Source organism: Ammospiza nelsoni, chromosome 12 (genome assembly GCF_027579445.1).
Source record: "Ammospiza nelsoni isolate bAmmNel1 chromosome 12, bAmmNel1.pri, whole genome shotgun sequence".
Lineage (NCBI taxonomy): Eukaryota > Metazoa > Chordata > Aves > Passeriformes > Passerellidae > Ammospiza > Ammospiza nelsoni.
In genome coordinates, this window is record NC_080644.1 from 3,971,077 (window position 1) to 4,115,255 (window position 144,179).

The 144,179-nt window shown below is 38.9% G+C and overlaps 1 long non-coding RNA gene across 1 annotated transcript; it reads left to right on the top strand.

Moving 5' to 3' along the window:
* The first annotated feature begins 43,056 nt into the window (after positions 1–43,056).
* Positions 43,057–117,806, top strand: LOC132078690 (uncharacterized). Its single transcript, XR_009419291.1, has 3 exons — positions 43,057–43,113; positions 117,140–117,296; positions 117,703–117,806. It is a non-coding gene; the product is annotated as an uncharacterized LOC132078690 (long non-coding RNA).
* Positions 117,807–144,179: the final 26,373 nt, after the last annotated feature.

The following is a 144,179-nucleotide window of genomic DNA, read 5'->3' on the forward strand; positions in this document are numbered from 1 at the left end:
ATGGAAAGGTGCCTCAAGGTCAGCAGGCTGAGGATACTTCTGTCCAGAGGGAAAAGCTTCCCCCACCAGGCTGTGACCCTTATTTTAAAAGAGACAACTTTATTAAGAAATCCCTAACAACTTAATTACCACTTGATCACCTCTGCTTTGCACTCACAGGAAGGATGATCAAAATGTGCTCTAGTCTGAACCACACAAGCTCTCTCATAGCAACAATTTCTGCAGCAGTTCTGTGTGTTTTGGTGGCGTTGGGCACCACGTAGGAAGCAGCTGTACCAGCCCAAATTGCAGCATCACCAAAGCTAAAATTTCACCCTTGTCCAGAAATCCACCCTGGCTGAGAACAGGGTGCATCACTGAGCCATTCTGAACCAACCAGGGGAAGCCAGAGTTCCACACTTATAAATTACATGAGGGGCTGTGAGAACCCACCCTGGAGTCTTGTCCAAAATTCAGTTTTTCTCAAAACCAGGCAAGAACAATGTCCACAAGCCAAAGCACAAACCAGCTCTTGTACACTACTGAAATATTTGATTTGATCCTAGAAATGCCTCTCAAGTGAGGAAGAAAGAAAAACATCCTCTGGATTTATTATTTCTATTCCTTAACGAAAAAGGAAGGAAAAAGTGAGTAATGAGTGCCCAAAAATCCCCATCAGTGTAGTAAAATGAAGCATGAAATGGTGTTCAGAGATGAAATCCATCTCATGAAAGGCTTTTGATGGATGTGAATTAACTGTTAGAATTAAAAAGGATAAAACTTTAGAAGTAGTTTCTATAATTTGATTGCCCAGTTTACCAGGTTTACCATTAGGTGTTTTGCTAAATTTTTAATTCTCTGGAGATCTCAGTCACAACAAAGCAAGAATGAAATGCCTTGTTACCAATTTATTTCTTTCAAAGAAAAGACAGACGTCACCAACTACTTTAACTGTTTAGAAGCCTAGTGCCAAACCAGAATCATGTCTTTCCAAATCACCACGAGCTGAACTTTCTCTACAAAATTCATATTCTTCATTGGGAGGTTATTTTGAGATCATACTTTCCAAAATAGCTTTATCAGCTTTCCTGCCCTTCCCTCCTTTGCACCCTTGTGTTGCTGAATTGGTGCCACAGAACCCATTAGCACCTGAAGTGTCAGGATTTTTCCCTCACATTCCACATTTATCCAAATCCTTGCTTTTGCTAAAACACTTCTACACCCAGCATCTATTCTGAGGAAACTGTTTCTTTCCTCCTACTATTAATAACCTTTCTATGCTGCTTATTCTAGAAATATCTGTGATATTATAAGTAAAGTGTAAAAACTGCTCTCTGAACCTGCCAATTTTAAATCTCTCCATAATTCCATGGAACTGTGTGTGGCTCTGGCTGGTGCTGAGAGCAGAGAGGGAGGCAGTGGCTCCACAAGGGCAGAACCTGAAATCATCTTTACATCTTCAACTTATTTAAGCCAAAACCATCAAATTCTGCTTTACAATGCATTTCCTTTAACAAGCCTTTTTATTATTATTTTGCAATTAATTTCAAGCATGTAGCAAAACCTCAAGGAAGGATAGTTTTACATCATTTAGCCCACAGAGAAGGCACAATACAAATATTTTACAGAGCTCTCCTCCCAATCCTTACTGCCAGATTTTTATAAATGCAACATGTAGGATTTTTCTATGGAACCTGTGAGAACAGACAGACAAGATGAATCACAAGTATTTTCCTGGGATATTAAAATGTGTGTATCTTTCTGAAACTCATTTAATAAATGATGTGAAAAACATCAGCTTGACTTGCTAAATGCAAATGAAAGTGGGTCTCAAGTTGTCTCTTATCTAACAGTTACTTATTTCAATGATGTGCAAATGAGTAGTTCCCATATACAAAAATTATGGATTGGCAGAAAGACTTAATAAATCAAAACTCCTCCAATAAGATGTCTAGGTAGTGTCATTTGTGATAAAACTGTTGATCTGATTTACCCTTTTTAGTAAAGATTTTATGCTAATGAAATGGTAACTACATTTGAGAAGTTTATATCTTTGCCACAAACAGATCCCACTTTCTTGGTTGGAATCAAATTCATCCCCTCAGTAACCCCAGTGTAAAGCAGCTGGAGAATCAATCCTATGAACATATTTTGAAATCCCTCTCTAGTTTATTCCCATATTACAGTTTTACCTTACCCTGAGGAGGAGGTGTTTTCAGAGAGAAAAAAAATATTCAATGATTGAAGAATTATTTACTTTGTTGCACAAATTCTAAGCAGGACCCCAGAATAACCTACGGAAGAAGGTAGCTCAGGCCATGACAAGGTTCCAATCCTCTTGCAGTAAATCACTTTCAACTTTCTTCCACTTGTCCAAATTCACCTGTCACTGAAGGCCATTATGCTCTGCAATGGGACAATGCTCCCCCTGTTTCTTATTGGTCCAAACCAGGGATTGGTGCCTGGAAAAGCCAAAATGTGCACGACAGGATTGCCACACAGCTTCTATAGGGAAAACCACAATGGGAATTTTTTGTTTCAGTAAGAAATCGGGTAAGTTTGAAGCACTCTGTTTTATTTTGTTTGAAAGCCAGAACATCAGCACTTTCCAATAAGCAAGGCTTTTATCTGGACATTCTTTATTTCAGCCCAGGAGGAATATAAAAATCCTGATTTGAAGTCCCACAAGGTAATCTTGCCTACAATAAAACCCTGATTAGGGCAGTGTGGGGGCACAGCAGACGCAGGAACACACACAGCTCCCCAGGCTGGCTCTGCCACAGCACCAATCCCTGCCTGGTGAAGGATGGGTGACAGAGGGGCATCCAGAATCCCCCTCCATTTCTGTGCAGCACTTTTTCCACTGGGCTGATTGTGATCTCTTACTTTGTTTTAGGAAGAAAACCCCTCTCTGAAATATTGCTTGCTGTGGGAGCTCATGTCACCTTGTCAATGTATTAATCACCATTATCATATTCTACTCGAAGATTGGCAAATTTGTTCAGCTGTGTAAGACAGATGTTATGGCATTTGACAGATGATTCCAGCACTGAGATGAATTTTTTTGCATGTGCTGTATGCTTTGGCACTCCATTATGCAGCACAAGAGTGAATTTTCTCATTGTTATCAGCCAAACAAGCCTTGAAAAGTGGGAATCATCAGGGAAGAATTATTCCTAAAGCCTGAAAACGGATTTTCCAAACACTGTGGTTTCAGTTCTAATTCCCTAATTATGATATGGCTTTGGTCACTGATTGGTCACATTCCTATTCTGACTGGCTGAATTGGGTTTAAGATGATACCTTTGCCTCTCTAGCTCTCCAGAGAAGATGGTGTTTGGGGAGGATGTCTCCCAGATCACAACTCATTTCCATAATGGGATTAGGATGCCTAATGCAGCTAATGAGGAGCAAGGAGAGAAGCAGAACAGCAGAGGGAAAAGCTTGTGAAGGATTCCTGCTCACAAGGAAATACCTTCCCACTGTCTCTTCTGTCTGGGACCTGAGAGAGAAACCCAGCTTTCAATTAACTAAAACAGTTTTTATGATTAAAATCTCAGCAGTGGAGCCTCAGGTTCTGCAAGTTGATCCAGTGACTGGAGTGACAGCTCTGAGACCTCAGAATTCCAGCTTTGATCCAGTGCAGGATTTTTTAAACCTCAATTACCTCTGCACTGCATTCAGCTCTGCTCCCCTGCCCCAGCAGGGATGTGTGATGGTGAACACATCCAACATTAAGTGCTGCAGACACTGCAGGATGGACAAAAGATGGCAAAAGGACTGAAAATCTTTCCAGAAATTCTCTGAGGAAAGCTGATTTGATGGTTCCTGTAAATTTGATAATCACTGTGGTGTGAAAACCAGACTATCTGGCAGTGAGAAATGACTGTCAGCTTTAGGAACTTGGAATTTGGCATTCATAAGCTTTTCATGGCTTCACAAAAACTGCTGGAGTGGGGAGAGGCAACACCTCCTCACGTTTTGGCTTTGGCTGAGAAAAATGAAAGTGCTAAATATTCCTGTTTGGGGCTGGATGATGGAGGGTGAACTCAGTTTTAGGACACCAGCTTTGGGGAAAATAGGAAGTACATGAAAGAAAGGTCCATATGGCTGAGCCACCTCATCACAGAAATGACCTCTTAATGGTACACTTCATTATTACAATTTAACAATTAGAAACCTCATTAATTTTTACTGAGAAGTAGCATTTTCCAGCAGCAGGATGTATTTGGAGATGGGCAGCACCTACAATATCTGCTCATGGACATGGTTTTTTATAGGATATTGTCACACTGGTGGCAGATGTTCAGCCTGCTCGTTTGTACCTCACATTTTCCAGTGCAGGGTGCTCTGGCTCAAGTGATGCTTCAATTATTTTCAAGACTGAGTGTTTTGTTTTGTTTGGTGTTTTCAGAGTTCCAGTAATTAACAAACGTGGCAGAACGTTTGTCTTAATTGCACAATGAAAGCCCCTCACAATAGTAATTACTCTAGGAAAGTCCTATTAAAAAATCTACTTGGCTTGTGAAAAAGCACTTTCTAATTAAAAAAATGATTTAAAAAATAAGAGAAAGCCCAATGTCCATATCAGAAAATTTTTGTGTGTGCACAACCAACTCTGTCAAAGCACACAAATAAAAAGTGATCAGGAGAAAGTGTGGGTGGAAGAACTTGAATCATAACTGGGATTAATTTTAAAAAGCTTTATGGGATGCTCCCAAATCACAGTTTTGTAGCCAGGAAATGAGTATGCAGATGGATAAAATATGAAAACTGATCACAAACTACATTCCAAAAAGGCAACATTACCTCAAATTTTGGAAGACAAAAATTACTCCAAAAATTTTAGCTGCTTTAAGGAGTGATGCACATCACAGAGTAACTAAGGCCTCAGCCCAGAACCCTGATCTGTACTGGGGAGCCCCTGTGCTCTCCCTTATTTGGTGAATTTTTTATCAAGAAAAATACTAGGGTTGCACAGATAAAATAATTTGTTCTGTTTACAGGGAAATGAGGGTTTTTCAATGGATCAACTGCAAGTCTACCAGGCCTATGTGGCCTTCATATTTTCAGGGAAAAGACTTTCTTTAGGTGCTGGAAAATCTTATTATTGATTAGGTAGCTGCAAGGCCTGTAACCTAAGCTGGGTTAGAAGTATTTTCCAGAATGCTGTTTCTCATAATTAGATTTGATTTCAAAACAATTATTTAACATAATCTGCACATAGATCTAGGATACAACTGTACCTGATTATGGTAATACCTAACTATGGGTTATCAAGTGTCATGAGTCATGACTGAGATGTTTGACATAGAATTGAAGGCTCATAACAGATTTCATCTGTGGTACACCAGTTTATCAAGGCAATTTTCCACTTTCAGAAAGCACTTTGTATTTCTGTATTGAGATTCTAGAGGGTGGGGATGGAATGAATAAAACGTATTTTGAGCATGAATTATATATGTGAATAATCTATTCAAACTCTTTCCTTCCTAATTTCAGCTAAAAGCCTCAGAAAGCTTCTGCCAAAGTTTTTTCTGTTGGCTCAGAGGAGTTACCCAGGAATATTCCCTGGGAGGGGGAGAGGTGGTCACTGAGCACTCACAGCTCTCAGCATCTTGTGAAAAATGTACCTGAAAATTGTTGCCTGCTGACTGCACTGGTAGAACTCAATGGAGGTGCCATCAAAATTCATGGAACAATTCTGTTAAAGTCAGTGCACTGAATCAGATCAGACTGACAAGGTAGTTAAAAACTCACTGAAGTTTGTAGGGCTAACAGCTACAATTTTGCATTTTTTAATATTTTAAAAAATGAAAATGTTGACCTGCTTGCCACGATTTTAACTCAATGTCTGGTTTTAGCAACAGAACAGTAATTACATTTTCTCTTTCTCTCAGAGACTGATTTTTTTCTATTAAATAATCCAAATTAACAGGTTACTCTGCATGCTCTGCCTTAACTAGCCAAGATTTGGTTCTTTTGAAAGTCATGTAAACAACATAATTAACAAATCCAATATCCAAGCCCTTCTAAATTGTGTTTATTATTATGTATTATGGTATTAGAGTAGTGTTCATATGCTTCCAGTCACTAAGTACACCCAAAATCACAAAGTTTAATACATGTACCTGAGGCTAACTGTTAAAGAGGATGGCTGTAGGTGTAAATAAAAGAAGTGTTAGCCTGGGTCACACTGGATTTATGTGGAGCTGAGAACACTCAGTAGAAATCAGAGACCCTGAAGGAGTAAGAGAGAAGAAATAACACAAAACCACACTGGTTAGACCTCAGCTGTGTTGCCTGCACAGGAAAAACACAGGAAACAGCATCACCAGAGATATTGGGGAAACCAGCAACAAACATGAAAATGGCCAAGAAATAGAAGGGATGATGGATACTGGGAATCTGCAGAGCAGCCTCTTGCCAACAGCTGCATTAGAAACACAAATTTCACAGCAAATCCCACTTGCAGCAGGATGGATCCCAGAGTGCCACAGCGTATAAGGCACAAGAAGATGAAGTTTGCAATCATGCTGATTTGTTCAGTTTGGGAGTTGCAGGGGAATGGGAAACTGCATCAGATACTGCTATGTTAATGTGGGTTTTTTCTTCTCTATAATGAACTATTAGAATTTGTCTTTTAAACAGACCTACTCTTATCAAGTGAGCACATCTGTGTTGGCTTGCAGTTGATTGCTGGCCCTTTATTAGTTCTTTCATTGTAGAGTTCTGTTCTTCACAAGCTAATCCCCAGGATGACAATATTCCAGGAGTGATGTCTGTTCACGGAGTGTGGATGTTGACTCCAACTCTCCTCGTGAGCCCTGCTTGAAGCATTTGCAGGCCTTAATGATCCATATGGTGCTGTAAAGTGGGAGGCAGTAGGATAAAATACCCTATTTTTACCAATAACTTTGCCTGAAAAGAAGACTGATTTCCAAGGGAGACAGGTGAGGAAAATGGGTAAATGATTTTAAAAGTGTTTGTCACACTGTTGAGAAACAGCAATCACAAAGCCAGCTTTGGGCCACAGAGCTGTAGTTAAAATTTGTTTATGTTCCTAGCAGACCTCAAAACTAGCTGCAAGAGACAACATATTTCAGTGTGCAGAAATCACAATTACAGCCCCATCCAGCAATAAAGACAAGTTCTCCTGCCTCTGTTCCATACCTCACAACTATTCACAGCCTTAGCCAAACTCCAACCAAGAACTATTCGCACATTAGGTCTTGCATTATTTTTCAGGCATAACTCACAGTTTTGAAGGAGACAGAAGTAAAATTTCAGCACCTTAAGCTATGAAAGCAAAGCATTTCAATATCAGAGAAAAACATCCCCAGAGCACAGGCTGTAAATTGATATTTTGTGGTGGAAGTTAACACCTGCCCACGTTCTGTACCCAGACATTTGTTCTGCTTTGTGACACACACCATCATCTAAACAGCAATTCTGACTGTTCCTCTCCTACTTTGTGACTCTTGCATCCCTGCTATCACAGGTCCCATCTCTGTGCAAGAAAACCCTGCCAAATTCCTGTTATTGCTTCTATTATGCTGTATTTCCAACCTGGCTGTAAATAGTGCATGGAATACGCCTGGAGGGATCCAAGTCTGCTGATAATGATAGCACCAGCTTCAGTGGGTCAGCCTTCAGAGAGGAAACCCAAAATATTTCATGGTACCCTCAAAATGGGAATCCTTGTCCAGAATCCATGGGGGAGCAGAGCTCAGATCTGAGAGTTCAACACCTGAGCTGAAATGGAACGACAATCCAGAGTTATGCCAACCTTCCACCTCAAAGTCAGAAACCAAACAAATGTGGTAGATTTCTGAAGATTAAAATTAAAGTAGCTTACATTGATTTCAATATCTCAGCACGATGGCTCTTCAGAAACATCAAAATCTTGAAAAGTTGACAGAGGATAAGAATAAAACACAATTCTATAGCTATTTTAGCTGTTGTAAGCATGTCCTGAAGTATATTTTTCTTGAAAAAACCCTTTTTTTAATATTTATAGAGATGTGTATTCAGCACTGTAATCCCTTCCTAGACCATCAGCAAATTGTTCATACTTAAAAAGCCTTGCAGCTTTTTCATGGCTGATTTTCTTTTTTTTTTTTTTTTTTGCTGTGACAGAAGGAATTAATCATGGCTCTAATGGCTTTCTGGCAAGTGCCACTTAAAAGCAACAAATGCATTTGAAAAATCATTAGCTTTGCCTGTCCCATTTAGAGTTCAAAAAGAGAAAAATATAGGAGTAAAAAAAGCTCTTGAGTCCTAAAGTGTCTGGGAGCTGGAAAACAAAAACATGGGGGGAAAGAAAAGTAACTAAATTGTCCCTAACAAAAAATTCCCAGCACCTTTTGCTGTCTCTGTAGGAGTATCAGGTTCTGCTGCAGGGACAGAAAAGTTCCCTGGTTGGGGAAGAGACTGACAGTGAGGTCTCAAAACAGGGTGAAATTGTCCCTACTTAAATACCAGCAATATTTGCATTTGCAGTGCTTCAGCTTCTGGTCTGTAAAATGGGACTGATGATATTTTCTGTAAGAGATGTGCTGATAAAAATCTCAGTATAAGGGGCAAATTCAGTGGTTTTGCTTCTGCTTTTTAGTGCTTATTTGCTTGTATTGCAAAAAATAATAATCAATGTTCATGTACTTTTCTTCTAACTGTACCTAAACTCCTTCAGTATTCACCCAGTAATACAGGCAAAAGTCTTTAAATAAAGCTCCTTTTCTTAAAGTCTAATTCTGATGCTCCTAAATAATTCTATTCCAATAAAAGGAATATGAGGTACCAGATTTTATTTGATGAATATGGTTCTTAGAAGCCTTTACACTAACATGCCACATGAGGGAAGTGTAGATACTCCAGACTTCTCCCTCTGAAAATCAGCACCCAATTTTATTTTTATGTTGCTAATGGATTATGAATGACATGTAATTATTTTCCCTCTGAAAACCATGTTAATTTTCGAGAGAAAAGGCTCAGTGATGGAATTAGCTATTGAAATGTGATAATGTAACACTGTTTATTGGTAAAACAGAGCAAGATTTGCTCTGTGAATCATTTCCATCAATGCAGTCCAGGGTGACACTGCTGGATTAATGAGGATGTGCTCTGTCCTCGGGCACCACGAGCACAGAGGAGCACTGAGGTTTCTGTGTGGGCAGCTGCAATCAGAGGGGTCACAAATGAGGCTTTTGGGATGAGCCTTTGACTTGAGGCTGGCTCCAGGAGTGTAAAACCATCTGCCAAAATTGGTTTTGTTTCTAATGATCTGCACCTGCCCCTGGAAGACACTGGCTCAACAGAACAAGGAGTGCAAATCGTGACTCAATCTTCCTACACTGCAAATCCACACACAGCAGCCAATAATAATCATAATTATAGCTACCATCATCATCATCATCATCTATATGTAAATCCTGGATGTTCAAATTTCTTGTATCTGAGCACAATGACCTGTCCAGCCCCTCACCAGAACATTGTGACACAAAGGTTTTAATGTTCTATCTTCAGTTCCACTTGTTCATTGCCACCTTGCTGTGTGGAAATCTCCACTGATCTTCATTTAATGTTTTGGATAATGCATTGAAGGCAAATTTTGGAAACTATTCCTTCCAAATGATTACATGCAGTAACATTTCACAATAGCACAAACAGTTAGAAAACTAATTTCCTGTGAAGTACAGTATGTTTTCTTTATTAATAATGGTTAGTTAGACAGACTAGTTTTCTGTTTCTTTATTTTTAGATTTCAATAAACTTGACATTATTGAAGAGGATTCATAAATTTTCCTGAAATTCAATTACTATAACAATTGGTTCTTGCACAGTGTCCTGACTGAGCCACTGGTAGAAGTATGAGGATTATATATTCTCACCTCATTTCACAGGCAATAATGAAAGAAGATGAGGCCAAATTCCTCCTATCTAGGTCTTTCTTTTAAAAAATAACTAGGGTTTGTGAAGATTTTCCTTTCCACCCACAGGTGTTTCTCTGCTTTCAGAACAATGAAAACAATTAAAAGAGTTGATTAATTAGGAAAACAAATCTCAAAGGCAATTTCTTCCTATAGGAATTTTAGCTCATTTTAAAAAAATTGAAAAAATTAAAAATCATAAGCAGATGGTTCAACATGTGATTTTCTACCTTTCAGAGGTAGGAAACACCTTTAAAAAAACAATAATACTTTTATGCTAAATCTAAAAATGAACATCCTCCAAACCCTTTTCTCTGTTCCCCCAAGGCCATTGAGGACAGGCTGAGGCCCCTCACTGCAATGGGATTCCCAGCACTGCCCCCTGAAAAGAACCTGAAATTTGTCTGCAAATTTGAGAATCAGCCATTGAGCTACTCCCAGCTTGGAATGGTCACTCAATTAACTTAAATTGAGTTAATGGTGTGCTGAGCAAGGGTGAGTTTGAACCTTGGCAGGAGCAGGGCCTTGTTAGCACCCAGCCCAGAGCAGAGGGAGACTGGAGACAGAACAGGGCCCTGACTTCTCATCTGCTCACAGTCTTCTCTTGGCAATTTGTCTCTTATTTATTTGTTCAGAGCAGAGTTTACAGTCATGCACATGCTAGCTCAGTCTAGGAGGATTATTTCAAATAAAACTGTTACTCAGTACACAGAAAAACATGCCCCAAGCATATTAGGAACAAGGAAAAGTTAAAAAGTAATGAAATAAAATCACATTACAGTTCATCCCTAGGTATAGAAAATTCAGGCCATTGTAATGTAACTATAGAGAAGAACAGCAGCTAAATTTGCTGATTATGACCCATTTTGTCAAGGAAGAATGAGAGTCTCAGCTTTTCACCAGAAATAACTGTGGGCATCTTAAGAAAGCCCTAAACCAAAATCTTTTGGGGTTATCTTAACCTGAACTTCACCTTTACTTATTCTTATCATACAGGCTAAATAAAATCAAACAAAACTCTAGCATTACTAAGTGAGAGAATATTGCCTACTCTAAGCTATTGAATTAAATATTAATTTACTGTTCTTATTTTTGACATTAGATTTCATTTTCCAGGACATGTAGGTCAGAGGACAATTGTATTAATCTGTCTGTCCCCAAATGATAACTTCCCATTATAATCACAGGGCACAATAGAGCTCAGGATTTAAAAAAAAAATCATTGTATTTATTATAAGGACACCCAGTATAATTTTTCTTAGAAGAATTCAAAATCTGTGAGAGACTCTGTGGTACCAAAACTCTAAGGGAAGTTCATCTTTAACAACACATCTGTGTGAGACATCATTTTCTGTTTTATTAAATAACATCTATTAACTTAGCTTTATTTTATTTGATATGGCAAAGAAGGTCTGACCTTTCAAAGCTTTTCATTTGCTGCAGTTTAAGAGAAACATTAGAAATGCCATGAGATACTGCTGCATGGGAAACACCAAGGATTCAAAGAAATTAAACTTGGATGTGAATACAAAAGACAACTCCAAATGTCCCTGCTCCTTGCCATGGTATTCGTTTCCTATCAGAAAGCTGACATTCAGAGCACTCAAGAAACATGACTGCCCTTTCAGACTTGAAATTCAGATTTATTTCCTTCCCATGCAATGTTTATTTGACCCTGTATTAATGTCAGACACAAAACTCATGTTGTGATGAAAATCAAATATGTTGTTTGACTTTTTGATTCACATATACAGCACAAATGTCATTAGAAGGAAATGATATTCCAGGTTGGCTGATTTCTTACAGGTGTTCAAATATTCTGTGAGTTCTTTGGAATCTAAAATTTAGTAGCCACAGCAGTTTGGAAGAGATACTTAGGGAGATAAATGTTATGAAACTATGATAAAATACAGAATAATTATTTTTCTTCAGAGACCTCCAAATACTTCAGAACAAAATGTTAAATTTCTGCTGGGGGAGATCCCACCAAACATACAGAGGAGCTCAAGTATGACCCATTCTGGACTTTTTGCCTGAAATTTTCTCCTTGAAAATCTCCTTGAGATTTTGAAAAATCTCCTAGAGATTTTAAATCAAATTTATTATTAGAATTCCAGCTTCAGGTATTCAATGCTCTAAATGCTCTGCTATTATGGAGCTGGATTTTTCACATCCTACTAACCCAGGGAGAAGTATTTCACTGAAAATATTTATTGCAAGCATCACCTTGACTCAGAAGGCTTTCAGTTATTCATTCTGGTTTTCATTTATTATTGCTCAATAATTTATGTTACAACATTCCATTGGCATTTTTCACTGTATTAATGTTCTCATCCCAAATGTATGTACTGAAATTTCTGTCAAGGCTACTACATTGTGGCATAATTGTTAACCACCAGCAACTAAATTCTGATAGAATAAATAAAATTACAATTTTCACAATTGCCATGGAGGAAAAAAAACCTCCTAGAAACTAGATTAAGTGTTGAATTTGCCAATTTCATCACTGTGGGAAATAAAATGCTATTCCAGCATTCCTGCTGGTATAGGAACTCTACATTTAGATGGCTGGAACATGATATTCCAGCTCATTTGGAATTTATAATTTCTCCATGAATGATAATACACTGAATTTTTTTCTGCATGTAAGCTGATTTTTGAACAGTTTTAAATGCAGGATGTGCCATATTAAAAAAATACTTTCTTGCTGCTGCATTTGCTGGCTTGTCAACTGATTCCTCTTCCCCTCTTTGCCAGGTATTTCAGCTGCCCAAAACACAAAAAAAGAAAGAAAGCATTTGAAGTGCATAGCACAAGAGATATTAATTGAAATCTCTTATTTTGATATTATTAAATGGATAATTTACAAATGCAAGCTGATGTGAATTGCACATGTTTAAAAGTGTTAATTATTACACTCTGCAGTGCGGGCAGTGCTCAGGTGGTGTGTGAGCCACTCTTTCCTTACTTGAAATTAACAATTCCAATGAAGAATTAAATTATAACAAATTATGAAAAACAAAAAAAAAAAAAAAATAGTAGAAATGCCATTGTGATGTCAAAGTTTGAATTAACAGCAAATGACACAAATCATTTGTTCTGCTGCTGGAAGGGCACCAGGACTTCCCTGAGCCCTTGGTGCCCCACTCTGAGGGGTTTCATTAAAGCCAGCAGCAGCTGCTGTTCTGTGCTCTGTTCATCACCCACCATTCCTCCCAGCAATCTCATCAGTTATTTATGGGTGAGTGTGTGCCTGGCACACACAAATTCCTGCCTGACACCTGACAGCAGCACTCAGCTCAGACCTCAGAGCAAATCCATGCACTGCAGCTCCTCCACACCTCAGCTCATTACTTGTTCCTGTGTGGCACTTAAAAGCTCTGATTTTTGGAGTTAAACGGGCGCCCCTTGCCTCCCTTCTGCCTTCACAACACACCAAATATTGGTCCAGGCTGCTGGACATGGCAGACAGATAATATTGTGCAAAAGCCACAGAAGGCAGGAGAGGCACAGAGCTGAGATCTGCCCTTGCCTCCTCGTCTGACAAAATGAACAACTCCATCCTGCCCGTTTATTTCAGCTGGGCCCCACTTTTCCAGAGCTCCTGAGACAGGCTAGAAAACTCAAAATTGCCCACCAAACTCATGGCCAGTAGTACCTGTCTCCAATCTCCTCAAGCAGTCATGCCCAGGGATCTGTTTCCTTCTGCATCCACAAAGGTCCATGGCAGAGCTCTGCACTCTGAGATTTGGGCACATCAGCCAAGATATTTGCTTAGCTAATTCCAGGGTGCAGAAATAACATCTCTGCAAAAACCCATGTTCCTGGGACTAAGAACTCTCTCAACTGGAAATCTCCAGGAATGCTGCGGGAAAGAGATGAAGCTTTAGGTTTGCTTCAGTCCTGAGTTCTAGTGCTGGTCTCTTCATCTTCAGGCATTCTGATTTACAACTAATAATTACTCCATCATTAGTTCTGAACTGAGAGAATAAAGAAAAGGTAATTAAAAAATCTCTGGAGAAGAATAAAATAAAGAGGCAGAGTGACGTTAACTGAGTGGGAGGCAGAGATACTGAGCTGCTGCAAATTAATATATCCTGGGCAACTGTCTGCTCTCCCTTCCTGGCCTGCAGTTAATAGACAGTTCATTTTCCATAAAGAAAGTTCATTTTCCTTCTGTAATGAACAATTCACTTTGTTTATGGCAATTTCTCCAGCCAATCTTTCCTTCTATCCTTATATAAAGTAACTCCAATCTTGCTGATTTTCCAGTCTCGTATTCATAGATAAAACACCACAGAAGTCTGCACCAGTGTTATGACAACTGCAAAAAACCTCCCAACAGCTTCAAAATACATCCAGATACAGACAAAATCCACCTTATAACTTTAGGTGCACAAATTCAGCATGGCTATCTAAAATATCATGCTGACAAGCTTTAGTGAAAGTGAGTCCAAAATGACAAAATCTTCAGGCTTTGCCCCAAAAGGATGGATAGAATAGAAAGTACTGCAGGGAAAAAACCTGATCAACCAGCAGATAAAGGAATCTGAAACTGCAAACACATTTTTTTCTCATTGTTAACCACCATTTCCCTGAAAGACAAGTTCAAAAAGAAATGCATAATAAAAGAGTAACAGATAAATTATTTAAATGGATATCTTTGAAAGAAGAGAACTTCTAACCTTAGGAGCTTCAGGATCAATTAGAATGGCTCGAGGACCTTGGAACAATGACATCACTTTAACTATAAACACAAAAAGAAAGCCCTTTACTCACAGAGATGCTTACAGAGTTAATCTTCAGGCCACTAACTGCTCAGTGGCACAATGTTTATTTAAGAAAAAGGAGTTTATTTAAGAAAAAGGACAATGATCATGCAGTGAGAGAAATAGTGTGATATACAAAGAACTAACAGGATGGGATATCATAATCAATCACAGCATTCTTGGCTAGTTCTTAAAACACAGGGAGTCATTGACTGAAGCCAAATGGGGCCCAGTCTGCTCAGCTGGGGTGCTGGTGGAGGCAGACTGAGCCTGGGGCCAGCCCTGAGCAGGACAAGGTAACTCAGAGGGAAACGAGCAGCAGCACATGGGGAAAGCCCAGCTCCTGCATGACACAGCTCTGGACGGGGCAATTCCTGCACAAGGCAGGGATCTCACAGCAGAACTGACTCCTCCTACCCAAACCAATCCTTCCTTGGCACTGGTGCCCTATTGGAGCTGGCATTTCACCTCGAGCAGGAGCAGCGCCATGGAAACAGATGGGAGCAGCGCAGCCAAGCAACGCTCAGTCTGAGCATCAACTGTTTGTGGAAGACAAGATCCCCAGCCAGCCCTGTCAAACACTGGGACTCAGAATTTCCCTGGGATGGAGCAGAAACAGCCTCCAGCCATGAGCCACTTCAGCAGAGTGTGACTCCAGTGACTCACATTGTGTCACACTGAACTATGTTGCAGAGAGAGAAAGGAATTTTCTTGTTTTTAGAAAAGGATGTAAGAATTTCAATGGGAAAACCACTTAACCTCCCCCAAACTATTCCTTCATCTCTGCCTCCTCTGAAAGAGCCCACCAAAACCCAAGAAGACAAAAAAAGCAATGAAGTTAGCAAGAACTGAAATTACATGAATGGATGCACAAATGGGACAAAGCTTTTTAGACTGGTGGAATAAGGAAACAAAGGGATACGAAATATCAAAAATAAAAAGGATTTTAAAGTTTTTTGGTACCAGAGCTGTACAAAGTCAGATCCAACTCAGTCTGACTGGTGGGCAAGAAATTCCCCAGTGTTACACAAAATCTGGTGCAATTCAGCTGTGAAAGGTAAATGCACAGCCTTGCAGTGCAATACTGCTGCAGTCCCTGTGACAGAAGTTATTGATATTCCAGATGTTTTTTAATTATTTCTGCAGAAGAGCAGAGACAAACCAATACTCCTGGGAGGTGTTGCTCTCTGGTTTGTGCAGGAGAGGTTGAAAGCAGTTTTAAAGAAGAATAAACTGTGAAACAGTTTCCAACCCACAAATACTTGGCAGGTTTGGAATGCAAACGTGTTCCTTTGAACTGCTGGGGAGCCCCCAGACCCCCAAACTGCGCAGCCTGATTGTTTCACTGATAAGAACAAGGCTCTTAGAGCCAACAAGAGTGAAGACATCCAGGGAGCTTTTATGGGGGTGAATTTTCCTCCAGCATCTTGCAGGAAAGCAGCCAGCAATGCAGTTTATATCCACTGCAGTCCCAAGGAAGCTGCTGGCTGGTTTTGTGCATAAGCTGGAGAAATGTGACATCTTTCCAGAACTGGGGCCTTGGTTTGCACGTCATCTTCCCAATGCCAGTGGGAATCATGCAGTCCCTGACAGGGTGATGACTGAATAATTTCTGCTCTGCTCATTGCTCAGGCAACACATTTCAAAAGATAACCTTATTGGACAGCCTGACAACATATTTTTATCATAAAATGCAAAAATAAGTTTAGGTGAAACTTTGATTCATTTTTAACCAAAACCTGCAGCAGTCTTATAGCTTTCTATCTAAAGTTATTTTGACCAAAAGAATCTCCTCTCTCCTCAAAATGCATAACACGAAATTATTTTGATTCTACATCTTTAAATCATGGTATTAATTCACCCTTTGCAAAATGTATTTCCTTATGACTTTTATATTATTTAGATTTTAAATTATCATTAAGGAAACCCATATTTCATTTGATCTTTTTTCACATTGGGCTTAGATTGAAAATTCAATTATTTTGCCAAGTAACTCAATCATAAAATGGTTTGGAAGGGACCTTGAAGGTCATCTAGTTCCAACTCCCCGAGCATGGACAAGGAAACAATTTCTACAAAATGTGCAAGCAAAAACTGGTAATTTTATTAGAAAGGGAAGATAAAAAGGGAGTGAAGATAACTGACCACCAGAAGAGTAACCAAAAATCAAAACAGCTGCATGTTTTGCAAAGATCATCGCATGACAAAACACCTGTGAGGACACCCAGCAGGATGAACAGACCAGCTCTGAGAAGCAGCTGTGGTGGTGTGAATGATTCCCTTAACCCTGGAGTTACAGGATTAACTATTCCTTGACCACCCAGTCAAGCTTGACAACTTAGAGATAAAATTTGGTAGGAAATGTACCAAAACCCCTCAAAGTTCACCAGGGGCGTTAGGTGACCCAAAAACCCATCCACGTTCTTCATGTAACTCATCCCATTGTCACCAAAGCAGCTTTTCCTTAGGATCTACTTCTCCAGAAAAAAAATAAATGGAGCTAATCCAAATTGGACAAAGGGTGGACAGGAGAGGGGCCTTTGAACAGTTTGCAGTCACAATGAAGATTTTTCTGGTTGATGGAACAATACAGGTAATATCCAAAGATTGCTCCAGGATTTCTGAGCAATTCTAAGTTGAATTCCTTGCCTCCATCCCTAATCAATGACTGTACAGCCCTCTGAGCAAGGAGCTGATATCAGATCCAGGCTGCTGAGAGCTGTACCCACAGAAATCACATTGAATTCACCCTTTGCTGTGAGACCATCCCAGAGCAGTCTCAGGAGGGATGATGCCCTCCCCAGGCAGAAATTCTCCTGTTTGAGGAGACCCCATTGTACCCCATGTGCTGTGAGATTTGTCACTGACAGCAGAGCAGGGCAAGTGGTGATGGAGCCATCTGTCCCTGAGAAACACAAAGCTCCCAGGTTTACCAAAACCTGGAGCTAAAAGCCAATGCAGCATTTTCCCAAGACAAACATACTGTTTTATTTATTTTCATTCAACGTACACAAACACAGCAAATCCACTGAAACACAAATGGCTTCCAATACCTGCAGTTCATGTTTATACCCACTTTCCTAAATTATTTTTGCACTTTTAGCTCTCTACTACTCCACTCACTGGGCAAGAACAGCAAAGCACTAAATCAGAACCAAAAATTTAATTTAAATTCCATGTTGATCCAGCTTTAAAAGAGCATGTTTCATCATTTAGGGCATGGATGATAAAGTCCATTCACCTCTTCCCCTTCCCATCCCCTGAGTTATCTTTAGCAGCCTGTGAGCCAGAAGTGTAACTGCAGCTCCTGCTGAGGTTCCCAGATGAGCTTTCAGCAGGCTTTGATGTGCCCATGTGGGATGCAGCAGCACATTTGGGCAGCAATTCTTCATGTCTGGGAAGGAAAGTGTTAAACCCAAAATTCTCTCGGCATAAAAGGGATATTGAGATGAAAGAATAATCAATCTTTCATAAATAATATACATGGGTGGGTACATTATATATTCAAAGCTACAGTCAAATGGTTGGGGAGAATGATAATTTATTCTGTTGAATTTCTTTGGAATGAATCCTGGAACTGATCAAACAAAAAAGTTATAAAATAGGAATTACAGGTAATGAAGGGCTCCTTGTTGCACAGGCGATCTCCTAACTCTTATACATAATTAAAATATATGAGGTCAGGGATGAGCTTAAAGGTGATTATGTCAGGAATCATTTTGTTATTCTTTTATTAAACAATACTAGACCTATATTTGTTTTATCAAGGCATATATATACAATATGAAATGACTGGGATTGAGGTGCATATTTTAAATTAACGTGTTTTGATTAAACACAGAAGTAGCAGAGAACTTTAATATTTGTGCCTTGTATCTGTAGCAGGCTTGCTCTAGATATCTAAATTATTTGCCTTATTGCAAATTCATTCCAGGAAGCAACATTTCCAAGAGGGATCTTTTGGGGATACCATCAAGTTTCCTTTTTTGTAAAGTTTTTAGCCATTGTGTTGAGAACATGATGAAACAATGTGTGCTGGGCTGAATAACTCTCATTACACTTCCAACAACTCCTTTGCATAACTTTGCTATGAATATTTTTATTATTTGTCTACATGTTTATAATAATTGATGCAGGATAACAATGGTGTGGTGCATGTCTGTAGCACAAACACTACATAAACCAACACACATCTCTAACACTATATATAATGTATATTTGGAGCTACAAGCAGGCTCAAGGGATGGTGAATAATTGTTTATTATGGGTTTATACTTGTTTTTAGAACACCTGCTCATTTCCTTTAGTTATAATTAATAAACAGCTGAGAAGTTTTGAAACCTGACAGAGACAAGCAACTGCTGAGAGTGTAAACCTAATTTCCATGTGATAGCAAAAGACCTAAAAACAGAGGCAACACTGGAAGAAACCTTAAAAAATTCCACTTTTTTTGGTCAAAACAGTAAAAAAAAAAAGTCTTGGAAAAAAAAGTAGGATCTATGAAAGACAGCAGGAATGGAGCTGGGGAGGGTGGATGATAGGAGGGACAGAAGAGACAAGGGGAGCCTGGGTTCACATCCTCCTCTGAGCAGCAACTGTCAGGAAGAGCAGTGATTATTGCTGTGCTCCAGCCCTGCACACAGAGGCAGAAAGGCTGACAATCCTTATCTGGTGGCAGATGTTCAATGGCTTTTGAGAGAACAGAACTGTGATGATTTGTCCCATTCAATTTTGAAGAGAAAACAAAAGGAAGAAAAAAGTTTCTAATGTGCCTCCTCTTATGCTTTCAACCTAGATTATAGTCTCTTCAAAGGCTGGTGCACACTCAGCTTCCCAAATAGTTTTAAAGGAAGTATATAAACTGAATTTTTAAGATTTTTCTGCTTCAGTGTGACAGACTGTCAGAAAATTAAAGCAGCAAATTCAAGAAGGGTTTAGTCTTTGTTTTCTGGTTCTCTTCTTCTTGGCATTCACTCAGAAAAGCATAAACAATTCTCTTTGTACTGGCCACATAAGGATTTTTTTTTTTTCTGAGGGAGGAAAAAAAAGGCAACATCCAGGGAGATAAGGAGCTCTTGGATCCTTTTCCAACATGAAAAAGAAATTGATTTGAGAAAGGGAATCTGGGAGATAGTAACCACCTTTCCAAGTTTAATTGAATCAAATTTCATCTACAAAAAATTTATTCTTAAGTGCAAGTTCAGGGAAGGACCTGTCTGAATTTCAGATTTGGGTCATGTTCTTTTGTGTCACCTGTTCCTATCTGAACAAAGAGAAGGAAAGGAAACACAGGTGGCTGCACCTTTGGAGGCTTTAAATTATTCCTGAAGTTCTGGGTGCTGCTGGAGTTCTGATAGGAAAGTATTGACTGTCAGCATTCCTTCAAAAAAACAGCCCAGGAGCAGGGGAATGCAGGGGTGGAGTCACAGAGAGAAAAAGTGAGAGGCAGAGGAAGTGTAAAGAATGGAAATAAATGTTACCATTGATACATAACTACAATTGTGTTATGGAAGATTGAATCTACAGGACTCAACTGACTTTTAATACAAAATTACAAGAAAATTACAAGTTTAAGGGTATGTTGAAGCATCTGAGGGATCTGTATTTTCCTATTTTTCAATACAGAAAGGATTTGTAAATGATTAATTAAAACGGGAAAATTAATTTACCGTTTATGGGCAAAATGGTTTCAGTTGCTTCATAGCTGAAGCTTAACAAAAAGGGTTGTAAGAAAATTTTGACTTAGAACTGGCTACATATCACAACTGAATGCTGATAAACCACATTTATATGACAAGAAGTTCCATTTTATGTTCTCTCATGCTCTACCTAAGAAGCCAGATATCATGTACAATAAAATTTAATGTACTATGTTGCTCCATGCTAAATTAAAAAAATATTCCAAAATATTTTCTAGTACTTCTACTTTGATTACATTCAAGGATCTAAATTCCAGCCCTTAAGAACACAAGAATTCAAAGTGATTTTCAGCTTTCTTCTGCACACCCATATTTAAGAACTGTGGCTGAATGACACTATAGATTGTTAACACCATTTCTGTTATTAAGAACATAATAGACAAAGATGTGATCTGAAAATTGATCACAACTTGTGGCTCTGATTTTGGCACTTCTTTGACATGTCCATCAATGTGACCACTCACACTACAATAAATATTTAATGGATCAAATTAAGAAGGGAAGAGAACACTTCATATTCCATGAGGTAAATAACCACACCAATAAAATTTCATTTAAAAACCCCAAGAATCCCAGCAGCTGCAATCTCAGTCCAGGTTTGGATGCACAACCCACGAAGGGAATCCAAGGCACAAACCCCAAATGCCACAGTGTCAGCTAAGGAGCAGCACAGAATGAAGAGAACAACCACACAAAGTATATTCCTGACATATGCTTTAAGTAGAAATGTTTCAAAAGATTTTCACGAGCTGCTCTTTAAAGGTCACATTACATTGCTGCTGTTTATTTCCTCATCAGTTAATCAGGTGCTGTTTCCTTCTGTAAGGTCGCCAAGCCCTGGTAATTGAGTTTTAGATTTTTTCTGAAATGTTCTGAGCCTGAGCAGAGTATGAGTGTTTCTTTTTCAGATCACAGATTACTAAAAAGTGGAAGTAGATACTGTGTTAACAGAATTCTTCTTATCTGGGCTCTCATCCTGAAAATGCATAAAAATGTCTGTAATTCACCTATTTGAGTAAAATTGTGCTTGACACCAGATATTAAAACTCTCAGTATGACAAAAGAAATGCAAGAAGAACTCACAGAGATGATGTCTGGGAGACAATTCCTAAATGCCTCTGTAGGTCAGAAAAAAAGGAACTATCTCTGAATAAAAAGATGCATTGATAAAAGTGAAAACTGTTGTGCTTTGGTGCTTTTCAGGCAAAGGATCCAAATCTCCAAATCCACCAGACTTGACACTCTTTACATCCTTGTAAAATTATGGCCCCTCTGAGTCACTTGTAAATCTGTGTTTCCAGCTTATTTCTCAATCAAACCTCACTGGTTTCAAGTTGGAAGCTAAAGAGAAAAACCAGAAACCTGCAGCACCTGACAGAGCCCAGGGAAAACCTCCCCAGGCACGGTCCTGCCTCTGAACTCCAAAACTCTCATCATTTTTCTTTTTCAGATTTCTAGAAATTGAGAGGAATACCACAAAATGCAGAAATTTGTCATCTCTCAGTTTAAAATAGCACTTGGAGAACTAAAAAAAAAACTCAATCAAAGGTAATTTTGTCCATCATCTACTATAAATTGATTTAGGTCTGAAAAATCCAAGTGTCTCCTCATTCTGCACTGATTTTTCTTGCACAACACTCACTTTATTTTGACAGGTTCTGTCTTTCAGCCTAATGACTACTGGCATCAAACCCTTTCAGTTTTCCTCAATTCACTTCTGAATTGATTCTCTCACATTTTATTTCTGACTTTTCCCTCTCTTTTTTTTATTCCGCCTTGATTTTGATAAAATTCTAACTCACTAGAGATTATCTTTGAGAATTTTTCAAAATAGACTTCAGAAATAGGAAGAAGCATTTTAAACTATTCTTGCTGCCCATTACTGCTCAACAGAGCTCAGGAGTTCTAAGCTCCAATCCACTGCCCTTTACAAACTCTGTTCTACTGTTGATTTTAGTTTACATTTTATGAAGTTTCCCCCAAGATAATTCACACACACAAACACACACTTAGGCACATAAAACAGTGTTTAAAACCAGCATTTACAGAATTTTATAGCAATTCATAGCAGGCTAATGAATTCAGCCATCAGTGGGCAGGAAGCATTGCCAGCCACAAAGTTTTTATGTGACTATCTTTGCTGCTTCAAGATAACTAGAAGGCATTTTTTAGCTAAATGATTCTGCGGTGCTCTCATTGATGATGTATAACTCCATTTACAGTTGTAATCTGGGTAACAAAATGAATAATCCATCATTGTACTATGAATAGTAAATTAACCCAGATAAAAGTGTTGAACATCCAATCAGAATCATTAAGTAAGCAGAAGACTAAGATGGGTGAGGACACATTGGAAGCAATTATAACTAATGAATACATTAACTTCAGGCTTGAGAACAGCACGGCTGATATTCCAGTCCATCAAAATAAAATTAGATTGGGGGCGAGCAGACACAATATGGAACAGTCTCTGAAAATAAACAATTATCCAGGAATGTAATTATTTTGAAGAGAAAGCTTCCTAGCAGTGATGTATTTTACATCACAGACCTGCTGCCTCTGCTGAAGGTGGTGCTGTGGAAATAACAGAATAAAGGCGTGCACTTCAAAATGTGCTGCAACAAAAACATCAGAATCACCAGGGCTGGGCGGAAAGCTAAGACAAAATAAGTTAAAATTGCTTTTGCATATAAATCTAAAATTGTTGATTAGCTGCTGTGAAGATCATGGGCTATGCATTATGCTAATTACTTTAATAGCCTGCAAGGCAGTGATACAATAACACACTGATTTTAAAGTCTTGCCAGAGTCAAACTGGCTGCCAAACCCCAAAATATTTAAATGCTTTTTCCTGTACACCTAATACATTGTGAAAGAGGATCCCTGAGCCTGTATCAGAAAAAGAAGTTAATCGTGCACAAACCTTTGGAGTGTGTGATGCAGCTTTGGTGTCCTACAAACAGCGCTTCAGGTGATTCCAGCATTTATCCATTCACTGACACCCCCAGCACACTCTCCAGTCCAGTGTAAATACTTATTTCCCATGAGAAAAAATTCATCTTTGAGACGGCACATGCTGCTCTTTACCTACTCCAACAGGTTGTGAAATCCCTGCAGCCCAGTGGGTTAGACTATTTAGCACCCATGATGCTCCAATATTCATAGAAATTCTGAAACAAGCTTCAAATCTGATTGAGCTACTGTGTCACAATTCCTTGGCAGGTCCCTCTCCTGACTGCACCTCCCAGCTCCCCAAGCACTGCATGAAATCATCCCTCCAACCAACACATCCCATTAATTCCCTGATCCTTCCACACAAGTGCAGGCAACAGTTGATTCACATAAAAATCAGAGCACTAGGATTTGAAGTAATTTCTAATAATAATATTCATTTTCCCAGCTTTTAAGGAATGAGATGGTGTTTACTTGTTTTTTATTTTAGACACTACAAGACACCTCAAAGATGGAACAAACTCAGGGCAAGAAATAAAACACAAACTTCCACTGGAAGAGACACAGGCTGTATCTTCATACTTACAGTAACTTAGCTATGAATTAATTTAAGTTCATTTTCAAATAATTAACAGTTGTGGCAAGTGCTGAAAATAAGGCTTTAAGGCACTCACAGGGAATTCTGGAGCTTTGTTATTTGCATCCCAAAATGACATTGCCAGCAGTTTGGAAGCTGGAGGTGCTCTCAGAGCCCTTCAGCCAGGCTGGACTGAAGTCACTGATGCTGTGTCACCTGTTAGTGGCAGCTCACTCCCAGCCACAGAAACCCCCCCACAATCAAATTTTGGGTGATTCCAACCAGATTTGGACAAGTTTAGAATTTGGCAGTCCTCAGGCATCAATCTACTCCTGGAAGCAGATTAAAAATCTAGCTTATACCTAGAGCCTAAATAAAGTGAGAACTTCAGGAATGTTTGGTATCTGACACCTCCCATCTCATTATGACCATAAACTATTAACTCTTTAGTTGCAGAATGCTGCACAATACAGCAGCATTCCATCTTTTCAAGGCTTTTTTTTTTTTTTTTCCCTGAATTCCAACTGAGTTTTACATCAGAGCCAAGCTGGAATTACCTTAATTAAGCATAACAGTGAAGGATTGATTTTACTTAACTGAAATAACTTGACAATGTAACTGGTTACCTGTCAGTATTTAATGGGCTGGTAATTACTCATTTTATCTTAAGGCAAACATTACTAATAAAGTTTTAAAAACATTGCTCTTGCAGAGCTATTTTTTTCATTGTGGGCCTAATACACAAGTAATTATGTCATAAAACTGGAAAAAACTCTCAACTTGATACATTAGCTTATTCTGGGTTTGACAATATGATTAAAATTGTTCTGAATCTTTCTCCCCCAACAATTTACACTGAACTAAAAGTGCTGAATGTTGCTATTTATAATCTAAGGTTTCAGTGAACAAAAATGAGCTGTTTATAATATTGTAAAAATGTTTGGAATGAGACAGAGGCAAAAAGCTTTACTGATTTGACAATAATTGCAATGCAGCTGGAGACTCGCAGGCTTTAGACCTCCTGCAGAAGGAGGGATCAAAATATTTAGGAATTGAGTCTCCAAATCTCCTAACACTTGAGTCTTCTGACTTTTTTTTCAAAGGATTTTATTAATGGTCTCCATCCCATTAAAAAACAAAAACAAAACCCCAAACACAATAGCTTAGCAGATTTATTCACAAATTAAATTGACCTGGTTCAATTGCACATTCAGTGGCAAACTGAAAAACTGACAAATCACTTTTCACTTTGTCTCATCAATCCAAAGATGAAATACTTCGACTTTTAGATGAATATTTCAGTTTGTACAACTGTCAAAAATTCCTAACTTGTAAATCCTATAGATCTGCTATGAAGGTCATGGAGAGGGAATGAATACAAGACACCAAGCTCTCATTTTTGTAGTTACTTTTCTGTTCATTACCATGTTTAAAATAAACAACCCATTGGTTATTTTTCCTATTCTCAGCTAACACAAATTCCTTTTTAAAAGCTTAGTCTATGCATATTTTCATTGGTTTTGGATAAGTCTTTTATTCCTCTCACTATTGATTAATAACCTGAAATTTGATGATTTTAGAGGGCTATTCTTAGTATTTTTAGCCTTCCTGAAGTTTGATGAACTCAAGTCTGATAAACTCAGTGACAGACCTACTGAAGTCCAGCTACTTGGGTCTTTTCAAATATATTTCCCATCCAAAGGCAGAAAATGAAATACATTTCATAGCGGAGATCACATCCAATTAAGAAACCCAAATTATCCCAGAGAAGGGTAGGAAAGCTCAGCCCTGAGCCCATGCATCACCCAAACTGGAATTAGATGTGATGATGTGTAAGGAGGAATCCTCACATCACTGAGAGCAGGGGGGTGTCAATCTCCTCATTTTTCCATGGCTCTAAGCCTGGATTTTCTCCCTCCACAGCAGCTAATATTACATTATAAATGCCATTATTTTTAAATACCATTATTTCTGCTGTAGCACACATCCACTGTTTGCTGTAGTCAAGAGTCATCCAGGCAAGGTCATGGCCAAGCAAGGAGTGTTTACATTTTTAAAACAGAGAAATGGGCACAACAAAGATTTCTGCAGGGAGAGCAAAGGTCCCCTTCAGCCCAACACTGCGAGGCTCTGCTGAGGGATAACAACTGCTCAAGGCTGTGTTCTGCTGTTAAAGTGAAGGACACTGCAACTGTCTACAGAGACATGGGGATGGCATTAAAACTGGTAAAAAAACCCACAAAAAAATCTCCTTTCTCTTGTGAAAAGGAGAACAAAGCAATGAATTTTTGTGTTATTTTAAGTACAAGGAGCAGACCCTCATTTTCAGCTATGGCTGAGCCATAGAAGATTCATGCAGGAAAAGCAAATGCAATGAAGGAAACCACCACTCCTCTAAGTTCTCGTTAAGGAGACCATTTATCCCAGTTCAAAATAATCAACTATTATTTTTATTTTCCCTCCTGCAAATTACATTAGTAATAAAATCCCACTGGATTACTGCCGCTGAGACTGTTCCCTTTCTTGTGCATTTACTTTTTCTGCAGACACAGGCGAACAACATCCCCCTGGCAGTGAGGCAGCAGAACAGAGCCATGGTAAAGGCTGGGTGAGGGCAGGGATTCTTTGTTTGGGGATTCAACTCCTAAATTTGGGCAGCAACACAGGCCCCTCTGTGGCTGGTAAAACTTAGAATAACCTTGCCAAAACTAACTGAAATATATGCTTAAGTTATTATTATTATTGTGGTTGAATTTATGTTGTTTGATGAGTTTTTTATGTTTATTCCTTATAATTTTTATGTTAGGTGTTAGTAAAGGTTTCTAATGTTATATGGATTATTTTTGATGGAATGGTAAGGTAAATTTTATTTTTACAAATTAGAAAGATTTTTTGTGCTAATGGTAAAGGGATATGGTTGGGTGTTGTGTGCAAAGCTGAGGTAAAATTGTATTAAGATGTATTTTTGCATAAGGTGTGACTTGGAGTGATATTTGTAATTTTGTTTTTATTTAGGAAAAATAAATATTTTTAAATTATAATATTATTAAACCTATAATATATATAATATCAAAAAATTAAAATATTTTTACCGAGTTAAGGATTTTTAGTTCTTCCTGACAGAAGCATGAGTTCTACACAAAAATATATGAGAAACAATTGAGACACTCATCCTTGCCTTCCCTAAGTCTCCATAAAAACAATCAGTCACTAGCGAGTCCCTTTTCTTTTCCTCATACTTGAGCAGTATTAGGGAAATGGCTGTGGCTCTGCTACACCTTATCCTTGTCTAAAAAGGCATCAATTCACCTTAATTCAAGGAAAACCACAACTTATTTCTCACTCCTTTCACTGTACTGATGGTGATGTTTTCAGACCTGGGATTTTGATATTTTGCACAAGATCAGTAACCAGTGCAGCGTGCAAATCTGGGAATTAGAAATCATCATTATCCTTTGCATAATTAACACACTAAAACTTCTCACTATAAGAAAACACAGCAGCAGCAGTTAACACTTATCCTTAAATCTTCGCAAGAAAACTTATTGTCTAGAATTTCATGTTTTTTGTAACCTCCAGGTAATGTAAAAAGGATAAGCTTCATTCTAGAATGGAGTTCTCTATTGTAAAGAAAATAATTCAATGGCAATTTTATGTAGAGTTTGAGAAAATGAAAAACAATTTGTTTTTAAGGTCTCCAATCAGAAGTTTTAACTACTTTAAATGCACAGCTCTCTTTCAAATATTTAATTGGGATGAGGTTCTGCCCTTTTTTTTTAATAACACTCACTTTAATTGGAACTTATTTCTTCTTCAAAGACAAATATAATGATACAGTTTCAGTTCCCACATAGTTGAACAAAACAAAGATAGGGCTCCTCTAAAGTTCTTCTAACATGAAAGCCACCCCCAGACTTCTTATATGAAAGTTTGGATAAAATTATGCCTTTATTTCAGCAGGTTTGAGATCTAGCCCTAAATATCAGATCCACACTGCTGCATCAGGAACAGTTAATTTGAGGCTGTACTGATGTCAATGAAAATTCTTCATTTTCCACAACTTAAAATGAGCCATTTCCAATGGACAGGAGCTCACTGGGACAATCACAGCTTGAATTGCATAGCTCTATTCATGCACCATTCTGAAAGATTTCCTTGACCTACCACAATTAAAAAGTTTCCACTTGCCATACATCATGTAGATGTTCTGCTTAGAAGGGTGATTTGAAGCACACTTGACTCTTGCTATATAAACTAAAATGAAAAAGTCCACATAGAAATAATCCCATATCTAAATTTTATTGCAATCAGCCAGAAGACAATCAGACAAAAGCCTGTTTGTCTTTGCTACACTTCTAATCATAAAAACAACCTTCATTTGAGGCCTGTAATTAACCTTTTCCTATTATTGCAATTTGCTGAAAATCAGAAAAACTGAAACATGAAACAGAGCTTAAAAATGTTCTTGCCTATGTAATAAGAAATGCATCATGCAGCATCAGACATTTCATTAGAGCAATATTTTCCTTTTCTCTTTCTCTTTGGATCTTTGCCCTTCTGTAATTATGCAGCATCAATTCCTCCTCAAACAAAAAGCCAGATGTTTGCAGGCTCTGGGCTCAGACTGATCTGCTGCTAAAGACATCAGGTCCAGCATCAGCTACTAATGGTGTCCTCCTTCCATTAACCTGGGCACAGGTACCACTCCCAAAAGGAGCTGCCAGCATCCAGATCTGAATTATATTTTCTGGGAAGACAAACGGTGAGACCATGGTCAGGGGATCTGGACACATTCTCAAGCATTAAATCCACAAACAGAAGATTTGGGTGAGTTTTGTTTTGTCGCAGACCAATTCTGGAATAGCTAAAAGGCTGCTTCCATTAATTAATTAAATTATTACTACGAAAGCTAATTTGTAAACCCTTTTTTTCATCAAAGCAGCGGTGAGGAGGGGGACCCAGGGCACAGAGATTAGACCCAGCCATTGTACACCAAAGCTGTTCTCCAGGGCTGTCCCGAAGACAGAATTCACTTGTGTGTCCCCTGTGGGTGGGAGGGGGTCCCAGGGCTCTGCTGTTGACATCCTGCAGCAGAAACCTGAGCTGCAGCTGGCTTTTGGTCCTTTTTCTCAGACGTGCTTATCGGGGAGGGTCTGAGCTGTCCCACCCTCCATCCTTCCCAGGAGGGAGCAGCCCCTGCAGGTCCATCCTCCAGGGAATCCAGAACCACCTGGGCAAAGGGGCAGCAGAACTTGGTCAGGAGATAAAATAAAGGCTTGGGCTCAAGCCCAAACACCTCACAAGTGTTAACTGACTGATCGGGCCTGGAGGAACCCAGCCAAAACATCTCAAGCAGAAGCCAGACTTCTCCACCAAACCAGAACAAAAGAACTTCATTTTCCTTCAGTACTTTCCCCATATTCATTAAAATGGAATGTCACTTAAAAAGAGGAAATAGCATTTCCACTGTTCATTTTCTAGACCTTTCTGAAGTTGTGATGTATGAAACATCACATTAATAACACAGACTCTGCTAATGGCAGCTTTTAATGCTATTCCAAGAGGCTGTTCCTGCTGTACTGGCATCTATAAATACAAAGGAATGCCTCAGAAATAATAGAAATATAAGGAAATACTTAAAATTAAATTGTAGCGGATCAAGATTAGACAAGTGCTTCTATTCCCTTTGGATACATTTGTAACATTTAATCTAATCATTCAGCAGTAGATACAATTCCAGACTACATCAAAGCAGCTAAAATACTGCTTTGATGGTTTAATAGTAGCTGGCAGTGTAATGACAGGTGGCCAGAACCACAACCTAATTTGAAACAAGCTACAAGGGTGAAGACACAGCCCTGAGTTCTGTGAAGCATATTTCTTTGAATAAAGTGAGAAATTCAGTGGAGATCAGAGCACAGTAAATTTAGAGTGCTGCGCTTGCTGCACCTTCCTCATTGGTGCTGCCTCAGGAACCTGCTGCAGCGAGTGCATTATTCAACAGCAGTGATGCTGCTGCTTGCTTGGGACTCTTTTCAGCACTCTTAGTGCTCTTTTTGGGCTAATTTAAGAGGATGAACAAAAATTCTCATTGTAGGTGCTCTACAAAACATCACAGTGGCTTTCATTGTCATGCCCTCATCCTCAGACTTCTGTTAGGAAACACCCCAAGCCCCCATTTTCCTGAGAATTCATGAAAATGCATTTTCAGCTGTTACTTTTTAGACTTAGTTTAAAAGTAAGTCAGATTTGGAAATTCTTCTCTAGCAAAACCTGTTACCTTAACTGCAAGATTGCCAAAACAGGAGAAGATTAATTACACAAGCTAGAAGCTAAAACTACAAGGCACAACAAAAATCACTCATCTACTTCAAAGTTTCACTGTAGATGAGGCTTTCAAAATATAATGGGTTTGTTATATGAGGAAATACCTGGGGTTTTTTTGCATGCAGAAAGAGTATAAATAATTTCTGAGTTTAATCGCAACAAAGAACCATTAGGTAGTGATGCCTTTACTACAAACATTCATAAGGGCAGAATTTAACACTGTGCTATACAAAGGAGGCTCTGAAGTCACCAGAGGTCTTTCATGATTTTTAGAGCAGCTTGCTTTATTAGGAAAAGATATTCCCCCTTCATTTATAGTAGCAAAATATACTTACCTTTCAAAATATTATCTGTAAGCCTTTAAAAGACACCTGCTTTGAAATTCAGCAGGTTTCTTCAGGGAAATTGTGTAAAACAGAACAGATTAAAAGGCCCTTTCGTGAAGCTATGAATTAGAGCTACTTGTTATCAAAATTCTCTGTGCATTCATGTAGCAGAGAAAAAAATTGCCAAGATTAATTGGTAGAGACAAAAACTGGGCTTACAAACCCTGTAAGCTGAAGTGAATCAGGAAATCAATTTCATACATATGTTTTATGAAAACAACAGGAGCATATTTGTGGAAATAATCTGTAAAGAATACATTATCTTGGAAGGTTAGGCTTCTTAGCTGGACATTTTTTCTGTGTGTAATCATCAACTGTAAAAGGCATTTTTTAATAAAAACAAAAGCCCAACAACACATTGGTATTTACTGCAAGACAATTTACAAAGTCATGACACAGAAATAAAGCTTAAACTTCAGTTAAATGAGTTGTCCCTAAAATTGCTGTAAAAGTTAATGACTGAACAATCTCTGCCCTTTTGAAGTTCCCATATTCCTTCTATTTTGTGCAAATTGTGACAAAAGAGACAACTTGTGAGATCAAGGATCTTCACATTTTTACTGTATACCCTACTTCATCAGGCTTCTCCATTTGAATTTTTTGTATTTTATAATTTAGAAGTTTCACCATGGAAGCCAAAACAATGCAGTTTCTCCCTATAGTTTGATTTTGAAATTGTGTGGCTTGGCATTTCAGTGAAAAAATATGGACTGATCAATATAATTATATACACTAGAGACAGTTCAGTGTGTTTTACCTTAAAACATTGTTTTGAAACTTATTTTGTCCTTCAAATAACCCCAAAACACAAGATAAGTAAAATATGCTAAAGTACTTTATTGCAATACACTGTATAATACTAAAAAAGGGATTTATTTAAAACTCTTCAAAACCCCAGTGGATGACAAAATGAACACAACAGAGGAAGTGTTATGCTGTGAATTACAAAACTCTCCAGCTCAGGAGTTTGTGACTAATTAAGAAAGCTTTGGAAGTGTAGAAGGCCAATAACACCACACAGGATGTTAAGGAATCAATATTTTTGTTAAGGGATCAAGCCTTTCTGTGCATATTTTCAGGTTGTTGGCAATTAATGATCTTGTTCTTGCAAGAAGCCTTCAGGATCACCTGGGAATGCTGATATTCAGCTCCTGGTTCGGAAAAAACTCCCGGAACTTTCTAACCCATGACTGCACCTGGCTTTGGCTGATCCTCACATCAAATTCCTTCTCACTGGCTATTTTTATTTTGGTTCTAATGAATTGGAAGACAGGAATAAATTGATGTATCCAAACAGTGAAAAAAAGGAATTTTTACTTAAAATGGAAAAACTCAACTACTAGAATCTAGTTAAATAGTTATCACACGTAGGAAAGTTTTAAAATTGGCAAGAATTTATAATCTGCAGTCTTAAAACAGATTATATATATAAAGTTACATCACGTTTTAAAAGAAGCTTCAGGATTTTTCCCTAATCAAGTATTTTGGTTTGCCAGCAATGAAAACACTGACGTTTTTGCCAGGAGAATTTCTGTTTGATTTCTCCCAGATGACAGAAGCCTGGATGTTGAGTGACTCTATGACACCATTCCATGCCATGAGACAAATGCTACGGGGGTGTGAAACTGGATGCTGACATTTCTGCTGCTTTTCTTTACCCCAAACCAAAAGAAAACAAAGGATTTGACAACTGGAAATCTGGTCCCACAAAAAGTCAAGTGGTGCCACCCTTCCATAGCTGGTAAGAGTGATTATCCCAGCACACCGCTGGAATTCCTGCTCCAAAGGAACTCAATAATTTTATAATTCCAGCCACCACCAGGAGTTCACCACATGCACCAGAGATCTTTAAACACATGACAAACTTCCTTTCTGTTTTATGCTACACCTTCAAAGATGCTACCACAGACCTGTGAGAACCTTGGGCTTCACTTAAACTCCTGAGAACAGGATAAATGCCCAAGCCACGTCTTTGATCTTTTGAAGTGCTTTACTCAAGAACACTCAGAACTGAGGGTGAATCACCGGGGCTCTGACAAGAACTACAAAAGTTTAATTGTTACTTAAAACAACCAATTAAAATAAAGCAGTTTCCTGAAGACTTTATTTCCTCCTTTGCAGACAGAATTAGAATTAATTCTGTCATGTGCCTTCATTTTCAGCCTGGGGACCATAACCCAGCTCCCAACCCCTTTTCTTCTGAGATAACTCCTAACACAGAAGTTGCTCTGAAGTGAAGCAGAGTGCTCAGATCTTTACACACCTGTCACGAAATTCTGATATAAAATGCACAACCTCATTTTAATCACAGCCACTTAATGCCAATCTTACACTTCACAGAAAAGCACCCCAAAACAAACCCCAAGAACCTTGAACATGAGTTGTATATTCTTTGCTTAATTTTCAAGAACAATTAGCAGGTTACCCTTTGTTTTGATTTCTTTCTTGCAATCTAATTATTCCATATGTCCTTTCACATTTTGTCTGATTTGCAATTGTATTTCTCATTATCATTTGGTGAGGATGTGCTGCTATTTCCTCTGGTTTCATTCTCTCTTTTATGTTTCACTTGTACAAAATTAATTACATTGTACCTTCAAGCATAATTTTAACAGTGTCTCCATTGCACTGTGTCTGCCTTTAATTAATGCTCTTCTAATGTAGGTTTTAGAGCCAAATGGTGCAATATTCTGAGCATCAAAGAAACAAAAGATCTAACAAAGTTGAAATGAAAGAACCAGACAAAGCAGCAGACAATGTATTCTCATTTGAAAAATGTCACTTCAATTTTATTTTAGATAGTAGAACCAAAGAAGATTGTTTCTACTTTTTCCACATTCATCACTAAACTTTGTGGTTAGGCTCCCTCTAATCTGGGACTAAATCTGTAACTTATGAAATGAGATTAATTTCTCAATTGTCTGCCTATCTGTTACAACCCTCTAATCCACATCTCTCTGGCAGGATTTAGTTTTTTGTTTTAAAGACCCAGCAAGTCTTGGAGCTCCCACATCAACCACAATATTCATGTGCTCCCCCCTCAAAAATTGAAGCAAAATTTCACTCAGATTCTCTCTTGGCTGTCAATTCCAGAGGTCAACAGGAAAGGAACATTGCATGGATTGACCTTTTTGCCCATTTTTTAGAAATGCAATGTTTGCTCACCATTGATCTAATACTTATCCAACCAGGAACTTGAGCTACCACAGACACTGAGGTAATAATTGCAGTTCTGCAGGGCTCTGGGTATTTTACACTCATTCTGATCTTTGGGTTTCAGGGACTTCAAAGCAAAGCCTTGGGTGTTTCCTTCTTTTATTAGGCACAAAATAGATTTTACTGAGGTCAGGAGTTTTCTTATCACATTACATTTTCAAAGTTAATTTTCTATGTGTAGCAATTATGAGCAAAATTAAGCTTTTAAAACTTTCTGATCATAAAAGCCAATTTTTCAGCTGTGTACAGCTATTTACTTAAGTGAACTGAGCTAAATTTCAGGAACTGAAGTGCATTTTCAGTTAGATATTTAGATAAAAACGACAATGGAATGAACTAAAAATTAATATCTTTCACAGCTGCAGAACCTATTGAACAGCAACGCTTGTGTGTATATACATATATATATATCACAGTGACTTTATTATGCACAAAGATGGTCCCTGGTTTTCAAGAAGACTATTTTCTGGGCCATAATAAGCAGAATATTTGTGAAGGAGATCATTATAGGTAATTAAAGCATTAGGGATTTAGTTTTGTTAGATGGAGGCACTGAGATGTAAAACAAAAGTACATAACTCAATTTGGGGATTTATGCCTGGGAGTTAAAGGGGTCAAGTTAAAATTCTTTTCACTTGAAAAGGAAGGGGGGTTCTCTGAGGGTTATTGCAATGGGATGTATTTTTAATGGGGACAAAGCCTGTCCAGGGATTCACATGAATGGCTATCAAGGACTTTGATCAGCACTGCACCCACACATCAAAAGACATAACTAATTCCAAACCAGTTTTGCTCATTGTTTGATAAGCAATAGTTAGTTCAAATAAAGTTGGCCTGCCTCAATCACCTGCCTACATTGATGTGAATTATGCAAAAGTCACTTAAAACCTATGTTTCTGGATTTTTATTGGTTTAATTTTATGAAGAAAAGCAACCTTTGAGGCACTGCATGTAGAAAAGAATTAAGCTTTGTAACAGAATAAGAGGTAAAAGAAACAAAAATAGGTGGGTCATATTTAGAGCTCAGCAAACTTGACAATGTCTTTAAGGTGAAGGAATAATAGAGTTAGTCAAAGTTCTCCCTTTCATGGTCTTATAATGTCAAGAGAAGAGCATTTCAAAGCATGACATTACACAGGCTCATTCTTTTCAAGAACACAAAAAACTTTGATTTCAGAAACAAATGAAAGGAAAAAAGTGACTCTGAAACAAAGCACTCCCCTCATGTATATTTTTAGTGCCACATGTTCAGACTGAAGGGCCACATGGCTTCACATTACTTAATGCAGGAAAAAAGACATTTGCAAGTCACCTTTGAAATTTCAGTCCTCACACAGTAAACTTGAAGCTGGCCAGTAGGCAGAGGCCAGAGCCACATTTTGAAACATTAAATAACTTTTAAAAAATCTTTTGTATTCCAATTTTACTTTTATCCTTGAATATTTTTCTTTGAAGATTTAACAATGGACCTTCTATTTCTTTCTCCTGGAGCTTCATTCTAAATTCTAAAGGGGCAGTTTCCAAGCAGTCAAAAATCAAAGTTCAAAACATTCAGGGAAAATAAAGTTGAATTTAAGTGGCTCGCACACATCATAGATGTGGTTGAATTACACTTTTGCCTTTAACCTCCGCCAATATTTGTTCTAACAAAAGCAAAAGTCATAAGTGTTTTATCACTGTGAATCCAGAATATATTGCTTTTGCCTCAATTTTCACATAAATGCATTTTGTGCCTCAATAACTTCCGCTGTTTGTGGGACAAGCATCAATAAACGCAACAGGAAGAATGATGATTCCACCCCAGCTTCAGAGAGTTCACAAAACTTCCTGTCAAAGGAACTCCATAACCTTACAGTGTTCCATCAGAATGCTCCTCAATATTCATTATTTTAACATTTAAAATGGTTTTTATTTTTGATGATGTCTATGAGAAAGAAAATACAAGGAAAGTTTGGAGATACAGTGACACATGAGAGCAGCAGCAGCTGTGTGACATTATTCACCTCAGCAAATGCAGCAGCGTGCACTCCTTGATGTGTCACCTGGACAAGGTCACTCTGGGCACCAAGGGACAGGTAGGTACATTAAATACTTGCTGGAGTTTTTGAGAATAAGGAGGACATTCTACAGCACCCTACTTCCTTTTATTTCTCGAGTCACTGAGTCTCATCAGCAATGCAGCAAGGCAATGCCACCCAGCATGACAGAAGTCAGATTTAGGGTTCTAAAGGAAACTGATTCTGGTAAAAATCCTTATTCACCTCATGATAAAAGACATCACAATATTCCTCACAACAAAATAACTACCAGTACCCAGTGATCCAAACATCATTAGTGGTGTGGAATATTGTCACCCTTAGTAATTAAATTTAACCTAATTTAACTTTAATCTAATTTAAACCATTGAAACATTTGAACACCCCTTTTGTCTAAGTTAATTACATGTTGGAAATGCAATTGTTTGGTGAATGAGTTGAGTTTGGTCAACATTCACTTGCTCCAAACAGAGATGGCAATCTGTGGTCTATGAGCTGCATTAACAATAATTTATGATAAACATGATATCTGTGTTAGCCAAAACACTAATGATTTTGTGATGTAAGACAATAATTAATTGTACAAGCAATATAGAAGATGCTCATTTGGCTGCACTCACTCTCAGTTTTGCTTTTCTACTTTTTCACAGAAACACTGTGGACAAGCTATATCCTCCTCCACTGAGCCTAATTTTATTCATATAGGTGTCTAATTCTAAAATAAGAAAATGAATATTTAAATTCAGCATTGAATAATTTTAAGGTACTGAAATGCCATAAATTTGAATCAAAATGTTCTATATAACACATACCTGAAGAAAAGCTATTTAAAAAAAAATAAATCTGTATTTAATGGGCTTCTGAGAGAACTTAGCAGATGTCTGTATCCCAGAAATAAAGAGAGGTAAAAAATACATCAGGTGTAGGTCTTGACATCATAGTTTGGGTTTTTTTTTTTCACAGGTATTGTTATCTTTTTATTTTACAGATATTAGTCTTATGGATCTGCCTTTTAGCTATTATTCTGTAAAAAAAAAAAAAAAATCATTGATGCCCAGCTCAGAAATCAGCTTTGTCTAGTGCAGAAATGTTACCAAGAATTTCCTTTAATCAGGCACAGGACGAAAATACCTTTCTAGCCCTACCAGAACTGGTGTGAGCTCCCACCCTGCAGCATCCAATATCTCTGTTCTGCTCTGGGCTGGCTGGGGCAGCTCTGCCCCTTGCAATTCCAATGAATTTGGTGTTTCACAGAGCAGCACCACTGCTTTAGTTGCCATTGACTGAGAAGAGCCATGAGGTCGCTGAAGGGAAAGTCAGAGGCTCTGGATGGCTCGGGTCATGCTTGAACACGGGCAGAAAAACAGAAGTCAGAGCTTAAGTGCATCCCTGTCCCTATTGATCTGCTCCTACACATGTGCATTTCAGCTCTGTGGAATAAAACACCAGAGAAATACTGAAAGAGCTTCAAAACCACACCACAGCAAAACACCAAAGCTTCAAAATGAGTGAAGTGGCAGACTGGATAGAACTGAACAACTTCAGCACAACCAGAAAAAATGATGCTGAGGCTAAATCCAGTCTTTGTGGCTGCAGTTAACTGAACAACTGTGACTGTGCTTTGCACCCAGCTAAAACAGGGTCTTAAAACAACCCCTCAGCATGAATCACTTCCAGATAACTCAGAAAACTTACAGCACTTGGGAGTTAATTTCTAGCTCTCTCACATTTAGCACATGTACATAAGTTCTGGTATGCTTTGATCTTTTCCTTTACAAGAGAGAGGCTAATATTACTGCACAATTTCTGAAAGAAAAGTTAAAGGAAATTTAAGGCACCACTAAAACATGGATTTTTTTTTATATTAAAAGAACACAACTGGGATAAAACACCTCTTTGGCTCAAAATGGAACTGATCAATTGTTCAACAGTTGGAATTCATGCGGTCTTATTTAATGATGTGCTCTAATGGCAGCCTTTTATGCTTCATTTCCCAATGGCAATACACAATGACACAGAGGAAAAGCCATGTAATGCACTGTAACAATATCATGGATTGTTGCTGAGATTTAAGGGAAATAAAGTAGTGCTAAACTGTTAACACTCCTGAGGAAGCAGACTGATGGATGGATGGGCTGTGCAAACTAACCCTGAGTGGGAAGGAGATCCATTCTTCTGTGGTGCACAGAGACACACACCTCCATTGGAAAACCAACCAATTTCAGTCCCCATGGACTTGGCTTTCCAAGAAGTGTTACAGACCTGGGTATTCCCATCATCAACACGTTCACTACTGTACTGTGTTCATCTTCAACTCGTTCACTATTGCAGACATCAAAAAACTCTGTTGCCACATTTGGGTGTTCATCTAAAGCTGCTAATTGCCACGAACATCTCAATGTGAGCATAATATCAAAAGCTAGTTTATTACAAAACTACAAGACTGTGATACTCGTGGGGCATTTCCTGATGAAAACTAAAGTAACATTGCATTCAACCTCTGTTACTTGGTTTTACTTAAGACATGTGAGCTCTTCAAATAAGAGATATCTGGAAAGATTTGGGCACTTCAAGTCCAGCATTTGCTTCTCAAACCTATGTATAAAATCAAAACCCATGCTGCTGATGTTAAGATCAGCAGGTTAAAGAACTTTACAGAAGAAAGACCTTTGGTATAATCCTTTGAGATGGGGAAATGCAGGCTCACTTAGCACACAGCTCCAGTAAAACCCTTGCTCACCCTGCAGAGGGTTCCCACTCCAAGGTTTGCAGGTTCATCTGGGGAGAGCCGCCAACCATCTGAAATTGTATTGCAATGACCAATGACAATACCACATGGATGATCTCAATTCCTTCTTCTTAAACCTGAAGCTGTTATTAAAGCGCATTCCACCTTTGAAATGGCAGTGGTACATCATCCACTCCTCCTTGCACAACACTTTGATCCCTTCATAGAAACCAAACATTTACTGCTGTGTGCTCAGACACAACACTTATTCTGACTGAAAAAAAAATGAGCTCTGCCTTTAAAACAGAGACCCCTCTGCAGAATGGTCTTGCAGTCCTTTTAGGGGCTGCTTTTCCTTTAGGCTCCCTCCTGTTTGCCACCAGCAGCTAAATAAAGTACATGAAAATTCATGTCCTGAATAAAGTAAAAACTCAACTTATCTACCTCTTTGAAGCAATGAAAGGTGAGCACCTTTCTGAACCCTTGTGTAATACATGCATTTATTATGTGTACAGACTTAAAAGCACATCAATCTGTACAGGTAAATGAACACCCCACACAAGCAAAGAGCTTTCCCTATAAAACTGAAAAGTTAATCATCCCTTTGATAAATCAATCATATCTCATAAAGAAGTCTCACATTTTGTCTTTTTACATTTTTATTTAAGTCCTAATTGGCCATTAAGAGAAAGTTACAGTCTGCTTTGTCAAACTTGGATTTATGTAACATGCTCCCATTTTAAGTCTCTCTAAAGGTATCTTCACTCAAAGTCACAGTACATTTAACTAACAGCTTCATTTCAGCCCAAGATCTAAAGGAACTAACATATTTATTAAAGCATTTTGATCCTTCAGAGACAGATTAATAAGAACTTTGTGACAGTTGAGCATGATAAAATGAGCCAATAAACAGCAATGTGTGCTGATCTTAGATATACTGATCCACAAATAATACAATACTTATTTGGTTTGTCATAAAGAAAAATCACTTGAAAAAGCCATTGCCATGATTAAATACTTGCTGCTATCTAAAAATTTCTATATTCTATGAAGTTTTCCTTACAAATTCCCACAACAAATAAACCCAGCAAGTCTTTTTCCTACATAAGGAAATCACAGCTTTGCACGATATCAATATGGAATAATGACTCAAAATGCAGCATGAAAAGGGTTTAAATATTGTATGGATTTTTGGGGTAAAAATAGAGCACTACATGCCAGAAGTGTTTAATGTTCATTCACTATAAAACAGATGTTCAGGCTTGCCTGAGTAGCTGTCATTTACCTACCTATGAATTATTATTTGTATTATGCATTTGTTTTATGGTAACATCTCAGAAATTCAAATTTTTTAATGTGGTTGTCAGTAACAATAGGGACTCAAGGTTTAGATCTGGGATATTCTTTTCTGTCCAACAATTTCCTTTATTAGAGCTCATCCTTTGTCACTGCTCCTGTTCATCCAGTGCTCCACATCAAGGAAGGGTGAAGCTTGGGAAATACACACTCACATGCTTGAGACACATTCCTGCCACTAAACATTGAATGATGGAGTCAATTGTTTTCTCATTTTCACTGTTTGTACATCACTGTTGCCAAATGACTTTCCTGATGTCCATTGTGATTTATGATGTGAGAGAACACTAAAACTAATTTATACTAATAAATGCAAACAGCCCCATTAACATCAATACATATCCTAATTTACACCACAAAGAATCCATACCAGTCTACTTACAGCAATTTCAGACTATTTCCTAATGAAGATAAAAGGTCATTGTGCAAACCTGCAGTGATGGAAAGTTTACAGCAGTCATCCCAAGGTTCCAAATGCTGTGCATAAAACTTAATGTAGTGTACTGCATTAACCACTAACGCTTAAAATAATGGCTCCTGAGATTCTGGTTATAATGATCCTGATCTAAATGTGAAAATAACTCCATACAATTTTTCCTCCAGTCATTACTTGCTAATCTACTTTATGTCTCTTCATCCAACCTGAAGGGGGCTTAGGATGGGATGGAATGGACCCTGCAAGCTACTCCGTGCTTCTCACAACAAAGTTCATGCTTGCTTCACCTGGCATGGATGTGACAGCATCAGTTAATTCTGTTCCAATTGAAATACTCTGCACATGATGAAACAATGCACAGCACACAGGAAGAAACAATAGCAGATTGAATTGTAAGAGAAGAAATAAAGCAACCCTTCAAAATAATTTCAGCTTTGTTTGCTAACTAATGTTTTAAACTCCAGCCCAAAACAATATCAAATGCATAGTCTAGAACTTCAACTTAACTGTTGGGGTTTCCTGTTTGTTTTCTTTGTTTGTTGCTGGCTTTTTCCCCTATCCAAGTGCTCAGAAGAACACAAACAGCCTGGAAGGTTCTGGGCTGATGCTGGCACAAATCAAATCGCCTTTCTTAAACAACTACAGGTGTATCACCAGGACCAGCCTTTCCTGAGAGGAAATATCTGGATGCATTTCTTTGTTTTCTTCCAGTGGTGTAGAAATAAGACATTTTAAAACTGTGTGATAGTTTGGAGACAACTGAGAAAGTTGCTGAATTGTTACCCTAACACACTGCATTAGGAAAACACAACAGACACATTAATATTTTAATACTTTGTTGTACTAAATGCATTTCTTTACTTCAGAAAGCCTCTTACCTGTAATTTCTCTTCAGTGCGCAATATTTATTAATTCCAATATACCAGTTAACCAGAGCCTGGTTCTCCACATGTATATTTAGGAAAGACACAGACAACAGGGTCTGATCCAAAGTCAACTGCAGCTAATGCAGAAAGTCCTGCTAGTCCCATTGGCAATTTCTCAGCTCCACTGTCCTGGCAATTAAAAGCAGATGGGCGCTGGGAAGCCAGCCCTGATGACCAACACCTAACCCAGGGTCACATAATGAGTCTGGCTCAGACATGAGAGCGGAACTCAAATTTGCTGAATTTCTACCCAGGGGTTTAATCACAAAACCACTCCTCTTAATTTAAAATCAAAAGGTTTTGAAAGAAATATTAGTAAGGTGCAAATTTTTCACTTCAGGGGAACATATCATTATTCAGTTAACCATTTTTTTTCATATCTCAGACCAAATAAGTAACCAAAGTTTTCTGCTATGGTGTTAATTAAGGATTTGTATTCATACCTCAAAGCAATACACTAACCTCTAAATGATGTTCCAACTGAAGCCTGAACAGGAGCAAAACTAAAGTATAATTAAGGCTTGCAGATCTACCTATATTGTAGCTTTTTAGCTGTAACCTTTCCACCCTGTTCTGTAATTAGCAAACCAGCTCATAAGTTCTCCAGATACAGACATTTATGAAGAGTTCAAAGCTTCTTTGCAAACTCTGGAGTAACAACTCCAAGAAAGCGGAGTAATTCTGAACCAGTGAAGCAACACCACCTCACACAGCACCTGCCTACCTGGCTCCCCTTTGCAGAAACTGAGATTTTCCCCCCCTCCCCCATCCCTCTTACTTATCAGGCCTTTCAAGTTCATAAAACACACAGTTTTTAACCTTTCAGATTCCTCACACAGCCCAGTTCTCTTAGGTTTATTTTCACTCCTGTTCTACAGTCAGCAGAATAAACAGGGTTTGCATCTCTTTTGAACATAACCATAGACAGGAGCAGCAACCCTTACACCTCAGCTCCTTTAGCAGCAAAATCCAACAAGGATCCACATGTCAGAATAACCCAGAACATCCTTTCCTGTGGGATGTTTGCTACCCTAAGGAACGAGGGCATGTCCAACAACCCCAAGTACAAAATGAGAAGCCAAAGATGTTATCATCTTATAACAAAGCTCCCATACCTTCTCAGCGCTCATAGGCAGCTCCTTGCAGCACTGACCCCATCTTCTTCACAGCACAGCAACAAACTCCAACTGCTTCCTCAGCCAGCTAACCCTCTCTTTTATAGCCCTCACCCTTAATTGGACACAGCTGCAGCCCATTAAGGGCAGGCCTGTTCCTAATCTTTGGTGATTGGTACAGCTGCAGCTCCTCAGGGCTGAGATCGCCTTCTGCATTATTCTCTTATATTCCATCCCTCCACCCAAGGGTGGTGTTGGTGGGGCACAATGTAGGGAATGGCACTGCCAGGTGGCAGATGAGCTGCTTGAGAAGGGAGTTGGAGTTTGTTGGCTGTGCTGTGAAGAAGAAGGAGCCAGTGCTGCAAGGAGCTGCCCATGAGGCATCACTGAGAAGGTATGGGAGCTTTGCAATAAGATCACAAAGCTCTTAAATTCTCATTTGTAGGGGGAGAGAATATAAGTAAATAAAGGTACTATAGAAAGTAATTGTACCCCTTAAGGAGTTGCAGCTGGGTTAATTATGCAAGATTAGGAGCAGGCCTGATGTTAACGGGCCACAGGTGTAGCCAATAAGAAGCGTGCTATAAAAGAGTGGATTAGTGGAAACTGGAGTTATTTGGCTGCTGTGAGGACAAGGAAAAGTTAGTGCCTGGAGGAGCTGCCTACAAGAAACATCGAGGAGGTATGAAACTCTAGCAATATGGAGTTCTTGCAATGTAATGGTAATTGAACTCTTATGTTATAATGATAACACTTATTTTGCACTTGGGGTTATTGGACATGTCCCCATTCTTCAGGCCAGAGTGTCAGCAAGTGCATCATGTCACTAGGGCAAAACCTGCTCTAGTTTGTCACCCTTTATACATCACTGTTATGGAAAAAGTGGTGCAAGGAAGTGATTTTCCTGGCCATTTAATATTGAGCCTTTGCTATTCTGACAGTGCTCCTTGGGAATGTGTGGGCTGTTATGCACCACACCAGGTTTGTGAAGTTTTTATGTAATATCTGTTTGTGACCAGAATATGGCACCTACCCATAATTCCTTCATAAATCCTATTTTAAATCCTAGCATTTAAAAAAAAATCACCAAGAAGCAATTGTGAAAATACATTAAAAACATAGTCTCTGTTTTTCTGTTTTGTTCAGAATTACACTTTTCTTTGCCTTTTATATAGAGCTTTTAGAGTACACTTGAGTTATACTTTCATACAGTCCTCCAGAACCTGAGAGCTAGCAATATAAGGATTTTTAAATTGAAGTTGGGATTCTCAAATAATCTTAAGAGCCTGAGAACTGGGACTGTAGGAGAAATAAACATCACGAATCTAAATATCATGAGTCTGATAAAGCTGAACAGGGATAAACCAGGGATTTAGAGGTGAATGGAATAAAGGAGGAAAGCACAAGATGAAAATAAAGACATAGCTTTCTATTCAATTTAAATTTTCTGTTTAACATTTTGGTTGGAAAAAAAGTGGAAAATTGCTGATGAGAATATAAAGGTAGAACTGAGGTGAGTGTTTTATTTGGGGAGGTTTGTGCTTATCTCCTGCAAGTGAAACACCTTGTTATCACTGTGGGTGAGGAGTGGGGCATGGTTATAATCAAAAGGTGTCTCTGCCTGTGCCAGACTGTTTGGCTGCTTTATTTGCTACTCTTGTTCGACCACTTCAACTGCTTTTGTTGCTGTGTTGGATTTCCTCTTGTATTTCTGACAAAGCATGTTCCTTAAATAGCCCTTCCTTTGGTCTCTAATTGCAAAGTACAACAGAAATCAGATTAAAGTGTGTTTTGTTTACCATGTGCCTTCAGTGTTAACAAAGGAATGAAAATCCACCCTGATCTAGTAGAAACACATGTGCTGTTGCTTTCTTTGGGTTTGTTTTCTTGGGGTTCTGTAAACAAAGATAGAGTTACTGAATGGGTGGGTTTATGCAAGCTGTTCTTTCAAACCTGCCAGTGTTCCCCTTGGATTTGTGGAAAAGCAGGAGCACCCATTTCCCAAGCACAGCACAAACTGCAGCCTCCTGAATTCTGTGTGGCCTCTAAAACCAGGATTTATCATCAAGCAGACACAGTGAAATAAGATCTGGATAAGTGATAACGTTTCTCAGATATTAATGCAGCCACTGTTGCATGAGGCTTGGGTTTTACAAACCCAGTTCTGGATAGTTGTTCTTACTTGTGAAACCACCAGTGGTCTTAGCCTAACGTAGTTGTTTTATATGACTGAAAGTACTGCTCACACAGCACTTAGAACAATTGTATTGGATAGAACAATTCTTTGGATAGAAACTCCCCAATTTTTTTCCATCCATGGATTAACAGTAATGGCAAAAAATGTGAAGAGTTTTGTGAAAAATGAGGTTTCTGTGTTCTTCTCATGGCTTTTCTTTCTTTAAAATTGTCAAAACCTAGATGTTTCAGTCTATGCACTTTTAGATCAGCTATTGGAAAGTAACTTGAATCTTGATAGGGTGTCCTGAGGCAAAGACTCCTGTCAAAATTGAGGGCAGTAGATGAGAACTCCCTGAGCAGCCTGGAGACAGGTCTTCCAAAACTCTGTTTGCAGGTTTGTTATTGGTTTGCTGTAATTGCCCAGACAAATCATCTGCTTGTCACTTCACCTGACTCTAAAATTGGAACAGCAAGGGTATCAAGATATTGCATGTGTGAATTTTACTTATTTCATACTTTGCAAGTGCTTGAAAAGCCCTCAGCGTTTTTATTGAAAGTATTTTGGAAGCTGAATTACTTTATTTGGGCTTATTATATAGCTTTATAGTAGTGATGTGCTCTATGAGACAAGCACTGAGGCACAATACAATTTGACTTTTGCTTTACACAGATTTTGCTATTAATTTGATAATTTTCCATGAGTGAACAATGTAGTTTGCTCTATGTTAAAATAAAACTAAATTTGTTTGGTAGAGGAATAAAAAGGAAATGGTACTTCAGACAGTGGCCCTGGGGTTACGCTAATTTCACAGCTTTAGTTTATATCATTTTTCTTGTGAAGTGTTTTGAAGAAGAAAACTTTTAATGTTTTGTCCAGAGAACTTAATTTTCCATTGTTTTTACACCTTTAGAGTGATTTCTAAGAACAGAGGACTACACCACATAAAATATTTCACAGTTAGGAACCAGCAAACATAGTGATAATATGGTTGGCTTGTGTAGACTTGCATCTGATAAATACAAATAACCCTCCTTTCAAATTAACATGAGCCAAAAGTCAACTTAGTGATCTGATGAGGTACTGACAAATTCACATCCTAACCTAAATGACATTTGTCACACTGAAGTAGAAACAATTATTAATAATTTTCAGTTCATTAGGAGCACTACAATGAAATGTCAACAACTTCAAAAGTGTAGCAGAAGTGTACAAATTAATTTTGATTTTCTGAAGTGTAATTATTTTTGTAAGTACCACACTGTGTAATCACTTTTGGCGCTATTACTTGTGCAATCAATAACACTTAAATGTACTTAGCTGTTTTCAAACATGCTTTCCTAAGGTCACCCTTTAGTGGTGTGGGTGTTTTGATGTAAGGAGTGAGGAGTAAGATGTAAGAATGTAAGGAGTTGTTTACTAACTGGTCAAAGATGTAGTGAAATTTAAAAAAATACAGAATTATTTATGGGGGGGTTTTTTTGATTGCCATAAAGGGGTGCTTGATGTCTGTGCAGTTTTGATGTGAAAAAAGCCGGTCCTGGCTTTGTGGCGAGTCCAATTTTGTGCTCTGGGTGGCAGCATCAGCTCTTGCTCCTGTGCCTTCCCCACCCGGGGCTCATCCTACTTGGCAAATGCAACCTGACTGCAGAGTTAATTATATTCCCCTGAGCCAGGCAGTCAGGCCAGATTTGGCCTCACATTAGCCAGATGAATGGTTGGTAATCATCTAGAGGAGTGCATCATTCCCACAAGCCCAGCCAGTCCCCAAGTGCCGGCATTTGTAATAATTCGCAGCCCTGTGATGCTCCAGTACAAAAAGAGCACAAGAACACACACCTTGAAGGAAAGTTACTTTCACTGGAGTGATTTGAGGTGACGTTCTGATAGGTTTCATTCAGGCTTGGACAGGAGAATTTTGCTTGTGTATTTGTTCGTTATTTTATCTGTTTTCTGGAGATCTCCAGGAACATTTACAGCAGGGTAGGAGCAGGGATGGTTGGTTGGCAGTTCAGTGCTCAGGTTGGTTTCTGGAATTAACAGCAGTCCCTTAAAGGGTTCAGTTTATAATGTAGCTTGAGTGGCTCCTGGAGTCTCTTCCTGTAACTCAGCTTTCAACCCTAATTTAACTTCATTTGTAGAATTGTTTCAATGGCTTACCCACACTGGAAGGTAAAAGCAAAGCTGATGTAACCAGAGCAAGGAATGCAGACTGTACTTAAACTATTAAAATTACAGATCCCCCCCCATTAAAAATTAAAACCCAATAAAAATAGATAAAAATTTCCTGTTGGATTACCAAATTATCCATTAGTATAAAGTAAAAACAGACCATGAGGAAAAGAAAGTCAGAAAATATACAGAAAAAAGAAGTATCACAGTCAGCAGTAACATCTCTTGATATCTATTGCTATTTTTAATTGTCATTAAAAATAGGGTTTTAGCCATTTATAGTAGCATAAGAGTTTAAGAAGAAAACAGATAAGGCATTCCAGGCACTAACTTATTTAGAGGCTGAATATCAATATAATTCTGAATCCAAAAAAAATACATACTATTTTTAACGTTTCTAGCTTTCTTTCAGTATTAATCTGCATTTTTAATCTATATGGAAGAATGGCGCCAGTAAATTGGGGCAAGTTTTTTCTGCTATTTACAAGTGCATATATTATATACAAGGAAATGCAATTAGAGAGGGGGAACTGTGTGTGTGAATGTAACTACTCAGTAATTACTCTGGAAAATTTGTGTTAGAATAATTCACTTCATCTAAACATGTGTACTATATATCTGTCTTGGATTTCAGTAATGAGATTTTGTTTGATTTTTGGGACAACTAAACCATTAAATTCTTTGCCAATACTCCAGAGCCCACAGTTCCTAGGCAGTTGCACAGAGCTGTGTTACTGGGCTGACTGCCAGGAAGCCAGGTAGGGTTTGTTCTGCTTGGAACTCAGCTACTCTGCAAAAATGTTTGAATTTTGGTGACACAGCAAATGCTGTAGCAAAGTATTTTGCTGGAATTTTCAAACTAAGTGCAAAGTCCTTATGTGAGGTTGTTTGCACCTGAATTTGACATCATTGCTGCAGATACTAATGGATGAATAAGCTTTAAGCTCTCAATGTCAGTATATTTTTCATTATTATTTAAGCTGTCAATATCTGTGTGTTTTTCTGCTATTACTGAAGTAATCCTCATTGTATAGCAGTGACTTTAGTGTAAAAGAGGAAAAAAAAAGGAAAAAAAGGGAAAAAAGAAATCTCCACCAGGTTTTCTCAACTGTGCTCCATAGCCTTAATTCCTCACCCATCTCACTGGATCACAGCAGAACATCTCCACACCTGTTCTTCTGGTTTCCTGGGAAGAAAAGCTCCTAAGTTCAACTATTCAGAAATATTTATCCATTTAGAAAGTCTTTGGTTTATCTTGCTGAAGAAGTAAACACAGAACTAGCTTTATTTTTTACTAGTTAAAACCAAGCTCAAACTCCAAATCTAAACATCTTGCTGATTTAAAATTTCCTGATGTGAATATATTCCAAATCCTGTAGCAGATAATTTGGTGTTACTTCCATGTGCCAGAAATACTGTTCTAAGGAGTTACACCTTAATTTTCATAGATAATCAGGTTTGGTTAGTTATTAAGACTGTCTGGGATTGTAGGTGATTAGCTAGGTGGGACTTGGGAGTTACTCTATAATTTGGATTGGATTTTTAATTTTGTCTAGATTAAGATTTTTATTACTTGAGTTGAAGCGCTTGAGATTAATGAAAAAGGCTGTGATAGATAACATGTTTATTCTTTCAGGAAAAAGAAAGATAATTATGCCTGTCTTACATGGATTTCATCCATTTGCTTACTTTACTTCTCTAGCAGGTGACTGATGGCCAAGGAATGTTTCACACTGAAATTTGGTTCAGGCTATCAGGTTTTAGTGAGCAAACCCAGGAACATTAACACAGTTCTGCCAATAGCCCACCAGCCCACCCCCAAAAACATGTCTGAGCAATAATCAGTAGATAAAACAGAAATATTGTTTGTGTGATCTGATGGGATGCATTCCAAATCCTAAAAAATGGTTATGGAGTGTTTTTGCCACTGAGTGTTGAGTTTAAAAGACAGCATCACTAAGTCAAAACTGGAAAAGAAGGGAAAAAAAAATGAAGTAGACGTTGCCAGCTGCAATTACATCTTCTAGTCACTGAAATGTAATATAATTCAATGTCTGTATTAGCATTCAGCATTGTTAATTCATGGGCAAGTAATTTAGTTGAATTCTCAATGAGAAATTGAATTTGAGGTGACTCAGCAGGAAAATCAGTGTGTTCTGTAATTGAATGGAAAATAGTTGAGTTATTGCTGGCAGGGAGCTTGATGTAACAAGCCTTTGTATTACATGTGCCATGAATAGACTGAATGCTTTGACAAGGATTACATTTATTTCAGATAATGAAGCACAATAAAATGTGGAGTAATTAAGAACCAAAGGAAATGACATGACCCAAATCCAATGGGAAAGGCCCCAAGTTGGGGAGGAGTTAGGAAATATCCATATTAGGAATGTTTATGAAAGAGCGTTTCAGTTTTGATACAGTTGATTCTGCCCTGCTACAGGAGATGTTGGACAGTGTTTCTAAGTCCTTTTCAATTTCTTTTTCACATTTCTGTGATTGATTGAAATATTCATATCAACATCCAGAATGAATTTGAGTGGAGGAAATAGCATGGTAAATGTCACCTGAAAAGAGGCTGGTAAAGGTGCTGCTCTGCCATGGGGAGCTGCATCTCAGCACCCCTCCTGCCTTCTGTGGGGGGACAGAATGTAAGAAAATAAAGATAGTGCAGAAGGCAATCTCACCCTGAAGAGTTTCAGCTGTGCCAATCACCAAAGATTAGGAACAGGCCTGCCCTTAATAAGCCACAGCTGTGTCCAATAAGGATAAGTGCTATAAAAGAGTGGCTTAGCTGGTGAGGGGACAGTTGGAGTTTGTTGGCTGTGCTGTGAAGAAGGAGTCAGTGCTGTGAGCAGATGCCCATGAGAAATCACAGAGAAGGTATGGGAGCTTTGCAATAAGATTATAACAACCTTCTATGGGATGTGATGCCATAATTTATAATAGACTATTCATTTCTGGCTCAAGCTTTCTGCTCAGGAAAAGGTGAGATTCAGCTTTGTCTCATCCAAGTTCAGGACAACTGAACCATCCTTCCAAAGGAACAGGCTCTCAGGGCACTTATTCAGGTTTTATAGTCAGTCTCAAAGCTTAAGCATGAAGGCTTTAGAAAAGGATCTAATTCAAGACTTGTTCACATCAGTTTGCCTTGGAAAAGTGTTTTTTTAACCCCAAATGTAACTTTTGTGATCTGACTTGTCAGGTGACTCACTAAACATAATTATTCAACTTGTGCTGTATTCCCATTGATTGTTTTCCTTTAATATCCATGTTTTTAGCCCAGTATCCATTATCTACATAAGTGTTTGGAATACTAGTGTCTACTCTGTAAAATATGCAATTGTGGGAAATATATTGAACTCCAAATATCACAGCAAGCAGATCATGTGTGACAGCTCACCACAGCTCTGCAAAGGTGCACTAAGGAACAGATGAGCATCAATAGCATTACAAGAACTCTTTTGAATATACAGGTGTCTGTGTTTTTAGTTTGTCAAATGCTTAAAAAAAGGCTGCTAAAACCTGATTTAAACATGAAAGCAGATGCATTCTTTTGAACAGGGATTAGAAAGCAAATAATTAATCATACATACCTGAGGATTTATGTAAGCAGCTGCTTAAATAAGAATCATAAACCTACAAATGCAGTCTCTCCACCTACTTTGCAATCTCTTGAATTAAAAAAAAAGTGTGGAGTTTTTTATTAGATAGCACTTGACATCAAAAGGAAAATGCTAACATATTCTCTGGGTACCATATAGAAATGAAAATATTCCTAACAAACATCCTGTGCTGTTTTTAACTAGGTGGTAAATAGTTTACAAATGCTGGAGCTTGTAAGCTGTAGTGCTGATTAGGTAAATTGGGACTGGGGTAACTGGAGGCTGTGTAGGCCTTCTACACAATGGAAGTTTGTTTTCCATCCAGTAAAAAAAGATGGAAATTTGCATGAGGGTCACGAAGGAAAGATTGGCTGGTCTGAACAGGCTTCTAAGTATTACAGGAAGTGTATAAAACTGGCTGGTTTTGACTTTAAGTCAGGTGAAACCAAGTTGATTTCACAGTTATGTTTTCGAATCCACACATCAAACCAAAATCAAAAGGTCTGGATCTGAGGGAAGTGAAAGAGAAAAACAATTTTTTGCATGAACAGCTACGGGATGAGATCACCAGGAGTCACACACACAGCTTTAGTGCTTGGTGTCAGTCTCTACCTCACATTGTAAGGAAGGTCTGTGCTGTGTTCTGCTGAGTGACTTGCTAGAAGTTCATCACTTGCAGCGAATTCCAAGGAATAAGCAAGTTTTTATTAATAGATTAAGTAATTCTGGCAACTCTTCTGAGATTTGAGGGGCCAGTATTTTACATATCAGTTTATTGAATTTGGACTGAGGTCTCAGAGCTGTAACAATAAGTTTAAGCTTATGGCAATAAAGCTACCTGCAGTAATATATTTAGGCATGAGGGCCCAAACTCCTGCAAAGAAAAAAAATGTTACTAATTTTTATTCGAAATTCAGCTCTCATTGGATTTTTGTCCCTGCTACTTCTCTTGGCATACTTAATGAAACTTTTACTGTCCTTGCACTCCTCTGCCAGTTCAGCACTGAAGATGTAGAATTAAACTCTGGTGTAAAGATGGAGTAAAAAAGAGAAGTAGGATAGAAATGGGGTGCCTTGGCAGCCACTCTGAGAGTTCCTACATGTGCATGGTCTCTGGTGCACTCTCTCAATTCTGCTGGGGATTGGAAATTGCCCTTTTCCTTTTCTGAGCAACATTTTAATCTTGTTGCTGCCTTGTCACTGTGTTTGTGTATTGCAGCCTTGCTTTTATTGCACTGAGCTTGTTTTCATGGGTTCCTTTTTCAACATATCTACTGATGAAATTGAACACTTGGGGGTTTGAGTTTGACAGCTGGAAGATGAGAGAGGGTGTCTCTGATCCTGCTTCTACAGAATTCCCACAGTGCCCCCTACACTGAAAGGCTTTAAATGTATCTCTCCTTTGAACATCTGATGCTGCTAACAGTAACGCTTCTGTAGTGTCTACAACTCACTTTATCTTGTTCCAAGAACTGACAGTGTCCCTAGAATACTTTTTTTAAAAGCAGAACTTAGTGGATAAATTCTTCCACCGGTGTATTTTTTCCTTTTTTTCCAAGCTGCATCTAATGAATATGTTCCTTGAACTGCATATTTCAACAGCTGTTACCTTATAAACTTTTAACCCTGTGCCTTGATGTGGTGGCCTCTTTCAGGCACGCAGGACTGTGGAGGACAGACACTCTGCACTAACTAAAGATAAAAACACTACAGTGGAGTGTGGCAGGTCTCTTTTTAAGGTATAGTTGTGAATCTCTGCATAAAAATATCAATGGGGTTCAAGTACCACAGGGTCCTGTCCTGTGGATCCACATGGATTTTTAGTTGACTTGTAATCTCCTTGGTTTCCCCCAAAGCCCTGAATTTTCCTGCCTCCTCCTCAGATGCTGAGCAAGTCAAGGGTTCATCCTCCCATCAAAGCTGAAAGATTTAGTGGGAAGAGATTTGCATTGAAACATTTACAGCAATTGCTTGTGGCTCACTGCAGTCTATCGAGCCCCTCTTTAAACTTCACAGTTGTAAACCCATTTTTAAGCTTGTTGTTTGGGAACAACTCTACATGAGAAGGTGAAAGGAGCATTTTCCACAGTGGGCTGGAGTGTGTCAGCCAGTGAGAGGAGCAGAAAGGAGAACTGCAGTGAAAGGCTTCAATAAGTGGCTGCTCTGCAGCAACCATCGAGTCTTGCATCTCAAAAGCTGTAGCTGAGCAGCAGCTCCCACTATTGCTCTGAACTTTGCCTTGCAGCATTTAAACCTTTACACCAATGGAACACTAGTCTAGAACCCTGATCTAGGGTGTTTTCCCTACCTGGAAAATGCCTTTTGTTTTGTAGTGTTTAGTTATGGAACCACAAAAATTGTGGCATGTGTTGTTTCTGTCAGCACTGCAGGGTATTCATCAACCAACTGCAACCTGAAAGGATGGAACCAAATCTGTAGGAATCAAGTACAGCACTGAAACAGAAATGATGGTATTTTTTTATAGAAGTGAACAGGTGGTGCTTTTAATCCCACCAAAATTAACCCGTGTTCAATAATTTATGTGCTCAAATTGACTCTAACAAATGCTGCTTAATTATGCATTCTTGGAAATGTGCTTTACGTTTGGTTTCAAATTGGAATTTACATCCAGCTATGGTTATCTTCCCACAGCAGTTTCAGTATGTAATGAAGGAAGAAATTCAGGATATAAAGAATATTCAAAGTAACTTTGCTCTGAATCCAGCTGCAGTTGTCTACATAGCATAATTGTCACATTTTCCAACAATGAAAATTAAAGAAAAACCCCTATCTTTTAAAATAAGCTGTTCAAAGAATGTTCTCACCAAAAGAAAATAAAAATAGAGCAGCTCATTAGATCTGTAGCTTGACTCAGGAAAACATAAATACAGGAGTCAGTCTGTGTTTGAAGTAGACAAAAGGAGGACAAATACACAGGTTGTCAGTAATCTTTAATGTCTTTCCTTTGTCTCACTCTGAAGTGAAAACAACTGAAGCTGTTCAAAGACAGGTTTATCTAATTCATGCCAACGGACTCTCTTTCTTCCCCCCGATTAGTACTTGGAATAATCTCTTTATTGATATGGTGCACACTTTTTTTGTGTGCCTATCTTGCTATTTTCTTCTGAAGAAAAAGTGCTGCAAGATGATCAAATATAACTTTACTGTGCGGTTTGGACGAAACTCTGAAAATTTTCTTCTGCTGTTTGTGTTGATATAAAGAGCTATTTAATGTACTTTTCCTATAATAAGAACTGGAATAATGTTGCAGGAGTGAATTAGCATTAGTTCTAATGTTGCCTAGGAAAAAATCAATCATGCTTTTCGTATGTTAGGCATCAATAAGATTGTTCACATGAATAAAACCAATTTTTAATTTTTACAAGACTAAGCAGCAGCACAGAGTGCTGGAAGAGGAAATGCTTGTACAATTTTTAGTGCTCAGCTGATCAATTTTCAGGGAAACTGAAATTTTCCCCTTCAGCCTGTCTTGTAATCTGCTCGCTGCTGCCACGTGGGATGCCCCACCAACTCTGTATTTGCATTGCTAAAAGTAGAGGTATTTATTTTTACTTGCAGAATTGAGGAAAGGATGCAGTAGAGAAAAATCAAAGCCTCTGGTGAAAATCCTGGGCTCTACTCAGTTGGGAGTGTCCAGCTGGAGTGTTCAGGGTTTGAGCAGGTTTGGGGTCACCCTTGTGAAATTTCAATTTCAAATTGCAGATAAAAGTAGAAACTTCAGCCCGAGGAGCAAGGAGAGCTCCCCTGAAGGAGAAACCTGAAACCTGAGCTGAGTGAAAGGTCTTGGACAGTGCAGAAACCTGAGGGACATTTGGGGAAACTGAGGCAAACACTGAACTGAAACACAAAAGTCCCAATTTTCACTTTATCCTCAGCATAAGGACAACTTTTATTCCAGTTCAAATATTGAAACACAGTAAAACATTGCTGTTGGAAAGAAGCAGTCACTGAAGGCCTTTTGCAAAAAGGTCATGTGTTGTTAGCATGGGGAACAGCATCCAACCAGAAGCCTTTTGCTTGTTGTATCTTGTTACATTTTTCTTAGCAAGTTTCTATTCAGAAAGGTGAGCAAAAGCTCCCTTGTGTCAAGGGATGTTTGTAGGCAATGAAAAAATAAGATCCTGGGTGACATCTAGGGGATGTGGTGGGTAGGTGGCCAAGTCTGATGTGGAGAATTAGGGAAAACAGTCCATAAATCTGTAATAAGCTGTGCTTGCTTCCATTTGCGCTCTTGTGTTTCTATGTGCTGACATACAAGAATAATGATATGTATGAGGAAAACTCAAGGTACAGCCTGACTGATCACAGCTCTCTCCTGTTATTCCTGTGACCAGCAAACAGCAAATCCAACCCAAACCCCCTTGTCCCTGTAGTACCCTCCAGTTTACAGTGCAGAAGTTCAATTTTCAGAGCTCTCATGAATTGTTCAGTACGTGCTGTTAATTATCAGCCAGTGTGAATCACCAAAGTCATAACCTGACTCCTAAATGAGTTTCGCATAAATCTGTTCTGTTCATTAGAGGTCAAGTTGATAACTGCTAAGAAGGAATATCAATGCTGCAAATCAGTTTATAAGGGTATAATTGTAACTAAAAAAATTCCCAACCGTCCTCTCCCTGTGGTCTGGATAATTTAAGTGTGGAACTCAAAGCCCTCAAATAACTGTTATTTCTTAACAAGATGCTGTGAAAGAGGAGAACAAGTGAAAAAAATCTTGCAAAATAAGTATGGACTTTTCTGAATATCTTGTCCATCTATGGAATAAAGATGGGATGGTCTAAACATTTGTTTTGAAAATCTTAGAGTTATGACCAAAACTTTTTCTAAATACATTAAATAGGATAATTATCCAAATGAAATATTATCCATTAGGCGATATAGGAGATATTACCAATAACAGGAAAAAGTTATGGACAAGCTCCATTCTTGGGGGGTGGCGATAGGAGGGATTGATATCAATGTCCAGATACTTTATGACAATCTACCCTTATATCTTCACATTTTAAAAATCCTCAAATTTTCTAATTTTAATGGTTGGTTGATTAGAAGAAAAAAAGCAATTGAAACTTACTTAGAACTTTTTAAATTAGATCATTTTTACTGTGTACACTGTAAGGTCACATCAATTTGAGAAAAGCTGCTGAAAAAATCAAATTATGAGCTAGAAAGGTAATATAAACATACTCTGAAACTAAATAATGTACCTCATATATGCAATGTTTTTGGGAAGTTACATTTGTGAGCTTTTAATAAGGAATGGAATGTAGCAGAACTTTTGGGAATAACTTTAATTTATTATCACTTAAAATATGTGTTTAACAAAAACATGCAAGTTGTCTTTGGAAGAGCATTGAGTCAGGCAGATTTAAGTGTCTGGGCATCAAAAGTAACATACAAACAATCAAAAATGTCTTTTTGTTAAAAGGCAGGTAATTTCTGGGTAACCTATTGCTGTGTGATGTATGGCCCCATCCTTCAGCTGAATTTAAATAACCTGACAAAAATGAAGTTGTTCAGAAGAAACTTTTCCTGTTTATGAGCTACAAAGATTTAATTCCTGATAACTTTGCATAGGTACAATTTTGTACCAATGTGAGGGTATTTTGAAGCATTTGGGGACAACTGCTGGCTGAATTCCATATATCTGAGCACAGCTACATGCTGCGAAATGGAAACCAAAATGGGAATTTGTAGGATTTTCATAACATGTGAATGGTGAAACATTGAAAGAGATATTGACGGAGGGGTTTATTTCTTAAGTAAGATTGCAGGATGGGAGGTGAGACAATGAAACAAAACCAAGGAACCTTAAGATGTAGAAAAATCTGACAACTCAGGTCTACAAATTATTAATAAGATTACAGTTGGTTTAATGGATCCAATTAAATATAATTGACCTAATTTTATCAGCAAAAGCTCTGCTGTTAATTAGCATAAAATCAGGACAGCACCTACATCAAAAGCTCAATATTAATACTTTTTTAAAACACAGCATCTTGTAGAGGGTACAAGTCTTCATCTGTACAAGATTGTCTCTATTTGGATTGTTTTAAGATTTCTTATAACTGGCCTGATTTGGTTTGAGCCACAGGAAGAAACTGTTGAAGTCTCATTTTACTGACAGGTGTGACAGTAACTGTATAAATTGTTTATTGTATCATGTTCATGTGTCCTACTCTAAAGCTCATCAAATTAACTGGAAAGTCATCAGATGACTTCAAACAGGCTTTTAAATAATGCCCACAGATAAATGTGCACACTTTGTACTGTAGGTCTTCTCAATTTTAAATTTTAATCTTTTAGTGCTGTCATGGACTGAATGTGCAGTTCTGAGATTTCAGAGCTTCTTCACCAGACGCTTCTCTTGAAGATTTTAAATTAGTTTAATCCTGCAACACGAAAGGATCAGAGGCTCTCCCTCAAATTTGAACTGTGCCATTTGGGAAAAGAGGAATAACTTGTAATTTTTGATTCCATTCCTGAGTTTGGTGGAGATGAATGAGGCATTTTGAGATTTTGCCTCTTCCTCATTAAAAAAGAAAAAAAGAGGTTGTGAGAGGTGTATAAATCTAATTCATTCACTTTAATCAGTTAACTGTGAGTGCTGTTAAGGATTCAATCAAATAATAGATTTTCTTAATCAACATAAAATCTGTTATTATTTAAGGTTAACTTCTGTTCACCAATATCTGGCTTGTATTTTTTTCTCAGCTTCAATTACAAGTTCCTGCTCCTGTTGTTGTCTTTAGTTCTTCTTTGTCTCTACAGAAAATTATTGTGAGTTCAACCAAGTCCTAGCTCAAGGAAAGTTATTGATGTGGCCAGATCTTGCCCTAAGGTTTATGGTTCTTTGTGCCTGGATTTCAGCAAGGCACTTAGCCTGCCTCCCACCCTCAGAATGTCTAAAACACATCCCTAATAACTGCACACAGATAAAACTTGCCTCTGTCTGGAATCCTTTCTTCGCTAGGTTGGTTTTATGACAACATTTCACTCCTCTGCCACAATTCACTTCAAATTTGTCCTCAGTTTTTGTTGAAGATTACACTGACCCAGCTCCAATCTTAGAAAACCCTTTCCAGCTAAATTCTTACACCCTGAGGAAAATGTCTCTGTATTTTGCTTTAGGCTTTTTTAGCCATCAATGGCAGGTCTTTTGTAAAAGATGCTCCAAGGCCATCTTTAACCTCTTTGTCCTTTCACTCTCTGGGTGCTGCACAGCAGGTAAAGGACTTTTTAAATACATGCCAGTATGTGTGGAAAAATAGTTCCTGACAAGTAACTGTCTTTGTGTTCCATTTCTGCTCACAAAAGTGGCTTGCAATATTTCCCATACGTTTTAGTCAGTAGTTATTGGTTAAAAGTAAGTTTTTGAAACTGAGTTGGGAATATTTGACTAGATTGGTTACCTATGTTGCATGTTTTATTTTTATTCCAATTAGAAGTAGGATAATAGCATGAAGTTTGCTTAAAACAGCAACTCCATACTTAGAATATTTTCTAGCACATCCAAAAATATTCCTTCCTTATCTGTGCACTAAAGTTTTTCTAACAAGTGAATAGTGGAGCCAGGAACACGAATGAAGTGAGTGTTTCAAGTTTTGCAAGCATTTTACATTATCTCTTCTGATCTACCTCTCTAGCAACTTCTGCAACACAAAGCAAACAGCATTTCTCAGAGGAAGAGAAAATGAAGGAATTTGCTGTAGATCTGTTATGAGTTAGGGTGGAAATACATGTTTACTACTAGAGGCTCCCAGCTCTTGTCTTGCAATAATTGGTGATGCTCCTAAGGGTTTACCTCCAGGAGTCATTTAATGCCTATAAATCACAGCTTCCTTTCCAGGTAAATATCTGCCTGTCAAGGCTGCAGAAAAAAGCACGAACCCGAGCACACCCTGAAGTTAAAAACCCGACTAAACAAGCCCTTAAAAACAGGTGAAGTAGAAAGATAAAAGATCAAAAGAAAGTGAATTTCCATGGTTTTAAAAACATGGCATTTTTTCAGGTGCTACTTGTTTTCTGAGCACTGGGTTTATTAATGCTGTTTTTATTTCTATGCTGATGACCATAGCAGTTTTTAACTCTTAGGAAATGAGTCCTCTGAATTCCTGTGGGATGCTATGGATCCCACTGCTAGCAAGGGATCTTGTTTTGGAGGTGTTAGAGATTGGGCATTGAAAAGGATTGAAGGGCTTGGAGCTCTTGGTGCTCACATAAACTGAACTTGACTAACTGCAGTTATTTTGTTGCACATCTTGCTTGTTTAAAGTTTATTTTAAGGTGTATTTTCATCAGCAGTAAACATCTCTTGTTGTCCTTCAGAAAAATTGTTTTCTCCTTTGTCAGCATCTTGTTCCTTGTGCTTGAAAAATATCCTTAAACCTCAATCCTTTTAATTCTGTATTTCTGCCCTGCAGTGTTTAAGATGTCTGTGACTTGCCTGTTCCTCAAGGACTGTGGTGTTTTTGTACCTTCAAGTTTTCTGTTCTTCCCTTGACATTTTTATCATCACCTCCCCAAAGTGCTTGCTCTGGACTAAGGCACAGCCTGGAACACCCTGAAGGGTGGTGTGCAGAAATCCATTCCTGCACTGACACAACACAAACCAGCGGGATAAACATGGAAAAAGCTCTGTTCTCACATAGCACTGAGCAGGGGAAAGGTTAAAGCAAAGGCTAAAATAAACAGTTCTGCCCAATACCCTCTTGTCACCTAAACAGAAAGATTGGAGGCTGAGGTGTCCTGTGAGGAACCGAATCATTCCAGGGGGACTTTGATGTGATCATCTAAAGGTCATGGGCTGGACAGGAGAAATATTCTCTATCAGAACATCTGATGTAGCTGTGGGAGCAGAGATCCTCGTTCAGGTGCCCTTAGAGGATTTCCGTGTTTCTAAGCCCAGTTTTGTCAATAATCAGTGTCTAACTTGGGAGATTGGTGAGGGAAAAGTGGTGCTGCTCTTAAAGACTTTTCCTTGATATCAGGGTTCCAAGCTGCTGTGCTGTCTTTGTCTGCTATCCCTGGCTTTTCCAAATTCAGGATTATTCCAAGCTGCTGTGTTGTTTTGGACTGTCTGCTCCCTGGTTTTCCAAACCCAGACCATGTAACTCTGCTCAGGCTGTGAATTTGACTCTCAGGCTCTACATTACTGCTGATTTATTTCCAGATCAGCCAAATCCCTGAGATGAACCTGCACATGGCAGAGCCATGAAACTTCTCAAAGTGGTAACCTGCAACCCCTGCAAGTGTTCTCATCTGAGAGCCACCCCAGAAATCCTGTGTTCTGGGGACTCCAGAGCAGAATCAGCACTGAGAATGTGGCCAAACCCTGTGTGATTTGTGCATGAGGCCAGGCTGTGCAGAATGAGCCAGCTCTGGCCAGTGTGGGCATGACCAGAGTTCAGCTGAAAAAATTCCTCCTAGAGAAACCAAAGCACTGAAATGTTTGCTGAGAGCATAAAGCACATTGCTTAGCTGTGAACTAATAACAAAAGAAAAATAAATCAGGGCACAGAGAAGCCTCAGAAGCACCGTGTGCTGAATAAATATATGTAATATGTATTTTATAATGTATTTAAATCGACAGATCTAGATTTACATTAAGTTGTTTTATCTTATTGTGAAAATAAGAGAGGTCTTTAGAGCTGCTCTACATGCAAATTAATGCTATTTTAAGAGTTCTGGATAGCTGGATCAGCACAGTATATATGGGGGGGGAATTGGGTTTTACATCTGTACATACAGAAATGAGGGTTTGACACCCTGTGATTCACTTCATTAAAGTCAGTTATCGTCAGACTTCTGTTCAGAGCAATAAAATGTGGGGAAACATTAAGTAAGGGAGCAAGGAGTGCATTAATGTCAGAGCAGTTGTGAAATTAATGTGACCCTAACATTAACCCTTTAGGCACTGCTGTTCATGCAGCAGTGACCAGGGCATTGCCAAGAGCCAAATTTGAATTGCACATTGTGTTACAAACCAAGTGTTCAGCAGTTCCGGTGGAGTTAAAGTTCCTTTTTTCCAGAAGTAAATAAAAGCAGAAACCCAAATCGGAGCGTTCCTACTCACCCCCATGGAGCACAAATAAATTGCGGGTGAAAAAACCAAATTTTTTGTACATGTAAAATAAGTACTTGTTTATATTCTGGGGGAAAAAAAATCAGCTTTCAGTAGCATCAGCACTATCTGTAAATGCAGTGGTAATTGTTTAACAATTAGGAAATTCCCAAAATGTAGATAACAAATGTAATTCTAGTAATGGGAATTGAATTGCAGGTTTTTTGTATTTCTGTGCATTTTTTTAAACCAGTAATTTCAATAGGTGGATAAATTTGTTAATTAAAATACACTGTGAAATTTATGTTCATCACCTGCACAATTAAGTAATGCTGACTTATCCCAGAATTATAGCTAAATGAAATAACAAATATTTTCTGATTATAACTAAATAAAATACCAAATATGTTCTGATTATAGCTGAAAAAATACCAAATATTTTCTGATAGCCATCTTTTTAGGCACTGAGGCAACAGGGAAGGGAATCTCAGTGTATGACAAAGTGTACAGAAAATTCTGAACTTTATTCTTCTCATATAAACATTCCGCCATAAATGAATTTTTTCTTATAATTCTTGTGATTTTAAGCACGTGTTCAGGCTTTGTCAGCTGCAGTAGGTGTGGGAAGAGCTGGTTTACACTGGGAACATTTGAAGTGTCTCAAGAGCAGCTCTCAGGCTGATGAGATTGTAGCTGGAACAGCGGTGGCTGCACAGCCAAGCCTCTTTAACAACAACTCCATGAAAAGCTCTTTTCTGTTGCTTATAAAGGAAAATAAGAAGTTGAGTGTGATTCTGTGATGCTGGCTTAGAGAATGTCACCTGCCATTGTGACCTGCATTTTGTTGGGTTTTGTTAAACGGCCAAAATACTTAATTCTTACTTTGTACAAGAATTTGATTACTGAGGTTTGAAATATTTTGGTTGAGAAGTGTTACTCTACTGCCTCATGGAATTTGAAAATTCTGGTTAAAAGAATTTGTTGAATTTATGGAAAGGCAGCAAAGCTGATGGAAGGCATTGAAAACCTCATCCCTGCTCAGTGTTTCTTCTGTCAGACTTTGGAAATAATTTCATTCAAGGACAGAATTCAGGAGCAGGGATGAAAAGATGCAGCTTTGTGCATTTCTCCTCACTTTGTGGAGAGAAACACCCAAGTTTGTTTTTCTTAACATAGCAAGGAGAGCCAGGAGTTGTTTTAGCCCACACTCTACATTTAATTTGTGGTTTCATTAGACAGATCAGTGAGCAGCCTTTTCTACCTCCTTGTTAATTCTCTTCAGTAGCTTCTCAAGAGCCACTTGTTTCTTTTACTTTTGTTACTAAACTATAGAAGGCTGATGAAATTTTGAGGGATCAGTGCTTGCAATATTGCAAAAGTCCTCTATTTACTTTTCAAGCTACTGGTCTGAAATGTGACTTGTAAAAAAATATGTGGGAATACCTTCAGATCCTGAAAGTTGAAATATTCTAAATATAAGCGGTCTCTGGACATATCAATTTAATAGCCATGCTAAGGGAGAGATGCCAATCCCTCAATATAACAATCTCTGAGGATGACAATTGTGGGGGCTTTTAGGACATGGGAATGTTCTTCCCTGCTTCTGCAGAGGATTGTTCTATCAGGGAGGTTCTTAATTAAGGTTTTTCACTGAAACAATGGTGAATGACTTTCATCAGAGAAAAGAAAAAGACATTTCTCAGGTACAGAGATGCTGTAAAAAGGAAATAAAAGGCACCAAAGTGATTTCCCTGCTGATAGAGTTCTGTTAGTGTTTTGTATTATTTAGAACATGCAAGAGCTAAACTGCTGTGACAGATAACAGGAGTGGTGAAGGCCAAAAGATGGTTGAAATATTTGACAGGCTTTTTATTATTACCTTTAAGGTTAGAGTGTCTGAAAAGCAAGCAGACATTATGTCATCCTGGAGCAGGAATATGTTCTTCATTTGACTGTGGTAACAGTGAAATCACTTTTATAATAACCTATATACATATGTGTGTGTAGATCTTAAAGGTTTGATAATTGGGGATGTAACTACAAAGTTGTCAATGGCTTTTGAAATGTTTTTCCAGTCTCTTTAAAATGTAAAATATCAAGTAGGTATTTCTCCAGCTGTAATAGTAAAGCTGCAGAGAGACTTAGTGCAGCAATTCAGACCAGAAACCTAAAACCCTACCTTTATTTTTGTCTGTAACCCTGTTGCATGCACAAACCACACAGCCTAAGCAGTATTATCCAATTCCTGCCTTCACATATAAACAGCTTTTCAGGGTGAATATGAGCCAAGCTTTAGACATGCAGTCATCTATCCAATAAAAATAGGATAAGAAACCTCAAGTCTTTCACTAGATAATTTCATTGTATGTTTTAAATACTCTCCAGGAGAAAGGTTCAATGTACAAAAGCTTTGAGCAGCTGAAGGCTTATCTGAAACATTTCTAACGAGTTGGTAAGAGCACAGAAGGGCAGCATGAAAATCTCCTGCAATATGCCAAGGAGAATCTCTCACAATGGGGTTTGACTGAACCCTGTTAAATAATGGACTTTATATTTCTGTGTTAGGTGTTCTCTGTGCATCAGGTTTGCTCCTTCCATCCTGATTCTAAAACATTCAGCTTGGAAAATTACTTCAGCCAGTTTTAGCTCAGAAAGTCTTTTGCTTTCACAGTTTCCCATGTTTATGCTTAGGGCAGGGGGAAGTGTGGAATTAAGCCTTGTTATAGCAAAATAAACCAAATTTCCAGCTTTTAGAAGCGAGTTTTCCTTCTCGGATTTTGCTCTGACTAAAAAGAATTCCAGTCTGGTCTGAAACTGTTTCCCTGTTGCTGAAATTGCCAATATTGGTCTCCCCAAGCTCAGCTGCATGGCAGGGCAATGGGATGAAGTTTGTCACATCAGAGTTGAGGCTTTTAACACCTTGAAAATGAATTTCAGCTTTGTCCCGAAGGCAGAACAGCTCCCCAGGGTGCTCTGAGGGAGCCTTGGGTTGTTCTGTTGGACTCTCTCATCTCATTTTGCTGGGAGTTCCCTGCCACCCCAGCAGCCACTGGCCAGGAGCAGTTTTCCATCATTTCCATCAGCCCTAAAGAGCAGCAGATGAAAACCAACAAATCCCATTGACTGTCCCAAGGCATCCAGGTCTCACCCCACCTCTGCCTGTGTTAACATGTTGAATAATGACATTTTCTCTGTGTTCAAGAGCTTCATTATCAGGATTAACCTTCATTTTATTCTTTATTTTAATATATGACTTCAATATTAAGTCTTCTTCAGGGATCTCTTATAATTTCCTGAACCCTTAATTTAGTAAATCCTGCTTATTCATGCCCTTTTATTCTATTCATTTCTTTTAAGGGTCTCTATTCCTACCTAGAATTGTCAAGGAAACCACCACCTTTGGCTTAAACAACATCCCCAGAGCTTGAAAAAGCAGTGTTATTAGATGGAGGAATTAAATATTTTAATTTACTTCCTAAATTACATTAAATTATGTATGATCTCTTTTACTTAGTGCATCCTCTAAATTTGAAAGTTTAAATAGAAAAAAAACCTTTGTTTTTCATTATGAATTCCCTGATAATTAAGTATATACAGTGTTTGTTTCAAGGACTGTTAAAAGTTTGAAGTAGAGTCTTTGAATTGCCAGATCTTGTAACAGAGCATGAGAATGCATCCCATCTTGTATCAATTATTATTTTAGTTCTTATTTTATCATAAAATGCCACTTCAGCGCTGCTCCACTACTTTGTAGGCAGGACAATGATAGCACTTGACAAGAAAATAATTAGTATTTATCTGGGAGTTCCTCCTCCATTTTCTCTACAAAGAGATTTTTCCCCTTCTTGACCCCCAGCTGGAAAACATCATCTGTCCTTTGAACAAAAAAATAAAAATATCAAGTTAATGCCTTTTGAAATCCTGAGAATAGATTGCATTTATAGTATTTAATATACTTGATATCTAAAACAGTAGGTGTGTAGAAATAGGATGTATAAATTATTATAATAATTATCAAGTTTTTCTCAGGCATATCTTATCTTGCTTATTCTCAGAGTTATTTAAAATGTGATATATGGGGAGCCTCCAGCCCTTCCCTTCCCTGAACTCTGCCCTGGATTTTGAGGAGCAGGGCTGTCCCAAAGAGATTCAAGTGGAGTGAGCAGGGCAAGGGGCCCAAGGGACACAAAAATGGGACTCTGGGGACAGCACAGGAGATTAAAGCATGAAGATAATTGCAGGGACTTGGTGGAGAGATTTCCACAGCATGAGTGTTTGTAATATATAAGAACGGGGAAAATTCCCTTCTCTAGGCTGAAGTGTGAATCAGAACCTTTTAAATTGACCACAGAGGGGTGTCAAAATGCAAAGCAGATCCTTGTGTGTTTGGGAATTTATCTTCTAATCCAGCTCTCCCTCTAATCCAGGCCCTGGCTGCCCCCTGGGTTTGTTCCTTCATCTTCATCTACAAACATTTCCCATGCTCTTCCTGGAGCCTGTCCTGGCAAAGCTTCAGGAACATGAAATGAGTGAATTTTACATTACACAAAATATAGAAATAGACATTTTTAAGTTCTCTTGAATCCATTTATTTGTTTGTTGTTGTTTTTTGCCTTTTTAAAAATTGCATTGGGTTTTTTATTATTCTCCTTGCTTAGTGAAAGAGATTAAGAATGAAGATTTTTCACTCATTTTTCCAATCTTCTGGTTTCATTAAATCAAAATGCATCTGGTCTTTAGCAAGCATCAATTCTCCAAATGTTTTGTGGAGAGGAAAAAAATGCATTTATGTCTTTGTAGCAACATTAAACAAGGCAAGAAAAGTGACAAACATCCCATCAGGCTGTATAATTATTGCCTATCACTCCTGCCATGTCTTCAGCTATGTATTTATCTTCTGTACTTCTTTCTCCAACCCTCCACTGGAGTGAATAAGATCATCTACACCTACACCTGAAGAGGGATCAGAATGAAATTACAGACATTCCCTTTCAAATTTAATGAGGAGTAACATGTGTGTTCCAGAGATGGAGCCTGGATCTCGTTACCTATATACAGAAGAAATATCTTAAGCTGAAGACAAGGCTATTTTTCACATCCTGATCCCAGCTCCAGCCCACTTGGATGAATCACAGAGCTACTTAATAGGATGGAGAAATGACAGCAGTGACAAGCAATTGTAGCAGTTTATTTCATTTTGCTTTGCTGATAATGCAGTAGCTGAGGGCTCCATGAAACTACTGTAGCTGTCCAGGAATGAAAAATAAAGTGTAAACACAGGGGGAGTGGAGGAAGACTTTGTTACTTACATTGTACTCAATGCACTGCTGGCTTTTCTTCCATTTCTGGTGAGACATCTTGATCCTAAAATAATATCTCCTGTTCTGTTGGCTTTGTAGTCCTTGACTGTTGGACAGGTGGAGAGGAAAAAGGTGAAATTTAAACTACCAAACAAAAAGGAATCCTCCAACATCCAGACGTTTTCATACTTGCCCTGGCAGGATTACCGATGCTGCTGCACGATTGTTGTGAGCTGCCTTAATTCAAAACCAACACTTTCCTTGATCACAAACAAAATTTAGATATTTTCTCTAAAATTATGTTCTAATAGCACATTATGTCCTGAAATTCTGATAGGACATTAATTCCAAATTGAGTCTTCTGGTCTTCAGTAATCTCTAGCTGTGTGTCTTTATGGTCTGATGAGGTTTGCACAAAAGATTTGTGGTTTAAATGTACAGAGAAGGGAGAAGAGGAACATTTTTCTCCCCTCTCCAGCCTCTAAGCACAGGTATGGGTGTGGATTGGACCTGAGGCAGGTTACTGTGCAAAGCCCACAATTTTGCTTTCTGCCAGTCTGATGGTCCATGAGATTTTCCTTGGTTTATTTGCTAAAAAATTCTCCAAGAACCAAGTTTGTAGCTGCTCCTGTTTCACTTTTGGTCCAGGGTCCTGGTAATAGGGGCAGACCCTTCCCAGACTTGTCCCTGGCAGAGACACCAAGGAAAATGCTCCAGTTCTTTCCATCAGCTGCTCTGTGCTCCAGAACCTGGAAGGGTGAGACCTGGGGATCAATAAGAGACAGATCAAAATACATGAGAAAAGAATATAATGTCAATACCCATTAGGATGAAGGAGCTAGGTGGTTTTTTTCCCTAATTTTATCTCTACAATGTTTTTATTCTTATTTTTTAATGAGATGCAAGGTTCTGTCCTGCAGAACCCTGCCTTGTCAGTTATTTGCCCAGAAGTTCTCCTGCTTTTTATGCGTATGTGGGGGTGAGTTTAGTGTTTTCTATCTGCCCTTCAGCCTTCTCAGTACTCAGGTTAACCTATTAAGTAGTTTCCAAATATAACAAATATTTGATATATTGATACCTCCCCTTGGGCTTCCTTATATCAGATATTCTCAAAAGCAATATCCCATCCTTTCAGATCACAATTCTCCCTTTGTACCTCCATTTCCTTTATCACTGCTATCTTAAGGATCTTTTGTATCTCCTACTTGAGAGGGTTTTTTTCCTATGTTTATCAGATTTCCTTGTACTCCTAAGAAGGTTTTGGTGGTTTTAAATTTTTGTTTATTATTTGGTGGGTTTATTTCTGGTTTTTGTGCTGGCTTAATGTTAAAGATAACAATTAATTCAAATGACAGGAGATTTCTTGGGCCAGTATAAATCTGTGGTATTGGTAAATGGTGGCATCATGTGTTAATCTATAGCTTACAGCAATCTCAGAAAATGGATTCTTTGTGTTGCTGTAGTGTTGCCTTCTAGAATTTGCTGTACTCTTTTTCACGAATTTAAAGTTTTTAAAAGTCAAGGATATGTTTCTAAAATTCTTAGGAATGAGTAGTTTACTGTGATTTTCATGGTGGGTGTTGATGTGGGTGTTGAGATTTTTTTAAAAATAAAATAAAAGGAGCTTTAGCAGAAACTTTTGTATAACAAATGCAGCATCCATTGTTCAAGGGCACGACGTGGGCCTTGGATATTTTTCTTTATTGGAATATTTTTCTTCATGGAAGGCAGACAGAAAACTCTCTGAGCTGGTGGGTGGAGGTCAGAACAACATCTGCTCTAGCCATGGAGCACAATCTCTGCTGTTGCTCGGAGGATCAATTGAGCCTGTAATAAGGAGAGCTCCAATACAGACAAGATGCACAGAACGTATTGATCAGAGCCTGAGCAAACCCAGCACGGAGCCTGTGCTGGGCCTGCCCGTGCCTCGGGCAATTTGCTGCCCATGGAACAGCATTAGCAGCAGCTTTCCTGCCATGGCCAGGGACAAAAACAGCCCAGGCTGCAAAGCCTCTCTTAACAAATGATGTTATTTGTCTCAGCTTAGCCAGGATCCGGATTGTTGTAATTATGGAGATGCAAGGGAAGGCATGGAAGTTATTAAAATAGCATTGTATGTGAGGTTTCCTGGGGCAGAGGAATTGGCAAATAGAAAATTCAAGTTTCTAAGATTTTGTTATGAAAGTAATTTTTGGAAAGAGAGCTTGTAAACTGACAGAATTAGGAAGCCAGTATTAAAAAGCAAGCACTTCAAGACTGGCCAGTTCTGGTAGAACTGTCTGGATCTTGAAAGAGAATTCCTAGTGTGACTTTTAGGAATATTAAAGCATCAGAAACTTTAAATGAATACTTAATGTTTATCAAGGACATTGCTTTTGACATTGATCCTCTAAAGTATCTTCAAACACTGTGTTGTGCTGCTGGTGTATTTTAAACACGCTTTTCATGGGGTTTTTTGCTTGTGTTTCTGTTTTGTTGGGTTTTGTGGCTTTGGGTTTTTATTTTTTGTCCTGTTTTGCGCTCTGGAGAGGGACTTGTCCATCTTGAGGGACAGAGGTTATGGAACAGCCCCAGAGTTGTGTGTGCTCTGCAAGGCAGCAGAGATAAACCCTTGCTTGTCACTGTCAGTGGAGCCAGACAAGTCAGTCTGAGAGGATTTTTATTCAGTGAGAGGAAAATAGCAACTTTTGCACATCATGCACTGCTTGCTTTTCATCTCCCTGCTGCCAGAAAGGCAAAGCATGTTAGCTCAGACTGCAAAGATGAATTCATGGGGGATCAATTTTGGAGCAGTTTTTCTGGACAAGTAGTGTCTAATTCAAAGCCACTTCATTAGTAGCAGTTTTGCTTTCATTTTTAAGCTCTGAGATTACAGGTGGAACTGGGAGAAGATGAAGGCAGCACTGATCCCTGTTTGTTTTTTCCTCTAGAGAGAGAATGGAAGTAGCTGATGGAGGCTGTGCACAGCACACCCAACTCCAGAATTATTCTTTTTTATCTTCTATTTTTCTTCTAATAGGTTCTTGTTACATAAAATTAAAAAATCATCTTGGCCAATGCATGTAACTGTCACTAAAGCCAAAATGTATAACTGAAAAAAGCATTCTCCTTAATGACTACAATAAATGTTATGTGTTTTGCTGTTAAGGCGCATTTGAAACTGTCTAATATTTTTCTTTCTTCTGGATACACACTCATGTCAATCTGGTTCTTAAAATTGCTTGCTCTCTATCATACCAAAAAGAAATATTAACTGTATTTTTTTTGCAAAAAGAAATGTTAACTGTATTTATGTACCAAATCTGGAATATTGAAGCATAATTTAATTAGTCCGTTTTAGAGGCTGTCAATTACAGAATGAATTTTATTCTAATTCTCTGTAGCAGTGCTTAATTTGGCTGAAGGGTTTTGAATGAAATTTGAAAGCAATAGCAGATAATGTATTGGAATTCAAAGAAAACCATCAGTGTCTAGTGTACATTATAGGCTTTCATTTTGGATGGCTGCTGAGCTTGTTTTGGGACTGACCCTTCCTAATTCCAGGAAAAAAGATCTGCCTATCAAAAAAGGTCAGGAGGCAAAGTGGGAGAGGATCTCTAGTGGCTGTCTCAGGCACAGTGCAGGTGAAATGAGAGCTCAGGCTGTGGTGTCTCACAAACCAAACACCCAGAGATCATCACCTCTCTGTGCACAGGAGCCTTGATACAGCAGCTGCAAACTGAATATCTGAGGGCACCAGGACATAACCAGATGTGATGTGCACCTCACAGCTATGCATTGGCAGAAAAATAAAAATTTGAGCTATAGCATATAATCAAGTTGTCAGGCTGTTCCCTTCTACTTCACAATTTTTGGATATGATGCAAATGAGCTTTTAAAATCGATTTGGATTTGTCAACACTGTTAATGAAAATGTTAATGCCTTGTTAGCTGTCGACTAATGATAGTGGAGGTTCTCATTCCTCACTTAATGGTGGCAGGGAATGTAAGAAATCCTGATTTATGGGCTGCAAATGGAATCCCAGAGTGAGCTTTGCTGCTCCCAGCACTCCCCTCCTGCCTGGGCCGTGCTGCTCGAGGTGGGATATTGATGAATGGCTTTATGACTCATTTGGGGAGATCTATGGAGGCACTTACTTCATAAGGTGCCATTTTATCCCAGTTGAGTTCGACCCACTGCAGCTGACTCATTGATTGCAGTCAGTCAGGGGAAGCAAAAAGCCCAGACTTAGGGAATGCTGGGGAAAGTGCTGATATTTGTATTTTTTTCTCATTTTTTTCCCAAAGACTCGACTTTTGACAATGTTCCAATGATTGCTTTATGGATGCCTAATTATTCTCTCATTACATGAGGTTTTGTAATTCTGTTCAGAGTGGCAAAGTCAGAGTTGAATATCAGCAGATGCTGTTTTTCCTTTTTGCTGGGTTTTTTTTCCCTCCTTCTTTGGCAGTGCTTTTTGGATTTTTGATTGAAGAAATTGAACTTTGAATCTATACACATTCATGCATCATTTAGTTTGTAGACCTCTGCTCAATTACAATGCAGAGCAGAGATGGAGAGAGATCTGTGTGAGAACTTTCCTGAAGAAATAATGCAGCTTTAAATGCTGGTTTGTGGATGTGGTTTAACATTATTGACAAGATGAGCAATCAATATTAAGTGCTCTGTTTGCTTTCAGAACTTAACTTCATTAAAAAAAATCCAGAATTAATTCTGAAAATTTTTTAAGCTTTATGTAGCAAAACCTTATTTTGGGCAGCGTTTGTTTTCACACTGTCAGTGATAGGTATTTATTACTGTGTGTATTGTTAGAACCCTTTTCAGCTCTGCATAGCTCCTGAACATAATTTGGCCTTTGATTTGAAAGATTCAAGTGTTTTATTTCTTAATTTGCTTGTTTTGTTTGTGGTTTGGGTTGTGTTCTTGGGTTTTGCAAGAGAAACGTTCTCTCGTTCAATAAATGAATTAAGGTTTGTTAGATGTCTTTTATTCACTAATTCCTGATTTAATGTGCTTTTCATTGCTTATATAAGTGAACTAAATCTGAAGGTTTTTTTCTCAGTATTTAAAATTAAATATTTGGCATAAGGAGTATCAGAATTTTCTTCAGTGTGAACAGACTGGTACCCACTGCAGTGCTGTTTGAGGGGAGAAATAAGTAATTGTTTTCAGGGTGTATATCCAGAACTTTCCACTGGAATCTTTATTCAGAGCTAAAATTGTTCACATTTGTTTCAGAAATAATACACTTAAAAATACATTAGTTAAGAGGTGAATTTTGTCCTTTTCCACTCGTCTTTCTAAACTCATGGTCTACTAGAGTGCTGAAAAAACAAGCAAAGAACATTTCTGTTCATAGTGAATTGATAGTGAAAACATTTGATAAAAGAACTGATTTGTCCTCTTCCCTGCTGGGTTTAGATCTCAGTTAACAAAAAGCTGTGCAGAACTAGCTGGTCATATATCAAAGAGTTTAGATCTAATAGGTCTTTGAACAGATAGTGTAAACATCTGGGAATAGAGGTTGAAAGCAGAGATGTTCTTTTATAACAAGAGGTGCCTTTTTAATCCTGGTCAGTGCTGTAGAAATGCTGTCAATAAGCAGAAACTTGCTGTGGCTGGTGACTTTACTGAGCAGCAGATCTGATGCTCATTTTACTTTGCATTATTACGTTAAATGCTCTTGAAGTACCCTCCAAAATAGAAATGGACTCTGAAATGGGCACTGGAAAAGTCATGAGTTTTTTGCTTAAACTTTGCTTCTGTGGCCAGTTTTACTAATGTGAAATGTTCTTCCATCCAGGGTTGGTTTGTTCGTTTGTTTTTCCTGTTCCCAATTGGGAAGGAGTTTGGAAGCAGCAAAACTTGCACTGTTTAGTAGGAGAATGAAGTTCTAACTGTTTGTAACACTGTGTTAGATTATAAACTTACTATTCCTAAGTATTGGGTTTTCTTATGAATATTATTTTTATTCTATTGTGGGTGTATTTCCCAGGTACTTTTTTGTTACTGTGACTAAGAAGTGTTTCTACGTGAAAAATCCAATCTGTGGTTTGTAGAACTCAAGGTTGCTTTCATTCTAGAAAATTGATTAACCTTTGGTTACCTAGACTCTTCTGGAGAGAATCAGGGCCACTCTCCTTGTGCCTCACTCATTCTGTAATACTCAAGTTAGGCTGAACCCTTCAGATTGAAGAGACAATGGTTTTGGTTGGTTGTTTTTTAATGAGGAAATGTTCTGGTTCCTCAATGCTTAGAGAAGAGTTTTATTGACCTTGAGTTCTAAAGAGGACAATTTAATTCACAAGGAAAGCATCAGATTAGTGCAATAGCAAACTGCACTTCTCAGAGGGAGCAGCACATGTATTAACTTTCTAGCAATGCCTCAAATGCACTGTCTGTATTTGGTTTACTATGAAATGATTTTTCTCAGTACTGTGACCTAATCTTTTATTATTCTCCTAAGGAGTTCAATTTAGTCTGTCACTTTAATATAATATTTTAACCAAGAACGCATTTACTTAATCTGGATGCTTTGCCATTTCAGCCAATTCCCTCGGTAAAGTGTTCCTGCCCATCTGATGGAAGTTTTTCAAAAACAGTGCTGCAGGTGACCTAAGGCTGCTGGTTTGGTTGGGAGTGTCTGTTTTCTGCACAAATGTGGCCTGATTTGATATTTGGAGTTTGTTGAAGGATGTTCAGATCATCAGGTGTGTGCTGGGCACCTCTGGAAGGTTTTATGGACTGAGCTCTCCTTCATCCTTCTCACTGTTTGAGAGCTGCCCTGCTGTCCCTTTGTTTTGGGACATGGATTTCTGTCTCTGCTACCCCTTGGTTTTGGGACAGTGGATTTCTGTCTTTGTTTTGGCTCCTCACACCTTCACTTTTGTCTCTTACCCTGTTGTGAGCCTGGGAGGGATGAAAAGAGACAGAGCAAATTTGCTTTAGATTGTACAACACCCCTTGTTTGAGAGCCACAGTCTGAGCATGAAAATAATCTCAAGAGAGGGCAGCTGAGCCACTTGAAAAAGAACCTAATTTTGATGCAATCCAAGTGATAATTGGGCTACTCAGGAGCAGCAAAGCACCAGGTGTTCCATAGTGTTCCTGCTGAATCAGGGAATGCATGAGGGGCTGAGGAAGTCAAAGACTTAACAAATGAGTTCTGCTGCTTCAGGAGAAATGTCTTGGTGGAAAAACTCCAAGAAATTAAGGCAGGCAGATGTAAACATAAATATTTTTCTGTTATGCTTCAGAGAACTTCCCTTTTAAAGGCCTGTATTTCTAACACATTCTTATTTGTCCTTATATGGAGGAGCTGAAATCAAGGATTCCAACACAATAGGTTCTTGTAGAACAAATTCTTTCATCTAATAAAGACAGGCTGGAGATTGCTTGAATAAACACATTCCTCTTAAACTCTAATAAAATGTGTGGTATGTAAGCAGCAAGGAATCTGGGGCCTGGTCCAGCAGAGTGTACAAAATCAACTTTTGTAAGGCCACCATGGGGCGTTTCCCCTGTTTAGAGAAGAATCTGTAATTGCATTTTCCATCTGCTTTGCCTCTCCTATCACTGTTACATTGTGTATTAAAAAAAATACAGGTGTAGACAGCTAATACCTTGAAAATAGGCTTTTATGAAATCAAAGACAGTCAGCTGGTATCTCTTAAAAACAGCATATTTGGAGCTGCCTGTGTTGGGTATCATCAGATTTAAAATGTATGGCAAGTAAATAGGAATATAAAACTGATGAACCTGAAAATAAAAAGGATTCACATGCTTTATTTTGTTAGTCAGCAAGACAGTAAAATACCAAAGGATGTTGAGATGTTGTCACCTGATATAAGACTAAAAATGCATCACTCATAACAGTATCACAACAAGGCAGAGAGGTTTGTCCTGTGCTCTGGGTTCATATTTCACTGCTGACTTGACAGCACATAATTATTTCAGTTTGGCTGGGGAGAAATATTAAAATCCCTTCCTTTCTTCAGCTGTTTGGGCACTTAAAGCAATCTATTCTCAGTATGAACCAGGTGCTAACATATACCCTGTGTCTGAGGTGCTGTGGTTCACATCTGACACATTGCATGTGTGGCTTTGAATGCAAAAGTCTGATGAGGTGACCCAGTACAAATCACAACCAATATTTTGGGAAGGAAGCCTTTCAGATATTGTTTTCCTGGGATTTTGAGTTTTATTTCCAAATCCTGGCTTCCACTGTGGCTGATGTTAGGGTTGGCTGTGTGAAGGTGTCACTTGGCCTACTCTAAGGTTTAATTGGCACTTAGGGAGGTCATGCATTACAAACAAGTAAATAACATGAACACTTAAATGTATCATTCAGTTTTCCCCCCCTGAAATTCTACCTTCACCAGCAGATTATTTTCTCTAAGCACTGTAGAGAGACATCTTTTTGTTCTGCTGCTTAAGGTGAAATTTAAGCCTGCAAGATTGAACTCCCAACCACTTAAACCAGCGAAATCATTGTGCCACTAAACGAACTGTGGTGCTGAATTCACACAATTCTGCCACTCTGTCCTTCACCCCTGAGCTCAAGGACAGCAGAGGGAGGCCAGGCAGCCTCAGATGCCAGGGAAGCCCCTTTGGGGTGTCCATGGAAATTTGGGGTGCAGGCAGGGTGGTGGATAGATGGCTCAATATGATCCACCTGCTGTCATGGCTGGACAAAATTACTTGAAGCAGATGATGTTGTTTTGTTTGTTTTTTTTTTTTTTTTTTTCCTGCCATGATGTATAGTTCACAGGGGGAAAAAAAAAAGAAGATATATTTGAATGTTTATAAGTGGGTGTTATGAATGCTCCTGGCCTTAAACACTGGCAAGTTATTGCTGTGTGCAAACATCCTTTACTGGAGGCAATGTTTGCTTCAAAATAAAGCCTCCCACTCTGTCTTGTGAGCAGTCCAAGACTGTCTTCTGCAGTGAGAGTGGTGATCTGAGGAGTCTATGTATAGCCATGAGCTTGGTGCTGTTTGGAATTGTTGGTATTAAAAAGGCTGCAGATACAAACCCTGTGTTATTTTCTGACTGGAGTGTCTGAGTGATGCTTTCCTGATTTAATGAATTATTTAATTGGGAGAATCCCTATCCTTGAGTTCAGTGACTAGGGAATTTTTGACAGGCTTTGCAATTCTACTTAAAAGGGACATGTCTTTAAAAAAAAAAAAACAAAAAACAACAAAAGAAAAGTCCTGCTTTGCATTTATATCTCTTTTTTAGGAAATGTTTCTAGACTTTGCTTAAATGCTTTTTACTGATGTGCTCCTCTCTGAGAGAACACTTTTCATCTTTGAAAAAACTGGAACAACAGCACCAAGTGGGACTGATGTTTGTTTTCCTCAAATATTATTTAATGGGAATTTAAATTGCTGGGTGGATAAGCGCAGAAATTATGGCAATTTGCCCAGTTGCAGGAATAGCTTTAGATTTGCCCCTAAGTTTGTTCTGGCATAATTCCTAATTCATTTGCCAGCTGGTCAGCCACACCTTTGATTGCTGTTTCTGCAGGTGCCAACTCCATCCCTGCTGCTGGTATCTCTATTTAATTACCTATTAAAGTGCTCAGTTACTTTAAGCCTTTTTCTCTGAGGATGTGGTGCTCATTTTGCAAAGGTAGTTACTTGTGATTAGAGAGAGCAGCAGAGCCTGGTACAGAGCCCATGGAGTCCATAGCAAGGTGAATGCTTTACTCAAAATATAGATCTGTTGTGATTCTTCTGGTCTTGCTGGTTAGACTAATGTTAATCTCTCAGGAAGGCTTATAAGGTTATTTTTCATGTTTGATTTTCCTTCTGCTGCTGCCTTTAAAAGGAGAGGAAAAAAATACCCCCAAATTATTTTATCTACTTTATTCCAACTTTAACAATTTTATACAGTGGAACTCCAGAGTATCTCAAGCTGCTCATATTTGAAATGAAAACCCCTGCAATTTGTAAACTGTCAAACTTAATACAACATCTTAGTGTTAATAGGATTTTATTGACTTCTACCATCAGCAGAGGAAGAGGTTGATAAAGTGCCACAAAGGAAATGAAGATACAATACTCATTTTACTTGCATCTCCAGAGCTGTGTAAATTTGATTGCTGAATTTATGGTAATCCAGCTCGTTGGCCATTGCTCTTCTGGGGAAGTGGGGGCACAAGAGGATTTCTGGAAATGAGAGTGACTTTACAGAGCTGCAAACCCAGACTTTATGGAGATTTTGTGAGAACAGATTGAAGTCCTGGTGTCCACTTGCTGTGAGAGAACACAAGGCTGCACTGTATTATTTATTTCATGTGTTTTGCTGATATTCTGCCTGCTTTGCTTTCCTCTGCTCCCACAGGCAGCTTCATTTGCACGGCTAGTTCTGACTGGTGTTGATAGAATTAGTGCAGTAGAAAGAAGAAGACTAAGAATATGAAGAAAGTGACAATGTGAACTTTGTGACACTTGCAAATTGAGCTGCTTTTTTACCCCCCTCTGTGTTCAGTTTAGGCACAGCCAAATATTCACAGGCTTTAAAAAGAGGGGAGAGGTTGTAAGTTAAATACACCAAGGCCCTTGGAGATTAGGAAAAACCCCATGAAATGACAAGTACTAGCCATAACAGCAGTCAGTTCTGTTGACAAAACCATGGTCCTTTACCTTTTTATAGAGGTCATGTATTTGAAGTGACTGTTACAGCTCTTTAACCATGTTTAAACCATTCTGTAGATGTGGAATTGAAATATCTTGATTTTTTTTTTTGTTAGTAAATTTTGCTTAGATCAAAGTAACAGCAAATTTTGCTGCATTTCATCATTATTTTGTTTGTTTTCTAAAGTATTTAAATGTCGAAGATTTTTAAATTATAAAGCCAGAAATATTTCAGGCTAAAGGAAATCTTTACTAATGAAATATCAGTATAACTTGATATAAGCATGTACTCTGTGTGATAACAATTACATTTAATAGACACCGGAAGGTATTTATCTAGATATGAGAATGATTCATAACCCTGAGCTTGTCTTGGAGATTTGCTTTGAGAGCTCTGATGGTACCTGCAGGTGAGACATTGTCACATCCAACAAAGCCATGGAGCTGCTGCTGCTGGCACTCAGACAATGTCAGCAAAGGATGTGGGTGAGAACAGGGAACTTTCTCCTTTGCCTGACTATAAGGATTAAAATTCTTCCATTTTCATTCTATGTGGTCTTTATATTTCCCAACCAGAACAAAGTTAAGCAAAAAAATCTGATTTTTCTGAGGAACACAAGTTTTCCCAAAACCTGAAAAGGGCTGCTTGAATTTGAAGGAACTGTGCTGGACAAAAGTGCTGTGCTTGCCAGGGCATTGAGTTTCTTGCGTGAAATGCCAATATAAAACAATGACTTGTCTGTGTCCTCAGGCATTGCCAACTGCCTGGCAGCCTGTGAGTTAATCTCATGGCCAGGGAGGTGTTTGAACTATACAGAAAATATTCAGAGGAAATTCGGGAGTGTGCATTGAAAAAAATGTCTTGATTGGCAGCGGAGCTTCTAAAATGGAATTGTTTTGTGCCTTGCATGTGACTTCTCTTTTGAACTGTCTGATTTTAACACAGGGTTCTCTTGTGTTATTAATGATAAAGCAGTGTAAACACTGTGGTCTCTCAGGAAAGTTCAGCTTTGGTGTTACAGAAATCAGTACAGCACAATCTCATTACCAGCTGCATCTGATTTATTTTTTGTGGTTTCAAAATGCCTTCTGTGGCTCCTTCACAAGTTTCCTTTCATCTCAGAAAATTAGTCCACTTTTATCAGACAAAATCATGTATTTCATGAACAACAGGGTGTTACTTATCAGAATGGATGTTATTCCTTTAATTCAGAAGCAAAAATACCTAATGAGGTGTGGTTCAGGATTTTCACATAAACTAGTTACAATCTGTTTTCCCAAACTTTATCCACCTGGAGTGTCCTTTTACTCTGGCTGCCCCTAGTTGCCCTCTTCTTTGCTGGAGCAGTTGAGCCCTGGAAAAAACAAGGATTTCTACAATATTGGCTATAATTAAACTGTAATATTGCTATAATTATTCTGGGAGAGAATTTTGGGTTAAACTCCATTCTATAAACTTTTTGTTGCAACCTTAGTTTTCAGCACTTTTCATTTTAAAACGAAGCAACAAACCATAAAGAGAACAATGCAGATCAAGCAAAGGCATGAGTTGCTATTTCAATCCTTTCTGTGCAGTAGCAAGAAGTGCATTTCTCATTATTTCAGGAATAAACAAGTCACCTGCAGGAAAGGGAAGAGTGAGGTGTAAGCCTGGGAAAATGAAGACTGTAAGCAAATGATTAAAGGTTAAGCACAGGCTCTGAAGTTACACAGACATTTCTCCCCTGGAGCTGGTTTGACAGATTTTATGTTGGCCAAGAGCTTTTCATCAGGAGAGTTGGTTCTTTCTCACTAAAAGAAAATGAGGTTTTTTCTCTCAGCTTTCTGGGCTTTGGTGGCTTGATGAGATCATCTGGCATGATCTGAAATAACCTGTGTGATGGATGCTAATTACCAGCATCCCTGAGTTTTGGGATCAGTTTTTGGTGAGAACCTCCCACATGATCCAGGAATGCTTTTCCTATACTGCAATTCCTTTAAAAGATTTCCTCCCCTGCCCTGCAATGCAGGTCAAGAAACAAATTCCCTGTTTTTAAACTCAAAAGCATTAAGAGAAGTGAAGAGAAGTTTCCTTGCTTCTTAAACCAAGAGCTGAATGTATAACCTTGATTTATAGGTTTGAAATCTCTGAAATATTATGGACTATATCTCGGGTTTATATAAAATTCCATTGGAATGCCCAGCTGCTTTTTTGGGGGTTGTTTTGTTTTTTTTTGTTTAATGTAGGAAATCCTGGTGAAGTCAAACTCTTGAAATGCAATTTGCTGTTATAAATATATATTTGTTATATATAGTCTATATTTTTATAGATATAAAAATGAGATTGGCTATTGGACAGTGAGGGCCATGAACTCTGTGGAACCATGAGCTGTGTCAGGAAGGGGCTGCTGCAGCCCCTGCTAGCTGAGTTTGGGTGAGCTCTATTACCATGGACATTTGTCTGCACTTAGAGAACATCTGAGAAGGGAGGGCTGTGAGATTGTGTGTCAGACACAAAGCCTACAGCCAGGATCTGCCAAGTTACTCAAGTGCACATGGATCCAGTGTCTCCCACTTATGTCACTTTTATGCAGAAAAGACAAGAAATTCAGTAATTCCCAAGTTATGTTTCATTTGCTGCAGTGTTTCAATTTGTTTCATTTCTCTGAGCAAGACTTTTAAAACAGAGGGTGCATATGTAAGTGTGTATATATGCATACATTGACTATTCTCCTTTTATATAAACAATATTTTGCTTGAAAATTGAAAAACAGAGTGAATCAATGCTTGGAACACACAGTTTGAATTTGAAATAATCTGTGGGAGACAGGGTTTTTGTAAAGCATTCTGCAATATTTCCATCTGAAACCACATGTCTGGGAGGAAGCATTTCTTTGTCTGTGTAATCAGTACCCAGAAAAGAGATTTTGAGAGTGCTGCAGTGAAAATCAAATTGTCTGCTTATGTCTCTACCCTGTTCAGGTACTCCTGTAGCCTCATAGTTAAGCAACCAGCTTGGGAAATGTCATTATAAATAATAATTGCTGTGTGAAAGCATGTAGTGATTCGGGATATGAAATGAGTTTTCATTCTTGTGCTGGCCAGAGCAATGTACAGGCTCTGCTGTAGCTCTGAGCCCTGGGATCTCCAGCAGGACCTGTGCTTTGGTCTTGGGGTTCTTTGGTTTCTGGCTGTTGGAGGTAAAGCTGGTAGCAAACAATTCAGAATAATAGAATAGTTTAACAGATCTAATAGAATCAAACTTAAACTCCTTCTCTTGGAAAACTTTACCAAGTTCACAGCGTTTCCTTCCTTGATTTTAAGCTGCTCAAGGAGTTTGAGGGAAATAGTTCAAGGCGAACTGCAAAACATCTGAGAGCTTGTTTATGATACAGAACACATCTCAGCTAGTTTGGTCGAGATATGTCAAGTAATCAGAAGAAAATACTCTAAAGAAAAGGCATTTTATTGTGTTTGGTGGTTTGGATTTTGCTCTGTCCCTCCTCCCCTGTTTGATAAAACCAGAGCTCACCGTTTGCGTGTGACCCCAGCTCACCACCATCCCCCATCACCCCCAAAAACATCCTTGTGAAACTTTTAAATAAGCAACCTTTTTCTCATTGCAGTTATTCTGGTGGAAGTTTAAATCTGAACTTTGTACTAAAATGGTAGTTTTGTTGAATCAATAAGCTTCTATCCATTTTCATCTCTAGTTCTAGAGGAAGCTTGTTTGCACTGTTTGGTTTACTTTGAATGTTAAATATCAAATCAGCTTGACATACAAGGTAAAACTTGGGCAACACCTCCATGTTTCTCAAAATGAGTTTTAAATTGTTTTCTTTAAGCTGAGATTAAATATGCATTGGTTTAGGTTCATTGTTCTTTATCCCAGCTATTTTTTTCCCTGCCTTAACTCTGAGAAAATGGATTGGAAAATTTACAAAACAAATGACAAAGTTTCAGAAAGATTCCTGATTTGCATCTTGGGTCTTGTTCCACAAAGCACAAGTTGGTTTTACACATATATATATATATAAGTATGTCACCTGATGGCTGTGTTTGATTGAAAATACTGATGCAATATTCCTTAAGGCTTTAATTTTTATTTTTCTGAAGACTATTCCTTGCTCTGGGTGTTTTTCTGTAGCTTTGTGTCATTTTCACATAACACCATGAGCTCCAGAATAACACACAGGACACAATGTCTCCCAACAAAAATCCCTAGAAAAATGTTTAGTGAGGTTATAATGTTTCACAAGCATGGGAAGCATATATGTTCTATTACTATAAGTCATATTTGACAGTTCTTCTGATATTCAGAAATTTGTAAAGAAAACACAGGAGCTTGATGATAATAAAAGAAAACCCTGAAGGGTTTCCCCAGGTGTAACTGTTTAGGTCCTTCCAAGTCATCCTCTCAGCTTGAAAATCTTTCCCCAAAACATTCAGGAGACTGAAATTCACTGCTTTATTTCCACTGAAGTGCCTGATTTTTCTTTTTTTTTTGGTAAAATGAAAATTAAATCAGGTAATTTAGGAGTCTAATCCTTTAGCACTCGTGGAGCAAATCTTCTGTGTCTTAGTGGAACAAATTATCCTGCCTGTTTTGGGTATTGCTTCCTGCTCATTGAGGTTAGATGAAAAATAAATGTTGCTGATGGCTGGGGAAGCATCCCTGCAGGCACAGGGGTGAGGCCAGCTCTGCTCAGCTACCAGACCTGCCTGTTTCCCTGGCATCCTGCCCTGGCAGCAGGGTTGGAGATTTCTGCTGAACAGGGGCCTTTCTTGTCTCTCTGGTGTTTCATTTGATGCATATTTTAGGAGCTCATGTCACTTACAATACTGAAGATGGATTTCTTATGCTCTTCATCTCTCCCCAAAGTGGTGAGGAGCACCAGCCCTGCTTTAGTTTCCCTGCCCTCCATGAACTTCAGTGGATGTTCCCATTCCAGATTGTTTTGTTCTGTATTGTAATGTTAATATTTATTGGATTATTTATTGCAACATCCTAGTACTAAATTTTCTATCAGATATTGTTATACCTTGTGAAATAATTTATGGACTCTGTATGTTTTTCTTCTCTTTTGAATTCTTCTGTTTCTTCTGAGCTAGCTAGGTGTATATCACTTTGGTTTACCACTGTAACTCAGCAATGTAATAAAGCATTCCCTTGTTTCACTGCTCTGTTTTCTCCTTTGAATTATACATCTTTCCATTTGCTTATTCTCTTCCTAATATCTTCACTCTGGGTTGCACAGATCCTGATACATCATTCTTTTTTTTGCCCACTCCTCACAGTTCCTCCCTGAACATCTTTTGTATCCTGACCTTGTAGACTTTTTCTTGATTCTTGCACTGACCTGAGGTTTGAAATGGGTCAGGCATTGGCCCTTGGGTTGGTGCAGGCAGGATCTTGGCTCTTGCAGCACTGGGCCAGCAAAACTTGGTTAGCAGAACTGACTGAATGTTGAGTAAGATGTTGCCATGCTGACTGGGATGTGTCTGAATGATGTGTTAAGGTTTTTAAGGAATAAATATCAGCCAGCATGAAACTGCAGAGCACAGCTCTGGCTAATTTTGTAAGACCCAGTCTTAAATCTGAGTGTGTGTAGTAAAGCTGATTTCACATCAGCAAATCCCAGTGCCAAGTGTCACTGCTGGGAGCCTTCACCAGAACATCTCAGGGTCACTGAGTTTAGCAGAGCAGTAAAAGAGGAGGGGAACAGCTCATGTAATCCACCAAATATTTACTGTGATCCCCCCTCAGTAGGGAATAGCCCTGAAGAGGAATCTAAAAATATGGGTCCAATTGTACCTCTCAGTTTTGTTCTGGCATATGGGGAAGTTTGCCCATCCCACTGGAAGGTGAACATAGGTGTGGATCTCATTTTTTGTTTTACCACCCCTCCTTGGGCAGCAGCAGAAGGAATATTAGTCCAGAAGCCAACGCCACTGTTCATGGCAGCAGAGAATTTGTTACCTTCTGCGATGATAATTACTGTTAAAGTAGTGCTCAAACAATGATGTGGAAATACTTGTGTGCACTTTTTTAATTACACCAAATAAAAGTTTACTTCTTTCCTCAAATTTGTCAAACTGGGGTTAGAAATAATTCCATCCAAGAGAAGATGACACGCTGAGTCCTCTTACAAAGTTCACCTGGAAATACACCTGGAAAACAGCAAAGGCTACAGAAGGATCTGAGTTTGCCAGCTGTAGTTTAAGTTCTACTCCTGGTTTGTTCCCCCAAAAGTGAGAGGGTGTGGTGTGATTACAAAGGGTGTAACTCAGCAGCTCTGAGCAATGATAAAGGAACTTTAGGAACTGTAAGTAGGTTTTATGCAAGTATATATTGTTTTATTTGGTAAATAAGGGAAAACATTCTGCTGACTCTGGAGATTATCACTTTTTATCCTCAAGCTATTTAGACAACAAAATTAATATTGTTCATTGGGTTTCTTCTTTTGAATGTGTCTCAGTTGTAATTCCTTCAATGAACAAGAAACAAATTAATAGGGACTTTAGACAGTTTGATTTCTTTTGACATCTCTTATATTCTGAGTAACCTGACACCTGTCTCGTGGAGCTCATGTTTTCTTTCTCTTCTTCCTGGTGGTAGAAATGAAGAGTGTTAAAAGAGCATTCCTGATGTCTCTGCATTCATTTAATATTGCTGGTCTGGTCTTTAATGGTGTATTGTAATACAGTCTTTTAAATTTGGCCAAATACTCCTATGCAGAATTGCTTTTAAATGTCGAGAAAGCACAGAACTGATGGGAAGCCCCCAGTTTTTCTGGTGATGTTGATTCCATCCAATTGCAGTTTGAATAACTTTTTGAAGTCAAGATGCTGTTGGGTTGTTTTCTTCCAAAGTTCAGAGGAGGAAAACAAAACAAAACTCCTTCCCTGTGGAAGCACAGTCCTTGCAGAAAAACTGTAAGGTTTCTGGGAACACTTCTGGCAGTGTGGAGCTGTTTTCACTGTATTTGGTTTAACCCTGAGTGCCTAAAATGTAATCTATGCACCAGGTAACTGTGCCTTGAGAAGTTTTCCTAATTCCTCCCTAAGGATTTCTTAAGAGCCCGTAAAAGCTGTCACCTTAAATATGCTGAGACAGGATGGAGGTGTCTTAGCATGTATTGATGTAATTTTTCCTCTTTTGCTTCTTTAAAAGTGCATTTTGCTTTCAAGTATTGGTTGATTACGTAAAATCATTTGACAGCAAAGGCCTGAAGTTCACTGCTTATCCTATGGATAAGGAAATAGCTGCACATTTTTTGTGTGTCTACTAATGCCAGGGGTAAGGGATTCTCTGAGTCAGACTTGTGAAGGCATTTAACATATCTGGCTTTTGATATAACCATGCATAAAGTGGAGGTAAGAAATCTTGCATTGGCTTCAAAACTAACAGAAATAGAGGATGTGTTCCAGCTATGTCTATAGTGCTCTGTGCTCTCAGGGGGCTGCTGGGAGTGAACAAGGCTCTTTTTGTGAGTTTGGAGATCTGCCAGCCTCAAAGTGTGCAGGGAGAGCTTCTGTAGTGCATCAGTCCCATTGGAGAGCAACAAGACCCATTTCCAAAAGAACTTAAACAAACCACAGAACTGTCACTGCTTGGGTGCTTTTGAGAATAGTACCTCAGGAAATGTAAAAGCAAACTGTGCAGAGAGAGCTTGCTGGTTCAGAAGGAGCAGCAGGTGTTGGAAGCATGACAGGCAACTTCTTCCCCTGAGGTAAAACACAATCAGCTTCCAGGAAATGCTAAATGTGAATACAGGCTTTTAATGAGAAAATCATTTATTCCCAGAAGAAAACTGTAAGACTCAACACCTCTGTCCATCTTAGATTTTATCTTTTTATATGTTTTACACATTTATAACTCTTGACTATTTTTGCATGCACAACACTTGTAGCCTACTCATAGTTTGAACACAGCTGCTGCTCAAGGAAGGTGGAGCTGATTTCTTTTGGCTTCTATTAATGTGGCACTGAGATGGGCTTTAGTAGCTGTCAGGCATTTGAAAACATCCTACAAGGCTTTGATTTCAATTTAATAATAATAAGGTCATGTCAATCTACAAACCTGAACATTTTGGATGATGCAGCCAGAACATTTCTGGTCATGGAGTTAAATTCACCTTTTGCATGAAATTAGGAACATATTTCTGTCGGAATAACTGCTATGGATGAGTTATTGGGCTTGACTTTGATTCCAAAAGAGCAGGAAAATTGGACATGATTTTGCTGGATTTTCCCTCCACTTTCTTCTGGAAAATCTGATTAAACCTAATTCTAACCATTCCTCCCTAGAGGTCTCATTTACTACTAAGAAATTTTCACATTGCTTTTGAACTGCAAAAAAATTGCAACACAAGCAACATTTTAATGATTACCTGGTTATATTTAACATCCATAAAAATTCTCTTGTTTAGGGAGCTCAGAATAATTGGAAATATATTGGTTTTAAATTATGTATGGACTGTTGAAGCGGAGCACAATCAGAAGAAAGATTTCTGGTAGAAGAGCTTTGGCTGAAATAAGCCTCCTGTCTATCTCAATTACCGTGGGCAGTTTTGGAATGTTGCAGTGAACTTGGGGTGTTGTGCACAAGAGGTCCTTGATCAAATGCAGTAGGTCCTTCTGTAGGTAATGACAGGATTCTGTATCTCCAAAATCCAGCCACTCAAGGGACTGACACTGATTGTGTGAGCAGTTAGGGGGAGAGGAGAATTTTTTGGCAATTTTTGGTGTAAATGTACATACAGCTTGAAACATCTTGGGTTGATGCAGCATCATTTTAAGGAGTATTCAGATGGATTTTTTTTCTCCTTGTATTTCTCTACAGACATATGCAAGTATATATTTTAAACTTTAGAGACAAGTTCCTTTCTTGTAAAGACAAATCCCTTTTATCTATTGAAACAGTCTGTAATTGCAGAAAGCACTTGTATTTGACATTTTTATAAGAGGAAGCATTATACTAGAACTAAAATAACACTTTGTGATGGTAACACATTGCAAAGTAAATAACACAATGGGTGGTGTAACATCAACATGAGCATTTCCCCACTCACTCACACCCTGCTCTGCAAGTCCAGTCCCAAAAGATCTTTTCTTTTGATGGGTGGTGAGGTCTGGAAAGCCAATGTACTCAAAGATGTCTTGGTAAATCAGCATTATCTGTTTTTATTTTGTTTTGTGTGTGTTAATTTTATTTTTTTAAACCAAGTACTTTATAAAGGGTACTTGAAATAATTCAATGAGAAATACCTTTCATCAGAGAGATCTGTATCCCTTTTATCATTCCTTTGTGATGAAATTTTCCATGACTTGAATTGATCTGAACCAGAATAAGATAACATTTAGTCAGTGTTTTATATGTTCAATGGACTATATAAAGGCCTGGCTCAATATTTTTTTCATATTCAGTGTTACAAAGTCTTGGCATACAAGAGAAACTTCTGGAGTTTTGTTCTGAAAAAAAATTTACAGCCATCATTGTGTTTCTGTAAATATTTTTACTCTTGACCAATTATATAAAACATCCAAAAAATAGCCACAGAAAAATTTTTGTTGTTTAGATGTTTCTCTTTGGCCTTCAGCTGGAATGGGTGAGTGGAAAAATGATCCTGTTTTTTCATGCACCCAGGATTTTATTGTGTAGTCCTTGGGAATGCTGCAGTTGAGTTTTCCTCCTGTTTTGCTAGCTGAGCTGGGCACTGCCATTACTATGATTTAAAAGAAGTTTGTGTTTCTGATGTTAAGGAGCCTTCAAGAGCTCTTCAGGCAGGGTCTAAGGCACACAGATGAAGTCAAGACAAAGTGACAAAGACAGCTTGTTCCTGAGGAAAGCTAAATATTTTTTCTGGCTAATTTATGTGACACCAAAAGGAAAAATGCAGAAGGAAACATTCTGTAACACTGGGTTTGCCTACAACTGCTGCTAATAGAAAGGGACAGTGACTTGTACACTGTCTGATGCAATTTGATTTTATTCTGCACTATTCAGATACAAATATGGTTTCTCATTTGTATTTTGTTTTCCTTGTGCAGTGAAACAGCGCTGACAACTGACTGGCATCTTTGAATTTATTTTTTATGGCAAGTATCAATAGCAAAGCATGTGTTGAAAGACTTGATGTCAATTCTTACTTTAGAGACAAATTCTGACGTGTTTTATCAATTCTCCCAGCAAATGATGCCTGCACAGATCTCTGCTGAGCAGAACTGCTGTTCCTTGTTTTCAGAGCAGACACTGTCTGTGCTTCTGCCACCACCAAAAAGGCAAAGGGCTTACTCCAGCCAAGAGGAGTGGGAAAAGAGGTTAAAGTAACTTTTGGAACTCTAAAAAGATGTATTCACTAAAAATAAATGTAATCACCCTGTCTTCCCACCCCATCCCTGTTGGACCAGAGTTAACTCTGTTGTAATTTTGCAGGATATGAGACTAATTGCAGTCATCTGTGCTCTGAATACACAATCAGAGACTTGAGCATTGACCAGTCAATACATTTCCCCATCTGCAGGGGCTGTTTTCTCTGGGGGGCAGCTTTTAGCAATATTTTAGGTGCAGCTTGTAGAGCCACAGCAATGCCACCCTGGAGGTTTGGCTGCTGCTGGCACAGTGGGAATGCAGCTGACTGACAGGAGCCCTCCCTGTGGCTTGAACCTCCCAGAGCAGATGTAAATTCAGCAGCAAGGGGAGGTTTAAACAATTTGGGCAGACCCCGTGCTGCTAGGGGAAAAAAGTGCTTTATCCTGCTGCTATTCCTGCCCTTCTGGAGAGGCTCCAGCAGGAAAAGCCAAGCACCTTCCCTGACATCACACCTATGCTGGGGGCTTAATGCTCCTATTTTGTGTCTAAAATGCTTCCTGAATTCATTGACATCTGAAAATCAGAACTTACTTGTTAACTAATTGCCCTAAAATGTCTTTAAGGGTTTTTGAATTGGGAGAAAATACCTTTCAGCAACTGGGTAATAGCTGCATTTTGTACCTATTTTTCCTTTTGCATTTAAATAGAACAAATTGTGTTACTGTGCTGTATATCTGGGCACATTACCAACAGGAAGCTTGTGGAAGGAGATTTTACCCTTTTAATGTATCTTGGAAGTGGGATATCAGAATAATTTTTCATTTGTATTTCTTTAAGGCAGCACAATAAGGAATCAAAATTTTTCTTACTTGATTACTCCAAGCATTTCTAATTGTGTTTTTTGGCATCCTTTCAGTGCACTTTTGCTAAACTTGAGTGAGAACTGGAACTTGCTAGTGAAAAAAAAAAGCCATGACAGAATTCTCCCTAAATGATTGCCTCAAGTGCAAGCTCTCAACCTGTATTTATTCATCTAAATGCAGATTTTAAGAATGTCATCTGCTCTGAATAATGCCATGGTGTCTGACACAATGCAGGAGCTGTTGACAATCAGTTCTAGGAGGTCTGTGAAAACACAACGTTGGTTCTGCTCGTTGTGGGATTAATTCCTACTGAAACAGTGCCCTTGAGTGTTTGTGCTCACTGGATTTTGTTTTCCCTCACTAACCCAGCTCAGGCAGGTGCACATTCCTGAGCACAAAAAACTGCAAAAAACCCGGAAACAACCCAGTTTGATTTTGCCTCCCAAATGACCAACAGGTCTGGAGGTGACCTAAACCATTTTAGGTGCTGAAAAATATCCTCAAGGTGGGAGCAACCCCTGAGCATCTGAATTACCCAAGCTGATGGATAAGAGCACATTTGGCTGTGTGCTTCTCCACCTCAGTGCCCCCTTGACCACATCCATATGGTGCACCAGGAGGATGTCACAGGCTTTCCTACAGCTTTGCAATTCATAATTGGGCAAAAATATTCCTCATTTTCATCTGCTGAGACACTTCAGGCCTCAGGAGCAATTTATTGGTGCTGCTGAGCAGCTTGTGGTGGCACCAGCCTGATGTAAAGTGGCACCACAAGCTGCTGGTGGAATTTCTCCTGGCCTGAGGGAAGAAGAGCCATGCTGGAGGCTGGTCAGGGAAGCAGGGTGTTTGTGATGCAGCATAAAACTGCTGCATGGGATTTTTCTATTGGTATAAGTCATCTGGCTTTTTGTTGTATTTGATTGGGGTGATTTTATTAATTTTTGATTTTTATTATTAAGAAAAACCCTCATTTGTTCATGCTATTTAATACAATCAAATCTTGTGAGTCCTTTCCCTTTAAAATTCACAGACTCATCTCTCCCATTCATTGTACGCTGGGCATCATGGCCTTAAGTCTCATTTTTAGGGAAGCTGTCTGTTACCAATGTCTTCTTTTGAAAGGAAGAAAACATTTTTGCAAGCATTTGCAGTCAAAACATTTTGAGTGCTCTGTTTTCCTCTTTGCTCTCTTATTCTCCAGCATTCCCTCACAAAAACCATGTGAGTACAACAAACACAGCAATGTGATTTCTACCTTTTAATTTTTTAATTTTTTTTCATGTTCTCTCAAATTAAATCTAAGCAGGTGGCAAGGGGCAAACATCTTCTCTAAAGAATTTGAATTAGGGTCATTTCCATTATGGGACCTGAAATGAAAATTTAATTCCTACCACGAGACACAATCATGTTCAGATTCCTCTCTGGACTCAGCACTATGATTGAGTGGGAAAAAATATTTAAGTGGCTTAAAAATAATTTAATTTAAGGGGTTTTTTTTGGGTAGCTTTCTTTTCTTGAGGTATGCTTTTTGGCTTGCTCTCCTTTCATTTGCAACTTCAGTCTTAACCTCTCTCTGCACTCAGATGTCTGGGGTGTGCAGAAGGAGGTTGTTTGTTCTTTGTTTCCAAATCTATTCAAGGGAAGTAACAAAAGGAATCAAATTGTGCAGGTGTGTTGGAGAAACATTTGAATTGTGTTTCCATCTCCCTTACAAGGTGGAAGGTGGAGGAGCTGAGCAGATGGGAGGGATCTGGCTCAGATCATCACCTGCCATTGACTGCATTGTTAAATAGTGGCTGATAGAGAATACTTGTGATAGAAATCTGCACAGAGAAACTGGTGAAAGCAATATTGCTGTACTTGTTACCTCATCAGGAGGAAAGAAAAATAATGAAATTCTTAGTGGAAGTCATACAGTGATTTACCTGAATGCATAAACCACTGTTGCTTTCAAAACCACTTTTTCCAGACAACAGATCCTGCCATGGATGGTTCAGTTCTATCAGGGATTTGTTTTCTTCTCTGTACAACCAGGAACATTTTAAGTATTTTTATTGTTGAAGAAAACAATACTTTTGCCTCAAAAAAGAACAAGAAAGGGTGAATGAGACCAGACCAAGCCAAGGTGCATTCCCACCTGAGCTCAGAGTGACAGAGTGAAACTTTTGCTGTGGAAGAGGAAGCACAGGCCAATTTTTCCTTTCTGGATGCTGCCAATAGTTTTGGTGTTTGGTGGGAGTTTTTTTTGTTGTTGGTTTGGTTTTGTTTAAAATCTTTATTTATTGGTACTAACTCCTGCTTTTTGGGGCATTTCCAAATCAGTGTAAATCCTGCATTCCTGTCCTAGAAATGGCTTTTCCCTCTGCAGAATAAGAGCACCAAGGCCAGCCCTGCATTCAGGGCACTGGGCTGGCTCAGGCCAGGGCTGGGCACCCGCAAAATGAAATTTTGTGCAGCAGAGGTGGAAAATCATGAGGGGGAAAAGGCACATGGTGTTCACAGGACCAGTAGTTTTTAATGCTTCAGTTCATGGAGTCACAAAATTGCATAGGAAATTAAACTCTAATTAATTAATGAGATTATATTTGTGACAGAGGGAAGCTTGAAGTGTGTAGTAACCCTTCATATTTCCTGTATTGCCTCTCCCTTTTAATCCCACCTGCAATTCATAACTGAACAAAAATATTCCTGTTATTCTCAGACTTTTAAGTTTTTGGGGATTTTGTTTGTTGGGTTTGTTATGATGGCATTTTGGGGGTCTTTTGTTCTATTTTGTTGATTTGGGTTGGTTTCAGGTTTTTTAAACCATATTTGTACCTTTCACACAAGGTTTAAAAAGGGAAGAAACTAGAATTTTATTTCATAAGGGAAGTTTTTAAACACTTTTTGTACCTTCAAAGGCAATCATATTTGGCTCCTATCAAGCTTTGGAGGCAAATTCACTCATCCCTAAAGAGATATAAAGAGGAGGATGGTAGAGTTACAGCAAAAATTCAGTTGAAAATGGTCTCACTAATGCTGCTCTGAAGTGTAACTATTCAATTAAAAGGAAAAATAATGATGCTTTTATTAAACAAAAGAACACCAGCAGAGAATATTACTAAAGCCCAAGGACAAGTGTAACTCTTCTACCAACAATAATGCAGATTTTTTGCATATATTATGGATTATATTCTCTTTTCAATGCACATGCATTAGCATTAATGGGCAAAAAGAAGATAGATCCATTTGCACTTCTGCCCAGTATTAGCAGCAAAATTCACTGCATTCAAACACTCTCTGACTGTTTTGATTCCTTCTGAAATAAATCCAAATATTCATCATTCAAGGACTTTAGGGAATAAATTATTTTCCATTTCCAGAGTGTCCACAAAAAGATCAAAATTATTTCATTTGGTATTATAATTTACTCCACAAACTTTGGAGTTTATTTTCCTCTAATTCCATGGCTTGCGGAAAGGGTTTGCTGTAGTCAGTGCTGCAGATGCTGCTGGGTGAGGATTGACTTTGGAACTTGTTTTTTTTTCCTCTCCATTTAATTCTCCAAGGAGAAGAGGAATTATTTTATCACATGATGCAGCTCTCAGTGAGACATCTGGTAACAACCTTTGAGGGGGAATTCCTTCTCTCCTTTGCAGCCAGAACAATGGGAGTTCAGTATGCAAAATCTCTTTTATGATGTTGCTTGGGAATACCTGTAATTATTTGTGACCTTCAGGGCTAATGGTGAAAAAAATTTTGCAGACTCTTCCCTGTGAAAAACACGGTTTGGGTTTTAGTTTTTAGTGAAACACCAGAGAAGGATTTCTTTCCCTCAAAGCAGGCAGGTGCAATCACAGGGATTTCCATGTGTGGAGCTGTGGGTTTTTCTCAGGATGCTTTTATCAGCAGCCTAAAATCCTCTCCTTTGCAGTTTTCCATAGGAATGTGGGAATTGGCACATTACAGATGCACTTTAAATCTTTCCAGGTTTGAAGTCAGTGGGTGTCTTTCTGCAGTTTGGGATCCATCTGTTACTATATCAAATAAAGTCTGGGGGAGAGAACTGCCTGGCATGGGCTTGGTTTTGCAAGGAAAGGCTTTGAGGTTGGAACATTGCAGTTGCAGAGATGAAAGGACCTGCAAGAAAAGGAAATATAATGGAAGTTTAGCTTTGGGGCTATTTAATGTTAAAAATGCTCAAAATTATTTGGAGATAATATTGCTGTTATTCTTAAAATGAGAGATTTGCCTGGATTGGAAGGGCAGATATAAATGGACAGTGGGAATGTAGATGGTGGTGTTTTGGGGTTTCTTTCACATAATTGAGAGGTTGCTTCCTCTTTTTAAAATATCCACTGTCAGAACCAGGGAGAATTCCGTAACTGGTGATGGTGTATGAATATGTACATGTATAATCTAAAAAAAACTTATTTCCAAAAGCAGCAAGTGGGAAAAAAATTGAATATTCTGTAAAATTTAATTGCTTTATCAAGGTTTCAATTTCTTTCTTAGCAAAAATGTGTAATTTTAAAGTGATATAGGCCTCAGGCAATGAATACTTACTGTCAACAAATTATGCAGGATTCATATATTATATTTTTTGAAGTTTTTGCCATTCAATACAAATCTTTATGTTCCTATGGCAACCTTGATGCGATCTGAAATGTACACAGCATTAGATACAAAGGGTTGGATTCAGGCCTGGTGTCTCTCCTGGAATGAAAGCACCTTCTTATGCAATGAGATGATTCCAAAGCAAAGGGACCAACCAGTGAAATAAAGCAAACCCACTCAATTTTTGGCCCATTTTTCCCAGCAATATTTGGGTTGGAGTAGGAAAGAAGGGCCATGCACCCAGGCTGACCTTTCTTTGTGCCTCAGATGAAGAGCCAGGGTTGTCCTGGTCATGTGGAAGTGATGAGAATGTCCTGAAATTGAAAAGTGGCTCTGTGTTCCCAGATTTCTCCAGACCTGTTCCATGTCATTATGTGTAGGCTGTGTTCTCTCAAGGCTCATCAAAAATGTAAAATTACTGAATGCCTTTGTTGACCTCGGGGGCAAGTCCAGGGCTGGGTTATGGGAGTGCCTGCTCTGCCCTTTCCATACATCACAAGTTTTTAATTAGTGGATGTATTGCTGCCATTACCACATCTAAATACCAGAGGCAATGTTTTCCTTGCAGAGCATGAATAAGAGAAAGGTTTAGCACTAAGCTTGTGCCTCCCTCTAATACAGATACTAAATGATTCATGTTCCAAATTTGCTGTTAGGAGGGGGAACATCATAACGTCCTTAAGTTCTTATTAACTGGTTCTACTTTCTTTAAAATGTATTTTGTTAAGCAAGCAAAACATAAAAACTTCACACACTCTGTGATTGATGACCTTTCTCACAGAGCCTGTGAACAGGAACAACTGAAGAATATTGGAGCAATTAAGAAGTTTCTGCACAGGCTGCACACTTATCAAAATGACTCAGACAGGCATTCAGCTGGATCATTGCCCCTCATGCCTTACCTGCTGTCAAATCAGCTCTAACAGCACCCACAAAGACTATTTTAGGCACATCATGAAAATGCCACCATGAACTTTGAGCAGCAATTATAGGCATAGAATAGATTGGCCTTGCAGTGATTTAAGATGAACTCCTCAATAGCATCTGTCCAGACACTAATCTCTCAGCATGTACCGCTGTTCTTCACCTTACAGGTATTAACTATTAGGGAAGCATTCACATTTTCCCAGACAAAGCCCAGATTTTAAAAGCTAAACTAATCCTAGTGGCAACAAAGCACTTGTGTGGAGTGTCTCCCTTTGAAATGCCAGTTACTAATGCAGGAAGCTCAATGGAATGGAAAGAAATTTAGGCCAGATGGCACTGCAGGGAATGTCTATTGGATATTAATGTCTGCTGCTCTGGAGTTGTTTTTTAAACATCTTTTTTTAGGACTACAAGAAAGGAAGAGAATTTCAATGGGTGTTGAGTCAGGCTCTTCTGCTGCTGATGGCATTGTCTTCTGAAGTCCTTTTCTTGTGTTTACCATAGCTTCTTGATGCAGTGAGGGAGTTATCCTGATTACAGAGCTATTCAAAGACATTGATTTTAATACTTATAAACCTTAAAATCCTGGAGTAGTTGACTGGAATGAACCCCTGGAGGTCCTCTGGTTGAGACCCCACTTGGAACAGGACTGGCCGGGATCAGGCTGCTCAGGGCCTTGACCATGAAGTTTTGGATATCTGCTGGGATTAATAATCTTTCAAATGAAATCTCAACATGGCAGTGCCAAAACTGACCTCTGCCTTGAACAGATCATGGTCGCCATTCATGGACAATCACTTGGCTTCAGATGATACCTAAAGTTTTTTAAACTTCAATTTTCTGTGTGTCAGATACTAGAGTTTTGTCCTTGACCTCATGGTGATACCTCACACTTCATGGGGATGCATGAGTTCAGCCCCAGAACAGAAGGACTGAGTCTGCAATAAACATGGAACTTTGTTTGTCCCTTCTTGTTTGTTTGTTTCTCTGGGGTTTTTGTTTGTTTTGTTTTTTTCTGGTACAGAAGATTTTTAGTGGATTGGCAAGGTAAGATACCTTCCAGCTTTTCATCAATTCCCTTGTGGCTGCTATACTCTATAAACTGAGATTTGAAGAAAAATTTTTAAGGGTACAGAGTGTTTCAGCATGCAGAGAAGTCAGTGCTGTGTACAAAACAGTTTCCAAAAAGTTGGAAATGAAGTGGATGCTAGTAATGTATTTTTAAATTTGTCTGGACTTTCTTTTCCTTCTTTTGGTCGATTTATAACACTCTTGCTTTCTTTGGAAATAATTTCATGGTTTCTCCTAAAACTGGACAAATTGGTTCATTGTATTTGAGTGGTTTTTAAAACAGGCAAAATGACCAATCTGCTTTTCATAAAGAAAAACAGGACTTTCAGTTTCCTTGTGGCCTTTAAATCCTTTTTCCCCAGCTGAAGTCTCATTGCAGTTTATGAAGGAATATTCTCTGAGTGCAGGTGAAAGCCTGAAGTGGCAGAAAGGAAAATAAACTCTCAGCCATGGAAACCAAAGTCCAGGAAGGTCTTGGCTGGAGGAGTTAGAGCAGATTGAGGAGATGATTGTGGATCTCCTAATTTTTCCAGTCACATGGGAAAAGCAGTAGGAAGAGGGGCAGTTTAGTAGCAAGAACAGCAAATGCCAATTTTTGTAGGCGCTCCCTGAGGTTGGGGAGTGAGCAGTGCCGGAGCTGCTGCCATGGTGCGTGTGGTGACTGTGCCATGATATTGGCAACTTTGCACATTTCTATGCAATCCCTGCGTTCTCCCTATCCCAAATTTTCCCTTTCCATGATCCCCCTGTTCTTTTTCTACAGAGGCAAACCCACAGCTTGCACTCCTCAGCAGCTCTGTGTGGGCTGGAGGTGAAACATCTTTATCTGCTAAAAGAGGGAGCTTGCTTTCCACCAGAGACAGGCTGCTTCTTTGCTGAATGCATACAATATAAATCAAAGTATGTGCCGTTATTAATAAATAAGGTGTTGGGTAGGCTTTGTCTGGAAGTCTGGTTGAAAGCACTGATTAGGATCCAATAACTTCTGAAAAATGCATCGTTGCCTTTGGGATATTGAAGCATGGAATAATTAAACTGCAAGTTTGCCAAAGCAGGGTTGTAACCACAGAGAAGGGACTAATTTCAGGAGCTGATTCACTTGTAGGGTTAAATATCTTTTTTTTCCTGATTTATTAATAAATATCCCACTTATGCATATCAAAATACCAAAGGAATTATTGAATGTTTTCCATAGATACATTTCAGAACTGTGCTGGTTATTGAAAATCAATGTGATTGAACCTGCACTTGGGGATTGTGGTGCTGATATTTAGGATTTTAGGACTATTATGGGCCAAATAGGAAATGACTTGACTGCTATTGAAAGGAAATTTTATGCAGCAATGTGAAATTCAGATGCAACATCTATTGTTTTATTGGAATTAAACATTTCTCAATTCTCTTGAACTTTAATCATTGCACAGAAAGTGTAGTTGTGCTATAACTGATTACAAACAGGAAAGTTATTTCTTCTGGCTGCTTGTTACTGGGAAAGACTGGGGAAAATGTGCTTTTCTGTCTGTGAAACCTTCAGGTCCTGCTTGGATGCTTCCTCTGTCCCCAGAGAAATGGAATCTGGTCCCTGATCCTCTGTCTTTTGTAGGATCAATCATGTGCAGCTGTGGAAGTCACAGGAGAGGGAGTCTGTTTTATCCAAATTCTTTTCCAACTCCATATTTCAATCACATCTGTGTACTTCTGTTCATATACAAAACATTTCCTGGGGACTGCATGGGCTGAGGCTCAGGGTTTCCAGAGGTGTCACTTGAACAATCTGCGAAATCTGCAGGGAGAAGCTCTGCCCAGTCCCTGTGTGCTGTGATTAATAATCCCAGTGCATCTTAATCCATCACAACTTTGAGTGTGCATTGCTGTGCCTGAGAAACAGATAATGCTGCTGTAGGACAAGGGAGGATTTAACACTCAGCAGCAGTGATAAGAGGAAAAACAGTATAAAAGTGCAGAATAAAACAGTTTTCTGTCACAGCATTAAGCTGGAAGTACATTCTGGTCTTGAAGTTTAACAGGAATCTTTAATTAAGGATGTCATTGGCACTGGAATCTTTGGGTTTGATAGCCTGGAGACTGACTTTTACAACATGTTGCACCCTTTTCTTTAGTTTGCAGATTCTCAAACTAAAAACCTTTCAGCAGCATGTACTTGTTCTTCACATCTCATCTCAGAAGGCTGAATGTTGCAATTAACAATTCAGAACTCTTTGTATTTTAGTAGCCATGCATAAAAATTAACTCAAGCAAATGTAATTTAGAGTAATAATAACATGTTTTCCAAATGTTTCCTACATTAATCATGGTGATGATGGTTACTATAGTACCACTGCTGGATTTTATTGAAAATAAAGTAATTCAAGGTGGTACATGTTCTCTTGAGAGCATTTCTGTGTGTTGAAAAGAAGTGAAGGATGTGTGTATGAGACAGCAAGGGAGCCTTCTGTTTTTTGTTGAGTGAACTCAGTGCTTAGTAACATTTTGATACAAAAGCAATAGATCAGTGTTTATTTTCAGGAAAAGGTTCTGAACTTCGCTATTTGTCAGTGGATATTTCTAAGATTTCCGTACATATGAGAAGCAAAAAGAATAAAGGATGTGTACCAAGTTTTCTGCCAAAATAAATATTAGACCCAAGATAAATAGTTCACCCACGTTATTAACTGTGTAGTAAATAAACCCATTGAAGTTTGCTTGCTGCTGTTTACCCAAGGTATTTTGCTGACATGAGGCTGAATGTGGCACGCAGAGTTCTAATTAAATGTCACTGAGGAAACTGTAGAAAGGTTTGACTCCAAAAACACACACAGGAGTCATAGGCCAGATTTTTTAAGTGTGGTTGTAACTAGTTTACAAATTTCTTGAGCAGTTTATGCACACAAGTCTTTAGGGATGTGTAAAGACTTAAGTAAAGAAAGTCTCCCTGTGAAATGGGTACTGCTAGGTGAGACAATCTGTCTCACTGAGTTTGAGTGATGGTAATATTCATGATGTGGGTTTGATGTCCTGGATTCTCATAGTCCAGAGGGAATCTAATTCAGTGCATCTTGGTTTTTACACTTTTCTGCAGTGGTTTTTTTTTTTGTTGTTTTTTTTTTTTTTCCTTCCCCCCTCTCTGGGAATGTGCCTTCATCTTGTTTTCCTGCTGGATGTGAATTTAATGCACTTGTTCTCCTGCTTTGGATCACCATTGGGTTAGGCCTGAAATTTGTGTCACTGCTGAGTAAAGCTGAGGCTACCATCAACATTTTCTCAGTGTAAACATGTTGCCATCAATGAATCAGATCCACAGCCATTTGCCGGTGTAAGTTTTGGAAGGGTAAGTTCTATGTGAAAATAATTCCAAGAGTTGTTTATCTCTGGCCTGGCACATACAGAAACTGAGTCAAAAGAGAGAAACAAGAGCTTGTCCTCTCTGTTGGCTCCCAGAGGAGCTCAGGAGAGGCTGGGAGCTGGTGTGAGAGGCAAACTGGGGAGTTTCCCCAGGGAAGGGAAGGGTTGAGGAGTTGTGCAAAACCAGATTGGAGGCAGTGGAAGGGACGTGATGAGGGAGAGGAGGAGAAGAGCCTTGGGAGGGGTGTTGGTGTTGGTGTGGCTGCCAGCCAGGGCCAAAATAGCTCTCCTCACACTCGGAGGGGTTTGTTTTTAGCACCAGACCAGCTGGATAGAAGACTTTCCTCCTTCCAGTGGGTTGGCTTCTGCATATGGTGCAGGGCTGTAATTTCTATATAAACTGTTTTATAAAATTTGCAGATTTGGCTTAGGGGCTAAGGATGACGTTAACCTTACTTCCAGGTTAAGAAAGCCTTCTTAGGTTTTGGCCTAGACCCTTGAAGTGCTAAAATTCACCTTATTTGTTAGGGAGGAGGTACAAAATCCTTTGTTTCTTTCACACTGTATGCAATGTTCAGTAGGGTGAGGCAGGAGAAGGCAAAAGAAATTCAAGTGGCCTTTTTGGCACCTGGGTTATACATGAAAAAGAGGTGTTAAATCATATCTCACATCTCAGTGCTAATTGCTTACTTTGCTGCCATTAGCACATTAAATGTGTAGCACAAATATGTTCCTCTTTAGCTACTGTGGATGATGCAGTTTGCCAAGTTTTTCTTGTTGTGTAATGTAAATTTTCTTTTTGTGGCCATATATTTTTTAAAGTTATGCACCAGGTGTCTCCAGTGGGTGTGTGAGTCTTGAATGGAGCCTTTATTATTTAACTTCAACATTTGAAGAACACATTTCACAAAAGCCACCTGAATAAATGTTTTAGAGTCAGGTGGAATTTTACTAATTCTTACCAAAAATAAATCTCAGTGCGGAAATTTCTGAAAGAAGATTCAGGAGGATGCTGGAGGAATCCTGCTTCATACTGGTGAAGGAACTTGGAACTTATTGTCAGATCCAGGCTTTTGTGGCTGTGGGAATCTCATTAGAGAGATAAATTTATATAACAGCAGCCCTGTACAAGGTTTTGTTCCTTAGTTTTGCCTTGTTTTCATCGAACTTGTTTTTTCCTTCTGGCCACAATCAAAGCTGGATCTTGTCTTTGAAACTTTTTTTTCCAAATCCTGCAATTCACATGTGTATGAAATATCTCTTAAGGCTCATGTCACATAGAAGCTGTGCTAGATAAAAGACAAAATGGATAGATTGCAAAATAGCACCTAGAAGAAAAGCAATTTTGTGAAATTCCTAAATAAATTGCTTTCTAATTCACAAATAATGCAGTACATATTTAGGTGGTTAGAATGGTTACTGAATACAGAGCTCAGAATTCATAAGAGAAGCATATATGGAATTGATGAGAAAAAAAGGAACTCTAACAATAGCGAACTTCCAATATTTAACTGATTTCCTTTATAAATCACTTGCTGCCAAATGCAAAACAGTTGGGTATCAGAAGCAAAATAATTTCTTTAAGGATAATAACTTTCAAAAACTGTTGTGTCTGTCATAAATTCTGCTTCAAATAGTGTAAATAATGTCCCTGGTTTGCATATTAGAGAACACCTCAAACTTTGCTTTTTGCTCTTGTCAATCAGAAACAAGAAACAAGCAAAAAAAAAAAAAAAAATTGAAGACAAACTCTTGGTCCCATTTTGATGTAGCTTAACATGATGATAAGTGGTGCATTAGAACACTGTGCTTTCATCCCCAAAATATAGCATGGAAAAAGAGCAAACAGTGCTAAACTTGGGGTTCATTGGAATAGGCAGGGGAGCAGAATCAGGGGTGTCCAAACACAAAATACTGAGGCAAAAATTCAGTTTCATGCTTTTTTTCCCCTGAAATTGACTTTGAGATTAAACCTGTTTTGTTTTTTTTTTTTTTTTTTAATTCAGCTGTTCTGAGTTTTAAATATTTGACCACCCACAAGAATATTTTGACACCTCCAAGTTGTTTGGTTAACAAGAATTATTTCCTAACCTTATCCTTCAGATTTGATAGACATACTTTGAGACCATTACTGGTATCCAAAATACTCTGGTTTCACCAGAGAAACGTTTTCTCCAAATATAATTAAGACAGAATTCCACTGAAAACTCTGAAGAAGACAGTGTGCTTCATCAGGGTGTGGGGAGCACAAAAGGATGAAGCATTCTCTGCTGTATTTTGATTAATCAGCTCATTTAGCAGCTGATGATTTTTGGCACATTTCTGGCTTTTATGATGTTACTTACTGTGTCAATGGTGATTTCATCAGAAAGGACCAGAGAGCTGAGCTCTGTCAACAGCCCTGGGTTGCTGTTGATCCTCTGACCTTGCTTCATCTAAGCAGGTGCTATCAAAATATGTTTTTCCTGTTTGTTGTTTTTTTTTTTTTTTTCATTTCAATCCCCTTATCCACTTTATTGGACCCTCTGTCTCTGATGTAAGAGCTCGTGTATTTTTGTTACTGGCAGGCAGAAATTCCTGAAACTCTTTGTGTTCCATCTTGTTATTGCTGCTCCAGCAGCTTTTGTGGTGGTCAATATTATATGGGTGGAGTAACAGAGACATTTTTCCAGACTCCATCAAGTGCACAAGGACACAGAGGGAGTGGGAATAATAGCAGTGGCCATCTGTGTTCTTTGTTATTGTCAGTGCAGAGACACTGAGCCTGCTCACTACTGAGAGCTTCATATGCACCATGGCAACGGAGAGATGATTATAAGGGATGCAAGTCAAAGGATATCAGAGATGTATAGAAATGAAAGGAATTCCCTGTTTCTGAACCCAAAAGCCAAGCCTTAAATAGCTGTTGGTAGTTGTATTTTCATGGCTCTCAATTCTTTGTGCTTTCCTGCCCGTTCCATCTCTAGGGATAAAGCCAGGAACAAGAATTGCCTCTGGAAGCTCAGTGCAGGCTGTGTTAGCAAAGTTTTATGGAGAGAAATGGCTTTGAAAGGTCAGAATAAAAACAGGGTTAGGGAAAATAGAAGCTGCATCTCCAAATAAGTGAGGCATTCAACAAGATTGAATGTTCAAGCATAGGTTTGGCTAATTAGAGTCGAATTTACCATTCTTTATTTCTGCTTGATTCCTATTTTTCTGAAAAGTTTAGGGTCAGAAGTCAGCACTAACAAGATGCAGTTTATAGCTCCTGATTCCTGATATAGGAAGTTCCAGAAGGGCAAGCAGAGAATAAATGTCCTTTGAATCCTTTAGTCTTGATTTGTGTTTTAGACGAGCCCATGTTTAATCCAAGGTTTTATTTAGGATTAGGAGCAGTGTGGCTCCCAGCCTGAATGCCTACAAGAGGTACATTCTGGAAAGCAAATTGATACCTAGAACCAGGAATTTCAAATTTCTTCGTCTTGTGTTTTCGCTCATAATAGTTGAGAGTACTGCAGTGAAGAACAGCAAGACAACAAAAAGAATTTTGAAAGCATTTGCTGTGTTCCAAGGAGGGTAGCAGAGGCTTGGTATAAAGACTCCAATTACGCATTCTCATGGGGTATTTGGAGCAGGTTCTTATCACTTCATGTCCCTCTTGGAGCTCCTCAATATCTCTGGAAGTTCTGTTTTCCATTGAAAAGCAAATTTGAGAGTTTTCACAGGTAACAGAAATGAGCCTTTTGAATTCAGCTAATTGCTGATTTTTCAGGATTGTATTTCTTACAAAAGGCCACTTGGAGTTATCTGGCTCGACTTCTCTTTGAAGGGAAGAGTGCCCATAGGTGTTTACAAATGTTTTTAATTTTAGTAGAGGCAAGTGTTTTCCCATCAAAAGACCACGTTCTCACAGCTTGGAAAACAGCTTTGTTAACTTCTGCTTCCTAGAAAGTGGAATGAAATTGGGCTTGAAATTTCTGTAAGATGTAAAGGGCTTTGAACAAGAAAAGCCTCTTCAAGAATAAACAGTTTACTGTGTTTAATCAAATGAAAAATGTGATTCTTGGGGAAGAGGGACTTTTTAGCTGCCCCTTCCACTGAAGGTAACAAAACATTAAAAATGCATTTGCCACTGATAGGTTGAATTCATTTTAGCTGGCATAAATGGGACAGATGAGCTATTCAAATGTCTGATGAGTACTATATAGTAAAATATTTATCACCTTCTCATGGTCACTGCATGAGAAGCCAATAATTTGTTTTCTCTCAGCACTGGTATTTTGTGGTACTTGTAATAAATTATACATTGCAAGCTCCCATCCTTCACCTTCTTTCTAGTTACCTATCTAGTCTGAGATCTCATTCATCAACATGTAGCTGGGTTGGGGACAAAAGTGAGGCTATAAATTCATGTATTCTAAAGAATCATGGAATTTATAATGCGTAATGGAAGGGGGCAACATGGCTGGAGTGTGTCTACTGGGAACAGGCGACATTTGGAGCTGTAAACCAGAAGTTCAGTGCAATTTTCAGAAATATATCAATACAGATATATATATATACATAGGAAGGTGTTCGCCTTGGTTGTGCTGGCTGCTGATTTGTATTTAGATTCCAAACACCTCTAAACAACCAAAGCTGTCCAGATGTTGGCTCATTACCAAGCTCAAACTGATGCCACAGATTTAATTCTTCTCATGACTGTCAAATTCTCAACAGCAACTTTCCATGTCAGAGATATAAAACCTTTTATTTGCTTTGCAGTGATGCAGAGTATTTAAAGGAGGAAATATTAGGATGAAAAAAGTATTCCTAAATGATAGTCTTTATAGCATTTAGATACAAAGTCTTCAGTATTAAAGAGGAGGTTTTATCTCAAAAATTGAAAACTTGACCCTGGAATTGCTTCAAAATATGAAGAAAATTAGCACCTTTAGTTCTCAAACATCTTTTTTGTTTTTTCAATGTGGAGTGGAAATAAAATTCTTGCTTTGCATTGACAGATTTTAGCCAAGGTCTCCTGGTTATAATTCTTGAGAATGCCTTCTGGAGACATTCAGATGGAGCTGTGCTGCTGTACAGGGGAGTGATGAGGTCTGATGTATTAGAAAGCAGAAATTTGTCTTTTATTCTTGCTGCTTCCAATCAGAAATCGTTTGACCTCAGCACAGAGATAAGACCACCACTTGCCTCACTTATTCAGGAAACTAAATCAGTCAGTGTTGAGGAGGATGGCAAAGTTCATTATTCACTGCTCAAAAAGTCTTTAGAAATCTACCATTTCTGCGAAGTCTATAAGCCTGTAAATTAATTTCTCATGACAAAATCATTTAAAATGCACAGCCTAAAGGATTTTTAAATGACCTTCTACGAGGATGATACAGGGAAAATAAACCAAGTGCCTTTCTCAATCAATCCAGTTCAAGTCCTGTGTACATTTTGGTCATACAGACCCAGGGTCAGGTACAATTTAGGGGAGGTTGTGTTGCCTGAAGACACGTGAGATTTGATTCACATTTTGTTTTAATGTGAGGCTTTGGCACCAAAATTCCTGTGCTTCAGAACTTGGTATTCCAGTTCAGTAAACTCTTTGAGGGGTTAAGATTGCAGATCATGGAAACCCACACTTAGAATTTGAAATTCTCAAAGTTTTTAAAGGCACATTAGGGTTACTGATCCAAACAGTATCAGTTTGGATACTGTTTTGTAGTATTTTTGTAAGTTGACAGGACAAACTTTAAGGTCCATATTTTTAAAAATGTTTTTCTTCCTTGGAATAATTTCCAGCCTTTTCACTGAACAAAAGTTTGGTTCCTTTTTGAAAACATTGTTGTAAGCACAATATACCAAGAAATGTTCCTCATGGCTATATGGAAAGATTTTTCTTAATGCCATTTTGATTGTGTAGAAAGAGTTCCAGAAAGATTTTTGGAGTTCAATCTATTCTTATGAAGCGAGCAAAGGAAAGGAATGACTAAAGTAAAATCTGTTATCAGGATCCCTGTGTACTGAGTAAACACAGAGACAGCATGTGTGTTTTTTGCATATTTTATTAATACATTAATTAGAATTACTTTAATAACTTCGATGAAGTTAGTGGAATAATTTGTTGCAAAGAAATTACCCGGTAAAGTACACTTTTTCCTTTAATTGTTTTTGTTTGCATATAGGCATAACTGCTAAATTCATTTGTTATCTCTATAGATAAATTATTCTATCAACAGGTTTTAGCCCTGCTATGTCTGCAGTTCAGAGAAGGATGGGATTAAAGGGAAAAGAAAAGAGAAGCTCCACTGTCACTGACTTTCAGTGTTGACTTGTCCATTATGATTTCAAAACCATTTCCTTTTTCCATTCTACTACTGCTTTCATAATCAACTCCTGAATTAAAGTTTGGGGGGTTCTGTGATTTTCAGGTGAATAGTAAATTAGGAGTGATGGCTAATCAGTTCTTGGAAAATTTATGGACGTAATGATGAAAATTTTTGAACAGTCATGTTGAGCTCAACTAAAATGTTAGGTTTACTTCACACAACAATGTGCTCAAGAATAATTTTTACAGTTATGCAATTTTGATTTTTATTTCTCTTGTTATACATGGAATAATTAATTTAATAAAATTAAATTATAATTATCTAAATGAAAATAGATTATATAAATTATATAAATGAAAATAATATACCCTAAATTATTAAGTTTTGAAACTTCAGTCTCTTAACATACTGCAAAAGTTTAACATGGAATTTAAATCCTATAAATAGCTGTTTCTTTTCTTAGTCTGGATAACAGACGTTAGTTTAAAATACAACAGAATACAAATTGTCAGCTTGGCCTTAGTCTTGACATCAAAAGGTATTAAAATGTTTCTAAGAAGGGAAATGAGAACTAAAGCATTATCTTAATCAGTTTTAAATCTTGACAAATGTAGGTGATATAAACTGGAATTTGAAAAATAAAGCCAGATGTTTGCCTATAGAAAGGTATCAATATAAAATAAAGGTCTTTACTCCTCCAGTAAATATAGAAAGAAGTAAGCCTGGAAAGATTGCTTGCTAAATTATTTTCTGTAAAATATTCTGTTAAAAGCCAAGGACAAAATTTTAAGTCTATTTTTAAAACTTTGGGGGATGTGTCGCAGACATTTCTCCACAGAAATCCTTTTCTTTCATATTTCTGTGTCTTCAGGAGCCAGAGGCCCCCGAAGAGAAGGTAAACAATTATTATCAGCTGCTGTGGAATGCAATAGGATTCACCTTGATTGGCTCATTTTCTATGTTCATAATTAAGGGCCAATCATCAGTGCAAGCCAGGGGACTGAGTCCCTGGACACAACAAAGTTGTGGGTTCTTTTCTATCTATTCTTAGCTTAGCTAGCAGCTCTGCAAACCTCTCTCTATATTCTTTTTAGTATAATTATAATGTATTATATCATATATTAATAAATTCAGCCTTCTGATCAAGATACAAGATTCACCGTCTCTCTCTCACCAGCAGCGACCCACTCAGGCCGCTGTAATAGGGATGTGTGTTTACGTAAAAAGAACTTGAATTTCTTGATGGAATTCTGACTTCCATTTGTATATCTGCACCCCTGTATACTCCTTTTTTGTTATTTATTTTGTATGCTATTTTAAATATATATTGTACTATTAAATTATGCAGTCCCTTCCTGTGACGGTGTTCACAGGGATTCTTGGATGAGGGAAGAGATGAGAATGTTGGCTCCATGTTTCAGAAGGCTTGACTTATTATTTTATGATATATATTACATTAAAAGGATACTAAAAGAAAGGATTTCATCAGAAGGCTGGCTAAGAATAGAAAAAAGAATGATAACAAATATTTGTGTCTTGGCTTTCTGTCCGAGCCAACTGACTGTGATTGGCCATTAATGACAAACATCCAACATGAGCCAATCCCAGATGCACCTGTTGCATTCCACAGCAGCAGATAATCAATGTTTACATTTTGTTCCTGGGGCCTCTCAGCTTCTCAGGAGGAAAAATCCTAAGGAAAGGATTTTCCATAAAATGTGTCTGCGACACCTCCCTGTTTCCTCAGAGCAGGTTTGCTGGGAGAGGGAGGCTCTGAGGGAATCCCTCCTGCAGTTGGAGTCACTCTGTGCAGCCAAGGCTTTGATTTATTGCAGTGACCACTGAGCTGCCATCCCCCTCCCTAAAACACGTCCTCAGGACTGTGCAGGGCTGACAGATTTCAGTGAGGAATTTCCATGCTGCTCTCTCTGCTCCACAAACACCTGCCCGGGTGAAATCTGTGTTTCAGCACAGCCCCCTCTCAGGAAGGGCAGCAGCTCTCCTCAAGCACAGCCTGGCAGATTTTCCTTTTTCACTCTGGGTCCAGTGATGGAAGAGCCTTGCAGTGTGTTGTGCACTTGTGCTGATAAATTATTTAATGGCAGAAAGGAGCTGACTACTTGAACTTTCCTCTTGACCTAAGCTGAAATACCAGCCTGGGTGAATTTGTGCGTAAGGCCATGTAAACTGAACTTCTTATCTTATATGCAAAGCCAGGATTTCCTAATGCTTGTCACTCTACCAGGGAGGCTTCCTGATCCCTTGCAAATATTTGTGCTTGTTTCTGCTGCTGCAGAAGTTCCAATATCCGTGTGCTCTGCAAATCCATAGCTCTTGTGGGAGCTGGGGGTGAAGTTGTCAACAGCTTGGCAACTGTGAAATTACTCAGAGTATGCTACAAATAGTAGAGGGTGTGATGATACCTGCAGCAATAAAGGCTGAGTGCAGACACGAGCAAAGACTCATAGGAGGGAGGCTGATTTTCAAAATATATTTCTAATTACTTGCATATATTATACATATAGATAGGAAGGTTCTTTTGATGATTGGCTTGTGTGTGGTTGGACAGATATTGCTTATTTCTGCTTTAGGGAGGAGAATGTGCTGCCAAAAAGCAGCAAAAGGAAAAGTGCTCCTGCCCAAATACAGTAAAGGCTGGCTGTTAATGAATCAGCACGTTGTAATTGTGCTAATATAAATGTTTAAATACCAACCCCCACTATCTTAAGTGATTGTGGAACTTCAAAAGGAGCAACAGGAAGCCAAAGTTCTCACTCATGTGTCAGGGGAACTCTCAATTTCAGGAGTACAGCAGAGGGAGTAGGTAAAATATGAGGCTGTGGCTTTGTGGGATGTCATCCATGTGCTTGTTTAACAATTTTATACAAAAAGTGGTTTTAATTAAAAATTATCTTCCTGTTTTTCTGAAAAGATTACTGTTATGGTAGAATTAGTATTAAACTGTTCTAGGTATAAATTATTACCTCTATTATTATTCTGATGTTTAAAAATTGCCAGACTGTTTTCTATCTGGGTTTTTAATGTCCCTTACTAGCAAGTGTATGTGATTAATGCTAAAATTTACTTAGGGACGAACTCATCCAGCCAGTCATTTCCAGGAGTAGTTATCATATTTTTTTGTATTGAAAACATATTAAAACTCTAAGAATTCAGAAGCATAAAGCAGGCACAAAGCAAAGCCTATTATGGTACTGTTTACCAACAGATTTATAATTAAAAAATAAATTAAGCATGAAATGGAACACTTTTCATTTTCTGCCAAAATGGTATGAAATATTTGATGTTAGTTTACAGATTATTCTGGAATAGCTTTGAAAGTGAATAATTCTGAAGGTTGTCATGGTATTTTAGTGGAACCTAAACATATCTGTTTTAAAACACCCATGTCGTTTTTCCTGCAGATAATCAGAATGCCCCAAGAAGGGGGAGAGGCTATTCCAGAACTCACTCTTCCAATCAGAATACTGATAATGCATAAAACAAATAATTTCATAAGAAATACAGAATACCAATATTCTCTGCCTCATAAATATCTGAAATTATAACAGCAATACAAAATTGTGGAATGCTTTTGAGTTGTTTGGGGGTTTTATTTAGTGGGAAAGCCACATATGAATGCTTCTAGTTCTGTGTGCCTACAGCTCTGAGTTCTGGACCTTCAGGAAAACAGTTTACCAAACCTGGGCATTGAAACTTTGCACAAGCCAAATTGTCCTGCCTGAGCAGAGCAACTTCTGGATCTCTGTTTCTCAGCATCCTCTTCAGCACCACATCATGCATTCCTGTCCTTCAACAGTTGCCTTATTTTTATCTTTTACACCTCTGAGAAGAGCTTTAATGAACATCCTTTGCAAGGCTGATGCTTAAGAGTTTGCTTTGTTGATTTGGGTTAAAACCCCTCAGTACCAGTGATGGGAGGCTTGGAGGGGACCATTCCACTCTCTCAGGCTGTAGAATCCCTCCCAAAGCTGGGGATCACAAACATTTCTGCTGTTGTGTGAATTCTCCATCCCCAGAACCAGCCAGGATCTCCATCCAGTGTAACTGCTCTGTGCATGCACCAGTGACCAGCACCCCACTGCCCTCAGGAGCTCCTGCAGCTCAGGTTCCTGCCGTCCCAAGGGTGGGATGCTCCCTGTTGTAAGCAGCAGCATCATTTTTATGTGATTAATGCCTGAGCTGATACAGAGAATGGGCTGCAGGAAGGGCGAGGGTCCCGAGTTTGGTACCTGGAAATCATCACCCATGGGCTGCAATTTGAAGAACTTCTTCCTTCTTATTTTTCAACAAAACTAACACATATGTTCCACACAGAGGAAGTCTGGCTGTTTTCCCTGTTTCTGCCATCTCCTGATTTTTTGTTTTCCAGCACTCATTCCAATTCAGGAAGATAATGAATATTCAAGATTTCATCTCCTGTTAAGCAGTAGGATTTTAAAAACCTATATGTTGTTTGTTTGTTTGTTTTTCCTCAACAGTTCCAAAAATGCATTAAATGTCCTCAGTTTTCTTAAGAAGGAATCTTTTCTAGAAGTTGGGCTACACCACCTGAGGATGTTGCTCAGCATTTACTCCTGCTATCTCCTGGCAAATGCTTTGTTCAGGGGCATTTTTCCCTATGTAAGTGTGTGTGTGTTCACCTCCAGAACTGGTGGAAATTTTCAAATCTGGTGTTTTGAATGCTGGTGGGTGACGCCAGCATTGCCCAGCTCAGTGTGAGCTGTTGGGGCAGCCTGACCCTGCTTGCCAAAGGCTCCTTGGGCACCTCTGGCAAGATGTGCTCTTCTCCTCCTCTGTGCTCCTTCCAGCTCTCTGCTGTAAGAAATTTAGCGCTAGCAGGACTTGCTGCAGCCCTTATTAATGCTGTTCTTTTTTGTCCTTTTTCCTTGGGTTCTAGTGTTTATTTTTATTCCTTTTTTCACTTTGATTGCAAGATCCTTGGCCTGGGAGCCTTTGTGCTGTGTTTGCCTGACACAACGGGGTCAGCTCCTTTCCAGCCTTGTGGTGACTCTGCTGTAGCCAGGCTGTGGTTAAATCAGATAATGGAACAGCTCTCTGTGCTCTTCCTTGGGGTCTCTGGGATTTAGTTATCTCCTTGTCAGGATTATTTAAGTTGGACTGGCCAGTTGTTGGAGCTTAGCAACTTCTTTTGTTAAATGTAGATTTACTGTGAGGATTCATTGCCAGAGCTGTCTCCCACAGAGATAGAACAGAAGGTTGTAAATCAAGCAGATTTTAGTGTAAATTATTCAGAGGTTTTTTTTCTCTTCATTGTGTAAGATTCCCTGCAGAATATCACAGCCCAATGAGGTACTGCTGATGATTTCTTGAGGTCCAGAACTATATGTAGCTCACATATATAATATATGTTCCTTTGAAATGAAATGAGAAGGAACATGTTGGACTTGGTCCTCTCTCTAAGGAGACGTGCATTAATGAATGATTAGCATGCAGTGGAAGCCTCATTGCTAAGCTAATAAAATCCAAATATTTTGAGAACTAAGACTATAATACAGCTTGGTGGTTCTGCATCATTGTCACTTTTTAGTGCGTTTAGCACTGTAAAACTTTACATGTGAGTAGTTGCTGGCTTCATAATTGAAATACTGACTTTGACTTATACACAAAAACATTTCTAGGATCTGTCTTGGATTTTCTGAAGATGAGGCTTGACTGGGAGAAGGTCCTGGTGTTTTGTTTGCATCTAAATTTCTAAAGTGCTATTGGCTGTAATTACTGAGTAGAAAGAAAAGGCAGTTTAAAAGTCATTGTTTCTTCAGCAGGAAAATGTCTCTGTGGCCAAAAACTAAACACAGCAGTTCACAATGCTTTGACTGCATGGTTTTGAGAAGATCAGAGTGACAAAAAAGAATGTGCTAAACAAAGATAGAAGTTGCTGCGTTCTCAATATAAAATGGAATTTTAAGTTGCATTTAAAAATATTCTATCTACCTCTTTTAGCAAGAAGAAAAAATTTTCTGTGGTAATATTTTAGAATATTCTTAGTTGATTGAGACATCTATATAGCTCTTCCAATTTGTCCTTCAGACAACCAAATTTGAATTGGATGCTCAGCAGTATTTAAGAACACAACTTAGAGTGTGTGCAGCAAAATTGTCTTGTCTGAGACAAACCTTTTCACCCCAGGAATACTGGATTTTAGCTGCAGGGGGAAAGGGTCAGGATTGGCATTGGGGTTAAAAAGTGGAAATTTGCTAAGGGGCAGTGAGGAGGTTTCTGGTGCTGGTTTTTCCTTCCAGCGTTCAGCAGAAGAGGCTGCAGTGAGTGGCTCTCAGCACTGAGTGTGTCCATCCCCAGCATCAGTCTTGGAGGAGAGAAAAGGCAAGGTGGAAAGATCCTTCCTGTGTACAAAGGGAAGGGGAAAAGGAGTGGTTCAGCACATGGTAGAAATCCTGCTGGAAGCTGCAGGCACAAAAATAAAATGTAGTTCCAGGTGGGAGAGGCAAGGAGAGCCACCAGACCTCACTTATTGAAAAGCACAAGCAGAGAGCCCCTTGGCCAGGGTGGGCTCCAGGTGTTGCAGCTGTGTGAGGTTTTATTTCGCACGTCACTGGGGCAGCCTTTATTCCCTGTCCTGCTGCCTCAGCCATCTCTGTTCCCTTCCCCTCCTCTCATCCCTCTTTTCAGTCAGTTCTTTTAGTTTTTCCTCTGGTCTTGCCAACTCCAGTGCTGCTGGAAGGTTCTCCTCTCTTGATATTCCTGCTCCCCAAGCCCTTGTTGTGTGTATTTAATGTTATTTTTCACCTCTATCCATGTTGCAGTGAGCTGCTCAGCTGTTCTTCAAATGACTTTGTTTCTGCTTCCTGGGACGTGCAATGTGTGTAGTTGGGTGCAGAATTTTAACTCAAAAATAGAACTATGAATCAATTAAGGAAGAGAAATTACGAAGTGGGAATCTCTGCCTCCATGCTAATTAAACCTGTGGAAAAGAGCCATATCTCAATCTGCAGCTACATTAAAAAAAATATTTTATTTCCTTCTCCCAGGGTTCTTATTGCTTTCTCTGACAAGGGGAGCACAGATTGTGCTGCTGTGTGGCAGTTAATTCTCCAGGTTGGTTTTTCCCAACCATTAACATAAATGGTGTGTTTACAGTTGGATTATTTCTTCAATTTGTGTTTCAGGTGGGGAGCTCCAAGTCATCTCCTAGGAAGGAGATTGGGACTCTCTGCCAGAAGGTGGGGGAAACATAAAAGTGCTTTTCTTGAAAAATGAAACCTAAATTTCTTATTTAAAAGCCAAAGAAGAGCACGGAAGTAAAAAAGTGATACAGAAAAATAACAACTAAGCACTTGATTGAGTCAGATGCAAATGTTTTCAATAAACATTTATCCCTTTAAATTATTTATTTCTTATTTTAGTCCAGAGGTATGCTTTGGGGATAGAGTGTTGAGCTAAATAATTTTAAACACAATTGCAAAGAGGGGAGCTGAACGTTTCCTTAATGAATGTGTGTGTGCTGCTGTTGCTGTGATTATGGGCACGGCGTGACTGGAATGGGAGTTACTCTTCCTCCTCTTCCTCCTCCTCCTCCTCCCCAGACCTGCAGCCTCAACTCATTTCCCAGTGTATTCAAGGCACCTGTTTTTCCTGTTAAGAATGCAAAGTGTTAGCTGAAATCAGGAATGTATGAAAAGCCGCCACCTAGCATGATTTTAATAATTCTGTAGTATTTATTACATTCTCTGTTGAATCACTTCTTGATATTGATGGCATAATTTGAAGTGACAGAAAGGAAGGAACATGACCTTTAATGTCATGACATGAGTTGTCACAAAAAAGGAAGGATGAGCTTAATTCAGCCAAATGGCTTCCCAGGAAGTCTTGATACATAATAAACTGAGATTTATCTTTGGCTGAGATTACACAGCTCAAGCTGTGATTTTTCTTTTAGATGAAACAAACTGACTGAAGAGAAGATGAAAATATTGTTCTAATTTTGATCTGCATATTGCATTACAGCAAATTAATTCTGGTTTATAACAGGGAACATGTAAAATGTGGCAGCTTGAAACAGAGAAGAGCTACATATAGTGATTGCTAAGGTGTTTTCCAGAACAGAATCCAATGTTCCTAGATAACAAAGTGGGTATATTGCTCTATAAGCTTTGTCATTAGACACAAATGTGCAATCAGCTGTCTAGAGGCACCACATTTCCCTTCTGCTGCTTAGAGTCCTCTTGTACTGATCAGTTTTTGTAGTAAATCCCAGAAGGAGCACAGATGTTTTCAGATGTTGTCACCAATGGTGTCCAGTTAGTTTATAACTTTGAGGTGTCACAATTTAGCATTTAAGGTGGGTGGCTTATGAGGTTTTTTTTTTGGATGAGGAAAAAGTCAAGGCATTTAAAAAAATAATTACATTCTATTTTCAGATACAAAAATCATTTGGGATTTGCTTCCAAAATATGTCTTCTATTTTTAATCAAGGTTGCACAGAAAGTCAGCATAATAGGTTTGGAAGAGAAGATATATTCTTCCAGATGAGATCATATGGCAACATCCTAAAAACTTGTTTTCAAAAGAAACATGTGTTGAATCAACTTTAAAATGTTATCTCTCTTGATCCTCTTGGCTCGGTTTGGTACAGGCTGCTTCAGCACTGGGTTCATGTGGAATTCAGAGAACAACAGGGAAAGGTACCAGCAGGCCATTGCACCAACCCTTTTATCTCTGATGTTGTTGAATTTTGGCCTGGGTGTCACCTGTCTCAGCCTGGGACAGTCAAATGTGAGCCTCTGCTGGTGCTTTCTGTGTGTGCTCTGTGCTGTGTGTGCTCTGTGTGTGCCTCTGCTGGTGCTTTCTGGATCTCAGCGTGCTCTGTGCTGGAGTGAAATCAGAGTGCATCCCTGACAGAGCCTCCCTCAGGTTTGTCATGTCAATGCGCTTCTGGAGTTAGCTGAGCCTCAAGGATTTTGGGAATTACTTGGTCAGCAGGGTTTTTGGCACAGTCTAGAAGGCCAATTTTGTTGTTGGGTTTCCTTTGATGGCCCTGAGCTGCTCTCACAGGCTGGGCAGCCTGGCCCCTGCTCACTGTCCTGCTGGCACTTCAGGGAGTTCATTAACCAGCAATTCCTGCAATTGGGTAACAAGTGGAGCCCATTTCAGCCTGACAAACTCTGGACAGACCCATGGTCTGCTCCAGGTCAGCCCCAGTGCTGTACCAAACTAGCAAAACCAATGGTGCTGTGAGAATTTATGAAAATTGTAATTATTGTAGTGGATAAACTGCCAAAAATATGTACAGGGGGCAGGGGACATCCCTTATCTGGACTGAGAGAGAGTGAAACACGGGCTGAAGTTTAATTTTCTGTGAACCTCATTTATAAAAGAGTAGTATCTATTTTGCCATGTGCTGTTCCCCAAAGAACAGCAACACAGGGAATACTGAGGCATCCATGTAAATAGAATTCTTTACTAATTGCTGGTTTTCTTTTCATTAAAAAATCCATTAAGAATAGAATGTAAGGTATCTTTATGGATGCACAGTTACCAAAAGAAAGTGCAAATAAAAAAATCTTCCAGGAAAGTGCTGTTTAAAAATAGAATACAATGTTCTTAGTATTAGAACTTAGGCAAAGAAATTATTTGGGGATTTGAAGAGAATTTCTAACTTAAACATTGCAGGATATTAATAAAATTTTTCAATTTATCAAGTACTGAATAATAGTATCATAAATTAGAATATGAATATAACTACTACCTATGTAAAAATAATGCAAAAGAATTAAAAGAAAAAGATGGCTTAAGGCAACAAGAAATGCTTCTAAATGACTCTGTGAAGCTTCTGGATCACAGTCAAAGAGCTTGAACACAGTTTGAAAGCATTTTTGCTGCACTAAGTGTGACTCCTTCTGTGAGTACCATGGTTTCAAAAGGCACTGGTGACTGAGAATCAGAAGAACTAGAATATATGGCTTTGTTTCAATAGTTTGTTACCTGCCATAGGAAATCATCCATCACACAGGGCCACAGGTCTTGAAATAGTCCCAGAATCAATTCATCCATCAATAGATTCACACCACAGCCCCTTATTTCAGGATGATCCATCATTTCCTTAAGCAGGTTATTGTTTTTTGAGGAGTTTATGCCATCAGATGGCTTTTTTTTATGTTTTTAATCCAATTATACCAGCACATTGATGAGAAAAGTAAATTGCCAGCTGAAATCCTGGCTAGTGTGTGTGTGCTACAGGAGCATGGCTGGATGCTGCTTGGATTTCTATATCATTTTAAGAACAGTGCCAAGAGCTAATGACTGTGATTTGATCCTGCATTAGCAGGGCCCTTGTTATTGAAAGGATTCATCATGCATAGAAATTATTTGTGCTCTAGCTGGAGGCCATATTCTGTGCTCTCAGCACTCAGTGTGGAACATGCTGTCTTCATTTCTACTCACTTACCCATGAAACAAATGACAGAAGGGAAGGGACAACTGCAGCCTATTTGTCATCTTCCCTCTGCACCTCCTCTCCCCCAGGATCAATAGAAGAAGGGAAGGAATAAAGAACAACCCTGCTAAATGCAAAACTAATGAGAAAGTGCCGAGTGTGAAGTGACCTTTTTGGTGGTCTGCTTTTAAAAAAGGCCCAAGCCACAAAGGCAGAGCAGTTTAACATCACTCTGCTTTCCAAGCTTGTTGTGGATCTGTTAGCACTGGCTATTAACAGGGGAATTCTAGCTCTGCTTCTGACAGCTGAGAAATCCTAGCACAGTTCCAATACCCTCCTGCTGTTGGAGGGGCAAAGCTCCCCATGAGAGGGCAGCTTCCACTGGCACATCCCTCTCACATTAAAGGGAATTCCCTCAGCATCACAGCCTGAGCCAAGGGCATCCCCTCTGCAGAAGCAGGGTAAGGAGCTCCTGCCGCACAAAAGCACCAGCACAGCCTGGCCATGGCACCTTGGCAGCTGAGGGACACATCAGAGTGGTCTTGGCCTGGGAACCTCCCCTGCTGGCAGTGCGCTTTTGGTGGATCCTGGGAAATATGAGAGATGAAATTTTAATATTTATTTCCTCCAGGGGACATCCAAAAGTTGTTTTAGTACAGCTGCAAGACCCAATTCATAAGGAAATAGTGTACTCAGAGTACAGGTCTCAACAGTTTCTCATTTATTTTTAGTGATGTGAAATAAGCTAGGAGCAAGAGCATGTGTATTTAAATGTAGCAAAGTTCCATTTAAGCAAGCTAAATTAAGCTGAGGTGTCAGCAAAACTTCTCTAGGCTGGATGAAAGGGCAGGTTAAGTAAGTAAACTTAATAAAAAATTGGCACCTTTTAAGTGGAGATGAAAAGTGACTCCATTAAGTCACCCAATAATTCATCATACCCTTGCATATCTGCATCACATTGCTGTTGCAATATTTGTTGTTGGACTTTAAAAAATTAAATGCTTAGACTTTAGAAAGGACTATAATCTTTTTCTTCCTTTAAATTAACCCCCACAAGGTAATAGAAACTCACATTTACAGTAATTCAGCAACAGAATACATTCTGCTTGTGTGTGTGAAGAGTTTTAAGTATGGCAGTTGCTGGTAGTACTTGGTGATTTTTAACACTTACTCCTGAATATCAGGAGAGTTTCTGTTTCAATTTAATTGACAGGCGAGCTTGTGTTTTAATTGAATCCAGTCATTCATGACTAGAAAATAAATGTGATCAGGCCAGATCGAAAAGAAAACAGGAGCTTTAGTCCACTGTGTATATCATGCATAAGGAAAATCTATGTTTTTTATGTAGTGTGTCTCCAAGTGACTTGGTGCCATTTCTCCTGTTCTCATTTTCTGTCTAATTACTTCCATACATTGAGTTTTGAAAAACTTTCCCTTAATCAAGCCCATATTTAGGTTTATTACTTGTGCTTACTTTCAGTAAGTTCACTTACTGCCAAAGCAAGCCCTTGCTCTTATCCTCTACCATGAGTAATTAGTTCTATCCAACTAAATGTTGTTACCACTTTATCACCGTTTGTTTTGTCCCTTAGAAATGTTTAGGTTCAAGCTTTCCCCTTGCTCCAGAAGCCAAACTTCTCTGGAGAGCTCTCTGTTAAACACTATGTATTCTCTGGGCCCTGAAATTTCTGCTTTGAGCCTCAAAATAATATCTGAGATCCCAAACAAGGAATAATGTTGGGAGAAAGTGGATTTGGACATTGCCTTTTGGCACCCATTGTAGACCATGGGTGTTGTTTGTGTTTTTGGGGTTATGCTCTATGTGCAGGAAAGAAATTCATCACAAATCAGATCTGACATTGCAGCAAGAAATGAGAGATTTTGGAGGTGGTGCTGCAGGTGCTTTGTACTGAACTGTAGTTAAAAAAAATCCAGTCTTTTCTCCCTAAATCTTGTTATCTCAGGAGAAGAAAAAGACCACAGCTGCTTATGAAGGAGCTTGAATAGCCCAGGAGACAATATTTCTTAAGATGTAAAGCAGGAGTGTCGATCCTGAGCTGTCCAATTCAAGCTGTCACTGTTTTTGTGGCTCCATTACAGCACTGGAGATTGAGGAGGGCTGTAAAGGGAACAAGCAGTGCCTTCGCAGATGTTTGCCAATCCTTCTGTTTAGGTGAGCAGCATGGGAGGAAACAAAAGCTGTTCTAAAAGTTTAATATTTGAGTCATGAAGGCTTTGCTGTAGCTTATCTGGGACTGGCAAAGCCTGCAAGGTGTGATAGAGCAGCACTGCTCTTTCCACACCAGCCTAATAAGATGAAAAGTCATGTCTTTCTTGCCACTTAGCTGAAAATCACTTTATCGAAATACATATCTGAGAATAGTTTGGTACTTCTCAAATTTTGAGAGGTTTGACTTTTTTTTTTTATTTTTAAATGTGTATATTTTTTCCAGCTGATTTTATTTCCTTGATTCTGTGCAGAGCTGAACTTCAGAGGAAAGAAGCATTTCTAAGTTAGCATCCATGATTTCTTCAACTTTGAACTGAAGTACTTGCTTGCCCCATTAAGCAAAGCTCCATGGAATTTGCATTTATTCAGTAACTTGTTAAACAGGGACTTGTTTTGCTGGAGGGGCTTAAGAGCTTCTCTTTCTAGAGGAGCAAAAGGACATTATCATCAGTAGGTTCTTTTTGCATCTTGTGAAAAATGAAAGATGCTGCTCAGAAAGGAAGGAGAGAGACTGATGTTTAAAGGATAAATCTATTTATGGAGGCACTTTTCACAAGCCAAATCTGCAAGCATTAGCACACAAACTCCTCCTGGGGATGGTCTAGAAATGGTACCAGGGATGTAAAAGTACAGAGCCAGAAATGCTGGATATTTGTTAAAACACACCCGTTTCTATTGCAGCTCCTTCTCTTCTCACAATAATTGTGATCAGAAATTGGAGGATGAGGGAATGGTCCAGTATTGTTCTTCTCCTGCTCACAAAGATTATGCCAGAGATTCACCATGAATCCAGCAAGAAAGTGGAATAAAGAAGTGTCAAGGCAGGAGGAAGTAAGAGGTAAGCAATGCTGAAACACCACACCATCCCTAAAATCCACCAAACACAGATTTACCCATGTTTTCTCTTCCAATCTTTGGTCTTTTGGGTTATTGAGTACAAAAACTTTTCAGAAAAAGAAACTTTACACTGTGTATTTGTGTAGCACCAGGGCACTGTGAATATTCCACTCCTGTTAGGAATTTTGGGGGCTATTGTGTTAAATACAGTGAATTGATAATTGCCATTACATCCTGCTGCTGAACTCAGGACATTTTAGGACAATGTCACGAGGTTTTCTTTGTAAAAAAGAAATGAAAAATGCTTGATAAGTCATAGGAGCAGCCCAGCTCCTCTTGGGCTGTTTGGGGTGGGCATCTCCTGGAGCTGCACAACAAAAGGAGCTGTTTCCATGTTCCTTTAACAGAGTTATGGCCTGGAGGTGCCATAAATCCTGCTGCTCCAGATGTGAGCCTGGGTAGGCAGTAAAGTCAGCCAAATGGAGTGCACCTCCTCCCCATGCAAAGCAGTGTCCTCTTGTAAGTCATTAAAGGAATTGTGATTTATCATCTGTTTGTACAAGCATTTATTGGGCCTTTCAAAAAGAATTATAATGGGGATGCTTGGAGCAGATTGATTTACATGGCACCACGAGTCTTGCAATGCCACAAGCTGTTCATTTCTTTGCTGTAATTCTTTGGACTGAAAAGTTCTCAAAGCCAACTTTAGTGCTTCTGAGTCCTGGAAGAGAGAGGAATATCCTAGAAATTCTAGCACATGATGGAATCTGGACACCTTGAAAATAAGGTCACTTTAGGTTTAATAACAACCAGTCTATGAGATGACTCACTTTTCAAAACCAGGTGTAGTAAATATTTTTATTGACAGAAATATTTTCATTGACAGATCTGCTTGGAGCCAGATTCACATTGTACCAATTATTTTTAGCTGTTGTGAGGGACTTTGCTACAAGAAAGACGTAGCAAAAATTGAAATTAAGTGCTGGCTATCTGAATGAAAGGCCAGCTATCTTGAGGCTCTGCTAAACACCCTCCATATTTCAAGTGCTGGTTTGTTGTTCCGAAGTGGAGCTGATGCAGTGCTGTGAGCAGAGAGGTGATTACAGCACAAGTAGGAGCCCTGGGACAGCTTTTATCTGGCAGTGCTGGGACAGCCTGGATTTCAGAGTGGACTGTGCAGGGGTGTCAGTGAGGCACCCAGGACATGAACTGAAAGGAAAAGCAATGAGTGAGGTCTGTGCTGCTGCAGTTCCATTGATTTCTGGCACTCTAGGTGTATTAAAGATAATTCAGATGTGGCTATCTCTGTGGCATTCTCTGCTTGTGTAGCAGCACACCAGATCCTGAATAGAATGGTAGCTTGTCATATGGAGATAATGGTTACTATTCAGCATATCTCCTCTATAAAGATATTCAGGCAGTGTCTCTCCCCTTATGAGATATTCATCTAATTCTTTCCTGAGGCTGTGAGTCATAGAACATCAGATTTGGGTTTAAAATTCAGAACCAACTGTGCTAATATCATATAGTGTCTTTCTGGCAAACACTGCAAATTCTCAGAACACACATCTGCAATTCTAAACGTGCTGGAGACTTGGGTTGCAAAGTTGAGTTTAGAAGGAAGCTGCCAATATCCACAAAAAAATAAGAATTACTGCATCAGAGGAGCCATCAGCCAGTTCCTGACTGATTGCCAGTCCTGCCTGAAGGTGGCCTAAAAGCCTTCATGCTCATCTTACCTGACAAGGCAATGTTGTTTTTCAGTTATATTCCAACAACTCTCAAAACAAGATTCTCTCCAAAGCCCTCATCCCACCAGGGCATCATGAAGATTTTACATGACACATTTTACCAGATGTAATCTCTGTGGTGAAAATTAATCCTCCTGGATTAGATGTTTGTGTTCTGCTCCAGAGCTGTTCAGATGAAGTATCTAGGGAAGATACTCAAAAATTAATGATCCACTGGTTTTAGTACTGCAGTTCTCTGTTAAAATTGTATTTATTGAGCACACAGGAAAAAAAAAGGAGGCAGGAGATGCCCATGTCCCTCATCTGGACAGCAAAATTGCAGCACTTGTGTAGACATGGTGGAATTGTAGCAGGTTTTTGGAGCTCTGCCCCTGAAGCACCTAGAGAGACAACAGGTTCATGTCCTTGTTACCTGGGCTGTTGCACTCTGTGAAAATAATTAAATATTCATCAAAGGATGTGTAGGTGGGATCAAAAATATTCTAGGGAAAGCACTAGGTATTTTCACCAAATGTGGCACTATTGTGAAACACAATTCAGTGACTGAGAAACAACAACTGAGAGCCAGGCTCCTAATAACCAGGAATTCCAATAAAATCATGCCACACTCTGGAAGGCTTCAATTTCCTGCACTGACCAGAAGGTGAAGGCCATGGCCTGACCCTGGAGCAGCATTTTGGCTGCTGGAATAACTCTGGCTCTGCAGTGACCTGTGCTGTCCCTACCTCTGGAGCAGGTTGGTGTCAGCTGTAATGTGGATCGAGCTGATGCAAATGTATCTCCATATCCCTGCACATTATATGTATGATGTGCTTAAATTGGGGCTTTGTTCATGCTGCAATTTAAATGAGTGCTTTTTTTTTTCAAGTTCTAATTTTATTGATGCAGAGAAAATACACACAGCTATGTCATAACAACAGGATAACCATATGCCACTCAATCATCTAATTTACATTACGAAAACAGAATCAGGGCTTTCTGAAAACTGTCATTTTGGGATGCCTCAGCTCACAGCTAAGTCATTCTTATCACATAGTAAAGTTCCCCAGCCTGGAGTATTTCATCAATGACACTTCAACTGAAGAATTTTTAAAATATGCTGATTTGTTTGAAGAGGAAAAACTTGTTTTAAAATATCTGCAAAAAGAAGGTTTGAGGAAGTTTTAAAATTTGTATTTTAAATACCATTGGTAATTGTCCTCAGAATCTGTTTTATAGATGGGTGGGGCATGTGAATGTCTAGAAATATGTAAATATGTGTTTATGCAAATACTTATAGAGATATTACATCATAGAATGCATCAAAATAGAATTATTATGGGGTTTTGGTCAAGATCCACTGACCCATCTCTGGCTTTCTCATATCTAAAACAGATTCACCATGAATGGATCCATTCATTGTTTATGTCCAGCCCAAGGGACTGCTTGGTCCTTTTTCAGTGCTTTGAGGTGCAATTAGGGTCTGTTCAGCCCATGAAATGAGCAGCTCCTCAGCTGCTGCCTCCCAAGGAGAGTGGGGAGATATTTCCTATCAGCTGGTTCTCTGTAGGACCAAGGAAAAATCCCTTCTTCTTCCAAAGCAAACTGCAGATATTTATTAGTTGTTTGTACTGAATTCCCTTGGACCTGGACCTCACTCAAACCCTGAACCCCCTCATGGGTTTGGCTGCTTTTGGTCCAGCAGGGACCAGACACTGGGTTACAGAGTTTTTAGGCAGGGATTTCAGGTGGATGAGGTTTTTGGAGATGCTCAAGACTGGAAATGTTGGTTTGCCCCTTTATTGCACCTTACCACAACTCGGGTTTGTAATTGCGCTTCCTGCTGACGAAGATCTGCCCCACGTCTGCTCAAGGAAAGTGTTTTACTCATGGCCTGGTTTCCAGGGGCTGGAATCCCTGAGCCAGGGCAAGTCTTTCAGAGATATTGCTGTAGGGAATGAGTCTGTGCAATGAGAGAGGAAAGGAGGAGTAGCTGCAACAGCACCTTTTATATGGGGCACTCACCTAGCAGGGAGGAGACCTAAATTTAAATGCCAGCTCTGCCTTTGCACCCCTATGTGATGTCAGGGAGTTGTTTAATTGTTGTCTCACTTCCCCATCAATAAAATGGAGAGAATATCAATAAGATTGAGGGAATATGCAGTTTACAGGCAGATCTGGAATAGATAAAGACAGAGAACAGTCAGAAACAATGGCAGAAAGGCCCACACAAGGAGCACAAACAGGCATATACATCATCATTATGGATTTTCCCCTCACAGCCCAGTAAGGTGGCTCTTACATGTATAATCCCCACAGTAAAAATCATCCAAGTGAATTAGATGTTTGTGTGCTGTGCCAAGAAATGCTCCTTATGTGAGAAATCTCTGCCTAAATAAGAATCCTCTGGAGACACTTAAGGTACAAATAAAAAATGGTTATGTCAACTACTGTGTATCTTTTAAGCAAGAGAAATGTTACTTTTTTCACATTGCCTCAGTCTTTCTCCTGATTTAACTGCCAAAAAGTCCTCTGATCACAAGAGTGCTGTTGTATAGCTTGACCTGCTGTGCTGAACCTAAGTACTGCAATATATTTTAAGGTGGAATGAGCTGTGAGCATTTTAAATTAGGTTATGTGCCTTAAGGTGGCAGTTGCTGCTCCCAGGCACAATTAGAGTAATGAAATGAAAGCTGATTTAATGGTTACAATAAAAGAAATAAAACAGAGAGGTTTGGCCAGACCAGTTTTTATTCAAGTTTCTATTAAGAAAGAATGGAACTCATAAAAATAATACCAAGCTGGAAATCATAATGTTGTTTCATATCATGATAAAGATTGGATATGTTCTTGCTGAGAATTTTTTAAAAATAAATTATTCTTAGCTTATAATCAACACCAGAAATGTATTTCAGAGTGTTCTTCCAGAAGAAGACTGGCTTACATATATCTGAGTTACATTATTCCAGGAGAGTGGTAGGAATATATAGAGAGACACACCTGGAAACATCTACATGGACTATTTGTCTATCCTATGATTGAGCTGCAGTGAGAGGGGGTTCAGTGGCTGATCAGGAGGATAAACACACACAGGAGCACTCCCAGGGTCTCCTCTGCCCCAGGAGAGGCTCTGTGGCTGCAGTTGTGCATCCAGAACAGCCCAGCAGAGCTGGAGCTGTGTCACAGACACATTTTATGGAAAATCCTTTCCTGAGGATTTTTCTCCTGAGGAGCTGAGAAGCCTCAGGAACAAAATGTAAACATTGATTATCTGCTGCTGTGGAATGCAACAGGTGGATCTGTGATTCTCACGTGATTGTTTCTATATAATGGCCAATCACAGTCAGCTGGCTCAGACTCTGTCTGAGACACAAGCTTTTGTTATTCACTTTCTTTTTCTATTCTCAGCCAGCCTTCTGATGAAATCCTTTCTCCTATTCTTTTAGTATAGTTTTAATATAATATATATCATAAAATAATAAATCAAGCCTTCTGAAACATGGAGTCAGATCCTCGTCTCCTCCCTCATCCCAAGACCCCTGTGAACACTGTCACAGAGCTGTGTCCTGATTTCCACCCTGGGTGATTTTGCCAGCCAAATGTTGGATTTGGGAGCTGTGTCAGGCGTGGTGCTGTGCCCTGTGCACCTGGTGCCAGGCTGCAGAGGGATCCAGCTGCAGGGATTCCTTTAGCGTGGCTCATGGCTGGGCAGATGTGGCGTGAGTGACAGGCGGGGTTTGTCCCTGTGCCTGTCAGGCTCCTGCTGCTGGGGGTGATTGCAGTTCTTGTTATCCTGGGACCGGGGCCAGAGGCAGCAGGTGCAGGAAAAGTCTGGAATTGTAATTTATTACCCTTTACCTTCTGAACATCAGATGTCTTTAGCAAAGAGGAGTACAGCGGTCTCTTTTGTAGTGAGTGCTTTTCAGAAATCGATAAAACTTTACTTACAATATTCTTTGGGAAAATACATTCCTGAGAAACATGGGTTCTAATAGTGCAGAAAGAGAATGGTGTGCTTTTCATGGAAATCTTTACTTCCTCATCTACCTTTCCCTTGAGAACCAGGAATGGATCACTTTTCTTTCAACAGCAGATAAAGTGGCTGAATAGTTTTGGGAGTTAAGCACATCCTCACATCTTTCACCAGTTTTGCTAGATAATAAAAATCAGCCTAGTCAAGCCCACTCCCAAACATTGCTGCTGGCTTTCAGATATTTGTAACAAGGATGGAAATAAATTAAAGCTGGGAGGGGAGATTGTACATGTATCTTTGTCTATCTAGAAGCTATATTATTGTGGAACTGTAAAGAGAGGGGCTGTTATAAATGAGAAAAAATTATTTAGTGTAATGCTTAATACTCTTACTGACATTGGGATTGGGGGGAAATTGGGCTGGTTTCCAAAATACATAAATTCAAGGGGAGGATGTGGGGTTTTGTTCCTATATATTGATCTATTTTGGTAATGTAAGTTTTCTTGTTGTTTATTTAGGCCCAGATATTGCACTAATAATGTACAGTCAGTATGACATTATTAGACAATAATTTGGCGTTTGTGCCTGAATCATAACTAGCCATAAACAAACTCTAGTTTTAAAGATAATGAAGAAATAAACTACAGGAGCTTCAGAGACTCAAGGAGTCTGTCCTGTGTGAGAGAAACAACTTTTAGGACAGAAATCGTGTCCTACAAGTGACCACAGACCAAGCTGTGTCCCCATGGGGGCTGTTGATGGAGGGGCTCCTTTGTCCTTCAAGGAAAACTGCAGCCACCCTGCTTAGCTCAGCAGCCTGAAGTTCATGCAGATAAGGAGACCTTTTCTTGTGCAAAACAATATCTTTTAAAGTAAAATAATAATTAAAGTCCCAATTTCCTACAGCAGCAGTGCTAGGAAGTATTACCATTTGTAATTCCAATTCACTGTGGGCCGCATTTATCTGCCTTATGCCTATTTTACATTCATCAACATGACAATTAGGTGTTTTAAGCAGCTCAGAACATTCCAGACAACTAAATATTATTTCTTGTGCAGAACACATTAGCTTTAAAACTATTAGTGAAGCCTAAGCTGCAAATTATCCCATTTTTTAAAAACTATGCTCCACTCACAGTTGTGATGCTTTTAGGGGAATGATGGGCATCAAACAGAGCAGGGCAGAGCTGCACTGCTGAGGTCCAGATAAACTCAACAAAACTCCTGTGGGTCTGTCCAGACAACAGGCAGAGAGCTGGTTTAGTGTGGAACCATCCAAATATTCCACTGTCAGCCAGATTGGATTCAGCATATTCATACATTTAGACATCTGGCATTTTAATATGACAGAGAGGAGTTGAAATATGTAGTGTTTTTTCCCTGACGTCTCTTTATTTTTATGCACAAATGAAAATATATTTGTTTTACAAGTGATTTCATAAGGAATACCTATGATAAGACTTCAGTGATCCATGAGTTAAGTATTGTGCAGATAAATGATAATTTTGTGTCTTGTTTAGTAGTGAAAATCCTCTCCTGTGATCTTAACCAACAATGTCACCCACTCATTTCCATTCAGATTATTGCTGATGAAATATTACCTTACATTCTGTAATTTATCTTCTCCCCGGATCAGTTTTAACCATTTTCCCTTTGTAAGGCCATATCCCACCTTTTCTAGGATGCAGAGGTTGTACCTTGATTTCCCCCCAGCCCGACAAGTGCCCCATGGATTACAAGCAGAATTTTGGTGCCTTTTCCCCGTTGCCCTGAGTGAAACAAAACCATTTCCCTTTCAGAGCCCTCTGAGGGAGCCAGGCTGCCAATGTGCTGAGATCTGTGTCTGAATTGCTGACCAAAGCTGTGCCAAAGCTTCCCTTGAACTGTCCCTGCTTTTGTCTGCCCGCTGTCTGACATCCCCAGTTATAAACCTTGTCGGTCAAGGACTCTGATTTATTTCTTTGCGCAGTGTGTTAAGGCCACAGACTGGAAGTGAGACAATTGTTTTTCCACAGTAGTGCAAAACCTGAATGTCTGAGGCAGGGCTGAGCCATGCAGGTCAATACCCTTGAAATCAGTGTTCCCCAGGACCTTAGGTGGAGCTCCACAAATAAAGTTTTAACTTAAGAAATGCATTCTGATATGTAGAAGAGCTCATCTTGCACCCTGTGCAATTACTGTGACCTCAGCTCTGCTGGCTTTAATGAGAGTTTTTCCAGTATCCCTGGTGAGTTGTGCAGCAGGTCCTCAGCACAAGACCTGTGCTGCTTTTGCCTGGTTTTGGCAATTAAGAGATGATTTGATTTAATTGGCATCATCAGGAGGCAAGGGTTTGTGAGTGCTCCTCCTCAGTCTGCTTCCACACTTCTTGCTGAACTTTGAACAAGTGTTATTGAAAATGTGAGTCATGATAGCACATTAAATATTTAAACCAGTTTAAGATTTAATCCCAATTTATAGTGCAGCTTTGTCTAATTTACTGCATATTACACAATTTCCTTTACAGATAACTTTTCGTGTGTTATATAAATAATAAATCAGTCTCTCGTGATTCTCAATTGTTCTAATATGGTTTTATATTAAACTTACATTTGCCATCATTTAAATGTTGCTAGACCAATTTATTTTATTTTTCCTCCTTTACCTATTCAGATTGCACATTAGTTCTTTTATAATATTATAGGTTCTATGCAGAAAATTACAGCCATTCAAGCATTGGGAGTTCTTTGTTATCTTTTCTTTTAAAGCAGGATGGAGACAACCTTGGCAAGCATAAATGACAAAGCAAAAGCTCAGGTTCAGTGGGTCACAGCAGCTCAGCCCTGATCAGTGTCAGTAATTCTGGTGTCAGGGTGTTCTCTGTTCTGCTCACACAATCAGCTGAGGGATCCTCATCCTGCTCCTGCTTATGCAGCTCTTTGTTTTTGGTATTGAGAATTTTCAGCTGGGGGAGAAACTTTGCCACAGTATCAAAACTTTGGGGTTTTATAAGTGCCCAGATGAAAATTTAACATTTTTACCTAATTTCATCAGGCATTTAAAGGTTTGGTGTGGTACCTGTGACCTGTGAAACTTCATCAGCAATGTGTCTCTTTCTCTACTGGATATTATCAAATGTTTCTTTCAAAGACATGAAGGAGTCTGTTCCTAAGGCTATTTCATAAAGGATGAAAAAAAAATTTAATGAAGAAAAAACTAAGAATTATTTAACCAGTCTTAATTTCTACATAGTACAAACAAGAAAGTCAGTATAAGGGAAATAAACACATTAAAGACAGAGTTTGAATGTTGAAAATCATTACTGACTATAAGAAAATACATTGTCTTTCAGGGAAAAGAAAAAAGTCATTAAAACTTGCTTTTCTCCCAAATCAGTTGGTGGAAACTCTGAAATCAGAAGAAAGAAATAATACATTACACAAAGGGGTTAGAGCCTATGGCTATCCTGAGTACAAAATTTGGGACACAAAGGTAGCCAGCAAGAAATAATGATGTGTTTAAGGCTTCACATCTCAACAGCTTTTATTTTCTATTCCCTCCCACTGATAGTATGTACATTAATGTTTTATTTAAAACATTCCTTCAACCTGAGTGTAAATTGGGCAGGGGGAAGATGTTAAATATTGAACAGCACCTACTCTGATAAGCTCCTGCTGAAGAAAAGGAGGGTCTGTAAAGTTTTACTCTGTTCAGGCATTGACAGGAGTGTGACCTGCTCAGAGCACCAAGGCCTCCTGCAGGATTTTTGCCTGACATCCAAATGGAATTGGGACTCGGGGCCATAAAGTTTTTGAACCCACACTGAACAAAGTCTGTATAGTCAGAGCAGCTGCTTTCACCTTAAGGAAGTACAGTTTTTAATTTAATTATTTTAATAGAAGAATCTGCCATGAGATGTGGTGCAAAGTTCTAGATAGGTTTTATTACTTGTGGAATAAATGACCTAAAGAGGTTCATGGAGGGAAGCACTGAGTATTTTTGGTTGTTATGACAGAATCTGATATATCAAGTTTGATGTTACAATGTTTAGAATAACTGATGCTGTATAAAGTCAATTTTGGGCAGAATGAATGAAATACTTCATCTTTCTGTATAACTGTAGTGCTGTATTATGAGCTCTGTAATTGACCCATAACTTCTGGTTATCATGAATAAAACAGCAAGGCCAAACCAACTTTGGCGGGGAGGGATTTAGTCTTGTTCTTACTTATGGTCAAGATTTTAGGTTTGACATTCTAAGTTTAGGAGTGTTCTTCCTGTTTTTTGCGTAGTGTAGATGGAAAAGGGACTGGCATTGTTTCAGCTGTTATTTTTAAAGGTGAAAAGCTTTTTGTAACTGAATTAATAGTAATCTTGAGGACAGCTCTCTTCCAGGGACAAACCTTCCCCTTTATGAAGAAATTTCTCTGTACCTTAGAGTTCTACCTTTTTATTATTTAAATATAGATATTTAAATCATTTGCTAATATTATACAAAACTCATTTACCTTTCTTTATTCTTTTGAAATATCTATGGAATTGTCATGTTTTCTGTGGGTATCTCATGCTCAGCTCCTCTGGCTGCCTCTCCCAGTGGTCTGCAAATGGATCAATAATTTTTTATGCACTAGAGTGGGAGCCAACTGCAGCAATATCACAGAGCTGAATTCTGCTTTTATATCAGCACAAAGTGAGCGAGTGCTGATCGTGCTTGTTTGAAGTCAACTTTGGCAAATCTTAGAAGGCTGCAGGATGTGTGGCCAGATTTTCTAATAAATGCAGGCTTAGACTATGCATCCTTCAAAACACAGCCCTGCTGGTCTCTGAAGGGCTGTTTTGTTTCTGTCTTGAGCCAGAAGACACTTTAGGGTTAGATTTAAGCATGGCTGTAGCAGTGCTGTGTTGGTGTTTGTGTTTATAACCCCCTATGCAATGTAAAAAGCACCATCAGGCTCAGTGTGAGCGTCTAAAGAAATGAAACTCGTTTGTCAGCAATCCCTGCTCCTCCTGCCCGGGCTCAGGGAGTGTTTCTGGGGCTGTTTGTGGTTCCTGGGAGTGCTGCAGACCAACCCCTTGCAGACTTTACTGAACTGCCAGCAGAGCCCTTGGCTCTGTGTCTCTGCAATCTGGAAATCTAGATATTTAGATTGCTTTTAGGAGATGTTCTTTTGTAATTGCCGAGCCTAGTGCTCCTGTTTAACTCCAAAATGTGTCTTGCTAGGAGGCATTCCAGCATCAGCCCATGGAGGGGGTCTGTTCTCTGTGGGCACCCAGCTCCAGGGTCACCAAAACCTGTGTGGGACACATCCAGCAGCATCCCTGCATTGCTGGGTACCCACAGCAGGAATTCCAGCCACGTGAAATCTACTGTGAGCATCCTTGTAAAAGCTTTTAAGCAGCAACTCACAGTGTGATTGCCTCTGATCATTCTGAGGGAAACTTTGTTCACGATTTTTCAAAGGCTGAGCATTGATCTGCTGTATTATTTGTGATGCAGAACAAGTGTGTTTACATCTCCATGCCCAGAGGAGACTGAACTACAGCTAGATCCTCTTTAATGTATCTGCTATATTATTTTTAGCTTTGAAAATATATATGCCATAGATTCTTTTATTTGGACAAACCAGGGTCTTATTTAAAGTTTGTTGATTTACACAGGGTTGGTTTGTGCTCCTTCTTGAGTAGATCAACCATGAAAAATTGGGGATAAGCAGGGTATGGTATTCCAGGGCAATCCCAGAAATGCAGAAAATCAGGGGTCATAAATATCACGTAACAGAATTTTATGGGTTTTTTTCCTTCATCTAAACTGTTTTTTTCTGTATGTAGTGGCTGTACTAATCAATTCCCCTCATTCAGTTTCTTAATTTATTTCTCTCTCCAGTTACACTTGCTGAGAGACCTTCAGCAGAATAATTCCAAACATTAAAATCAATATCCAAAAAGATTCACCCAAGTGGTTCAGCAGGGTCTGGAGTCAGCCCTCACCTCCAGTGGAGGCAGAAAAAAATGTAATTAAAAGCCCAAGGACTCTCCACTGCCTTTCTGAGTCCCAAGCCTTAGAACAGCTTCCTGTTTATCCCAGGGTGAAAATTAAAGCAGCCCTAAGTCTGCTCTTGTTGCTTTTTGTTTAGGGAGTCCCAGGTAGGGATGAGGTGAGGGTGTCTCATTGGCACAGGGCTCATTCCCTGCTCATGGAAACAGAAATGAAGCAGGATCCATGCGGGGCAGGAAAGCAGCTCTGCTGTTTAGTTGGGGTTTATTCCCCTTTCTGCCTTCAGGACTTCTCTAGAGATTTCTGTTGAAAGTTTTCTTGTTTTATAGTGGACTGGTAATGTGGAGAGAGCATTGCTCACTGTGAGCAAGAGGACAAAAAGCAAAGCAAAATTGTTTTACATTAATCTTATTTTTCAACTTTATACGTTTTTCTTATCAAGTATTCACACTTCGCTTCAAGTGAAGAACAGTATGATAAATTCATTTTTGTTTTGTTTCCTTTATACCACAGCACTTGCCCTGCAGGGAGAATCAGCATTTCTGGATCACTGGATAGCTGCAAGTGCATTCATTTGAATTTTACCATTGATCTGTTCTACCCTGTGACTCACTTTTGTGGTGCTTAATTTCTAACACACTACTTATACACTCCAAAGAATGTTGTTGTTTTTTTTCCTCTTGCCCACCTTAATCCTTCTCTAATGAATAAGTTCAGAGCCAGGCACTGCCTGTATGGATCAATATTCCAAGGAGTAGTTTTGCAAGCAGACAAAATGCAATGTTTCTGAAGGGTAAACTGGTGAAATGGTGGCTAGCAGAGACAGAATAGATATCTTTTACTGGGAATTGTTTCCCCCTAGCATGGAACATAGGACATGACCAGTTTATGATGTTGGTGCACAAGGGGTGGTGGTTTTACCTGGGGCTCTCCAGCCTTGTTGCTATGAGGGTAAAAACCATCTCAAAACTCAACAGGAAGGAACTTGTGAAGCCTTGAGAAGGCTGATCTAGAACAGGGTTAAAGAATAAAGCAGGGATTTATTAAAAGGCCTCCATGGACCCACCTTGGGCAGCACCAGAGCCCAGCCAGGGCTGCACCCAAGAAGAACCAAAATGGCCCCAAAATGCACGGCCGGGCACGGGCTCTGTCCCTGGGATCAGCTCTGCTCCATTTGCCCCTTGCAGTTCATTGTCCCATCCCAGCTTTAGCCCAGGCAGTCCCACCCTGCTTGTTTTTCTCTCTCCAGCCCACGGGGTTTGTGCTCCTGGGCTGAGATTTGGGTCATTTGTCCTTGGTGCCCAGCTGGGGCAGGAATTGTTTTGTCTCCCTGCTCTGTGCACAGAGCTCACCATCCCTACTATGAAGCTCAGAACTGCACGCTAAAGCATCACAGAACCTGAAAAATACAAAAGCTAAAACCTGAGGCATCAATGCATTTTGCAAGAGCTGTCATGGATCGTGATCCATCTTTTACAAGCTTACATCCTGTGATAGCCTTGCTTCATGCACAGTTTCAGTTATACTGTTCACAAAGGCAATTACAATATGCACTATATCTACAAAAGCAATTAAAATCTATAATAATTTGCAAATGGAAAATTTTTATAGTGACCAACTGCTGTTGTGCCCTCTGAGCTGTGAGAGATCCTTTCCTTGAGTGCCAGGGTATATAGGATTCTCTTGGGCACTCAGATATGGTCACAGGGTAGAACATTTGCTATTTTATTTATCCAAAGCAACTTGCAGGAAATTTTAGCTTTTCCTTTTTTATAGAAACAAAATCAGGAAATATGTTCATGCTCAGATCACTTCTTTAAGAAAAAGGAAAAAATCCAAGTGGCCTGACCTGTCATTAGTTTATGTTCTGCAGGACACTGTTCTTTTCCAGGGTACAGGTGGTGTTCTTCTTCTCTTATCACACTTAGAGGCAAAACTGAGCTGTGGAGGGGATCTGAAACCTGTTTTGAAACCAAGTCATAAATGCAAATGAATAATAAGAACACTGTTAGTCTTACTGAGAAACAAATATAAATATTGTACAAAGAGAGATCTGTGCCACTGGAGTGCATACATCAGGCTATCAAGGTATCATGTAGTTGTTTCATTTATTCCAGCTTCTTTTCATCCTGTGAACAGCTGTCCCTTTATTTCTAAAAGCTATTTTAATGTGGCAAGGGTGTTTTTTATTTAATCTGCTACAATACTCCTTTTGTCTCCTTGTCATACTTCCAGCTTTAAAATATTAATCCAAGCTAACAAAGAGAATTTTTGATGTATTCTAAAATCCTGAATGCAATGTATAATTTAAAAATGAAAACATTTTATTAGGTTATGTTCATATTTAGATTCAGATATGTTTGGCTGGAGTTAGGCTCCTACTTGGAGATGGTTTTGCAGAAATAAATATTTATTGGGCATTAACAGTCTCCCTAAACATAGCTACATGCTACAGTGTGTAAAGTGCCCTTTCTGTGCCAGTCTAATGCTGAAGCTTTGCATTCTCATGCTCAGGGTTCTCTTTGCCCAGCCAGGAGAAGTTTGTATTCTAAGGTGAAGATTTCACATTCAGTTCCAGTCATGAAGAAAATCCATATACCCTGGGGTTATGTTCATCTCCCCTCCTGGGATTTACATGCCTGAAACACTCCTCAGACTGAAATTCAGATATATCTAATGATAGATAAAGATACTAAATGGAAATTAAATCACTCATAAGTAAATGGTTTTTAATTCTTATATTAGTGGATGTTTTATTTTATTAACTGAAAGTCACTAAGTCTATCCATAATTCTGGATAATTGCTGAAAAGGTGTGAAATGGTTGCTGAGTCCCAAAATTTCAAATACTTTAAGATATCCTAGTTCTGGTACACAAGTTTTATGTACCTATGTGATTTCATTGGAAATGCTATACATAAAAGGTAACATGTATAAAAGCCATATGGCTTATTAAAAGCGCTTGGAAATTAATCATTCAGAACATCTGATATGCTATATTTGCAAAAATTGTGTCTAGCTGGAAAGTGATTTACCAGCTCCCCAAAAATGGTGTTGAAGTTTAGGGTAATATATTCCCCTCCAGATACATTCCAACTTTATTATTTGTGAAGTCATCTCTTGGCATTTAGATAATGGTATTTCCCAATGAAAGAATTTCAGAAAAAAATTTCACTGCCATCTTCATATTTCCAACATGATAGCAATTAAAAACCACAAGGAAAGAAGCAGTTTGGAATTCTGTTGTGCTACAAGTCTTGACTTCCCTGGTCTGATATTTTCAGGAGGAAAAGAAAAGGGAAGCCAAGCTGGGATTAGCTATTTGTAGTATTTACCCCTGTAATTGTTCTGCAAGTGGCTGATGCAGGGTAGGGCACCTGATACTTGTTAGGGAAGGGTTTCCAGTGGTGGAGCTGATTCTGTGATTAGCAGAGGATCTCTGCTCTTGCAGGGTGACCCAAATCTTGCCACAGGAAGAAGCAGCCAGGGGGATTTGGGTGCTGGCACCGCTGGGAACTGGGTCACTGAGGTGGCAGCTGGGGTGGGGACAGGCCTGGGGTTAGATGGACCTGCCAAAAATCTCCTTTTCCCTGAGTTTTCTGAGGTTTGCATCCTGCCTCATGTGTGGTTTGTTAAACCTGCTGCTCCAGGACCAAATACGTAGCCTAAAATGCTGGACTAGAAAGCTAAGGAAATAAATATGACAAATTCTCCTGCAGTGATATGATTTCTCACCTGAGATAATATTAGACTCAGTGGCTGATAACATTGCAAGATTGGCACTTGGCTGAAGTGTGTTCAGTCTGGAAGTCAGGAACCATAACACATTCAGAGATATATATAGGATAGAGAGGGTTTGCTGCTGCTGAAGTGCAAACACACAGTTAAAGGAGTTTTAATTCTGCTGCAGCCAAAGCAGTTCCAGGGAATATCAGCCCAGTTTCAGTGCTCATAGCAGAGCATGTGCCAGATTGTCTCTGCCTCAAAGCTTCCTCTGTCTCATTTGGTCTTTAAGCCAGAACAGTTTTTACCAGGCTAAGGTTTGACCTCTCTTGCTTTCTATTGCTGTAGTGTTCCTCAGGAAAGGCCTCTCCATTTGAACTGTGTATACTTTTTTTTTTTCCAGAATGGTATCTAGAGCTGCAGGAACTGACCAAGCTGAGTGAGAACCAGCTGAACTGAATTGCCAGTTTGCAAAGGCAAACTCCTGTGTGGGGTTTGGGTTTTCCCTCATAAGAGAGAATCACCTTTGAATGCAAATGCTGTGACCAGGCTGGGCTCAGCACTTGCATTCAAACCCCACATAAAGTCACAGTGCAGCTGCAGTGGAGAGAAATGCAGGGCAGGAAGGAGGAGGGGGAGAACTCAGCAGAGCATCGTCTAAAGCAGGACTTTCCAGCTCATTGGAGCTCTATTTGCTGCATGCTCAAGAGACTACTGGGACAACAGAAAGCTCTGCTTGAGTGTGTAGGAAAGGAAAAGACAGCTGTTGTGCTGTCCTCAGCTAAATGAAACCTGATTGCTGGGTTGGTTGCCCTTCTCCAGTTATTAGAATGACCATCTGGGAAGTCAGTAACAATTAGTCATTGTTTGGCCAGATAGTGCCAGGAATCAGCTGCCTGCATGGATTTGTAAATAAGCTGGGGCTTGGTGGAAAATGAAAGTGGAATTTATTTCCGTAATAGAATGTGGGGGTCTCTGAGCACGAGGGAATAATTTTGCACCCTGAGGTAAGAATCCATGAAGAAAGTAGCTTTTACCTATGAGCCTTGACCCTTCCTCCTGTGATTCCTTTTACCCCTTTCTTGTAAAAATAACAATTCTCATCCCACACCTCCCTATAATGGCCAACAGGAGCAGAGCAGGGTTCCTGTCCTGTGCTCCTCCTGCACATCTCCCACACCAGCACCCATCAGAGCTGGGCAGTGGAGCCAGAGCAGGTGAAAAAGCAATAAAAGAATTGTGAGATCTCTGGCTACCTGGATCTGGTGCTTTCAGCCATTCCCTGCCTGGCAAGGAAAGCCAGCTGCATTTTCTGGAGCACACTCATTTGTGGGTGTGGGGAGGGTGCTGGGATGAGATTCCCAAGGCTCTCTCCCTGCAGATGTGATTCCCAAGGATCTCTCCATGCAGGAAGGGATGCTGCCCCTTTCCCTCCCCATCCCAAACAAACTCTGACCCTGCAGGGAGCTGCAGCTCTGTGCTCTGCCCACCCAGCACCAGCCTGCTCCACATGGATGCCAAAGGACTTTGTGCTCACCTCAAATAACACTGATTGTTTTGCTAATGAGATAAATTAACACATTTGAAAGCTTTCCTTACAGGAACAAATTGCTGTGCAGCCATCTGCAGCACTGTGGCTTGTGCTGTTTGCTCTAGATGTTAATGTCAATTAAAAACCAAAAGGGAAAAGTCCTTTATGGATGGGCTGTTGTTTTTAATCCTTTTAAATACTATTGATTTCTATTTTATTCCTTTTCATTTCTTTTTGGACTTGAAGTGGCTTTACAGTGATTTTGCTTGTTATCTTGTTTCAAGTTCCCTTTTATGTTCGTATTTCATGCCATTTTTGTTGCTTACCTTTCAGTTGTGGGTGTACACAAACTGCAAAGGTGCAAGTTAATTTCACTTCTGTTACACTTCTTCCTCCCTTTCTTTTCTTTTATCCATGTGTTACAATGAATAGGACAGAACAATTATATCTTAATTTCAATATCTCTTTCCTGTGCTGTGTAACTTAAATGCTTTTGGTAATGTCTTGTTGTGAGTTGTTTCTTAGTTTTGGGGGGTTTCTCTCTTCCTCCCCCCAATATAAAAAAAGTCTTTGTTGGAATAGAAAGTTTTCATTACAAATCATTGTCTGTAATTCAGGTTATGCTGTTGTTGACAACCACAACATTCTATACCTATGATACCTAATAAATACTCTGAATTATTCAATTTTAAACTTAGAGGTCAACATTCAAGTTGGGGTTGAATGATAAAATGTACCACCTGCATAATGCCCTATTGATCCATTTGATCAATCACATGGATCAATCTCCACTTGAGCACAGGTTTTGTGTGTTCCCTGGTGAAGCTTTGAGAACCTTGGGGTGAGTGTGAGCCCATTGTTGATGACCTAAAAGTAGGAAAACTCGGTGATCAGGTGCACATTCAGTGCTTTCAGAATGACTTGCCTTGTTTGAATAGAATCAAGAGTATGAAGGGAAAGAATGAAATACAATTCAGATATGAAAAATATAAAGAAAGTGAAGCAACCGAAGTGTTCATGGCAAAAAGCACTTTTAATCTATAAAGCAGGTTTCAAGGTTAGTCAAGTGTACCAGTTCATTTATTCTAAAGCTCCTATTGCTTAGATTTTAATAATAATTCTGCACTATGATACTTTATTGTTAATATGAAACATATTGGAGAAAATGAATAGCTAATGGTATCACTTTTTAAGTGCTGTTGAATGCTTTCTTCAAAATGGAATTAAACAGCCTGAACCTTATATCATTTTTTTTAATAGGCTGAGTGATAGCAAGGAAGAGAAGAGTAGAGATTGAAATGTTTGTTGCCTTTCCCTAAAGATCAAGTGTTTCAGTATTTTAACCATACTTATTAGAACCAGAATTGTAAGGCTGGTTGTGTCTACACAAACTTGGTTGCTGCTTCCTCAGAATTTCCTGGGAAACATCTGAGGAGGGCAAACTGTGGCCCTTCCAGTTTGGTGTCAGGACATTGGGATATTGCCCCAACAGTTTACAACTCACTGCAGCACATTGTGCTGCTGTCTGAACAACACACCTCATTTTTCTTAGCAAAATTAAATTATTCAATGAGAGAGTGGGAATTTTGTGCCTTTTTTTTCCTCCTTTCTGTTAAAATGCTATTTTTAAAGGGAGGTATATCTACCTAAAAGCCTTCCCGAAACCACGGGCAATCCTCTGTGCTACAAAGTGAGATAATTCCTTCAAAACTAAACCCCAGCAGCAAAGGATAAAGCAGTGAAAGGTGGTACATGATGTGCATACACGTGTGCTGTGTCACTGCAAGCGCCTACAAAGGGCTCCTTTATCTTTTCTCTTGCTCAGCAATCCCGTTGGGCTGCAGAATAACAGCAATCAAGGCACTTGTCTGGGGCAGATTCCCTGTTTGTTGGCTTGCTTCTCTCTAATTCTTTCAGTGCACAAAGCCCTCCACGGTACTTGACGTGATCAGAAGTTGGCTTTAGGAGTGTGTCTCTCAGAGTAAATAATCTCACTGAAGCACTGAAGGAAGCTGGTGCCAATTTCCCCTTTTTTCCTAGCTGCCTGTTGGCCACATCTGCTGCTCCTGGATGAGCCCAGAAATTGGGGAATGGAGTGCAGAGGGAGGCAGAGCACTGCCTCTTGGTGGCCCAGCAAAACAGGAGGCAGCTTTTCATCTTCAGCTTTAGCCCTCATTATCAACGAGCTCACAGGCGGAGGTGTATAAATTACACGGAGCAAACTGCTGGGAACAGATTTTTTCCCAACCTTTCTAATGTTTAGTCATGCTGAAATGACTAAGTTTTAAAAAGCATTGAACTTACGGTCTTTTGACCAGGTCACAGGAAAAAAATCTGGAAGAATGACCAGCTTGTTCTCCTGACCATTAATTTGCTGCCAGAACAGAAAATAGCAGGTGTTAAACAACCTGAAAGGCCAGCCCAGACTCCTGATGAGTAATTTAATAATCTGTTGAGGTGGTTCTTGGTTGTCAAAAAGTAGATTTTTCTTGGGCAACTCAGATGTCTCTGTGAATCAAATTTCAGTGATGTCAGGAGAAGGAGCTCTCCAGTGCAATGTTCCTCTAAGAGCAATACAAAAAGGTGACTTTTCTTTTTTTTGGAAAAATATAGTCTTTTGCATAGAAAACTAGGTATTTTTTTAGTCCCTATTATTTCTGGCTTTTATGTGCCAGAGTATTCCTGATGTTTCTTTCTTTGTTCTTCTCTCTCCTTAATGGTTCCCCTGGACAAAGAAAAGAATATGTACAACACCTGCAATCATACTGTGAAATAGAAATTATTCTCATTAATCTGTGAACCTTTTCCCCTTAAACTTGATTCAGGGGATCCAAAGCAGCAGCTTTTGTAAAAATAGGCTGCAGGAACATTTCCTGTGAGCAAGGGAGCAGGGCCATAGTGTGGGTTAGCCTGACCTTGTTGGCTTGAGGCTGCTGCTCTCCCTAAATGCTTCTTTTTTTCATTGTTCTTCAAAGAGCCAAGGGGAAAACTTCTCTTGTTTGAAGTCAGTGGTAAAACCCCCAATGACTTGAGGAACATCCAGTTTTCACCCCTGGAACGTTTCAGCCCTTTGAGGGGGTTTGAAGAGTTGCAAACACAGAGACGCAGCTTCCTCAAATGCAGAACAAGAAACCATCCAGCATCTGGAAATATCCTTACAGCTTCTTAAGTTTGTTTAAAAATGATACTATGCCTGCTGTAAGGTTCAATTCTTCTGCATCTGTTAAATTGCTTTGCATGAAACTGTAGCTCTCAGGTACCATGGCAACCATGTTTTCTAATCTGATTTTAAATTTTTACGGTGCAATGCATAAAATATTGGTACCTTTTCTAGTTTTTGATTTATAAGTGGGTGTAAAGATAGGGACAGCATTTTAAAAGGCATATGAGTCTCTATAGTTAAATGCTTTCTCTATTTTGGATGATATATTGGAAATGGTTTCTTATTTTATTATGAAAAGTAAATATTGATTGGCTGATTACAGATGTCTAGATTATAGCTGGCATTTGAGGTCTTAATAGCAAGTAATATTTATAGGCACTCTGTGGGACCTTTTCCACTGAGTTAATGTAGATTGTAGAAAATTGAATTGTTTCCTGTACTTCCCCATATAGAGTGGGTATCTAAATATCTGACAAATTCTGCCTCTTACTGAATATCTTTAGTGTGGAGATAACTTCACTGTTTAAGAATGATTCTAAAAGACCTGCTAAAACACATAAAAATTGCTCTTTTCCCAAGAAAGCTAAAGATAACACTTAGATTTTTAGGCATTGTATTGCATTATACTCTTAATATAATCTGGAAGTCATTATGTTTCCAGAAAGGTTCTGAGAAGAAAATCCCATTGTGCTTAAATGATTGTACGTGTGAAATGTGTCGTGGTCAGTGTGAAGCCTCTGTTATCAATTGAATTAAGCTGGCACAGAGCACATTCTGCAATTCAGATGTGCAAGAATGTCCCTGAAAGATGTCAGCCTCAATTCATCTCAACATTTGACCTGATGCCCACTGCACCTCCCTGCCATGGAATCACAGCCTGTGCTAATCCACAGACTTTGAGCTGGGCTTCAGTCGAGTTTTATAATTGGAGAAATTTGGTTTAGGTGGAGGGAGGATACAAAGGAATTCTTTTGCATGAAGAGAAGAAATAAAAGAGGACAGAAATATTTGGGAAGTGTTATAATGCATCAATTAACTTTTTAACTAGGAAGCATGACCAAATAGCCTTCCTGTGAACCCTATTCCAGTCTCTGCATCACACCTGATGCCTTAATAAAAGTACAGGCAGCATCCCAAAGAGATAAGAGGGAAATGAGCTTCCTGTTTCAAAGATCAGTGGGCAAGAAGCCCTGGAACAGCAAGAGAAAGCAGAGCAAGCCCACTGTGAATATTCCAAATAGCCTTTGTGTATGCAGGAGCCATTAGCAGGGGAATGATCAGAGGGGATCCTTCATCTCAGCCCTTTCTGATCAGTTTAGGAAAGCGGGTGCACGTGTGGGTTGGCAGTGATCACTTGTGTTTCTGCTGAATTAGGTTTTCACTGGCTTTGTGTGTGCCAAGGCAGATGACAGGAATGTGTGAGGTTTGCCCTAGAATGTCACAGAAATGCCCTAGATGACACAGAAAATGAATAAAATCCCTGGAGTCTCTAGTGTACATATTGTTCTTGTATGGTTTATAAACATTTCAGCCATATCTTTGTACCTCTTTTTTATTTTGCTTTCATTTGAAAGCAGTAAATGGTCATTATTAAAAGTGGACTTGTCTAAGCTATAATGTAGATAAAGGTAATTTTTTTCAGGTGTTTTAGCTGACATTGACTTGTGCAAAGTCACTTTGGATGGTGTCACTCCTGGTGAGTTGTGTCATAGAATAAAACAAGACTGATGCAGCCTGACATCACATGCCACAATGGGATTTTTCAGCTATAATTCTGAGCTGATTTGTTTTTTCTCAAAGCTGTAAATTCCTAAAACTTGATCTTTCTGGGAAGAGGGAAGCAGCTTGAGTGAATATCAGTTGTTAAAAGTCAGTTTAATAAAGAGGAAAATAAAGCTGTTTTCCCATTAGTTTTCTCAGTTTTAATTTCCATCTTAGTTACACATCTGCAAAGCAAGAGTAAATACATTGCAGCAAATGGTTTACAACTGTTAGAGCTCAGCAACTGATGCTAAGTGCAAGTCCTCAGAAGGAAGCAGTGAAATCCACATTTTGCTACAAAGAATTCCAGCTTTGCAGAAATCTGAAAGTATTTGCTTATAGAAAATGGAGGCCTAAGTTGTTCACAGAATACTGGGCAAGGGGGTGTAAGCTGATTTTCTTTGTGCTTTAAGAGAGGTCTTCACATGAACATAAGAAAAAGTGGATGGTTAAATTAATATATATTCATATATTTAATATAATTTATATTTTATATAATGTCATTAATTTATATTGTTTTATTATTAGGCTATTCTGTATCTTTGGTTAGTGTTTGCCTTCAAAATAAAGATTATGGGTTTATATAATGTGTTTAATATATTAAAATATATTAAAATATAAATATATATTTATATATGTAAATAGTATTTATATATTTATGTAAATATATATTATAAATTTTCTTATACATTTATTTGCATATTTTATAAATATATTTATATAATATATTCTGTATCATTATATATTTATAAAATATAATTGATTTAATTTATAAAATAGTATGGATTTATATATTTTTCAAGTAAGACTTGGAAATGGCAGATCTTGGCATGGTAAAGGATCCTTATTCTACTATCTCTTGTTCTCTCATCCGGTGGCTCTTTCAGCTGTAACCATGAGCTTTTACATTGAAAAATGTGAAATTTTGATGACTCCATGCTTGATGTTCTTCTGGAGTCAGATTAAAAGGCTGTTTAATCCTGAACCAGAGTTTATTCCCCCTGTTAGTGACACCTCATGATGCTCCACGAGTGTGAGTACATTGAATTTCCCATTCAGTTGGATGTTCCCAGGTTCCCTCCCCTGTAGGTGCCACAAAGCCAGGTCTGCTGTGAGCAGCTGAGCCCAGACTTTGCTTCATGGTTTACCTGCAGGGACCCTGCTGCAGCTCAGGCTGGGGATTATTAGCTCAGCCTGTACCAGCTTCATTTTTTTGCTTCAGCAGCTCCACAGCTCAGTCTCTGGTATGTCAGCAGATAGATGACAGCTGTCACAAATATGCCAGGTTTAAGATAAGATACCTATTTTCAGATCTGCTTACAGTCAGGTGCTGGAATTTGAAGTAGTTCAGATTTCTAGTAAAGCAGATAATGTGTCTCAAATTATTTGCATTTTCCCCCAAAACTGCAGATTTTCTGTTGGAAAAATCCCCTGAATTCAGTTTAATACAGTGTGACCTCTTTCTAAGCAAAGCTTTCGCTTTGCCCTGCATTTCCACTCCCAAGATCACTAAAATTTCTGCTTCAAATACACCCTCGAGAAAATCAATAACAAATCAAGTTAGACTCAGAGATTTGTTGATGTAACTGAGTGAGGCTGCCAAGAACCTCCAAGAAAAAGTTGTTGATATCAGGGTGGGAGCAGCTCTGTCCTGGGGGTGTCCAGGCTGCTTTGGTACCTTCTCCTACATCATTAGGTCTTGTGGGAGCTGCCTCAGCCTTGGTTCCCTGTGATGCTCCGTGGCTGTGCCTGCTCCTGTTTAATGAGATTTGGGCCAAGCATGTGAGGTACCACGTGAGAATATTTTCATCTTCTGCTTTGTGCAGTTCTGACCACATCTGGAGAATTATTCCTGTTTGGACTGCTTGTTTTGGATCAGATTTCAAAATATTTACGTTTTTTTTTCTGAATGGTCTTCATGGTTTTTGATGGTCTGCAGGTTGTTAGAAGTTGGAGAGGTAATAGGTGCAGTGACCAGGAAAATCGTGGACTATTTGCCCACTGAGCTGATATCCTTAGCAGAGAAACCAAAAACCAAATTGACAGAGAAAAAAAAGAAAAAAAATCTGTTTTCCAGAGTCAATTCAGAGCAATGAATTAATCTGCCAGTCTGTGGCAGAGTTTTCCAGGGTCAGCAGAGAACTGCATCAGCAGTCCGGGCGAGGAAAGCTCACCTTGGCCTGTCAGAGCTCTGCACTTCTCTGTGGCTCGGGAGGTTTGGAGGTTGTGTTGTTTTCATTAGTGCTCTAGTTCATTTGACAGAGGTCACTATTTTTTTACATTTATAGTTGTCAGGGTAAATCTGCATTTTTTCTTATTCTCATGGGAAAATACATGAATTTACTTTATTAAGATTTCAGTCTGCTGTATCTAATGTACTTCCTCAGAGAAAAGACTTAAGCAAGAATGAACACATTCCTCTAATTAGTCCATCTATGGATTGTGATTGCTCATTTTAGGGTTATGCTGGGCTGGGGTGAACCTATCCCTCATAAGAACTATTATTAACATGTATCAGATTGCTCCCAAAAAAACTGAAATGATGAAAACTGGCAACAATCATCATTCCTTCCTAAATTTATGTGCAGTAAAATAAAGCTTTGTCTCAGCCTTTGTGTTCTTGGCATGTTCTGCCAAGGTTAAATAGTTTAGTAAAAAGGAAAAGAAACCCCAGAACACACTGGAGATATCAAACCACTAGAAAAGGGATGTTCATCCCTTTTTTTCTTGCTCTGAGTCAGTGCAGATTGACTGTTCAATAATAGCCTTTATTCTCTTCTAAAAGGTGCTCAGGAGCTATGGAAACGATTTCTCATATCTTGTCTTTTGTTTCCTTTTGCTTATTTATATTGGCAGGCTTTAATTTATTAATTGGAAAACTGTCAACATTTGTTAATGTAATATTCGAAACAAACATATAAATAATCTTAATAAGTTTGGATAAATGAGCTTAGTAATTACTTTTTTCTTTGATAGTTTAATTAGAAAGGGATTTATAGAAGAGTTTATACTATCTGCATGTAATAGTAAAACTTTGAATACAGGTTGTGTTCTCTCCCTGGTAATTTTAAATATTTGTGACGACTCTCTGGTACCCTGATAAAGCTTTTCTAGCACAACTTAAATCATAAAAATTCTGTCTCATGTACAGGCCTCAGACACTTCTTGATCTGCTGATATGTAAATGCCAAAATTCTGCTTTAAAAATTTTACCAGTGCACCAAATCTCTGTTTTTCCTACTCTGGAATAAGCCATCTCCAGCCTTTTGGCATTGCACTCACCATCAGTGGTTAGAGATATTTAAGGACAATGTTTCTATCCTGGCTGAGATACAGCTTCAGCAAATTTGCCTACCCTTGGAAAAGAGGAATTCAGCACTTGGAGACCTGGCAACCTGGCACATGCTCATAAATCAGGTCATTTCCCATTCAAATGTTAATATTTGCACCAGCAATTCATGTGCAGATGGAGGTACAACTTGTAACCCCAAAATAAAGCCTAGAATTTGAAATTGTGCACTTTATATGCAAGCAATTATTCTTTATCATATCCAATCTATCCCTGGCGATAAACTGGGAAAAGGAGCAAAAAGCACTGCAAAATTTTTAGATCACTTCTGAATAATGCAGCAAACAGGTTTGGGTGAACAAGGTAAAAACCTATCATTCTGCAGAGCATTTATATGGTTAGATGCTATTCATTCTTAAATTCTAGATGAAAGAGTATTTTCTTACAAAATTATCTTTTTCTGGCTTTTAGAATGGTGTATTCTTTGCTATACAATAGGTCCATCTTCTTGGCTTCTTTATTCAGCTTTTGGGAACATGTCCAGCTCAGATTTAGACATCTGTGTGATTTTATACAGTGAATATTTCCCTGGAAGCCAAAGGGAAATACCATCATTTCATAAAATAAGGCATATTCATAACGCTTTGTAAATTTGTGGCCTTGATCCCTGAGACCACTTCCAGCTTCAGCTGGGTCATGGAGGTTTATGATGGCTCCAATTAATGTTTGTTTTACTGGGAAAAGGATTTTTCCACCTTCTGGATGGTGGAAAAATAATTCTACCTCTCTTTAAAACTAGGAAACCCAAAGATACCGGGACCACCTTTCAAACAAGGGTGTCCTCATCATGCTGTGAGAGAGCAATAGGGTGATAATTACAGCCCACAGCTGCATAAAGGCTGTTTGAATTCTCTAAGACTCTCACAATTCCAGGAATAACAGCTGAAATCTGTTTTTCTCAAACATTTAAAGTCAGGGGACCAGCTAAACTTTTGTAAGAGTATTGCAAAAAAAAGTCCAATAGGTGCAGATGATGTTGGCTTGTTAGCACTGTGCTTTCTGTTCATAAGCTAAAATTCAAACATCCATTTATTGCTTGAATTTTGTCTCATTCTTTTTCCTCACTTGCTTCTGGGAGCTATAAAGAGAAAAGCAAAAAATAAAGAGGGCTTTGTGGATCAATTCTGAATTCTTACAGGATGTCACTGGGGTCCAGGCAAGGAACACTTGCCTTGCTTTATAGCTCTGAAGAAAATCATTAATTGCTGGGTTTTGCCTAAAATACAGGCTGAAGCCAGGCAAGGGATTTGTTTTCACCTGTTCCAGGGTGAAGAGGATTGTGTTTCCAGTCTGACCTGCCAGGAACCAGATTCTGTTATGTACCAAGTGTTCTCAAATTCTGCTGGCACCAAAGAGATTTTAAATCTCCCTGCACCTCCCCATTCCCAGCCCTGGGTTTTAAAGCCTCTTTGCAGACCCCTCTGTTTGATGACTGCTCTGAACAACTTACAGCAGCTGCTACAAGATTTTAGCAAGCCAGTGGAAGCACTGGAGACAGAAAAAGGAGGCTTAAAATCCACCTGTCTTAGAGGGAGAGGATCCTTTCAGGTGTGAGATAAATGGCAGCTGCAGCCAAACCTCCACAAAAGCTGCAGCTTAATGAGAATCCATCAGGCAGAGCTGCTTACCCACAGCTCCAGCCTTTCAGGGAGAAAGTGGGAATGGGCTGGGTAACAATCAA